Source organism: Siphateles boraxobius, unplaced genomic scaffold (genome assembly GCF_051911475.1).
Source record: "Siphateles boraxobius isolate OS27281-9 unplaced genomic scaffold, OSU_SipBor_1 130, whole genome shotgun sequence".
Taxonomy (NCBI): Eukaryota; Metazoa; Chordata; class Actinopteri; order Cypriniformes; family Leuciscidae; genus Siphateles; species Siphateles boraxobius.
This window is the reverse complement of record NW_027508734.1, coordinates 18,264,712-18,395,942: the sequence shown is the minus strand read 5'-3', so window position 1 is coordinate 18,395,942 and position 131,231 is coordinate 18,264,712. Positions and strand designations below refer to the sequence as shown.

The 131,231-nt window shown below is 42.4% G+C and overlaps 2 protein-coding genes and 1 long non-coding RNA gene across 5 annotated transcripts; 1 reads left to right on the top strand and 2 right to left on the bottom strand.

Annotated features, from left to right (window-relative positions):
- The first annotated feature begins 35,554 nt into the window (after nt 1-35,554).
- LOC143737242 (uncharacterized) lies at nt 35,555-53,986 on the top strand. Its single transcript, XR_013203642.1, has 4 exons — nt 35,555-35,645; nt 44,373-44,550; nt 53,546-53,668; nt 53,841-53,986. It is a non-coding gene; the product is annotated as an uncharacterized LOC143737242 (long non-coding RNA).
- Nucleotides 53,987-54,276: 290 nt separating this feature from the next.
- On the bottom strand, nt 54,277-70,936 carry cd82a (CD82 molecule a). 2 transcript variants are annotated; one of them, XM_077228355.1, is made up of 10 exons: nt 70,651-70,936; nt 70,076-70,274; nt 65,340-65,411; nt 62,002-62,074; nt 58,106-58,230; nt 57,724-57,798; nt 56,619-56,717; nt 56,146-56,319; nt 55,705-55,788; nt 54,277-55,531 (listed from the first exon to the last, which is right to left on the bottom strand). In XM_077228355.1, exons 3-10 carry the CDS (start codon nt 65,400-65,402, stop codon nt 55,454-55,456), a joined length of 771 nt encoding a protein of 256 aa, XP_077084470.1. In that variant the 5' UTR covers nt 65,403-65,411; nt 70,076-70,274; nt 70,651-70,936; the 3' UTR covers nt 54,277-55,453. The 2 variants fall into 2 exon arrangements, with proteins under 2 accessions (XP_077084470.1, XP_077084469.1); XM_077228354.1 differs by having other exon boundaries at nt 70,076-70,277; nt 70,651-70,836.
- Nucleotides 70,937-72,885: 1,949 nt separating this feature from the next.
- Nucleotides 72,886-112,159, bottom strand: tp53i11a (tumor protein p53 inducible protein 11a). 2 transcript variants are annotated; one of them, XM_077228493.1, is made up of 7 exons: nt 112,047-112,159; nt 88,266-88,434; nt 78,705-78,763; nt 78,435-78,483; nt 78,030-78,120; nt 76,027-76,128; nt 72,886-74,873 (listed from the first exon to the last, which is right to left on the bottom strand). In XM_077228493.1, exons 2-7 carry the CDS (start codon nt 88,389-88,391, stop codon nt 74,740-74,742), a joined length of 561 nt encoding a protein of 186 aa, XP_077084608.1. In that variant the 5' UTR covers nt 88,392-88,434; nt 112,047-112,159; the 3' UTR covers nt 72,886-74,739. The 2 variants fall into 2 exon arrangements, with proteins under 2 accessions (XP_077084608.1, XP_077084609.1); XM_077228494.1 differs by lacking the exon at nt 112,047-112,159 and adding an exon at nt 111,430-111,483 and having other exon boundaries at nt 74,593-74,873.
- Nucleotides 112,160-131,231: the final 19,072 nt, after the last annotated feature.

Here is a 131,231-nt window from a genome sequence, read left to right as displayed (position 1 = left end):
GTTTTTGATGTTTTTTTTACATTCTTGCAGCCAGCAGCACTTTAAAATCCTAAAAATATCTACTAAGTAGACTGATGCATTATGATGACTAATTATCGTTAGTACGTAACCAACATATAATTAATTCATTTTCAAACTATAATGTTTAAACTATTGCATGCATGATTTTTATCCAAAGCAACTTACAGCTTTTTAAAGCATTTGATCATTTCATGCATTCCCTAAGAACTGAACCCATGACCTTTGCATTACCATATGATGCATTGAATTGTAAAAAAATATTTCAAATAATAAAATATTTTATTAATTTTATCAAATTGTAATTTATTCAAATAAAATCACATCCCTAGAACTAACAGAACAAGAATTAAGCATTTACAAAGACAAAGCCTGGGGTTAAGATTGGTGATGGTTCATCATGGCTTTCTCCTTCCGGGACTCGAACCAGTAACCTTCCAATTTCCAGCCCTTAGGTGGAAAGACAAATAATGTGTATGTGTACTCTTCTGAAAATAAAAATGAACATGAGTCTATGGCATCACTCTTGACTAGTCAGACTCTATGGATTGTGACGTTAAAGTGAGCGCTCAGTGCTACCTGTACGAACTGACTGATCTGGGCTCTGTGAGGTCCTGAGAGAACCGCATAAATAATGCTTCAAGGCAAGGTGACCCAACCTAGATCATTACACGCTCTGCTTGAGCCCTGAGGCTTATATTTTTAGACAGAGACTACAGGTACAAGGCTCTGTTGCACTCTTTACTTTATTATTTCCTGTCACAGACAATTTCAGCCTTTATTCAGTCAGTGACACATTTTCAGAGGGATTTAGTGCTCAGGAGCACGAGTGCAAACATTTTTTTCGGGGGGATGTTGAAGATTTGATGATTCCTAGAAAAATGGGCACAGTATTTAACTAAGCTATATTATTTCTATAAATGTAATGCACTTTTATCACAAACAGCAAATTTTGGTATTCTGCAGGATTATTTTATATTGATTTAGTAATACATCCAAACGGTGACCGGTGACCTTCCCCGCTGTTTTCAGTTTTTCAATTATCGCTAATAATGGTAAACCAGAGGCTATTCTGTATACTATTGTATATTTTGATATAATCTAGGACCTATAATTCATTCAAGGTTTTATTCCTTTGTGTCAGATGGGCATCTCTTTAAATTTACACTTTTGGCAGACACATTTTAACCAAAGCAAAGAATCAGCATTCAAGGTACAATTTTTTCCAGTTGCATTGCCTGGGAAAACCAAACTCTACTGTTTGAGCTATGGGAAAACGTTTGAGCTGCATGAACATTTTTTAAAATCTGTAAACTTTTTATTCACTTCACAGCAAAAGTAAAAGCTCACTTTTCCCATCTCCCTTTATTGACTGATCACTACAGCATTGCATGATGTAATGAATGCAATGGCATTATATATATATATATATATATATATATATATATATATATATATATATAATTTATTTATCATTGTCATTTTTTTCATCCTTAATCACAGAACAGTGTATCTCTAACACATGGATCTGTATGAGCAGGTTCTATATTATTACGTATGATCTAACAGGGATTCAATTTCATTTTTTTTCCGCCAAACTGGGAATGATTTTTAATGAGTAATGTTGTCTAATAAGCCATAGCTCTGTTAGCAAACAGATATCTGTTTGAAGCCCAACGTGTTGTAAGTTCTGCATGCCAATTTGCTATTTCATTATTTTCTGTTTTGGAATCCCATTGTATACATTGACCTCTGCAGGCCATCAAAAATGCTTCACACTGTTCATTACAAAAGTAAAACATTTTTGTTATATAAACATCTGAAAGTGAAGCGGCATGTACATTTAGGAAATAAAAGCACACTATTTTTGACAAAACGTTGGTGATTGTATATTTAAAGCAACACGAAACTTACTGATGTTTTATTCTGAATCTGATATTTTTGAAGTGCATCATAGTCTCTGTATAGTATGATTAAAGTTTTATCAGCTTGCTATCTGTAGTTTTCAGGTTATGGGAATTTGGCTTAGATAAAATGGTAATGAGGGAAATGTGGGTCAAATGGTGCCTCTCTCGAATCCCAGAACAGGCATTTAAATAGTTTTCCAAATGTCTTTCTTATATTCTTCCACACTCTCAAGGTCACTAATTTAGTGTTTCCTTCTATTCTGTCAATGACCACTCACGTCCTCTTGCGACAGTCGCACATGGGAGGTCATTCATAAAAGGAAGATCTCAGTGATGTGATCCATCTTTGATCATTATGTTTATATAGATTGAATTGACTTGTAGACCAACATATTAAGATCTACCAAGATGGCCTGCATGCCCACATTGATAACTTGCGCTGTCTTAGAAAAACAGAATAGCATCTTGCTAATATAAGTAAATCCATTCAGAAATAAAGTTACAGAGTCAAAAAAAATCCCAATAGGCCTATATGTCAGCAGTTGTGGATTTGTGTGAAAAAGAGTGTTTTGTCCCTCCAGGGCCTCAGTGAATCACTTTAAAAACCATGACTTATGCTTCCGATGATGAGCGGTCTAGTTCTGTGCAGTGACTCGTCTATGATGTGTTGCAAGTTGTTATGGGGATAAGACTCAGGCTAGTTTCAACAAGACTAGACCATCACATTTTAGACTGCACCATGCGTGAAAACCACCTAGATTGGTAGATAAATCTGTAAGATCGGTTTAAACATCCGGTCAAGCACAATAAATGATAGGCGACAGCTAAATAAACGACAGCCCTCCACTTGTTGTGAAACTGGACGTCCTCACCAGAGGTGGGACAGAGCTCAAAGCCAACAACACCTCAACTGCAAAACATACAGGGAGTGGGGTCCAAAAAGTCAGAGACCACTAGTGAAATTGGGATGTTTATTGCACTCAAACTGACATGAACTCTATATGTCTGTTTGATGTTCATGTTCTCCATGATCTAAATATGATCCAAGAGCATCTTGAGCTTCAATTTAAGCAAAAACATTTGACCTTTTGCACAGAGTTTACAAGTCACAAGTTGTTGTGGTTAAATCTTGACATTTCTAAACAACAATAAAGCTATAAAGCTCATTAACAATAAAGCTCATTATGTTTTAAAGGGGTCATGACATGAGAAACCAAATTTGCCTTGATCTTTTGGTATATAAGAGGTCTTTGTACCATTAAAACTTCCTGAAAGTTTCATAGCTTAAGACGTCCTCCCCATTATAAACAAACAATTTATTTAATCAAGCTCTAAATACAGCTCATTGGGGATCCATGGTACGAAGTGACGTCACGGTACGAAGTGACGTACCAGTCGTTTGCATATGACTGCCTCAAGCGCAAGACGACTACGCCTCATTTCGCATCATTGACGCGCCCACAGGGGTTCAGTCGACGTGCAGCAAGTGGGTCTGTTTACAAGAAGATTGCGATGCCACGCAGATGAGCTGTTCCTGGCTGTGGACAAACATGTTTGAATACGCTGCCGAAAGATCCAGACGTCAGGGAAAATGGATGCAGTTTATTTTTTGCAGACGTCCCAGTCACGGCAGTGTTAATTTTGTGTTACGGCAGTGTTAAAAAACATAAGCTGTCTTCTCTAGCCTACATTTCAAGGATGACTGTTTTGAGAACAAATCGCAGCATGATGCTGGCTTTGCCAGAAATTGAGCATCAGCATCAGTTCTGGCAGGCCAAGTAAGATGCTGCTAACGCTATTGGCCAACAACACGGTCTCATCAGCGATCTGCTCAGCTGAGCTGCATCAGCGCATCAGCTGTTCATCTGCCCTCGCTGCTAATGATTACGCTCAAATCAGGGCGCCTTATTTAAACGGATTCAGTTCGCACCTAACTACTTGCTGCTCGCTCTCTGCATTATTGAAACAGGACTTAATGTATTCACTCTCCATTCATCTCTGAAAGTCTTCACGAAGCTAAGCTAAGTTCCTTTTTAATGCTCATTGTTAAAAGCTATTAGGATATGGGCACCATGCTGTTTGCTAATGCTATCCGTTTGCTTGGGCTTATCTAGTCGTTTTCATTTAAATGCTCTTGCTAGGCTTATGCGATCATATTGGCAATGTGCGTTACTTATCTGTTGTCATTGGCAACTGCTCGCGTTGCACATGCTGTGCTTTTAGCACTATGCAGCACAGATCAAGCAGCTTGCAGTGATAGATAGTAGGGCTGGGTATTGACACAAATTTCACAATTCGATTTGCTCCTCTCCAGAGTTATTTTTTCTAGCTCAGTGGTTCTCAGTCCTGGTCCTTGGGACCCACAGCTCTGCACAGCTTGTATGTCTCCCTCATTTAACACACCTGATTCAGATCATCAGCTCGTTAGGAAAGAGCTCTATGAACTGAACTGGGTGTGTCAGATAAAGGAGACATATAAAATGTGCAGAGCTGTGGGTCGCCAGGACCAGGATTGAGAACCACTGTGTGTGGTCAACGAGTGTATGGTGACTGGCTATCATGGATATGGACATTTATCTGAGGTAAATGTGACGTTCCCTTTTAAGGCAGTCACTTCAACATTGCGTCGTGTGACGTATATGGAAACTCCTCCCCTCCTCCACTTCTGCTGAAATCTTACGGGCTATCGCCAGCTGACACAGCTGGCCAACTGACGCATAGCATGCAATACTGGCAAGCCCTCTAGCAGTATAAATTGCATGCGTGCGACAGTTGTATCAGAATCTCTTTCTTCACGCTCAAATCGAAGTGTGCTACTCACATTATCTCTCAACGGATTCGCCATACCTCCTGTCTCCAGCATCCGATGGCGTCCACCTGCAACCTGTGTTCGGGCTCTATTGTACTGCCCGACACCCATCTGTTCTGCGTTGCCTGCATGGGCCTGGCTCACGCCGAGGCGGCCCTAACGGATGACCTATCGTGCGCCCACTGTGCGGATTTGCCAGTGCGCGCTCTTAAAGAAAGAAGGGATGTGGCTCGAGCAGCCGCGGGAATTGGGCCCACTGCCGCCAGCGAGCCGCTGATGGGCCCTTCCACCCGCAGGGATGGACAGCTTGACGCTGTCAGCTTCTTGGACGCGAGCTTCCGCCCCCCTCATTACGTCACTGGCTTCATCTCCTTCGGAGCTGGTGGGGAGGATGACTCCATGTCTCTTTCGGCGTCGGAGAAGGACTGGGGATCCGAGCCGGCCCCTCCTGAGCAAGAGAGCCCTGCGGACCTCCAGGAGGAGCTCTTCAGGGTCCTTAGCAAAGCCGTCGCCGAGCTGGATCTCTCGTGGAATGCGCCGGATGAGCCAGCGAAGAGCAAGCTGGATACGTGGTTTCTCCAATCGAGCCACCGTCAGGCCGTGTCGAAGAGGGGGACCCCTTTTTCCCGGACGTCCACGAGCACGGGGTGATATATTGGGCTGCTCCCCAGTCGGTGTGCACCCACTCTGCCACGCAAGCCATGTTTGCCCACGTCGACGAGGCGGAGGCCAACGGATACGTGCGCATGCCCCCTGTCTAGGAGACCGTCGCCACCCACCTGTGCCCGTCGACTTCTGCACTGGGTTCGGACCACAGCTTGCCGTCCAAGCCATGTAGATTCACGGCCCACCACGCTGATAAAGCCTACGGAGCAGCGGGAGAGGCTTTCTCAGCTCTCCATGCCATGGCTATCTTACAGATTTTCCAGGCGAAACTGCTTAAGTCCCTGGATGGCGTCGCCTCTGTGGACGCTGACGTCATCCGGGATCTTCCTTCAGCAACGTACCTCGCGCTAGCGGCCACCAAACGCTCCGCACAGGCCGTTGGTCGCTCCATGAGATTCCTGGTGGTCCTTCACAGGCATCTGTGGCTGACTCTCTCTGATGTCAAGGACACGGACCAGAAAACGCTGCTCAATGCGCCGATCACTCCAGCCGGCCTCTTCGATGACGCCGTGGAGATAGTCAAGGAGCTCTATTCGGAGACTCAGAAGCGCGCCAAAGCAATGAGTCACGATATTTCGCATTGGGCGTCACCAGCTCAACCAGCTCTTCCCGCTCTGCATCTGCCTCTCGAAACCGGCCTCATGACCAGGCTAGACAGCCTGTGGTGCCCCGCGCCGAACCGAATGCTCGCGCCGGCCGGAGCGGACGGTGGTCGGGGCCGGGGAAGAGGGGACAGGGTCAGAGAAGGAGCCCACGCCGAGGAAAGGTCAGCGCGCCCCCCTCTACATCCAAGCCGTCTTCATAACGGAGCGGGCAAGAGGAAGAAAGATCGCGAGGGAGGGCCCGCCCTGCCCCCAAGCGCCGTGTTCCCATGCATCGAGTCCCTCATGTTCCGTCGAGTGACGAATGCATGTCTGTTGTGAATGTTGTTGTTTCTGTTCCAATAAAAGCAGAATGTTTCTCTTCACAAAAAGAGCTTTTTCTTCCTCTTGCACCTCACACTGTTGCACCCGCCCTGCCTCAAAGCAGCGTAGAGTCACAGTCAGTAACTATAATGGCATCTCGTGGGCGCCAGATTGCCAACACCACACACAGCCCACCGCGAGCCAAACTCCCGCCAGAGCTATCAGCCTTGTGGGGGTGGGGCTCCAGTCTAAGCACTGCGCCGTTAGCGACCATGACCGCGGAATTAGCGCGCCCACTAAGTCACTTTCTGGGTGCATGGGAATCTATTCCGGGCATTTCACCATGGGTGCTAGGCATAATTCGACACAGGTATTCGCTTCAGTTCAGACACAGACCACCCCGCTAGACACGGGGTGCCTTCTCCCCTCAGATCGAGCGGAATGCGCATCCTAAATTATCTGGACGACTGGCTGGTTCTAGCTCAATCGAGAAATGTGCTAATTGGTCATGTGGAAGCGCTGCTTCGCCACCTGGGTATGTTGGGACTGCGTGTAAACAAGCAGAAAAGTGTGTTCGCTCCAAGTCAGACTGCAACATTTCTGGGTGTGTGTTTGAACTCAGTGACGATGCGAGTCCATCTCTCCCGGGAGCGCATAGAGACAATATCATCGTGTCTACGCCGTTTCAGACCGGGCAGGTCTGTGTCACTGAGGGATTTTCAAAGGCTTCTGGGACTGATGGCAGCAGCTTCATCAGTGTGTCATCTGGGGCTGCTGCATGTGCGACCGCTGCAGTTCTGGCTGAAAACTCGAGTTCCTCCGAAGGCGTGGTCTTCCGGCCACAAGCGCATCACGGTTACTCACAGTTGCGTCCGCACTCTGGTACCGTGGAAAGACCCGGAGTTATTCAGTTCAGAAGTCCCTATGGGAATAGTGACGCGACGCACGGCGGTCTTGACGAATGCGTCGACTTCAGGCTGGGGAGCGGTGTGCATGGGCATACCGGCGTCAGGTCTGTGGGCAGAGCCGCAGAGGAAGTGGCATATAAACCGCCTGGAATTGGAGGCGGTGTCTCTAGCCCTCGAAACTTTTCGGTCTCGGTTGGAGCAGCAGCATGTACTGATTCGAACTGACAACACATCTGTGGTCTCGTACATAAATCGCCAAGGCGGCGTGCACTTTGAGCAGGCGGCGAGTCTCCTGCTGTGGGCGGACCGGCATTTTCTCTCCATAGGAGCAGCGCATATTCCCGGTGTCTTGAACCGCAGGGCGGATATGCTATCGAGGAACGGAATTCCACAAGGAGAGAGGAGAGTTCACCCTGGCTTGGTTCAAATGATCTGGGATCGATTCAGGGGGGCAGAAGTCGATCTGTTCGCCACGAGCGAGAACACGCACTGTCAGACGTTCTTCTTTCTGTCTCGCTCCCCTCTGGCGGGGGATGCCCTGACTTCGCGCTGGCCGAAAACCAGGCTTTATGCCTTCCCTCCGGTGAAGATTCTGTCTGCGGTGTTATGCCCAATCAGGGAGGAGAAGGCATCTGTGATCCTTGTAGCCCCGAACTGGCCGAACCAGCCCTGGTTCGCGGACATGAGGGAAATTTTGGTGGGCTCCCCGTAGGAAATCCCCCTCAGGAGAGACCTGCTATCTCAAGCGAACGGCACGATATGGCACCCCAGCCCCGAGTTGTGGAACCTTCATGTGTGGCCGCTATGGGGACTCTGAACGAGAGGGAGACCCTGCATTCGCGAGTGCTGAGCACTATATCGGAGGCGCGCGCACCGTCTACCAGGCATCTCTACGCTTCGAAATGGGGAGTTTTCTCAAAATGGTGCCAGGATGTCGGTATCGACCCGGATACCTGCTCCGTGTCGGTGTATGTGGCCGCTATTGCTGCGTTTCACTCCCCGGCCAACGGACAGTCGATCGATAAACACGCTCTGGTGATCAGTTTTCTCAGGGGAGCTAGGAGGTTATGCCCTTCACGGCCGTCTTCTGTGCTGCCGTGGGATTTAGCCCTTGTGTTAAGGGCTCTGTCTCTTCCTCCGTTCGAGCCGCTAGCCTCGATCTAGATTAAGGACCTTTCTCTGAAGACTGCTTTACTTCTCACCCTCGCTTCAGCGAAGCGCATCAGTGACCTGCAGGCGTTCTCGTTAAGCGACGACTGTATTTGTTTTGGACCAGGCGACTGAAGGGTCACACTTCAACCGAGGCCGGGATATGTTCCGAATCCCTCAATACTCCGTTCAGAGCACAGGTTGTTTCCCTGTCCGCCTTGTCTGCTGAGCCATCAGCCTCGCATGATGCTGACGCTCAGAGTGCTGTTTGCCCCGTCAGGGCTTTGCGGATGTATATGAATCGCTCGGCCGCCTTTCGCCAGTCGGACCAGCTATTCGTGTGCTTTGGTGGATGTAGCAAGGGATGTGGGGTTTCGAAGCAGTGGCTGGCTCACTGGATTGTGGATGCTATTACTCTGGCTTATGATTGCCAGGGGCAGCCTTGTCCCCTGAGCATGAAGGCTCATTCGACGAGGGAGATCGCCTCGTTGTGGACCTGATCTAGAGGTATGTCTATACAAGACTAATGTCTTGCTGCTGGCTGGTCTTCTCAGAATACATTCGCCAGGTTTTATAAGTTGGATGTACCCTCTGTGGCGTCTCGAGTGCTTTCGGTGAGTTGAGTTTTCTCATCATAAGATTACAGCAGTTACCTTTTTATAGTTAACTCTGTTACGGTTCTCATGAGCCTGTCTCTTTGTGCTTATACACTGTATTGTGCTTGATGCAGATGTTACCCTGCTATTTTTAGCCATTTTTACTAATAAAAGGCATCTTATTCAGTATAAAGTAGAGAGCATTTGCAAAAATGAGGTAAGTCTGCATTCATCAGGTTCAGTGAGTCAGAAATGATCTTTCACAATTCCAATAATCTGTGATAGACCTTAATACAGATGAGCAACATCCAAATTTAAGCCGCTTTACTCTGTGATGAGCAATAACTGGAAAGATTTGTGGAACAATTACTCATAGTTTTAGGAATGATGTTTGTTGGTTGAAATTTCAGAAGGATTGCAAAAGTTTTCAAAATATTTCCATCAAAAGATTGAAGCAAAGATAGCAGTGTGTGTGGGGTGGGGGGGGGGGGGGGCACATTTACCTCTTTGTAGACCTCTTGGTTATCAGCTCCTTCTTTTTCCTGTCTTTTGTTGCTCCTTTGTATTGCATTTGCGGCTCTAAACCTCCATATCTGATATCTTTCCTGGCAGGAGCTATTAAAAAGGCACCAAAGTAAAGGGCTTCAGGAAAGGTCAAGCACTGAGGGTGGGGAGCAGGGAATGAAAATGTTAACAGACATTATTAATTGGCATCCACATGCTGTGAATACAACCAGGTATAGAGCTACCTTCTCCACCCTGAGGGTGAGACAGGTAAAGTGTGTTGGTAAGCTGATACTGATAGCATATCATAGATTCGAGCAGAGCATCATCACGTGTCGAGGTTGTCCGTCACGATTTATAAAGACACAAAATGTGCAGTGCTTGGAGGAGACAGGTACCGTCCTGCATCTAAGCGCTGCAGGGCATACATCAAACCAATAGGTTTTGGCAAGCTATACTCCACATTGTAAACTTTAACCCTGCCTCGTTTTTGTAAGCTTTCTTTATCTCTTTCTGCCACTCCTCCTCAGTCTGACCACAGGGATCGAGCCAACTCTTAAAATGTGGCCACTGGCATTCAGTTATGTAAACCAGATGAAATAAGGTGAAGGTAGTGTTACGTGAAGATAAATTCTCATGTGTCATGTCCAAATACCTTCTGATAGTAAGCTGTCAACTGTCCAGATATAGGTATGCGGAGGACAGTTCCAGTGGCCGTTGCTCTTTGCTAAACAAATGACATTTAAAAAAAAATTTGGAATAAAATGGCAGATGCCTTTTTCTTGCTATGGGTTTCATAACTAGCATTTTATACATGCCTAAAGCACAAAGTTAAATTGTCACCATTTTTACACTTTTTGCATATACAAAATTACAGCTTGACTGAAAATGACACTAAATAAAAGTATAAAGATATAAATAAAAGTAGTATTTACATAGTTTTTTCTTTGTTATCTTTCAATCATCGCCTAACCATCTTAAAGGGATACTTCAGCTCTGGGAAGATGAATGTGTATTTAATAGTGATCATTTATATAGTAGAAATGTGAAATTATTTTTGAAATTGAAGCATTCTAGAGTGAGAAAAGGCAGAAAATGTATTTTTTACTCATGTGGCTGAAAGACAACAACTCCCAGAATGCACTTGCTTTGCTCCCTAACCACGCCTACCGGTTACAGGCGGCAGTATCCGAAAAAAAATTCCACACATTCTCTAGGCTAATACATACTCTAGTAACAGTAAAGGTTTATAAAAAGAACCACAACCAATGTGAGTTATAACTTTTAATTAAAAATATAAAGAATATTAACACTTTTACACTCAAAGCTCTTCCAGAGCTTCAGCTGTTTCCTTATTCACAATATTGCCCGTCAGGAGGCTGGATATGTCCGTCTTATATCCTGGACAACACAGGTGGACAAAACAAGACGATTGCCTTTACTATGTCCCTCGCCTTGCAGGACCCATTCCATAAAGTGACGGTAGGCTGTTAGGCGTCGGCGATATTTTCTACAAAACAGTAACGTTAAGCACAACGTTAGCAATGCGAACTATTTGCACATACAGTATGCTAGCATAGTAAATATAACAACAACAGCTCAGCTGACTACGCGTGAAGAACATTGTGATAATGCCGAGAGTCCAAACTCCAAAAGTCCAAACTCTGTTCATTACGTCTTAGTAAAAAAAAGAAAAACAAACCAAATACTCACTTTACACTAAGCCGTCCATTTGTCCCTGCGGGCTTTGGCTGGCGTTTCCAATTTCGTCCAGAAGAAAATGACATCACTGAAATTCGCGACAGCAATAGGACTCTCTATCTGTTTCCATAGGCGCACAGCGAGAGCACTGACACCACCAGTCCGCCCCAGCTGGAGTCTGGCCGGGCTCGAGTCAGGTCTTGCTCCCCTGCTGCAGCAGCTGCTCCGGCCGCCTCTTGTTCCTCCATCTCCCGAAACTGTTCGTCGCTGTATTGCGGCTCGTACAGGTAGCCGCGAGCATCAGATTCGCGCAACAGATCTTCGAAATCCCCTTCTGCTATTTCAACTTCAAAACTCGTAAATCGTGATTAGACTACTATACAAACTTTCTACACAGAGCAAGAGCCTGTTAGCTTAGCTTCAACAGAAAGATGGCTGACACTATCTTTACTTTCTGTGAGTGAGATCCCGCCCCATATGGGCTTGGTGAAAACATGCGGAACTAGCTACTAGTACTGGCTGTAGTTTTAAGCCTCTGGCCCAAAAATCCTCCGATGACGCAAAATGATGATTTTTGCGTCATCGGAGGATTTTTCCCAGACTAAAAATACATAAATCTCTCATATCAGGGGGATATGAGGGGGGGAAGCACGGTAATTCAAAAATACTACTGGTTTTCTACTGATGCAAAGCTTAATGCTAAATCCTGAAGTATCCCTTTAAGAATAATCTTTACCAACACTGTTGTCTCCTTTTATATAGAACGTGTATATGTGTATATAAATGTGAACTTCACATAACAAAAATAAGAAGCGGAAACCTCATAAACTATAAAAGTGCAGATATACCATTCAAATGTATACAGTTTAAAGCAAAAACACCTCAAATGGTATTTGTTTTCTTTTCTTTCAGTGCAGAGCTCACCGCTGTCCAAGTAAATTTTAGGCGAAGCCTTGTCTTGACACACTCATCTCCACATTACATAAAGATAGAGTGACAGCCTGGGTCTTCTGGGACTGTGTTTTTCTCCCAACTGTCATAGGAGTTTCAGCCTCATCAAGTCGAACATCAGATTCTTGACAGAGAGTAGATGAAAGAAAGGCCCAGACTGGGTCGCTTTTCATGCATTTTTGAGGACTGATTTGGAGTGATGTCATGCCAGATGGGTTAAAGAAGTAATAGCCTTTAAAAATCTTTAGTAATAAAATGTGAGTCATTTGTAAGCAGTTCATTTAAGTGAACAAATAGCAGTCATACAGCATTGCAAATGTGTCGGTATTGATTTTATCAAAATAGATGCGAAAAAACCCAGCTGTCGTATGGGATATTCATAGCTCTTCACATTTCAATAAAATATAATACAAAAACATCCTCTGCACAAGCCCATACAAATTATCATTTCATTTTACAGTTAAGGATGCATAAACCTTTGCATTAATACTAATATTTTCTGATATTGTGTATCTCCAGAGTAAACCTGCACCTCACTGCACACTTGTTCAGGGTATTATTTACTGGATGTGCAATATTTTGTCTGAACTAATTGAGTGGTACTGCACAGCTGCCAGCCAGTTCAGATTATCACTTGAACAGTCATAGCTGCGCTGTAGGCTAATGAATGACTTTGTTAATATAAAAAGACTGCAAATGTGTGATATAGATAATAGTCTATTTATTTAGACTAAAAAAATAAGATAACAGGAAGAGTAAAAACTGGACTTCGATGAACATATGAAAATAGTACGGCCTACGATATTTGAAAGACATTTTATTAGAACGCAGGGTTTGGCATAGTTATTGAGATAATGTGGACAATATGAGCAAACTATGGTGGCCGAGAGCGCTGCAACTGAAGAAAACACATGTAAATAGAAAAACACCCGCAAATTAAGAAAACATCTTCATTATTTTCACAATGTGTGCTCCAAATACTCACAACACAACCAAATACAGAAACGCGCAACAAAAGTTCACAACACACCCAAATACGCGCTGCAAATAGCACAGACCACAACGGAAATGTTTCCAGGTGACCCCAATAAGTGACAAACTCGGCTGGGACGTGCTTATGGCTTAAATAGACATCATACATACATACTGTCACGGTGTGGGTTTTGTGTTTTGTTCCTTGTTCTTGTCGGTCATGTGTTTCCCTGTCTTTTCATGTTCAGCTGTTCCCCATTTTGTTGATTAGTCTCCCCATGTGGTTCTGATTAGCCACGCCCCCTTATTATCTTGTTTAGCTTGTTTGCCTGTGTATTTATACCCATGTTCTTCAGTTGGTGTTTGTCGGTCGTTGTTTGCTGTTGCGTTGTTTCCAGTTCCTTGTACTAAGTACCTTGTTCTGAGTTTACCCTTGATTACCTGTTTGTTGGATTATTAAAGTGCTTGCGATTGGATTCACTCTCTGCTTCGTCCTTGCTTCCCTGTAACAGAACGACCGACCAAAATGAATCCAGCAGCACGGATCTCGTCTGATCTCCCCAGCATGACCCGGGAGTTCGCTGGACAGATTGCGGCCTTGGCCCTAAATAGCCAAGATTTGTTCCAGTACACTTGGGGGTTTGCTTCACTTGCTGCCTCCTCAAATTGTGTTACCAGCTGGGGGCTAAGGAGGTCAACCCGAGGGAGCTCCCCGATTTATCCGGTCTGGACTGGAGAGAGACACTCTCCCGATGTCTGGAAAGCTTCCTCCCACGGTACGCCAGGTCATCATCTGACCTCCACGCCCAGCTGGATTTTCACGTCCAGCCAGAGCTTCACGTCAGCCACGTCCAGCCAGAGCTTCACGTCAGCCACGTCCAGCCAGAGCTTCACGTCAGCCACGTCCACCCCAAAGCCTTCACCGCTGGTCCCGTCCAGCACAGAGCCTTCACCGCTGGTCCCGTCCAGCACAGAGCCTTCACCGCTGGTCCCGTCCAGCACAGAGCCTTCACCGCTGGTCCCGTCCAGCACAGAGCCTTCACCGCTGGTCCCGTCCAGCACAGAGCCTTCACCGCTGGTCCCGTCCAGCACAGAGCCTTCACCGCTGGTCCCGTCCAGCACAGAGCCTTCACCGCTGGTCCCGTCCAGCACAGAGCCTTCACCGCTGGTCGCGTCCAGCACAGAGCCTTCACCGCTGGTCGCCGCGTCCAGCACAGAGCCTTCACCGCTGGTCCCGTCCAGCACAGAGCCTTCACCGCTGGTCCCGTCCAGCACAGAGCCTTCACCGCTGGTCCCGTCCAGCACAGAGCCTTCACCGCTGGTCCCGTCCAGCACAGAGCCTTCACCGCTGGTCCCGTCCAGCACAGAGCCTTCACCGCTGGTCCCGTCCAGCACAGAGCCTTCACCGCTGGTCCCGTCCAGCACAGAGCCTTCACCGCTGGTCCCGTCCAGCACAGAGCCTTCACCGCTGGTCCCGTCCAGCACAGGGCCTTCACCGCTGGTCCCGTCCAGCACAGGGCCTTCACCGCTGGTCCCGTCCAGCACAGGGCCTTCACCGCTGGTCCCGTCCAGCACAGGGCCTTCACCGCTGGTCCCGTCCAGCACAGGGCCTTCACCGCTGGTCCCGTCCAGCCCAGGGCCCTCACCGCTGGTCCCGTCCAGCCCAGCGCCCTCCCGCTCTCGGAGACGAAGGAGGAGGAAGAGGACTTCCCGCATCCCGCAATGCCTGGAAGTCCTTCCTGTCAGCCCAGAGCCCTTGCCACTGGTCCCGTCCAGTCCAGAGCCTTCGCCGCTGGTCCCGTTCAGCCCTAGCCTTCTTCTGCCGATCCAGAGACTGTTCAAGTCAAGTCACGTCTGCCGATCCAGAGACTGTTCAAGTCACGTCTGCCGATCCAGAGACTGTTCAAGTCACGTCTGCCGATCCAGAGACTGTTCAAGTCACGTCTGCCGATCCAGAGACTGTTCAAGTCACGTCTGCCGATCCAGAGACTGTTCAAGTCACGTCTGTCGATCCAGAGACTGTTCAAGTCACGCCTGAACTTGATCGCTCAGCGGAGCCGGTATCTGTTCCTGAACCTATGTTTGTTTCTGTGTTTACGTCTGTCCTTGTGGCTGTTTCTGTTCTGGTGTCTGTTCCTGGGCCGAAGCCAGTGTCTGTTCCTGGGCCGAAGCCAGTGTCTGTTCCTGGGCCGAAGCCAGTGTCTGTTCCTGGGCCGAAGCCAGTGTCTGTTCCTGGGCCGAAGCCAGTGTCTGTTCCTGGGCCGAAGCCAGTGTCTGTTCCTGGGCCGAAGCCAGTGTCTGTTCCTGGGCCGAAGCCAGTGTCTGTTCCTGGGCCGAAGCCAGTGTCTGTTCCTGGGCCGAAGCCAGTGTCTGTTCCTGGGCCGAAGCCAGTGTCTGTTCCTGGGCCGAAGCCAGTGTCTGTTCCTGGGCCGAAGCCAGTGTCTGTTCCTGGGCCGAAGCCAGTGTCTGTTCCTGAGCCGAAGCCAGTGTCTGTTCCTGAGCCCGAACCAGGGTGTGTGTTGTTTGCTCCCGAGCCAGGGTGTGTGTTGTCTGCTCCCGAGCCAGGGTGTGTGTTGTCTGCTCCCGAGCCAGGGTGTGTGTTGTCTGCTCCCGAGCCAGGGTGTGTGTTGTCTGCTCCCGAGCCCGAGCCAGTGAGTGTGTTGTCTCTTCCCGAGCCAGTGAGTGTGTTGTCTGCTCCCGAGCCAGTGTGTGTGTGTTGTCTGCTCCCGAGCCAGTGTGTGTGTGTTGTCTGCTCCCGAGTCTGCTCCCGAGCCAGTGTGTGTGTGTTGTCTGCTCCCGAGCCAGTGTGTGTGTGTTGTCTGCTCCCGAGCCAGTCTGTGTGTTGTCTGCTCCCGAGCCAGTCTGTGTGTTGTCTGTTCCTGAGCCCGAGCCAGTGTGTGTGTTGTCACTTCCCTGCTCCCGAGCCAGTGTGTGTGTTGTCTGTTCCTGAGCCCGAGCCAGTGAGTGTGTTGTCTGTTCCCGAGCCAGTGTGTGTGTTGTCTGTTCCTGAGCCCGAACCAGGGTGTGTGTTTGCTCCCGGGCCAGTGTGTGTGTTGTCTGCTCCCGAGCCAGTGTGTGTGTTGTCTGTTCCTGAGCCCGAGCCAGTGTGTGTGTTGTCTCTTCCCTGCTCCCGAGCCAGTGTGTGTGTTGTCTGCTCCCGAGCCAGTGTCTGTGTTGTCTGTTCCTGAGCCCGAGCCAGTGAGTGTGTTGTCTGATCCCGAGCCAGTGTGTGTTGTCTGTTCCTGAGCCCGAACCAGGGTGTGTGTTTGCTCCCGAGCCAGTGTGTGTGTTGTCTGCTTCTGAGCCAGTGTGTGTGTTGTCTGTTTTTGAGCCCGAGCCATTTTGTGTGTTGTCTGTTCCCGAGCCGGTGTCTGCTGTTCCCGAGCCGGTGTCTGCTGTTCCCGAGCTGGTGTCTTCACCGCCCTGGCCGCCCGAGGGGTCTTCACCGCCCTGGCCGCCCGAGGGGTCTTCACCGCCCTGGCCGCCCGATGAGTCGCCTGCTCTGTCCTGTTTGCCTGTTTCGTCATGGCCCCCTGCACAGCCGGCTCCTCCCACGGTCCAGGTCCGCCCTCACTCCACGACCCAAGTCGTTCCCCTGCACGAACCTGGCCCTCCGTCCCTCCCCCAAGACCGCCTCCACTTCACCAACCTCCTGAACTTTAGTGTTTTTGTTTCAAGGGCGTCGGGGCTATGTCACAGTGTGGGTTTTGTGTTTTGTTCCTTGTTCCTGTCGGTCATGTGTTTCCCTGTCCTTTCATGTTCAGCTGTTCCCCATTTTGTTGATTAGTCTCCCCATGTGGTTCTGATTAGCCACGCCCCCTTGTTATCTTGTTTAGCTTGTTTGCCTGTGTATTTATACCCATGTTCTTCAGTTGGTGTTTGTCGGTCGTTGTTTCCAGTTCCGTGTACTAAGTACCTTGTTCTGAGTTTACCCTGGATTACCTGTTTGTTGGATTATTAAAGTGCTTGCGATTGGATTCACTCTCTGCTTCGTCCTTGCTGCCCTGTAACACATACATACAGTATTGGCCGCTGGATCGTACGTCAATGGCGCCGCCATTTCTCCAATCCCATAACTCTCATCAGGGGAATTGAGAAAAATATGCCTGCTTCGTGTGCTGCTTGGGACTGTAGGCTACAAATCGCCGCACATTAGAAAACAGGCCTCGGGGAATTACCTTTCACAAGCAAGACTGAACATTGTTTTTGGTTGTATTATAATTAATTAGTAGCCTAATAGTAACGTTTGGCCACCGGAGTCAGACTAAAATTGCTAGCGATCTTGCTAGTTAACTTAGCTGTGAAAGTTGAGACATGAGTTAACTCATTTTGTCAATTGACATGATTTATATTATAGTTTTAGCTTATATTATTTTATATTATAAAAGTAAATTTCCTGAAATCTAAATTTTCATCTATATTTTCTTAAAACCTGACTTTTCGATTCGGGTAGGTACTATTTTTATTATTGTCTATTATTTTCCAATTGATATTACATTGTATTTGCTAATATTATTATTAATATCATTATATTATATCACTTGCGATTATCAATCTATTATAGCCTAGTTATATGATTGTGCTATTCACTAGTCACTATTTAACTTATTCATTTTTTATTGTCTATATTCTGTAATTGATATTTAATATTCAATTGCTGTTATTATAGTATTATACATAAACTATATGCTTAAATCAATATTTTATTATTATATTGTACTTATATTATATAATTATACTACTCATTACAATTTTATTTGCTGTATACTCTTTGTTTATTTTATTGACTATACACTAAACTATTTACTATTACTTCTCACTTTGTCTTAAATTTACTATTTGCATTGCATAGTTGTACCATATCGTATTACCATAAAGGATCCATCAGTTATCTTTGTTAGTGTATATTTGGAGTATCTATCTGTATATCTATAATTTTAGTGCTATGAAAATCAGGGGTGTATAGTCCAGGGGTCAGAAAGTAAAGTCCTGCCATATGTTTATTCCACCCATGAACTCAGCCGATTTCACTTATGGCGCTTTTCCATTACCAGTACCAGCTCGACTCGACTCGACTCGCCTTGGCTCGCCTCGACTCGGCTCGCTTTTCGTTCCGTTTTCCATTGCAGAAAGTATCGCCACAAATAGTACCCGGTCGTCATAGCGACGCCTTTCGTTCCTCGTTGCCCCATCAAGCTCTCGCTGGATCCTCTCTTCGGCAACCAAACAAAGGAATGTCTGCACCTCCTCGTTTGACCACGGCGTATTCTTCCGAGTTGCCATAATAATAGTAGTAAGTTTAGTAACTATCTCTGGCTAAACTATTTAAAAAAGGCGGGGTTATTCTGGATACTCCATCTGGCGCGTGCAATGATGACGCAGTGAATAGTGACGATTATCTCAGACCAATCAGCAGTCGGCATTGTTTTCACGTCACATTTTAGTATCGCCTTAGCTCGCCTCAGCTCGCTTAGAACCTCGCCGGAGGTGGTACGAAAAAAAGTACCCGAAAGCAGGTACAGGTACAACTTTTACACAGTGGAAAACCAAACAAAGGCGAGTCGAGTCGAGTCGAGCCGAGGCGAGCTGGTACTGTGTAGTGGAAAAGCGCCATTAGTTCTATCTCCTGGCTGAAAAACTGTGCTAATTAGCAAATCCAGGTGATTGGAACAAAATACTGAGGAGGACTTTTACTTTCTGAACCTGGACTTTACACCTCTGATAAAAGAAAGTAGCCTCCCGGTGTGATTTGTTGTTACGAATTTGCGTGGAAGCAAAGGCAGTAGGCGGATCTAAATGCAGCAGTAGACTTTAATTACAGATAGGCTACAGAACAGACAAGATACTCGTGGTACGCACATTAAAACATACATTCAATAACTGACCACGAACAAAAGAGCAGACAGGATTTAAATACACAGACGGGATGAGGGAACAAGACACAGCTGGGGCAAATCAGAACACCGAGCGGGACCATACAACCTAACAAGACAACACACCTGAAACAAGGGACCTAATAATGACATGACTAGGATAACAGACTACAATTAACAAGGCACAAACTGAATAAAAGACCAAAGACAGAGAAACCACAAACCAGAAACATGACAAAATGAATGAACACCGTAACATTATCCCCCCCTTCCATAAGGCGCGACCCCGCGCCGAATGAACATCAAATAGGGGCGGGAGGGTGGGCGCCCTGGAGGCTGACGAGGGCGTGGCTTGCCCGGAACAGGAAGCCTCCAGGGCGGAGCAGGACGTGACGGCGGCCAGGGCGGAGCAGGATGAGGCGAAGGCCAGGGCGGAGCAGGACGAGGCAAAGGCCAGGGCGGAGCATGGCGTGGCAAAGGCCAGGGCGGAGCATGGCGTGGCAAAGGCCAGGGTGGAGCATGGCGTGGCAAAGGCCAGGGTGGAGCATGGCGTGGCAAAGGCCAGGGTGGAGCATGGCATGGCAACGGCCAGGGCGGAGCACGATGAGATGGTGGCCAGGTCGGAGCAGACTCAGACGAGGATGAGGACCATGTCGACGTCGTCTCCATGGCCCTCACGGAGTACCTTCTGCCCCCCCCCAAAAAATACTTGGGGAAATCCTCGGGAGGAACCTCCAGGTGGTAGATGGGTTCCGGGCAGGCCTCCCGGAGCTTGAAGGGCGCAGGCAGGACGAGGCGCAGAGGCGGGGCCGGCAGGGCGAGGCGCAGAGGCGGGGCCGGCAGCGCGAGGAGTCTGGGAACGCCCTCCGTAGCCTGGCGAAGCAAACGAGTCCTCCTCCTCCTTCTGCGACCACGCTTCACTGGGCTTGATTCACTACTGGACGTACTTGACTCGGCAGACTCGCTTGACTCGGCAGACTCGCTTGACTCTGCAGACTCGCTTGACTCGGCAGACTCGCTTGACTCGGCAGACTCGGCAGACTCGCTTGACTCGGTAGTCGGTTCGCTTGACTCGGTAGTCGGTTCGCTTGACTCGGTAGTCGGTTCGCTTGACTCGGTAGTCGGTTCCTTGACTCGGTAGTCGGTTCACTTGACTCGGTAGTCGGTTCACTTGACTCGGTAGTCGGTTCACTTGACTCGGTAGTCGGTTCACTTGACTCGGTAGTCGGTTCACTTGACTCGGTAGTCGGTTCACTTGACTCGGTAGTCGGTTCACTTGACTCGGCACTTGATTCACTTGACTCGGCACTTGATTCACTTGACTCGGCACTTGATTCACTTGACTCGGCACTTGATTCACTTGACTCGGCACTTGATTCACTTGACTCGGCACTTGATTCACTTGACTCGGCACTTGATTCACTTGACTCGGCACTTGATTCACTTGACTCGGCACTTGATTCACTTGACTCGGCACTTGATTCACTTGACTCGGCACTTGATTCACTTGACTCGGCACTTGATTCACTTGACTTGGCACTTGATTCACTTGACTTGGCACTTGATTCACTTGACTTGGCACTTGATTCACTTGACTTGGCACTTGATTCACTTGACTTGGCACTTGATTCACTTGACTCGGAACTTGACTCACTTGACTCGGAACTTGACGCGGAACTTGACTCACTTGACTCGGAACTTGACTCACTTGACTCGGAACTTGACTCACTTGACTCGGCAGACTCGCTTGACTCGGCTGACTTGGCACTTGATTCACTTGACTTGGCACTTGATTCACTTGACTTGGCACTTGATTCACTTGACTTGGCACTTGATTCACTTGACTTGGCACTTGATTCACTTGACTCGGGTTCGTCGAGGCTGAAGCGACGTGCGGGTTCGGAAGACAGAAGCTCAGCCTCAGGCATGTCGATCTCGGCAGGAAGAAGCTCAGGCATGTCGGTCTCGGCAGGAAGAAGCTCAGGCATGTCGTGGAAAGCGGGCTCGACTCGGCTCACGTGAAGCGCAGGCTCGTGGAGCGTGGTCTCGGCTGAGCAGCTGAAGTGAAACGCGGGCGCGACCGGGCTGACGTTAAGCGCAGGCTCTCGCAGCTTCTCCTCCACGCCCACAGTAAACGGGGAACCGCTCCACAACAGGGCCAGGTCAACGTACCATTCTAAAGATCCGTGAGGACCAGGTTCGGGCATCAGAGACCGGAGTGGTTCCGATAATCCTCCGCGGAAGAAGATCTTCAAGCCGTGGGTGTTCATTTGCACGAGATATGCCAGCTCGAGGAATTCTGCGACATAATCCTCGATGGCGCGATTCTCCTGGCGAAGACGGAGGATCTGGACATCAGGACTCCAGGTAGGCATGGCTGCTAGATCCTAGGGGGTCAGTTATTCTGTTACGAATTTGCGTGGAAGCAAAGGCAGTAGGCGGATCTAAATGCAGCAGTAGACTTTAATTACAGATAGGCTACAGAACAGAAAAGATACTCGTGGTACGCACATTAAAACATACATTCAATAACTGACCACGAACAAAAGAGCAGACAGGATTTAAATACACAGACGGGATGAGGGAACAAGACACAGCTGGGGCAAATCAGAACACCGAGCGGGACCATACAACCTAACAAGACAACACACCTGAAACAAGGGACCTAATAATGACATGACTAGGATAACAGACTACAATTAACAAGGCACAAACTGAATAAAAGACCAAAGACAGAGAAACCACAAACCAGAAACATGACAAAATGAATGAACACCGTAACATTTGTATTTGCCGATTTGTTTCATTTTCTCAATGCCGGTCAAATAAGCACAAGAAAAGCTGAAATCGGGTTAAAGACAGAAAATGCTTTTCCCACAATAATAAAACTTTATTTCATTTAATGTGAAAATTAAGTTATATCTCAGTATGTGGTCTTCACAATTCTTATCCACGAATAAAAAGCCAAATACATGACAAGCTTTGACAATTCCCCCAAAAATATTTTATATGTAGGCTATAACTATCGATTTTAAATAACTAGAGATGGAACTTTTTGTACACCACGTAGGCTACAAACCACTGAAACCGGTTGATAAATGTAAACGTTATTTTTGTTTTTATCCAGAAAAACCGTAGCTCACCCGTTTACTTGTATTTGTTTACAGCAGTCTTGCCCTCAGCAATATGGCGGACGAGTTGACGTATCACAGCAACGTTCCAAAGTGGCCAATAGGGCCAAATGTCTATGCGTGCTTACAGCTCAAAGTCTTCTTTATTTTATTATTATTATTATTATTATTTGCAAAACATACAGAGATGACATGTTTATGACATACAACTTAGTATACAATATAGGCTACAAAATGGTAACAATATGGTCATCAGAATACTGAGAAAAGGACAATGAGCTGAAAACTCAAATAAATAAAAAAGATAGAGAAAAAGAACATGAGGGAAAGATGTTAATCTATACATCAGTTACATTACATTACATCTAGTACATATATATTTCAGCTAAGTGTGCGGGCTGTGGTGTTGGACTTGATGATTCAGTACAGCTGTTTAAACAGCTTCAGTTCAGTCCATTCCCTTCTACTTTCCTTTCTGTTTCTCAAGCCTAGTGCACTTCATGCCCTCATTGACCAGCCAGATCCAGTATAGGCTATCGGAGCACAGTCTACAGTTCAAGAGTCTCATTACATCAACACATCAACAAAGGCTACTTTCTCAGAGCGAAGGTGTGCAGCAACCAGCAGACATGGATTTATCTTAAAATATCTTTGAGACAAGATTAAATTGTGATACTGTAACAGCCTATTATCATTGCGTCAATCAAAGTTGAAGTGCTGTTAGCAGTGTCAGTCTAAAACTTTAAAGACACGCCCCCTCTCTTTACAATCTCACCGCTTTGGAGACTACACAAACTACCTTGTAACCAATCACGTCAACGTGTGATTATTAACGAGTGAATCTCTGAGCTGGTGTGAATAAGTGGGGGTGGGGCTAATTTGCACATTCATAGAACTGTGTGGCTATAGAGCATCACAGTCCCGCCCACAGCTGGTGCCGGAAGTAAGAATTAAATACAATTTCTCCATTGACAGTTGGGGTTTAAGCCATAAAAACGTAAACATACATGGTAGACTTAAAACCAGCTACGGCTGTACTAAGCGATTGTATATGCTCATATGAACGCCAAAAGTTCATGGGGCACTAACCTTGTTTTGAGATAAATGCCTTTTATTCGCGATGTCTTGGATAAGTACTTCATTACCCACAATCCTGAACAATCCCACAATCCCACAGTGATGCATCTGATTGGTGGAAGTCGTGTAACTGTCTAGTTAAACCCCGCGAAGGTCCTTGAAGACTGAAGATCACTAATAAAAAAATTAATAATAAAAAAAAACCTGTTGCGTTTTTGCACGGTACACTTATCAGTGCAATCGTGATCTTCTTGGCTGCCATGATGGCTTTTTTCAAGGAGTTAAAATGATTTCCATTACAAGAGAGTAGATGTTAAAACTTCATGCTGATTTGTACTCGGCTTTCGCCAAGATAAGCACCAACTAAGACATAGCTTTACAGTAACCTATGCTTCTCCATCCATTTACGCTTCTTTCCATATGGTGATGTAAATCTCCTTCTGTCTAGTGTTAACACGCGTCAGTACACACAACGGATGCAACCACAGTGCGGTCCCCCCATGACAACCGTCTGGATTGAGCTAAATAGGGGACATCTCTAGGGTCTTCAAGTGGCCACCTTCCGTCCTCAGTGTTTCGTCGACTAGCCCACGACATCTCAAGAGGGCTCGACAGTGACTCTGGCGTCCCAGAGTCACCCCGCTCCGTCCCTCACTCAGCTCAGCCCATCTTACTGACCTCTACATCCCTCCTGCTGCTGAGACCTAACCCCAATCTCACAATCTCTCCGCAACCCAACCATACGCGCCAACCCGTTTGACTAAGGCTGTCGAGCCCCACTGGTGCGTTAATATGCAGTTTCAGTGGCAACGGTTCCGTATGGCATACCACCTACCGCAAAACACAAAACTAAACGCAAAACGCAAACTACCTGCCCAACCACCCGTCATTCACGCGAAGTACACAGGAACGTAATGACTGTAAATACTATACAACCTTTACAAATAAACCAACAGACTATTCAAGTTTTCAAGAATTATACGAAACCGTAGCATGGCGGCCTGTACACAGCCAGCTAGAATCTTTCCGTCTCAACCACAGCCAGTTGGCTGCTCCTTTCTGCTGCTTCAGATAAGTTCTTTGCTGTGCGACGCAACTCTTGGCCACTGAATCCGACGTCTCTGAGGAACCGGGTTGTAGAGTGTGCCACAAAACCTCGACAACCCACTTCTAATGGATAAACCTGGACTCTCCATCCTCGCTGTTCTGCTTCAGTGGCCAGATGAGCATACCGCAGTTTCTTCCTCTCATATGCCTCATCTACCGCATCCTCCCATGGCACTGTTAACTCTATCAGTTGAACAATGCGTGCTGATCCAGACCACAAAACAATATCTGGTCGTAGGTTAGTGGTGGCAATCTCAGGTGGAAAAATAAGCCGTTGATCAAGATCAGCCAGCATCTTCCAGTCCCTAGCAGCTTCCAGTTGTCCTGGGCGAGAATTTGTGTTAGCACCTTTTCTTGGTGGTTGCTCGCCTGGGCGGAGGAATATTGTCTTCTGCGTGTAATGTTTTGTTAGAACAGGCGGCAACTTATTGGTCATACTACGCTTGCCTTCCAATGCTAAAGCCAAACATCGCAATACTTGGTCATGGCGCCAAGTAAACCAACCTTGGCTAAGAGCCACCTTACATCCTGTCAAAATGTGCCTTAATGTGGCAGGTGATGAACACAAAGGACAAGAGGGATCCTCTCCTACCCAGAGGTTTAGGTTCTGCGGTGATGGGAGAACATCATATGTTGACCTAATAAGGAAACTGATCCTACTCTCTTCCATTGACCAAAGGTCTTGCCAGCCCATTTTGCTTTGTTCCACACTCTCCCATCTCACCCACTCTCCCTGCTTGGCCTGGGAAATGGCCTTTATACATCTCATCCTCTCCTCCTCCTTTCGCACCTCGTTGACTACCAGCTTCCTCCTTTGAGCTGGGCCTGCCTTGTGCCATTTAGGAGGAGCTAAACTGAGCCCAAAACCCCCCTCTTCCATGCTGTACCTGACCCACGATATCCCCAATTTGAAGGTCAGCCTTTGCCTCTACTACAGATTTCATTGCTGACCATTTTCTACCAGTTTTTACCACAGGGGCTGCCTCCCTTACACATTTGTCGCGTGACTCTGCTAAAGTCATTTCCAGTCTGACCTTGGCACACTTAAACTCCTCGGTTAAAGCAGAGACTGGCAGCTGCAATACTCCTTTACTATAAAGTCCCACTCTGCTGAGGCAGCGTGGAACTCCCAACCATTTCCTGATGTATGAACTTATTAACGCTTCCAACTTATCCACTGTTGTCAAAGAAACCTCGTACACAGTAAGTGGCCACAGCAACCTTGGCAGTAGACCAAACTGAAAGCACCAGAGTTTTAGTTTGCCTGGTAGAGCACAGCTGTTTATGCTCTTCAACCCTTACACTTCTTGTCGTCTAACTTCTCCCACTCGAACTGTGTCCTTTAGATCCCCATCGTACCATCTCCCAAGACTCTTCACTGGCTTCTCAGAAACTGTTGGTATTGCCTCACCATTAATGAAGAATGTTTTATCTACTACCTTTCCTTTAACTATCAAGATGCTCCTTGATTTAGAGGGCTTAAATTGCATTAGTGCCCATTCAATATTATCTGTTAACTTCCCCAATAACCGATTAGTGCAGGCTACTGTTGTAGTCATGGTTGTCATGTCATCCATGTATGCTCTGATTGGTGGTAGTCGCATCCCAGAAGCCAAGCGCTCTCCTCCTACTACCCATCTTGATGCCCTAATGATTACTTCCATTGCCATGGTAAAAGCCAGTGGAGAAATGGTGCATCCTGCCATTATTCCAACCTCTAAGCATTGCCATGCGGTGCTGAATTTTGGAGTTGAGAAACTAAATTGCAAATCTCCAAAATAGGCTTTCACTAAATTTGCTATTGACATTGGTACTCAAAAAAAATCAAATGCTGCCCAAAGAAGCTCATGTGGCACTGAACCATATGCATTAGTCAAATCCAGGAATGTCACATGGAGCTCCTTCCTCTCCTTTTTAGCTGATTGAATTCATTGCCAGATAACATTGATGTGTTCTAAGCATCCTGAGAACCCTGGAATGCCCGGTTTTTGAACTGAAGTGTCAATGAAGCCATTCTTTAATAGGTAGGTTGACAATCTCTGCGCAATAATGCTGAAGAAAATCTTACCTTCGACGTTTAATAGTGAAATAGGACGAAACTGACTGATGCTTGTAGCATCTTTTTCTTTAGGTATAAAGACTCCACCTGCTCGGCGCCATGCTCTAGGTACAACCTGCTTTTCCCATGCCACTTTTAACAATTTCCACAGAATTCGTAGAACTCCTGAAGAACTCTTGTACACTCTGTACAGAACTCCATTAGGCCCTGGAGATGATGAAGCCTTTGCCTTTCTCACAACCTGCTCTCTTTCCACTTAGGTGCACAGACCTCCATTTGGTATTCTGGTGGATTGATAGGTGGGATATCTGACGGAATTGACATCGGCTCATGCCTTTTTGCATCTGTATGCGTTTCCTCCAAATATCTCTCTAGCTCAACCCTAGATGCTTTTAAAGTGCCATTCTTCTCACTGGTGAAGAACTTCTTTACGAATTTGAATGGGTCTTTATAGAAATTAGCCCTCGCACGCTCCTTTTTGTAGCGTTTCCGTAGGCGCTCAGCTCTGCGTAATGTTGCAAGCTTATCCTTTTATGGCCCTTTGTAAGAGATGGAGTCCCTCCTTCTGACTTGGTTCTGCTTTTTTCCGTTGCTTTCTCAGCTGTCTCCTTTCTCTAACTAACCCGTCAATTTTCTGCTGCCGTCTAGATACAGCAGGAGTAGTTTGTACTTTTTCCTTCCTTTTTTCCACACCAAACCTCTCACTTCCATTTGCGTAAATGATGTCCCCAAATTTATCCAGCTTCTTTTCAACTGTACCAGTTAATCTTTCCAATGCAAAGCATAGATCTGTGTTTACCGTGTCCCATGCAGTTTTCTAACAAGCTCTTGGTCATCTAACTCCAGGCCTATGCCCGTTGAGGTTCTTTTCTCTCTTATGCTGGTTAGTCTGACCGGGTTCACAAGTATCAATGTGTTCATCACTAACTGGTCAAACCATCATCTCCTCTATGACAGGGGTACTGATATCCTGCGAACTGTGGTTTGCTTCCTGTCGCTGGATTTCATTCGACTGACTTGACTGACTTCGTAAGAAGTACTGATCAATGCGAGGCCCTTGTCCCTTCTCCCTCAAGCATTTCATTTTCCCTTGATGAATCTTCAACCCCATGACCGTTGTCGCCTTGCTCCAGCCACAGACACAAGCTTGGAGTTCAATGACTTTGCTAACTGCAGAACCTGAACTAGTCTTTTGTGTAGTACTCTCCATACTCATATCCGTTTCCATTCCAACGTCATTAACCATGTTGTCCAACATTGAGTCATCTTCCGCCCCTGCTCTCGCAGACTCTAGGGGTATTTTTCTCTTTAATTTCTCAGAAGCCTTGGGCGGGTGTCTCCAGCATCCTGTAAACACAGAGCTGGATACTGCCGACAAGGGTAACTAACCCTTACCAGGCCCATTGGGGTCTCTTTCCTCCTGTCAGCTGTCTCTCCAGGCTGTCACAAGGTATTTCCCTTGTTGCCAGCAGTACTATTCAGTACAGTACACGAGAGTAGATGTTAAAACTTCATGCTGATTTGAACTCCGCTTTCGCCAAGATAAGCACCAACTCTGGCGTCCCAGAGTCACCCCCCTCTGTCCCCCACTCAACTCAGCCCAGCTTACTGACCTCTACATCCCTCCTGCTGCTGAAACCTAACCACAATCTCACAATCTCTCCGCAACCCAACCATACGTGCCAACCCGTTTGACTAAGGCTGTCGAGCCCCACTGGTGAGTTAATATGCAGTTTCAGTGGCCCCGGTTCCGTATGGCATACCACCTACCGCAAAACACAATATCTGCCCAACCACCCGTCATTCACGCAATATACACAGGACCGTAATGACTGTAAATACTATACAACCTATACAAATAAACCAACAAACTTTTCAAGTTTTCAAGAATTCTACGAAACCGTAGCATGGCACCAAACAAAAGTGTTCAAAGAAGGGGTGAAAACCACTTCAAATCGGGTCATGTAGTTGAGTGTAGGGTGTCCAAGGGTCAGCTTGTGGGTTTTGTAAGGGCCAGCATGAGGGACAAGACCTACAAAGTTGTGGTGAGTTTTGCAGGGAGGTTGGTAACGTTAGTTAGCATTATCGTTCACTTTAGCTAGGCTACTCATATGGTATGAGTCATATCAAGCACTTTATGATGCCACTGTCAAAACAATATTTAGCCTAAGGTATGGTAAGGTAAGGTTCATGCATTTACTGAACATTTGTGTAATAATTCATGGCAAGTTAATAAACTGAATAGGATGGTGGTCCAGGAGCAGACCATGCACCAGTCCATGCATCAGACCGGTGGCGTGGTGCACTTTCTGGTTTGCTGACCATCACTTTTTAATTTTCACTTGTTGTGGATATTAAGAAAATATATTAAATCTTATTAAAATTAAGGATGAACGAACTATAACTTCATGAAAAAAAAGAAGATGGACCTCAACCTGTCAGCAGAGTGTCCTGTGTCATATGGGCTTTGAAATAAACACACACACTGAACACACAGGGAGGAATGGACGCTGGGGAGCAGCGACTGATTCTCTCACACACACACACACACACACACACACACACACACACACACACACACACACACACACACACACACACACACACACAGAGAGAGGAATGGACGCTGGGGAGCGACTCTCTATTATTTACACGATTACTACTGAAAGAACTGCTATTAACTGCACATTCAATATATAAAATTTACTGGAGGAAAAAGTTTGCGTGGCCGTCGTCAGATTTGGAAGTCCCAGAAAATGCTCTTTCGCGGTTGTGGCTTCAGTCGACTTCAGTAAGGCGCGGGGGTTTATGGGATGAGTAGTTCTCTTACGAGAGGTTCTTTCGTATTGCGCAAGTATAGCTTACGCTACGGGAAAGATTCATCTTTTCGAGATATTGAAGCCAAAAAATTATCCTTAATTTTTGTATCCATGTCAACGCAGTGCCGCAGCTAGCAGACCTTGAGCAGGCTGTCTAGCGTGCTCATAGGCTGCCCTGCGGGAACTGCTGCAGCCTACCACTGAGCCCGACGTGACGTCACGTCCAATGAAGGGCGCTCGCGCCTTCACAGCGTCGAAGCCCGCCAGAATGGGCGTGGCTTAGCGTATATAAGAAGGCTCGAGGCTGAATTCTCTGATTTTCATCTCTTCAGCGAGCTCTTCGCATCGCTGGATCTAGAGAAGCCACCGCTGCCGTCGAAACAAGGACAAGCCAGCTAAGGACAGTGCCTGAGGAAGCCGGCTATCTTCGCCACCTTCAGCCTTCCGTGCCAGCTACGCTATCCGGCGACGTATCCTTTCTATTCTATCTTTTTCAAGATGCCTCGCTCCACTTGTGGCTCGTGCAGAGCCCCTCTCAGCGTCGGAGACCGCCACGTTATCTGCGCTCTCTGCCTGGGACCGGACCACGCTGCTCTTGCCCTCTATACCGGAGGATGTGAGCACTGTGAAGAGCTTCTGATGTCAACTCTGCGGGCTCGACTCGAAGCTTGCAAAACTGAAGCTGTCACTCCGCCCTTTGTGGGACCACGCAGGAAGAAGCGCCATTCCCAAAGTCCTCCGGAGCCTGTGGCCGCTGCGACAGGCTCGCCGGAGTCCCTCCCTGGAGCCTCGCCTTCTCCGCCGCCCTTCACCGACGCGCAGCCGCCGGCTACGGCCCGCTCTGCCCCCGCGTCTGACGATGAGGCGGAAAGACCCGCCGCTATGGACAGCTGTTCTATCCTGGCTTCTGATAGTGAGGGATGGTCGAGTTCTCAGCACTCCGCCCCCTCCTCGACCCAGGAATCCGGCAAGGCCCGCACCGGAGTGGACGCTGAGTTGATGCGCCTCCTCTCACAGGCCGTTGCCCGCCTCGGGCTTGAGCGGTCGCCACCCAAGGAGCCCGCACACAACAGACCTCGACGGCTGTTTTCTCCAGAGTCACTGCCATCGAGCGCCCGCTGCCAGGCCTGCACCCTTCCTCCCAGAGCTGCACTCTGAGCTTTCGAAATCATGGAACGCTCCATTCTCCGCGAGGCTCCAATCCTCTATCTCCGCGTCGCTCTCCCAAGTGGACGGTGCCACCGATAAGGGCTACAGCTCGATCCCCAGGGTTGAGGAAGCGATTGCTGCACACCTTTGCCCGCCCTCCGAGAGATGGCGCTCAAAGCCTGCTTTGCCGTCTAAAGCCTGCAGGACTACATCCTCTCTTGTCGGTCGCGCATACGCCGCCGCCGGACAAGCAGCTTCCGCCCTGCACTCCATGGCTGTCCTACAGATCCTACAAGCCGATCTCCTCCGTGAATGGGACGAGAAAGGCCCGGATCCAGCTGCCGTAACGGACCTGAGAAGCGCGACGGATCTTTCCCTTCGTGCTTCCAAGGCTGCAGCTCAAGCCCTAGGACGGTGCATGGCCTCGCTGACTGTCACAGAAAAACACTTATAGTTAACGCTGGCTGACATGAGAGTCTGAGTGGGCTGCCTTCCTCGACGCTCCTCTCTCCCACTCTGGTCTCTTTGGCCCTGCAGTGAACGGAATCGTCGACTGTTTTTCTGAAGTTCAGAAAACCTCTCAGGCTGTGAATCTGTTCCTGCCCCGTCGCGCTAGCTCTGCTGCAGGTCGCCCACGTGACCGGCCGCTTGCAGGAGCCACTACACAGCGCCCAGTTCAGCCGAGACAGTCCAGCCAATCTTCGTAGCGACAGGGCGGCCGCCCCAGATCGCGCTCAGCTAACCACAGCAGATCACGCTGAAACCTGAGCAAGCGAAGTCCTCCTAGCAACAGTGAGAGAGAAAAGACGGTTGGGTCTCGCCGCGGCCGGACCACCGTCAAAGCTTTTCGCCCTGTCAGTCCCCTTAACACAGGCTACTGCAGTGAGTTATTTAGCAGCCAACGAGTCAGTAACACAACCTGCTCGCCTGCACACAACCGCCGTTTTTACGGCGAACCAGAGAAATCTCAGAAAGAGCATAATGTCTGGTTATCCCGCTCACGCCGACGGTGTTTTAAGTGTAGAAAAAGTGCCCACACCACAGTGCTCACCCCTACACACAAACACAGCACTCCCCGTGTATCCCGCAGAGCCAACTCTCATAAAGCTGGCAAATGCCGCTCGAGTGTTAACTGCAGGAGATGTGCCCATATGTCCGTGCCCACATCTACTATCTGCCCGCTCTGTTACACGGCCAAGTCACGTGCTTCACAAAGTGCAGACTCATATCAATCAAGTTGTGGATGTAAGTCTCGTGCCCGCTCGCAAGCGCTCACGCTTACTAACAAGCACTTCGCACACAGCGCCGCGCACACACCACGAAGTGCAGCCTTACATGAGTCAGAATATGAACGTAAGTCTCGTGCCCGCTTACAAGCGCTCACGCTTACTAACATGCACTTCGCCCACGGCGTTAGACGCGCGTCACAAAGTGCAGCCTCATACCGGTCAAGCTATGAATTTAAGACCCGTGCCAGCTCACGAGCGCCCACACTTACTAACATACACGCCGCCCACGGCGCCGCTCGCGCATCACAATGTGATTGTAAAGCGCTCCCCATTCACAGCAATCGGGACGCTATGCATGAATCAGCCCGTTATTGCTGTCAGCGAGCCGCCCCATTCAAGCACAGAGCTCATTCTTCCGGTCCAGTTTCTCGAGAACCCGGAGGTCATTCTGCCCCTAGCTGCACATATAAAAGCATGGGAAGCGATTCCAGGGGTATCAGAATGGGTGCTAAGCACAATAAAGCAGGGCTATGCGTTACAGTTCGCTCGCCGCCCCCCACGCTTTCGAGCACGGACAACGACGACAGTGAATGCGGAATTAGCACATCTACTTTGCTCAGAAATAGCAAAACTGCTGTGCAAAAGGGCCATAGAACCGGTGCCACCTTCTCTGAGCGAGTCAGGCTTTTACAGCCGTTATTTTCTCGTGCCCAAGAAGGACGGGGGTCTCAGACCCATACTAGATCTGAGACATTTGAACAAAGCTCTTATGATAAAACCGTTCAAAATTATTACAACCAGACAACTCCTCGCGCACATTTGCCCGAGAGACTGGTTTATATCTCTCGATCTGAAAGATGCCTATTTTCAGATTCAGATAATACCCCGTCACAGGCCATTCTTGAGATTCGCCTTCGACGGACAGGTTTATCAGTACACCGTCCTGCCGTTCGGTCTGTCCTTAGCACCCTGCACATTCACGAAGTGCATGGACGCGGCACTCGCCCCCTTGAGAAATCAGGGCATGCGAATTCTGAACTATCTGGACAATTGGCTGGTTCTAGCACAATCAGAGTCTGAAATACTGTCTCACAGAGCTGTGCTCCTCAGTCAACTGGAAAGCCTGGGTCTCACGGTAAACTGGACCAAGAGCTCATTAAAGCCCAGTCAGTCAATTTCCTTTTTAGGAATAGAACTGGACTCCGTGGCTATGACGGCCCGTTTGTCAACTCGGCGAGCGCACTGTGTTCAGCAACTGGCCGCGTCTTTCCAGAAGGACAGCACCGCCCCTCTGAAAACATTCCAGAAGATGCTGGGTTACATGGCTTCAGCCACTGCGGTACTTCAGCTGGGTTTGCTACGTATGCGCCCGCTACAACGCTGGCTGGCCGCTCGTGTGCCTCACCGAGCTTCAAAGTCAGGCTGTGCCCGGATCAGAGTGACTCAGAGCTGTATCACAGCTCTGCAGCCCTGGTTAGTGGTCGACTGGTACCAGCGGGGAGTGGTTATGGGGACGGTCTCATACCCGAAGGTCATCTCGACAGACGCGTCCAATACGGGTTGGGGCGCGCTCTTCGAGGGCAGACCAGTCTTTGGCCTGTGGTCAGACCGGGAAAAACTCCTCCATATAAACTGTCTGGAAATGATAGCGGTCGAGAATGCGCTGAATCCTTTCCTCCCGTTTATACAGGACCACCATGTTCTAGTCCGCTCGGACAACATGTCTGTGGTGTCCTATGTGAACCGCCAGGGCGGTGTCAGATCCAGAAATCTCTGCAATCTGGCAGAACGCCTCCTCGTTTGGTCTCAGCACCACTTGCGCTCGCTGAGAGCGGCGCATGTGCCAGGCCATCTGAACGACGGCCCAGACAGACTGTCCAGGAACAATATTCCCCCGGAGGAATGGTCCCTACACCCTCAAACAGTCCAGTGGCTATGGCGCCTTTTCGGCAAAGCAGAAGTCGACCTATTTGCGTCACAGGACAACGCTCACTGCCCAAAGTTCTTTTCAAAGAACGAGGACGCGCTGGCCCAGACCTGGCCCAGCCGCCCACTATATGCTTTCCCCCCAGTATCTCTGTTATCACAGGTGATCAAGAGAATCAGGGAAACGCGCCAATCAGTGCTCCTCATAGCCCTGCGCTGGGAGAACCAGACTTGGTTCACGGAGCTGACGCGGCTGTCACAGACAGCCCCGTGGCCAATTCCGGTGAGAGCAGATCTCCTCTCTCAAGGCTCGATCTGGCATCCCCATCCAGAGCGCTGGTCTCTGCACGTATGGTTGACCAACGGTTATCCTTTGCCTTGCCAGACGCAGTAATGAACACTATGACGCAGTCTAGAGCTCCTTCTACCAGAAGGCTCTACGCGTCTAAAATGGTCTGTGTTCTCTAAATGGTGCGCTGACAAAAATCTGGACCCACTGAAATGTGGGGTTCTGCGGTTGCTCAGTTTCCTTCAAGAGCTATTGGAGAAGGGAAGGTCCCCCTCCACGCTCAAAGTCTATGTGGCCGCCGTCGCAGCGTTCTCAGAATCGACGCACGGCCAATCGATAGGCAGGAATGAGCTCATCATCCGCTTCCTCAGAGGAGCCAGGAGGATGAATCCCCCGCGCCCCCCTTCAGTTCCTATGTGGGATCTTTCTTTGGTCCTCGAAGCCCTGAAAGCATATCCCTTTGAACCTTTAGACTCTGCGGATCTAAAATACTTATCACTTAAAACTGTTTTTCTGATCGCTCTGTCGTCAGTCAAACGTGTGGGGGACTTACACGCGCTGTCTGTTAGCGCTGCGTGTCTCTAGTATTGGCCCGAATGACTCAAAAGTCATCCTCAAACCTAGACATGGCTATGTTCCTAAAGTGAATGGCACACCGTTCAGAGCACAGGTCATTTCGCTATCGGCTCTACCAGCATCCGATGGCAAGAGTGATGTTAATCTCCTCTGCCCAGTCAGGGCGCTGAGAGTTTATATTACGCGCCTTTCAGGCGCGCCGAGCAGCTTTTCGTTTCGTTTGGTGGGCGCACCAAAGGTCTCGCCGCCTCGAAACACAGTCTATCCAGATGGATAATAGATGCGATTGCAGCTGCTTATACAGCAAAAGGTCTGCAATGCCCCTTGGGCGTCAGGGCTCATTCTACCAGAGGCGTAGCCTCTTCGTGGGCATGGTCCAGTGGAATTTCTATCCATGACATATGTGTGGCGGCGGGCTGGGCCTCCCCGTCCACCTTTGTCAGATTCTACAATCTGGAAGTTCCCGCCCTGCTGGCGAAACTACCATCAGTCTAAGTGAGAGGTCAGTTCTGCCCAGGTACTATCGTGCGCAAACTACTCTCATGTGACTAGCTCTTCTGGTTGAGCTGCACTGTATCAGGTTATGTGCTATATGCTTATACATTGACCAGCATCGCCGCTCTGTATTCCCTGTGAGTGTTTTTACTGCGCTTATATTACATGCGCTTATTCCCGCTGATCTGGGATCCCTGTATCTTTCTGGGACTCATAAGTGGATGCTGAGCTGTTTTTGACCAGGTAACATGAGTGTTTTCTTACAATATTAATGAGAATTTTTAATAAAAGTATATTACAAAGTTTTCATTTAGACACTAAAGATTCATATTAACTTGTACAAAAATGGCATTATATGACCCCTTTAAGGGATAAAATTATTGACTACAGGGGGACTTTAATTATTTTTAGGTCCCGTGGCCTTTTGGTCTCTGTTTTTCTATTCCTTTTATATTAGGACGTTGTTGACAGATGGGAAATCGCCCAAACTCGCCCAAACAAAAAAAATGTTTTGATAACATTAAATTATTTCGGAATGTTTTCTGAACGTTAAACGTCCAGTCTTTTTAAAATATATTTGACAAACTTTTTTGTTGCTTTTATCTGTGATGACGGATATTCAAATAAAGTGTGGGAATCATCAGGTAAAGAGTCGAATAACTTTCTTAAACCAGGCAGCTACATAAACACCTGACCTTTATAACGATCGAGTTAGTTGAACTGTATGCGCGATGGGCAGCGCCATGTTAGTTTGTGCCACAGTTCAGAGAATCGGATCTGTTGGATTTACAACACGTCAATTCCTCCACTTCTCACGAAATACATGAAAGTAAGTGGCCGGTGAACTGGGAGAAGAATAGGGTAAAATGTAAAGCTACTTACACAATGTGTATCTGATATGAATAAAACGTGTCGTCTTATTATAATGGAAAGGATTATTATTGCCCGAATTTGCCGCTTCCATTGACATCAGTGTGTATTTTAAAAACTCAAAATCATTGTTTTGCTAGTACTTATGTGTATTTAAATGTCTGAAACCTAAATTAAACATTGGTTGAAAACACTCATAGATATAAACACTAGTTGTTGCCTTGGCTACGGCAGTTCATTGGAACGAATGCGTCAATCGAGCCGCCTTCTTGAAACAGGGGAGCCCCTCAATGTAGGAAAAGGTCTAACGGAAATAAAATCACCATAAATCGTCATGAATGCGATTTTCTAGTTGTTTTGGTTCGTTTCAACGGTCAGACAACAGAGAAATTAACAAAAAAATATATAATAATTCACAATCTTGTGGAATGTGATCCCATGCGTTCTGGTTTTTAGATTTCGTTTGTGTGAACATCCATATGCAGCACAAAAGTCCGGCATCATCCATGAATTCAGCGTTACCTAGCTACTTCCTATGACAAGACCCCTGTTCCAAGATGGCGGCGGTTTTGACGCATTCTTAGAACCCCAAGGCGACATCTAGTGTTTATATCTATGGAAACACTCAATAGTTGAGATGACAGCTGTGCGTCCCGTCTCTGGCTCAGACTCAGCCAACGCGCGAAAGCACGTTTGAATTTAGCAGTTGATCACGTGGTGCACTGATTGTTCTAATCACAACGGTGTGATCGTATGCTCCAGGGACCAACCAAGACTGATCACACCGGTGTAATCGTATGTGCAAAAGGGATAAGGATTCGACTTAAGTCTAAAAGCGCAACTTATGCAAGTAATGCAATGTACTGCTGATATTTACGCTAGGTCATGACGCACAACGCTACTTCTGACGTCATAAGTTGCGTTTTTGACTTTAGTCAAATCCGTATGTTCGTTTGGTCGGAAACTAGTTATTTTACTTCATAAAGTTTTAAATATGAATATTTTTCTCATACAAACTCATCGCATATAAAAAATGTTAGACGAATGTTCTATTAACGTTACTGGAATTATATTCATAAGAGAACCTTGCCAGAACATAAGCCAACATTTTGAAAAATCTCCCTGTTTAGTTATATTGATTAAACCTTAAGTTTAATTGATGTTATAATTTAATTTTATATTGAAAAAAATTTATAAACGCAACACTTTTGTTTTTGCCCCCATTTTCATGAGCTGAACTCAAAGATCTAAGACTTTTTCTATGTACACAAAAGGCCTATTTCTCTCAAATATTGTTCAGAAATTTGTCTTAATCTGTTAGTGAGCACTTCTCCTTTGCAGATATAATCCATCCACCTCACAGGTGTGGCATATCAAGATGCTGATTAGACAGCATGATTATTGCACAGGTGTGCCTTAGGCTGGCCACAATAAAAGGCCACTCTAAAATGTGCAGTTTTACTGTATTGGTGGGGTCCGAAAACCAGTCAGTATCTGGTGTGCCCACCATTTGCTTCACGCAGTGCAACACATCTCCTTCGCATAGAGTTGATCAGGTTGTTGATTGTGGCCTGTGGAATGTTGGGCCACTCCTCTTCAATGGCTGTGCGAAGTTGCTGGATATTGGCAGGACCTGGAACACGCTGCCGTATACGCTGATCCAGAGCATCCCAAACATGCTCAATGGGTGACATGTATGAGCCATGCAAGTGAGTATGCTGGCCATGCAAGAACTGGGTGTTTTCAGCTTCCCGCAATTGTTTACAGATCCTAGCACCATGGGGCCATGCAGTATCATGCTGCAACATGAGGTGATGGTCGTGGATGAATGGCACAACAATGGGCCTCAGTATCTCGTCACAGTATCTCTGTGCATTCAAAATGCCATCAATAAAATGTCACGATACCACACACAGGAAACAGGGGTAGATCCAATAGCAGTTTATTCGGGTAATCCAAAATCATAAAACCAGTCCAGGCAGGGGTCAAAACCAAAAGGCAATCCATAAACAAGAATCAAAACAATAAAAGGCAAGAACACAGACCTCCAAAGTGGTGTGACGAATAACAACGACTCCGTGACAAACACTAAAACAGACAGGGTATATATACACTCAAACTAACAAGGTGATGGGAAACAGCTGAGTGCAATGAACTGATGAGTGACAGACAGAATGCTGGGAAATGAAGTCAAACGTGAAAGACACCGTGAGAACGAGGACCTCTAGTGGCAACCCAGGGAACACAAACCAGACACTGTGACATAACCCCCCCTCTACGGAGCGGCTACCAGACGCTCCAAGACCCACAAAAAACAAACAAAACAAGAGACCAGGAGGGAGGTGGAACGGTGGAGGATCAGGGGGAGGGATGGGGGGCCAGGTCCATGGAAGGGAACAGAAACAGGGGGTGATGGTTTAGCCGGCGGCCAGGGCGAAGCAGACGGTCCATCGGGCGGCCAGGGTGAAGCAGACAGTCCATCGGGCGGCCAGGTCGAAGCAGACAGTCCATCGGGTGGCCAGGGCGAAGCAGACAGTCCATCGGGCGGCCAGGGCGAAGCAGACAGTTCATCGGGCGGCCAGGGCGAAGCTGACAGTCCATCGGGCGGCCAGGGCGAAGCTGACAGTCCATCGGGCGGCCAGGGCGAAGCTGACAGTCCATCGGGCGGCCAGGGCGAAGCTGACAGTCCATCGGGCGGCCAGGGCGAAGCTGACAGTCCATCGGGCGGCCAGGGCGAAGCTGACAGTCCATCGGGCGGCCAGGGCGAAGCTGACAGTCCATCGGGCGGCCAGGGCGAAGCTGACAGTCCATCGGGCGGCCAGGGCGAAGCTGACAGTCCATCGGGCGGCCAGGGCGAAGCTGACAGTCCATCGGGCGGCCAGGGCGAAGCAGACAGTCCATCGGGCGACCAGGGCGGTGAAGACCCCTCGGGCGACCAGGGCGGTGAAGACCCCTCGGGCGGCCAGGGCGGTGAAGACCCCTCGGGCGGCCAGGGCGGTGAAGACCCCTCGGGCGGCCAGGGCGGTGAAGACCCCTCGGGCGGCCAGGGCGGTGAAGACCCCTCGGGCGGCCAGGGCGGTGAAGACCCCTCCGGCGGCTCCGGCTCAGGAGCAGACACTGGCTCCGGCTCAGGAGCAGACACTGGCTCCGGCTCAGGAGCAGACACTGGCTCCGGCTCAGGAGCAGACACTGGCTCCGGCTCAGGAGCAGACACTGGCTCCGGCTCAGGAACAGACACTGGCTCCGGCTCAGGAACAGACACTGGCTCCGGCTCAGGAACAGACACTGGCTCCGGCTCAGGAACAGACACTGGCTCCGGCTCAGGAACAGACACTGGCTCCGGCTCAGGAACAGACACTGGCTCCGGCTCAGGAACAGACACTGGCTCCGGCTCAGGAACAGACACTGGCTCCGGCTCAGGAACAGACACTGGCTCCGGCTCAGGAACAGACACTGGCTCCGGCTCAGGAACACACACTGGCTCCGGCTCAGGAACACACACTGGCTCCGGCTCAGGAACACACACTGGCTCCGGCTCAGGAACAGACACCAAAACTGTAACAGCCACAAGAACAGACACAAACACAGAAACAAACACTGGTTCAGGAACAGGCGCTGGCTCTGGCTCAGGTACAGCAGACACAGGCTCCGGCTCTGGAACAGGCATTGGCTCTGGCTCCGGCTCAGGTACAGCAGACACAGGCTCCGGCTCTGGAACAGGCACTGGCTCTGGCTCTGGAACAGCAGACACTGGCTCCGGCTCTGGAACAGCAGACACTGGCTCAGGCTCAGGAACAGCAGACACTTGACTGGGACCACTGGACTCGGGACCACCGGCACTGGGACCACCGGAACTGAGACCACCGGAACTGAGACCACCGGACTCGGGACCACCGGGTTGTTGGGGAGATACGAGGCCCTTCTCCTCCTCCTCCGTCCTTGATGGCGAGCTGCAGCCTCAGTACTAGACGGGACCAGGGGCGAGGACTTTGGACTGGACAGGACCAGTGGTGAGGAGGACCTTGGGCTGGACGAAACCAGTGGCGAGGGCTTTAAGATGGACGGGACCAGCGGCGAAGATCTTGTGCTGGGCGGAACCAGCGGCGAGGATCTTGAGTTGGACGGGACCAGTGGTGAGGACCTTGTGGTAGATGAGCCCCACGATGATGACTTTGTGCGGGGTGGAACCAGCGGTGAGAATCTTGTACTGGACCAGTCCGGCGGCTCCGGATCAGAAGAATGGAAAGGCGGAGGATGGTGTCGTGGAATTTGTCGACCACCTCCTCCCCTGCAACCTCCCCGAGTTCCGGAGAACTTTGCCAGACGAGTCCCCAGAAACGACTCACCATCTCTGATGGACGAGTTCGCTGAAGCCTTAGCCGCCGCTGCTTCCTCAGTCTGCTGGGCCCATAAGCCAAAACATTGAAAAATGTTTAGTCGAGGCGCTTCCTCCCCGACCTGCGAACCTCCTCTCTGTGGTCCCCTTCCTTCCCCATACACAGGAGAAGGGTTATGGAATCCCGAACTGCTGGATCTATTCATCGTGACGGAGTCGTTCTGTCACGATACCACACACAGGAAACAGGGGTAGATCCAATAGCAGTTTATTCGGGTAATCCAAAATCATAAAACCAGTCCAGGCAGGGGTCAAAACCAAAAGGCAATCCATAAACAAGAATCAAAACAATAAAAGGCAAGAACACAGACCTCCAAAGTGGTGTGACGAATAACAACGACTCCGTGACAAACACTAAAACAGACAGGGTATATATACACTCAAACTAACAAGGTGATGGGAAACAGCTGAGTGCAATGAACTGATGAGTGACAGACAGAATGCTGGGAAATGAAGTCAAACGTGAAAGACACCGTGAGAACGAGGACCTCTAGTGGCAACCCAGGGAACACAAACCAGACACTGTGACATAAAATGCACGTGTTCATTGTCCATAACATACGCCTGCCCATAACATAACCCCACCGCCACCATGGGCCACTCGATCCACAATGTTGACATCAGCAAACCGCTCACCCACACGACGCCATACACGCTGTCTGCCATCTGCCCTGTAGAGTGAAAACGGGGATTCATCCGTGAAGAGAACACCTCTCCAAAGTGCCATACTCCATCGAACGTGAGCATTTGCCCACTCAAGTCGGTTACGACGACGAACTGCAGTCAGGTCGAGACCCCAGAGAGGACGACGAGCATGAAGATGAGCTTCCTTGAGATGGTTTCTGACAGTTTGTGCAGAAATTCTTTTGCAAACCGATTGTTGCAGCAGCTGTTTAAGTGGCTGGTCTCAGATGATCTTTGAGGTGAAGATGCTGGATGTGGAGGTCCTGGGCTGGTGTGGTTACACATGGTCTGTGGTTGCGAGGCCGGTTGGATGTACTGCCAAATTCTCTGAAACGCCTTTGGAGACGGCTTATGGTAGAGAAATGAACATTCAATTCACAGGCAACAGCTCTGGTGCTAGAGCTCAGAATGCTGCTGCTAGGATTCTGAGCAGAACCAGAAAATATGAACATATCACACCAGTCCTCAGGTCTTTACACTGGCTGCCAGTTACAAATAGGATTGATTTTAAAGTATTATTGCCGGTATATAAATCACTAAATGGCCTAGGACCTCAATACATTGCAGACATGCTCACTGAATATAAACCCAACAGATCACTCAGATCATTAAGATCACATCAGCTTGAAATACTAAGGGTTCACTCTAAGCATGGTGAGCCCGCCTTTAGCTACTATGCCAGCCACAGCTGGAACCAGCTTCCAGAAGAGATCAGATGTGCTCCTACAGTAGTCACATTCAAATCCAAACTCAAAACACATCTGTTTACCTGTGCATTTACTGAATGAGCACTGTGCCACTGTTCGTCTGACTGTTTGTACAGTATTTTATTATTATTTTTTATTTATTTATTTATGTTTTAATTCAAAACTGTTTTAATTACTTTGATTTCTTTTGATTATTTTAATTTCTTCTATGTAAAGCACTTTGAATTACCACCGTGTATGAAATGTGCTATATAAAATAAACTTGCCTTGCCTTGCCTTGCCTTGGTGGACATTCTTGCAGTCAGCTTGCCAATTGCACGCTAGCTCAAAACTTGTGACATCTGTGGCATTGTACAGTGTGATAAAACTGCACATTTTAGAGTGGCCTTTTATTGTGGCCAGCCTAAGGCACACCTGTGCAATAATCATGCTGTCTAGTCAGCATCTTGATATGCAACACCTGTGAGGTGGATGGATTATCTCGGCAAAGGAGAAGTGCTCACTAAAGCCTGGTTCACACGAGACGATTTTAAAATTGTCGGCCGATTTTCCAAACCTGAGAGACCCCACACACGGCAATAAAAAATCACGGGTCTAACAGTTTTGGTCGTACAGTGTGTGGTGCGCAGCCACACGGCAAAATCAACACATCACACACGAACCGATTTGACTCCCGAGCATTCCCAGGTCAGACGGAATATCTCGCAAAATCCCTCGAGATCAAACGTGACTTCAGAGTAAACAATCATGGCGGACGAAGAGGATGCAGTGGCTATAGTTTGTAGTTTGTTTTTAACCGAAAAAAAACGTTATCAAAAGAAAAGGCGATGGTCAAAGAAGTGGAGACAACGGGAGCATGGACGGCTGTTTTGATTTTGTTTCCCGGTGCTTCCTCTGCACCTCATCACCTCGCTTTCTGATTGGCTACACGCCACAGTCCACAGGCTGCGTGCTCTTTTGTCCCCGGGGGACACCACACATGAGGAGAAATCGGGCCAAAAAAATCCAACATGTTGGATATCCCCGATTTGAGATCGGAGTGGTCCCGACGTCCTTCCGAGCAGACGAGAGCACTCTTAACACACCACACACGGCAGGAATATCTGATCAGATTATTCTACCATAATCGGAGCATACTTAAGATTGTCGGAAGGGGTAAATCGCGGCTAAAATCGGCCTAATTATCCTGCCGTGTGAACAAGGCTTTACACAGATTTAGACAGATTTGTGAACAATATTTGAGAGAAATAGGCCTCGTGTACATTGAAAAATGGGGGCAAAAACAAAAGTGTTGCGTTTGTAATTTTGTTCAGGATAGTTGGCGTTATCTTATACAATGATACCTTTCAGATAGTAGGTTCATTTTCTAAAAAAATGTTTTGATCAGGACAGCACTTATGTTGACATATATTATAAATACAGGTCTGTTCAGATCTTTGCGTATGCAAATAATGTACTACATAAGATGACTTTGTCTCTATTAGGCTAATCTGTTTAGCTGGACTAGTGTCTTTTTCTCCATAAATGTCCAAAAGTTCCAGGAAGTCTTCGACTTGTTAAGATCCCGTACATTCCAAATAAATCAGAAACCCAAACATCTGGCTTCAAACTAGGCAAAATAATTCCCTGGAATCTTGGAATCTCTGGAAGATTCAGAGAGCCCAGCATACTGATAATCATGAAAAGTTCTGTAATCATCTCTACTGGCCTCATAAAACCACAAACACCTGCAAAACTGGAAAGATGTCACAGCAAAAGTCAACTGAAAATCTACAATCATATTCATGATCAAAATAATGATGTACCACCCTATCAGTATTTTGATTACTCAGTTTCTAGAAAACTCTACAGTGGTATAAAGCAGAATGATCCCAATAATATGCATAAGTCGGCAGTCTGTCAGTCTCCAGCAGCTGGTAAATGCAGGAAAAAGGGTCATGGCCTAGATATGTGACCTCATCCAGGGTGCAAAGGAGTGGCGGAGCATTTTTGGTGCTAATCTCATTGCCGGATATGTTATGCTGCTTTACTAGGACCAAGGATATAGTACAGGATATAAAGTACAGGTTATAAGTGGTTAGTGGCCTGTCTCACGGGTTCAGTATTCTATGCTTTGAAGGAAGCTGCATTATCAAAGTAACTGGTTGGTAAAAAATTTCAAACATTAGGAACTTTAGGGAGACTATGAAAACCAAGCATGAACTCTTGCTGTGTTCTGACTGTCAATGTGAGGGGAAAAACAACTTGAACCTACGGTACATCACATTCCCTTTCCACAGACCATTTAGTTCCATCAAACTTCCACACATTTTCTCTATGGGGTCTGTTAGTAAAAACATACCATAAGAGCAGTGTTACAAAGCATAAACCAGACAAAAGAGCCATGTTCTAAATAAATTGTGTGTATTAAGTAAAGTACATAAACAAAGGCATAAGCACATGTGTGGTATATTTATTACACTTCAAGAGTATAACAGGGAACGTTCTCAGAACTTTGGCTAATGTTCTATCAAGGTTCTCTCAAATTCATCCAGTAATGTTATTCATTCATTCAATCTTTATTAAGGACACAGAATCCCGGTCCATAGTATAAAAAAAAAAATAGAAAATAGAATGTTAATAGAACATTTTGTTCAAAGCTAGATGGTCTTTCAAAATCTTCATAAATAATCCTCATGTATATGTGTATGGATTATATTGATTAAAAATAAAGCTATAAAGTTAACTTTATGGATAAAACAGAAGTCTGCTTAGCTCTGTCTACACTGACTTCAGTATACAAAGAGAGGGATAAAACAGAAGTCGGCTAAGCTCTGTCTACACTGACTTCAGTATACAAAGAGAGCCATTGTCTAGATTGTCTCAGTAGTGTTTCTATGCTCTTGTGTGATAGGTCTAGCTAAAGACAAGAGTCCTGAAGAGGTTAACAGGAGAAAGGGGTCCATCTGGCCTGGAGGAGGGGAACCATACACTGGCCTTGGGCCAGCCTAGCTTTATTACATGTCCACCTAGATGAGTGTTCCAGACCTGCCATGAGCGGCCCTTCAGATCCTCGATCCAGCCGGACCTGTTACCAGGTCAGCCTTTTCACTTATTATTCATGTTCACCCTCACATCTCACCTTGTGCCTCCATGAAAATAACTGTAGTTCCCGTAGAGGATTGTTCTCCTACAGCTCAATGTATGGTCCTCTGCCCAGGACCAGATGTACAGGATGAGTCACTACAATGAAACGGCAATGAGTATCCTAAATGTACTGTGTGGATACAAAAATGACTACCGGTACTCATTCATACACAAACAACCCAGCACTTTTTTAGAGTGCTGTCACAATCCCATCTAATAGGCCTATAGGTATTGTTATCACAATTAAACTCTTTTAGTATTGTCACTGTCATAAAATGAAAAATATGAAATGAAATAAAAAAATATATGAATGACAAATAATGACAGAATTCAAATTAGAGCTATGTCAACAGGGCTTTAGCGAAGACATAAACAGTATGAGTCTGTGTTCGTTCACTTAAAAGGTTAATTAAAAAACGATTTGTTCATGAACCACCATTCTGAAAGCTTAAAAAACATGAGAAAAAGTGCAAGTTATTGGGATGCACTTATAAAAATGGAAGTTCATTGCGTCGTTAAAACACAATGAGTGACACTCTGAAAAGCAGCATATACAATGTTAGAGTCAAGTTAGGTGAAGGTGAAGTAAGTTTCCCCAGGTGTAGTTTAAACACACGGTGAACTTAAAGTTACATTTGTAATTAATGTATTGTATGCTAAAGACGATTCAGCATCAACAAAAACAGCGAGTCTATTAGGCTACGTTAGCCAAAATCAGCAGTAAAATCGCTCCCTCGTGATTTGTAAGAGCACTCTTCCCTATGATTAGCCTAATTTTAATTTTAGTAAAGACAACAGCTTAATAACTTCGTCAAGCGCAAAAATGAAAAATATCATTCCCCTCCCTGTTGTAGCATCATCAAAGTCCCTTTAAGGCAAGTAATTTGACTCGGCGGCCATCTTTGAAACCCCACTCGGGCAGAAGCTGTTTCAGTCATACAAGTGCGCTGCTCCTATCTCTTTAAATAGGGAAACATCAAACTCTCCAAAGCTGTTTACTAAGAAATTTTTAATTTCTTAGAAAAATCTGAAATCACCAATGAAATCTGACAACTGTCTCATAATATTTTGTTTCTTATGCTCACATTGCATTACAAAAAGCGTATTTTTCGGGCTAGACTGGTCAATGGGCATGTTCTGTGCCGTCCTGAGCGCGTCTAAGAACACTGACTATAGAGTGCCGAAGTTATGACGTCACTTTGTAGGACAACTCGGAAGTTAGCGGCGCATGGGTTCCCTCGATCGAAAAGCTGTGCATTTTCCCCATAGACTTTTGGAAAATCGCAAAAAATACGATCTGTGTTCAACAAAGAGTTGTGACCCTTACACGTTTTGTCTATCAAGATATTACAAGTTAATCCAAAATGTATACATTTTGAAATATACAGTTTAAAAAACCACAAGCAGACACAATAAAGTTTAAAAAACCACAAGCAGGTTATAACTGGTGTGTTTTATGTCATAGATCAAAACGTGAAAATATTTAGAGGCTTTGTTAAAGTAACACCAGGTAACTTTTGCTCTCGGGGTCCCCCTACAGTTGGGAAACAGTATTGTCCTCTACTACTGTCATAAACTCTGTCATCGTGCATTTGTTGACCACCATGATAGCCCTGAACACTGTAGGAGGAGGTCACATGCAGGTGTTCTGCTTGCGTCGCGTGTGAAATGTCTTCATCCCAGGTACAGTGGCATATATCTCAGCATGTCATATGAAAATAAATTCATGGGTTTTATTTTTTTTCTAACGACAAATGATTGCGATGATCACGTTTACAAGCCAGCGTCATTATAGTAGCCTAGTCTATTGGTTACCGTTTTACTGAATCTATATGATACTTCAATGCAATCTTTGAGTTGTAGATAATAACCATATATCGTCAATATTATAATTTCAAGCTACCATAAATGAATCTGCAAATTTTACAAATCGATTTGCATTATAGCTTGAGGCAAGACAAATAAACAAATATCGCAGACATGTTAGGTATCCTAAAATATGATTTTGTACATCTTATATATTTACTAGCAAGAATGTAGCCCCTACCAGACTTGTATACGCCGTTTAGACATAGGCTTTCATTTGATTTTTTTCTTTGTACATGTAGAGTACACTTTTTTGGTCAAACATTTGCTATTTGCATTTCATCGATTGCAAAGTTCAAATCAGAACGAGAATGCTAGCGATAGCTAACCATCAAAAACTAGAATATCGTTTACTAGCTACCAGATGGATAATTTGCTACTCTACTATCATTACTTGATTCATGAAGATAAACGGAGGATAAGATAACTTCCGTAACATAGTCAGGCAGACAAAAAAAAAAAAACAAAGAGATAGTATGCAAGCAATATACCTACTTGTCCAAAAGCATGACAGCCAAGTCTGCATCGGTCGGGCACCCCTCCTCCTCCTTCAGCTCACGCCAGCGAGAAAACGCTGGCCCAATGTTGATCCTCGTTCTGCCTTTAACGTGATCACTTTCTCTTTTTCACTTTTTGCTTTGCTCCGATAAAACCTTTGCTTTCTTGTTTTTCTGTGCTGCTTCGGCCATGACTATAACATTTGGCTCGCACGTCCGATTTTAAGGAAGTGGGGGTGGTGGTGGAAGTGACGTATATGCCGTAAAGCAGTCAAATTTTGTAGTTCTCTTTGTTGGCCGGTTACTACCCGAAACCCGAAGTTTAAAAGTACGATTAAAAACGCTACAGACCCCGTCAGGCTATGGCAGACGTGTCATTCAACCTATTGTAAGTCGATGTACCATCACAAGAGACTTGGAAATATATTATGAAGGTTGAAAAGTTACCTAGTGTTTCTTTAACCACAGACCTTATTTCAGGCGATTTAGCAAAAACCCATTAAAAAAAACCATAGACTTTAGGGCGTGGGAACCGGAAGTGCTAAAATGCTAACTCACTTCCGCGTTTTGGCCTACAAAGTGACGTCATAACTTCGGCACTCTATAGGCTTGTTTGAGATGCGCCTTGCCTCGCCTTAAATATAGGCGAGAGTAGGCGGCTGCAGTGAGGGGAGGAGTGAAAAAAGCGCAGGCAAGCCGGACAGTTCTCGCTTCTCGCAGTGGATCTGACACCTGCGAGATCAATGATGTATATCGCGGGATTCACGCTCGTGCACAGTGTTGCTAATAAACTGGATGTAATTTAAGTTCTGTTGCTTTTATATGAAAATAAATATAATGAACAAGACACCTAAAGTACTTGTTATTTAATTCCTTTCCAAATAAGTGTTTATCAATCATTTTTTATTTAATACAGACATAGGCTATATGTGTTTGATGGCTATAGGCTAGGCTATATGGGTGGTGATGGCGCAGTGGATAAGACACATGCCTTTGGTGTGAGAGACCCGGGTTCGAATCCACTGTGAGACACCAATGTGTCACTGAGCAAGACACTTAACCCCTAGTTGCTCCAGAGGCGTGCGACCTCTGACATATATAGCAATTGTAAGTCGCTTTGGATTAAAGCGTCAGCTAAATGAATAAATGTAAATGCAAAAGCCTCTAAGTGCCATCTGAAATTTTCTTCTACAATGATAATTATTATCAAGCTCGTATATTTAAGTTCAGTAATTTCACTTAAATGACAATTAACAGGTAATTTTCATTGACATTTAATTGAAATTAATGAACTAAAATATACGAGCTTGATAAAAATGATCATTCTAGAAGAAATTTTCAGATGGCACTTAGAGGCTTTTGCATCTGAACTCTTCATATATATAATAAAATGACATTGCATAACCCATAGAAATCGCACTGTCCGAGAGTTTGGGAATATTCACACATAACATATATGTATATGTATATATGTAGCCGGCGCTGTCTGCACTTCGCCGACTACTGCGTTGTGTTCTGGTGCACTGATGACAGCACACTGACTTTCCTCAGGTCTTGATTTGGCTCAACTGTTAAATTTCAAAGAGAGCAAAAGTTCAGGATTCTATCATCGAGCAGAATCAGCCTCTCTCAATCGCGTAGAATGCAGACTCCACATTTAATCGCATTCAAAAATCAGAAAAGAAAATACAAAAGAAAATAAACATCACATTATGCTCGGATATATGATGTAGGCTATATGTGTCATATTGCGTGTTATCTCTGTTCTCCACTCTGGGCTTTTAGCTCTTACATTAACATTATGCAACATGAAACAAACCTTCAATAGTTAATACATACATACAGTAATATGCGCAAAGCAACATGTACATGCCTTAGAATGGGCTTTTCAGTGCCATTGAACATTAATCAATACAAGAAAACTTTTTAAATAAACACATTATATTCATAACCTGGTATTGGGAGTACATACCTGTTAAATTTCAAAGAGAGCAAAAGTTCAGGATTCTATCATCGAGCAGAATCAGCCTAACATAAGAAAAAGGGCAACTGAAACATGTGGGCTGTGACACAAGAGGATAGAATGACGATCGCTAAAGCCCAATTTATACTTCTGCGTCGAATTTACGCCGTAGCTACGCCGTAGGCTGTGCGTAGCGCGCGTACCCTCCGGCGTACCCTGACGTGCACCTCTCCAAAAATGTAACAACGCGTCTATTCTACGCGGACGCAAGCGCTGTGATTGGTCTGCTCAAACCGCTTCCTCGGGTTTCACATGCTCCCTCTGCGTGCGTCAACGCGGACAACGACGCAGAAGTATAAATTAAAACCAAAGCGTAGGCTACGGCGTAGAGGCTCCGGCGTATGTCCGACGCAGAAGTATAAATCAGCCTTTACGCCGTAGCTACGCCGTAGTCTGTGCGTAGTGCGCGTACCCTTCGGCGTACCCTGACGTGCACCTCTCCAAAAATGTAACAACGCGCCAATTCTACGCGGATGCAAGCGCTGTGATTGGTCTGCTCAAACCGCTTCCTCGGGTTTCACATGCTCCCTCTGCGTGCGTCAACGCGGACAACGACGCAGAAGTATAAATTAAAACCAAAGCGTAGGCTACGGCGTAGAGGCTCCGGCCTAGGTCCGACGCAGAAGTATAAATCAGCCTTAACATACAACTACAGAACACGAGGTTATGTTAGCAATTCCTCAAACTCTTAAAACAGCAAAGTTCTTGACACATCTCGATTAAATGTAACTGCACTCATTATAAATTACACATACTAGTTACCATGTGCATTGAAACTAAAGTTTTAACAGGTATATCTCAATTTTACATTGCGCTGACGCAAACACAAACTTCTCTAAATCGCGTAGAATGCAGACTGAGAAAAGAATTTGAAAATTCAGTATATGACCTCACATCCAATAGAGGGCGCACATACACAACAAATAACTCTCCCGATAAGCTACCATGTCATAACTGAACAATACAGTATTTTGGTGAAATAAACTCACAACCAATAGAAAATAAAAGATAAAAGGTTGCAAAAATATTTGTCATTCTTTGACCGGTTACATATACACATAAAATATGATATCGGAGTATTAAAATCAAACATTTTAAAAGAGAACAATACAGCATGGTTGTTTAAACCAATCAACATTAAGCTGTGTCGTCAGCAAGTCGTTTTCCATCATGCTTTTGATCAGCGCAGTCGGTGGAGACCAACTGCGCGCGACAGAATCCGACACGTGCGCCTTGCACTCGTGCGAGCTTTTTGATACACGTCAGCATGACATCAGAGCAAGGCGGACCGCACTCGGACACATTTCTAACCATGCATTGCGCGCTGATCACCGGTGATCGGATCTGCGCAGATTTTGCTAATCTCAAACAAGCCTTATGCCTGGTCCAGAATACACGATTTTAGCCCGATTTTGGCACGATCCGTTGGACGTAGGGATTCGTAAACGACAACGGGCATCGGGACGCAAGATTTGATCTTAACATCTTGTATAGTGTGTCATAGTGGGCGACAACCTACGTCGCGTCTGCGATGCTTCACGACATCAAGACAAAAAGACTAGCATGTTTAATTTTTTTAATGCCTGGTTCAGATTACACGATTTTTTTGTCTGTTACGATAGTCACTGTGTCAGACTACGCGATTTTGACTCCTAAAATCTTGTCGTGTCGTGGACAAGAAACATGTCAGACTACACGTTGCTTCCTGACCAGTCATCGCGTGCCGTCTTTAATGACGCACGTGATGTCATCGAGTAGTCGAAACTAGTAGCGAGTGACTTCCGGAAACGAACGTAAACAAGCAATGGATGTCCTGTGTTCAGAAAAACGTAAAAAAAAAAGAAAACCCGACAATGGACACGTTCTTGGATTGGTCGAAGAGGACAGTATGGGCTGTCAATCCTCCAAAGAGAACTTGAGGTAAAATATTGTTTTCTTATTTTTACTTTTAGCCAGTAGTACAAGTAATAATGTTGCTAGCTTGCCACAACAATAACAGATTACACACACACACACACACACACACACACACACAGCGACTCGCTCACGCACGCACTCACTCACTCATACACACACACACACACGCACGCACGCACTCACTCATACATACATACATAATCACACGCGCAATCCCTCGATGACACATCATATAGGCAGGAGTACTGTTGCCACAGCTCCACGAACCTTTCCTCCATGTCATTACTCCACCTAGTAGCACCATCGTCTCTCTTTCGATTCGCCATTTTTGAAAGCTGTGTACGGAAAAGCTTCTGTGCTCCTATTGGTCAACCTCATACATGTGACGGAACCCGTCGTGGACGACCGTTAAAAAAATTAAACATGCTAGTCTTTTTGTCCTGATGTCGTGAAGCATCGCAGACGCGACGTAGGTTGTCGCCCACTATGACACATTCTACGATATGATAAGATCGAATCTTGCGTCCCGACGCCCGTCGTCGTTTACGAATCCCCACGACACCCTACGTCAAACGGATCGTGCCAAAATCGGGCTAAAATCGTGTAATCTGAACCAGGCATAACGATCGTCCACGACGGGTTCGTCACATGTATGAGGTTGACCAATAGGAGCACAGAAGCTTTTCCATACACAACTTTCAAAAATGGCGAAACGAAAGAGAGACGATGGTGCTACTAGGTGGAGTTATGACATGGAGGAAAGGCTCGTAAGAAAACAATATTTTACCTCAAGTTCTCTTTGGAGGATTGACAGCCCATTCTGTCCTCTTCGAGCAATCCAGGAACGTGTCCATTCTGAACACAGGACAGCCAATACAACACTCACCGCTTCATCCATTGTTTGTTTACGTTCGTTTCCGGAAGTCACTCGCTACTAGTTTCGCCTTCTCAATGACATCACGCGCGTCGTTAGAGACGGCACGGGATGACTGGTCGGAAGCAACGTGTAGTATGATGTTTCTTGTCCACCACACGACAAGATTTTAGGAGTCAAAATCGCTTAATCTGACACAGTGGCTATCGTAACAGACAAAAAAAATCGTGTAATCTGAACCAGGCATTATTTGTATCTGGAACTTCTGACCTGCAAACCGACTGGAGACTGAGCTGCCCCAGAGCCTCTGAAGGTGAAGTAAGTTTCCCCAGGTGTAGTTTAAACACACGTTTAACTTAAAGTTACATTTGTAATTAATGTATTGTATGCTAAAGACGATTCAGCATCAACAAAAACAGCGAGTCTATTAGGCTACGTTAGCAATAATCAGCGGTAAAATCGCTCCCTCGTGATTTGTAAGAGCACTCTTCCCTTTGATTCGCCTAATTTTAATTTTAGTAAAGACAACAGCTTAATAAAAAATATAAAATATTGTTTCCATAACGTTTTCTGATGGTCGCCGTTACGCCGACGTTACAACACAATGCCAGTTAGGAGATCGATCATTTGATTAGCTAATCAGTCCTATAAATCCAATTCCTCTCAGATATCACAGCAATGAAACCAGGTTACAACTGGGGAAATAACAAATACAATAGGATTAAGTAGTCTAAACATAACTGGTGTGTGTGCATGTGATAAATCTTTCTGATTTTATATTTGTTATATAGGCTACTTATTAGCTACATGGCCCTTACCCAATAGACATTCTACTGACTAAATGTCACTTGTCAACTTATTCTACTAAACTGAACCCCAACACCTAACCTACAGTCCACTAACACTCTAGTAATTCTGTAATGGAGTTAAGTGGACCATCGAAATAAAGTGTAACTCAAATAAATGATGTTCTTTTGGTCTTTCTATTCATCACAGAATCCTGAAAAATATTATGGTTTCCACAAAAACATTAAGTAGCACAACAATTTTCAACATTGATACTAATAAGAAATGTTTCTTTAGCACCAAAGCAGCATATTAGAATGATTTCTGAAGGATCATGTGAAACTGAAGAATGGTGTAATTTGAATATACAGTATATTATTTTAATTTGCAATAATACTTCACAATATTAATATATTTATCGTATTTTGATCAAATAAATGCAGGCTTGGTGAGCATTTACCATGTACCGTCTACCCCTGCCACCCTGCCAAGACCTCTTGCCACCCCTTAAAGTGTAGTTCAGAGCTGACTTGACTTTTTGAACTTCCCTTTGGTTCTCATTTTATTAGTGGACTTCCTCCTCCCCTTCATTAGCCATCTCTGTGAAGTGAAATTAGATTAAATTCAATGAGGGTGAACAGAGTATGACTCGGTCACAAGAGAGTGAGTGTGTGTGAATGACAGCTCTGTCTCCTGTATGTCTCTGTGCCTTCCTGTCAGCTGCTCTTTCTCATAGTGACCACGTTTGACTGTAGGCATTGCTTATAAAATGCAGTTTCAAAACTATACTTCATAAAAACATCAGCATTCTGCAGCTGTATACAGCTACATGATGAAATAATTCTGCTGTCTATGAAAGCTTTTACAGCAAAGAGCCGCAGCTGTTGTTGTTTGGCAGACTAGCAGTAGGCCTACATGATCAGAGCGATATTCCAGACTGCTTTCTGACAAAAGACAGCTCAGCTCCAACCTCATCCCTACAGCATTATAATTACAAGTGTAGCTCTGGAGACCTGGAACAGAACATTACCGGAAGGATGGGAGAGGAAACCGACATCCTCTTTGAGCTGCATTACCATTGATCAATGGAGACCCTAAATGCTCAGGTAAAAAAAAAAAAAGGACCCACTGTAGCCTACTGAAGGTTTTCAGCATGAAAATCCATAGTAAGTTGCATTTATGTGTATTATTATTATTATTACTACTACATTCAGAGAACTTGACATGTTTCTAAAAAAGAGAAGTTGGAAAGTCGTGGACATGGTCTTCTGAAAACAGGATGGCAGGGCAAGCCGGATATGAAGGGGGCGACAGGTGGCAATGAACCCTCTATTGTTGAGAGAAAGAAGGGTGGGTCATGCCATTCAACACCTCACATAAACACTGAGGAGAAACACAGACCACCATGACCATTGAGGAATACCACCATCACCATTGAGGAAGACCACCATCTGCTGCAGAACTGAACAAAAAGCACAAGCAATGATATTTTATAAGAAGATTTTTGTAATGCAGTTTACTTAAAGTTCTGCTTGTGGTGATTTAGTAACACAGGGTATGTTTTTATTTACTTGCCTATTATGCAAATGTGAGATGTTGACTACCACTTCCTAGTTTACTTTAAGTAGAATCAGAGTAGAACAGATGTGCTACTGCCACCTAGTGAAGATCTGGCAAAAATACATTGTGAATAAACACACTAAGCACAAATAGGTGTGGTGAGTCATTTATTGTAACTCATTCAGCTTAAGAAAGGTAGGCCTACATGTAGTTACAATACTTTTATCATTGTATAATTACTTGATTGGGGACTGTATTTAAAAACATTTTTTTTACATTAAAACAGTCAAATAAGTTTTACCTTTTATTAAGAACTCAAAATGTTTAATATTTAACAGAACTATTAAAGATGACAACGAAAACACTGTTAGCATTTTTCCATTTATACTTGTCATAACAAGTAAACAATTAAAGGCATAGCGGTGCCAGAGTAAACCAGTTAAATTAGAATCAATGCAATCAAAAATAAAATAAAATCAAGTCTGCAATCAACTTTGGGGGCTAATCTTCATTTTGGTTCACATCATCAAGGAACAGCTTTATATTTTACTTCCTTACAAATATGCTCATACAGATATGCTCAACTCAAAGCATGTAGAAAAAAGATAAAATTTATCATCTGTACAAAAAAAGGGAACATTTTGACTCCCAATACTTGTCAAAATCAACATGCAAATGAAAGCTAAAAATATATACACACTAAAAAATATAAACAAAGGCAACAACACTGATGTACAAACATACATGACAGACTATAACATAGCCAACTTTGTTATTTGGGACATGCCACTGGGGCAGGGTGGAGATTGTGTCAGTATAAGTACACACAAAACAAACACATGCTAAATATCTAAAGAAAAGTCCCTTGTTTTAACAAAAGCTGGCCTTTGTGGTTTTTTTCTGTTGTCTATAAAGCATAAACCAAAGTTTAATAGGCTATTAACTCATAGTTTGGGTCACTATAATGAAGAAATATCAAAGCAAATATGTTGTAGGCCAGCCTGGGTGTTAAAAAGTGTTGTTGTATAAATAGACAATTGATGGGCACCAGGACTTGTCATACGCTTTTCAATAAATTACGTGGGCAGCTTTCAAGTTCTGCAATTCAGACTGTCATTACAATGGGCTATTCAAACTGGACTAAAAAGATTTGATTATATATATCAGGTGATAGTGTTACTGACTAAGAGTGAAATGTCATTACTAAACACAACCCTAAAGTTTATCTTTTGGAAACACTGTATATACTGTAGAAAAAGAGGGAGATCTGTTGTTCCAAGCAAATAAGGAAGGACTGAATACATTTGTGTGCAAATGTCCGTGTTTCCTCCTCAGTACTTTGGCACTTTGGTGTAGTCTTCTTGGTGTACAGTCTTGCAAAGGCCCATAGAAAGTATCATACCAAGGAGCTGTAGGAGAAAAAAAGTCACTGTAGAAATGTGTAATCTACAGAAAATTGTCATGTTACATTTCATTGCCCAATGAAGCTTAAAAAATTAATTGATAATAAACACCCCATGGTTTCTTAGTAATACCCAGGCGTATTGTTCATGACGCCATGGCCGGAGGACATACAACATACCTCAATGACAGCCACACCAAGGCAGATTCCCAAAATAATGCCATAATTTGTGAAGAGCCAGCTCCCCACCTTATCCATGCAGCCCTGATGAAGACAGAAAAACACTGTCATAACATGATTCACCTGAACTAACCTGTTATTGAAATCATCCACCTCAAAATTCATAAAATGATTAAATAAACAGGTATTAATAACTTTGTTAATAACAAAAAAGATATTTTGAAGAATGTCAATGGGCCTGAAACTGGTTACCAACATTCTTCAAAATATCCTCTTTTGTGTTCCACAGAAGAAAGAATGTCATACAGCTTTGCGACCCCATTTTTATGTAGGTTTGGACTATCCTTTTAACAACACACAATTATACGAAAAAATAGGGAAACATGGAGAGATTCACTTAACACGCTAAAATGACTAAGTGATAACTAATATTTCCCATACCGTCTCATAGATGGGCAATTTATCAGATGCGTCCAAACAGAAGCCGCTATCTGTGCCATTAAATGGTTGGAGGGAAGCATTGTGGCAGGAGCATGAGTACAAATTCTCTGAACTGTTCTTTATCATATGGTTCACATCCCAGTCCTCACTTCCCAGCCAGCCACAACACTGCATCTGAGACACACAAACAAGAAACAACAGGGCATGAAGCATTTTATAATGTTGGCTTTACAATAAACCAGGATTATTCAACCCATTAAAATCTCTCCATCATACAAGAAAATGAGCAGGGAACAGTCATAATGTTGTGAAAGGTTAAACCCGTTCAACCCAACAAGCATTTCTACATTCCAAAGCTTGAACCTCCCACAGAAACCAAGTGTTTTTAATGGCAACACATTCAAATGACATTTAATACACGTCTCCAGCTTGAATTAAAGACAACACATGAGTTTCGCCCATTCTCAACTCACTGTTCTCTGTAGGTAGTCCCAGGCCTGCTCTGCGGTTTTGTTCTGTCCGATGTAGTTTTCTATGACTTGGGACACAATTTCGCTTGTCTCCTTCCTCAACTGCAATTAAAGTTAAAATGGTCAGTGGTTTATTTTTCTAGCCCCAGGTATTTGACATGAGATTCACATTGCTGACAGAGAAAAAAGTTACTAAGCTACTAAAATGGAACAATGTCTCCTTTTCCCATGAGAAAAGCATGTGTTGCATTTGTATTGAAAGTATTGTATCTTCTGTATTAGCCTCCAAACCGGTTTGCATTTTTGTCTAAAATGAAAGATAAGCAAAAAAAGGACAACATCTATCATCTACCTGCTCCAAATACTTTGTGATTTACTGCATATCCTGCTCAGATGTTTCCTATAGTGTCCTCAGAGACACTTGTTGCTGGCTGACCTAGGAGGAGGTGTGCGTGAAGTGTTTGTGTGTGGTCAACCCTTTGCTCATCTTCCTCCTGTGTGATTTTTTTCTCTCCCTCATGAGTCATCATGAGGAAGGTCTGTTCAACAACAGCGATCCTCAAATGCCCTGCAAAGACTCCATGTGTATTTTTCTGTATGTGCGATAGGGGGCGATGTAATTTCATTTTCAGCAACTGATTCTCTTGACCTCTTTTCCAGCTGTTCCAGAAATCTCAACAAAACCTTCAAAATGAAATCTAACTGGAAAATGGAACACATGGAGTTTTGGCTTCAACTTTTCTGATGTGTTTTAACGGCACAGAACATGCAAGCCATAAGTGATTTGCACTCCAAAAAACATTTTGGTGACAGGCTTGATGAAAATGTTTTCCTTCTATAGAACACGACAGAAGATATTTTGAAGATACAAAACTATTTAGGTTCCCATTGACTTTCACTATATTTTCTGACCATACAATAGAATAAAAAGGGATTCACAATTGTTTGGTTACAAACATTCTTCAAAATATCTTCTTTTGCATTCCAAAGAAGAAATATGGTCATACAGGTTTGGAATGACATGAGGGTGAGTAAATGATGACAGAATTTTAATTTTTGCATGAGCAATCCCTTTACGGCAGCCACATTATGGCGTTCACTAACTCACCGAATCACGCTGGAAGTAGATGAGAACGGCAGCAGACACTTGACCAAGGAGGATGAGCAACAGACAGGTGAAGTACTGTAGAGAAATAAAAAGACAGTGCATTCAGATATCACAGATCCATGTGCACCCCCACCACATATGTCGGTCTCACATATGTACTGCACAGTCCGCATATATGTGCAACAGAAACGCAACAGCTGGTTCTGTCCAGTATACTCGGATCGTGTGACATGAAATTGCTCAGCAAGGCAAATTTCCACATGACAGCAGAAGTTCCACTGAGTTTACATAAAAAACATGGTCTACACACACACACAAAACTCAATTAGGATAGATAAAAATAGTGCTGAACATTTAGGCCTGGTTCATTTTTGTGTCTTACCAATCCGAGCAAACAGCGGATCTCATATATGGCCCCAAGACAGCCCAGAAATCCCAGAATCATGGAGAATGAGCCCACGCCAATCAGAATATAGGAGACCACCTTTAGGGCCAAGGATGAATCCTCTGTTAGTGAGAAAAACAAACACAATCCTGGTTACAACCTAATCATTTCATAATTGTGTTGATTGTGTAACTCAGTAAACAGCCCTTATTTTCTACACTTTTATAACACTTTCTAAACATTAACTTTGGTTAATGCATAAGGTAACATGAAATAGCATTGAAAAATACGGCTACAGCATTTATTAATCTTGGTTAATGTAAATTTCTACATATTAAGCAGTCTGGGGTCAGTAAAAGTTTTTTTTTTCTTTAAGAAACTAATACTTTTAGTATTAGCAGATAAAAAAAATTCAGCAAAGACATATTTAATTGGTGAAAAGTGACAGTAAAGATTTTACAGTCTTACAAAACAATATTTCAACTAAATGCTGTTCTTTTGAACTTTCTTTTCATCAAAGAATCCTGAAAAAAGGTATTACAAATTTTCTTGAGCACCAAATCAGAATGATTTCTGAAGGATCATTTGACCCTGAATATGCCATCACAAGTATAAATTACATTTTAAAATACATTAGAATTTTTCTAAATTCCAACAATAGTTCACAACATTACTGTTTTGTTTGTATTTATGATCAAATAAATCAAGTCTTGGTGAGGAGAAAAAAAATGTTACCACCCAAAACTTTTAAAGGGTAGTTTACATTTTTAACATTTCAAGTTGTACAAATTAGAAAAGAAATGATGATGAACAATACAGTTATAAATTAGCATTAATCTAGATAAGTAAATGCTTTAACCTTATTAAACCTTATGCTGAAGCATCATCAACACTTTTTATATGGTTTGTTGCACATCACAAACTAATTTTGGTGTCAAATACTCCAAAGCCAGTAAATACAGTCTCGGGTTGTCCTCATGAATATTCATTGTGTAACGTCGAGATGGGTTTGGCCGGTCTCCCTCGCAATCTTGACGGCCTATAGTACAGTGCGATGCTCACAGTACGCCATTGAACAGTTGAGTCAGATATTCTGTGGCTTTACCTCAAAGAAGCAGCACATTATCCAACTGTGCACTGGTCCTGCTTCAGTCAGGCTTTCATGAGTATTGTCAGAACGCCATACTGAGAAGCCTCTGTCATATCATCCAGCCTCAAAATACCTCAATGGCTCCCCAGCAAAAACAACATTACCACAGACAGCCTTACAAACAGTACCACAGTGTGGAGCAGAGCACTGTGTGACTGTGGGTGCAGAGGACACAATGGCCTATCATGTGACCTGATGTAATCATCATTACGAAACCCAGCACTTAGATGAGATGACCAGCTCAACCATGATGATTACAGCATTCGTCGAAGCACAAACAACACAATGAGTTAATCTTTTCACACGGTTGAGAAAGCACAATCTAAATCTTACATAATTCAGGCTATTTAATAATTAATGATTAAGAGAGAACTAGATACTGGGAAACCTAGAAGCTGGAAACTGTGAACCAGCGGATTGCAATTAGTCACAAGTAAGCAAACAAATCCAGCATCCTAAGGAACAATGTGAAGCGAGTTATCTTTTTGGGAATCATCTCCGCCCATTCTGTTCGTTGTGGAGAAATTCTCACATGATTCACAGCAGTTGGTTGTTCTGAAATGTTTCACTTAACTATTGGTAAACAGTTGTTACTGCGATTTTTAAAAAATGTAAGTTGTAAGTTCGACCACTGTGCCCAGCAGTAACCAAGTTCAAAGCATTTGGCTGAGGAAACCAGTATCAATTATATTAAACAGCACCGGTTTCAATTATTCCATCCAATTCCCAAACCCCAAGAATGGCCATTGGCATTACAAATAAAAGCATTAAACGTGTGTCTGAAATTCAGCTTCAAATGTGTGGGCCTTTCTAACTTCAGTACTGTAAATCTCAAACAACCCCATGCTGTTGAAGTGCCTAATGGTGTCTAACGGAAACAGGAAAATCCTCTAGGGATCAGTGAGCCGGTGAAGGCCACTGGCATCTGGATTAGAAAAACAATGATGCTCAGAAAACTTTTTTGTTGTATTTTTTCCCCGATGGGTAAAAGGGCTCACTGTTTACATGCATGGCTGGGAGTCCCGACAAACAGCCAGCGACCGCTGTGCACTGCAGGAATGTGCCTATCAGATGAATTATGACGTGAAAAGGAAGAGTACTAAAGGTTGACAGATTCACTGCTGTTGGTATCATGCTATGGCATGAGCCTGGGCTTTCTTAAAATCAGTTTTCTGCTCTGAACAATAAATCAAACAAAAAACTTTTTATAGCACAGCCACTCAGACTGGGTTCAAGTCTTGGGTCAGGCACACTACATTTTACAAGACAACTTTTGAAAACTTCTGAAAGTCAACTACTGTAATCATTTATTTTTTGTATATTTAGGGACTGTCAATGTGCTTTGAGCATTGAGCAATGTGTTCATGCACACATTCTTTTGTTATATTCATTTATTTCAGTCATTTTACTTGGACTGAAATGGCCTCTAAATTTAGTTTTTTAAACCAGCATACATTAACTGTTCCGTTTCAGCTTACGGCACTTAAGGAAGTCAATCCAAAACATTATTGACTAAGGATTTAAATTCATATTCTTTCTAGATTGTATCTTTTCAAAACATTGCCAGTGTACTATTAATATCTTGCAGTGTTATTTTTTTGTTGATAAAATAAATAAAAAAAACCTTTGTAATTGACCATTTTTTTCAGTAATTTTGTTGACACAAAAAGAACCAAATCAGCATATTAGAATAATTTCTGAAGGATCGTGTGACACTGAGGACTGGAGTAATGATGCTGAAAATTGTAATGGAGTAATGATGCTTTACCATCACAGGAATAGTTTACATTTTAAAAATTATATTTTAAATTGTAATAATATTTCAATTTTTGATTCAATAAATGCAACCTTGGTAAGAATTTTTGACTTCTTAAAAAAAAAAAAAGATTCTTACCAAACTTTTGAACTGATTAAGACCAGAGGCAGATAGAGGCTCATTCTGTTCCCCACTTGGATATACTTGCTCACCAGTGTTAATTTGTTCTTTCCAATGACTAATGCAACGAGAGGCCTGATCTGAGCATTGACGTGATCCATGCTAATGAGGCAGCCGCTAAAAGAGCTCTGTGTGGCAGTGAGGGAGCACCTGCAGTCTGCCTCATACGTGCTATGTCACACACAGGCCCTGCCTGGCTCGCGCACAGAGCCGTGAACTCAATGGCTGATCCGGAGCCAGCTGTGAACATGTAGCTCCAGCCTGCTTGGCAGTGTCTGTAAGACCAGACCTAGTGACCCAGAGCTCCTTGCAATGGCCTCTGGGATGGAAAATAGATCAGAAGTGTGCAGGGGGAGAGGTGATGAAAAATACAGAGCCCATCGTGAACAATCTGTCCAAAAGTCTGAATCATATGCTTTAAGATGAGACTAATGGTTATCATCAAACAAGAGCAAAACGAGAGACAGATGGCCCCTGTAAAAGTGGGTCTGAGTCACTGGTGCACAAGGTTTCATTCAAATGTACAACGGGATAAAACTTCACTAATGAGAGCATAAAAAGACAAGATCAACGACCAACTCTTATCACCACTTCCGCTGGATTTTACAACAGCCAAATAAAAGCAAAGGAACTCTATCATGGGGCATTAAATAGCCTTTTAGATTAATGTGAACGCATTCAAACCATCCTAGAGAAAATGGTTGTGAGAGTAGATTTAGGTTATTAGGAACATCATTTTCCTGCTTCTTTAACTACATGACATTTTATGGTTTTCTCCTGTTGCACACATTTTATGCAGAAACTTACGCAACACTGCAATGAGGCTCTGATTGTCTAGGAGGATCCACAGTCCAAATCCCATAATCGTAGCTCCGAAGATCTGTAGAGAGACAAAAAAGAATAGAGGGGGGGCAGAGGAAAGAAAAAAGGAACGAGAGAATCAATCATATAGTGCAGGACAGGAGGGGAACAAGGGGCCCCACATTTCAGTTAACAAGCTGCAACTTGTTCACTCCAAATCTCTTGGACAGAGCTAAAGATGGAAACTCTAGTATTAAAGTGTTCCCTTAAAGACAGGAAGGTTGTGTGCTTGTGTGTGAGAGTATGTAACAAACACACTAATCCTGGCCCGTAGGAAGCTATGAACTGTTCCCTGATCTCTAACTGTGGGGTTCCAGACTCTTTCTCACATCTGGGACTGATTGGGCCGTGCTTCTGCGTGGCAGTTGCTGGAGGGGAGGGGGAGCGCAGCGGATGTTGCAGGAGTTCAACGGCAACACAGCCTTCGCTAACAAGCGCTCCATCTACTCTCCTCATTTATAACACCAGGGCACATGCTGGTGCGCTATCATTTGTCAAAAATGCTTTTTTTAACCCATTTTGACTAAGGTTTATTCCTTCTTTGTACCGATTCTTTAGTTACTATGGTGCAACTTCACAAATAAGGTGCATGGAAACCGGAAAATTGGGAATGGGAAGTGACAAAGGCAAATCCAGCAACAATTGTTGATTAACTATTTAAAAAAATCTATACATTTCAGCACACAGATCTTCTTTAGGGTTTAAAGAAAACAACTGAAGAGAATTTCTTTTTTTAATAGAAAGAAAAACAGACAAAAATATTAAAATAGTAAACAATGCTATAAATGAAAGAATAATATTTTAATATTTTATATATTATTTAAAAATAATATTTTAAATAAAATTTATATTAAAATAAAATATTAACAAATATATAAAAACGAAATAATTCAAGAAAATTCCTGTTCTCTCTTTTTTTCTGCTTTTCATTTCTGCTCAAGTCTGTACTAAATCTAATCGTATGTTTAAAACTTTGTGTACTGCAAATACTGTTGGCTCTTATAATAAATTGCTTGTGATGTTCCTAATTTTTAAGTCACTTTAGAATCTAGATAAAAGCATCTTGCAAATAATAAAAAATAGCAATATGTAAATGCGAAGACATGAAAATATTTCAACTGCAAATCAGAACATACCAACACCACCAATCTGAATTGTCATCTGTTAAAACATTTTGCTTGGCTCATTTAAACATACTGGTTGTGTTCCGAATTGTTGGAATTAATCGTTTTACTCTTCCTGTACCCTTTAAGCCTGAGCACCCTGGCCTGCAGAGAATAAACTTGGATCAGAGATTTCTTTTTTTCCTACATGGAACAAGCCCAAGTATGACAAAGGAACGCAGGCTGTTTCTCTCTCTCTGAGATCAGGAAGAGTAAACTGTCTGGGTAACAAATGGCAAACACTTCATCTGGATGTAACTAGAGTGCATTCCTGCGACAGAGAGAAACAAGGCTGCTATGATGCACCTTTAACTAATAAACATGTGGCTTTTTACATGAACTGAAAGACCTTAAACAGTAATGACTTCATTATAATACAGCAAAGATATCACTGGTTCAGTGAATGTCAGTCAAACTTATGTTAAAGGGGTGGTAAAATGCCCTTTTCACAAGATGTAAAATAAATCTCTGATGTCCCCAGAGTGAGTGTGTGGAGTTTTAGCGCAAAATACCCCACAGATATTTTTGAGGGTTAGCAAAAACACACCTTTTTGTGCCTGGCCCTTTAAATGCAAATGAGCTGCCTCAGAGGGTGGGGTTTCAAGAGCTCCTGTGTGTAGCAGCTGCGATTACCTCACGCAGACACACTAAAATGACAGAAACTGTTCTGCCTTTAATGTTAAAACTGAGTCAGACAAAGATGGAGAGACTCAAGAAGAAGTGACAACATTTAGAATGCAACAGGACGTCTCTGAATGGTTAGTTGATGAATTTATGTTGCTGATGTGGAGTTAACTATCTTCAATTAGCATATTCGGTCATGATAATCTATAAATGATAGATTATCATTCATGATAATCGAGGTCCTTACTCTCTGTGGTCATTAAAAATCCCAGGATGTCCTTCGATAAAGAGTAGGGGTTTAACCCCGGCATCCTGGCCAAATTTGCCCATTGGCCTCTGTCCATAATGGCCTCCTAATCATCCCCATATACTGATTGGCTTCATCACTGTCTCCTCTCCACCAATAAGCTGGTGTGTGGTGGGCATTCTGGCGCAATATGGCTGCCGTCGTATCATCCAGGTGGATGCTGCACATTGGTGGTGGTTGAGGAGATTCCCCCTTCCATGTAAAGCGCTTTGAGTACCTTGAAAAGCGCTATATAAATGTAATGAATTATTATTATTATTATTAAATCGCTCGTCTAGGAACTGTTGTGAGATGCACACAGAGTGACTTTTTATTGAATGTGAAAAGAAGGTAGCTAAAGTTTGAGCTGACTCACAAATGTACTCTTATACAACAACTTTTCCTCTTCTCAACATGGACTGCGTGTTCCCGGGGGCGGGGTTTATGTACATTTTAGGGGTTGCTGATGTCACTAACCCGGGAGGAATGTCGTGTAGTCCCTACCAGCCGTCTGTTGTAGTCCTTTTCTTTAAAAGCAAATATCTCCCTTTGCTTTGAACTTTGAGCGCTGTAACTTTGCAGATGTTGTTTATGCTGAAACAGCAACATTTCACACTAGCTAAAGTTAGAAAAGGGAAATTGTGTTTTACCACCCCTTTAAGAAAACTGGGACATCAGCTTTTAGCAGTGAGCTAAAAATCATCATTTATAAAAAGAAAAAAGCTGAGGGAAGGTTATCCTCAGAACATTTGGAAAACTTGCCCAGAACAGTTCACCAATGACTTATGCAGACACACTTAATAATAAGGTTCGATTTGATTACTTTTGTCAATCTATTAGGTATTATGAACTAACAATGAACAATCATTTTACAGCATTTACTAATCTTCGGCAATGTTCATTTTTACATTAGTGTGCTAGAAACTAAAAAGATAATGAATAATATAGGCCATACTTATAAATTCACATCAACCTAATGCTTGCAAAAAACAATTACTGTTCATTGTTAGTTTATGATACATAATGCATTAAACAATGTTAACAAATTGAACCTTATTGAAAAGTGTTACATCTAATGCTAACATTCTATTATGGATCTTACTTTTATTAGTTCTATTCAAGGAACAATAAAGCACAAAGCAGTTGACATTCAAATGATTCAACTAACTGAACTTTTACTTGTTCTTTAAATACTAGAAAGTGAGACTTACAAAGAATATTAAGTTGAAGAAAAACAGGAAGTACTTGGTGGCAGCGATGCATCCTTTCCCCATTTTGCTGACCTGTAAAAAACCAAAACAGGGAAACAGAAGTAAATTAAGGACCAGTTTATATAATACATTGCACAGATTAAGAAAAATGGCAAATGAGCAACAGGACATAACAGATAAACAGATGGCTTACAAAAACTTTTTTGCAGGATTGGTGATGTGAGCTAAATAAAAAATAGAATCTGTAAGCAAACGTTCACTTTCATCATGATACATGTTTGCTAGAGTTTAAAAATTCAATACAGCATCCCCTTGCTTTCAGACACAGCATGCTGTCATCATCAGATCAATATGAAGCACACAGAACTAAAATCCACAGGATAGGTCAATCCTCTCCTCTGGACTGCGTGATGGCTGTTGGCACTCTTTTTAGATAATGACCCACATTCTGGCTATCATTAATAGGTTAGTATTATACTTCTCATGCTATTTGTGGGCCTGTGTGCTGCGTGGCACACTTTTGCACGTCCAATGACCTCAGAGAGGGTGAACGAATTGTGAGTAATGATAAGCAGGAGATATAGAGCAACAACACAAAGCAGATCAGGCCACAGATGGAGAAAACAGCATTGCTGGAGCCATTTATAGACAAACACAGGAGCTCATTCAAAGCTTTCTTGCAGTTGAGATAAATGGATGGACTTTCATTCCACCACTTAGAGATACTACATCTGAAGAACCACTTCAGCCCTGGTTTTACAAATGTTTTACAGTGATGTAAATTAAACCACTTAACATCACCTTTGAATGGGAGTAAACAGCAGAGTATTTTATGGTTACAAGTTTGGGGCAGTTAGATTTTTTTTATATTAAATAATAATATTTCATATTAATTAAATTAATAATAAATTTATTCAGTATTAAAGACTTTTATAAAGTTATAAAATATTTCGATTACAAGTAAATGTTGTTCTTTTGAGCATTCTATCCATCAAAGATTTTTGAAAAAATGGTTAGCAGCATAGCTGTTAACAACATTGATAATAATCGGAAATGTTTTTTGAGCACCAAATCAGCATATTAGAATGATTTCTGAAGGATCATGTGACACTATAGACTGGAGTAATGATGCTGATAATTCATGCCATCACAGGAATATATTACATATTTAAATATGTTAACATAGCAAACAATTATTTTAAATTGTAATTAAATATTTCACAATATAACTGTTTTGCTGTATTTTTTATTTAAAAAAGGCTTCTTTCAAAAATTTAAATCTTACTAACCCCAAAGTGTGTGTTAAAATGTATATAAATACACTAAAAATGTTGCTTTGGATAAAAGTGTCTAAAATAGAGAGAACAAATAGACCAAAAAGCTAAAATATCCCATAAGCCAACACTGTCCACAGAGTGTCTTTTTCTTTTTAGAAAATTATCTTACAGAAAGAAAAAAAAACACTTCACAAATTACATTAACTACTACGTAGTTTTTAATCAATTCATGGGGAACTAGCCTTGTGAGGAATAGCCTGGAATAAACAAACATTTGTTTAACTTGCTTGCTTCTATTTAGTTTTGAAGAGAGGAATCACAGCGCTGCTGAGCTGAGGCCACCCAGCTCAATTAAAAATCTCTCATATTTTTCCACCATGGGAGAGATCGTAAGGTTTTTTTCAGACGTTGATAAGTCCCGTGCGACAAAGTCCGTGTAATCAAATTACCTGCACTTCCTCCTCGTTCTACAGAGTGAAACAAGACTTTATTTTTACCTTAAGTGAGTTTCCTAATGTCTGTACAAGGTCTTACACGAGACATAAACAAAAGAGGTTTTAAACAAATTCAACCTTGATAAGAGCACTGTTGTGCTCCTGATCAAGGTCAACATTGAGCTTATATACCTCATAAGATCGTCACAGAGCTATTATGACTACTTAGAGTGCCAACACACATGTAACTTATCCAATCTCAGTCAGACAGATAAAAAGTGTGTCACAACGCACTAACCTTCTAATCAGGCCAGCACATCACCACAGGGAGAAATCTGACCATATATATTAACCGAAACAGTTTATCAGTAGAAGTTTATCTTATCTCTGTCATTGCAAAATAACCTTAGGGCCTGGTTTCACAGACATGGCTTAGATTAAGCCAGGATTAGGCCTTTAGACATTTAAGTAGCTTTTTAACGTGCCTTAGAAAAAAAACATTACTGGTGTGCATCTTGAGGCAAAACATCGGCACTGCCATTGACATATTTTAAGATATGCAAGTTGCTCTCAGTTACGAACAGCTCAAACATGCATTTTAATCTGGGACTAGGCTTAAACCTCATCTAAGGGGTTTATAAAATGAAAAGCAATTAAATGCTTGCAAAACGAGTACAGCCACTGCGAGCAAGTATCCGTTTGAAGTTCATCAGCATTCAGCTCATCTACAGGCTCTAGTCTAGTTCACACTCCACTCTCCAACCACCCTCCCCCACACTCACAGCGATAGGACCCGCTTTGATTTCCCACAACCACAATGGCAGCTTTCAGCCACACTTTTCAAGTCGAACAAAAGGAGAAACTCCACACACTCAGGAGGAGCCCACTGTAGCCTTAAAGTTACCACCAAACTGATGACATCCTCAACTTTAACATCCAAATTAGACTTAGCCTACAAGTGCACAACTGTTGTGGAATCTATTAACAAACGCACAAACATCTCTGCAGATTGAGCAAGTGTGCTTTATATAAAGTGACTCAGCTTACTTGTAAGTGACTAAGAAATAAAATGAAGCCTAAAGCTGATAATTTAACCCCTGTCTAAACGCCTTCCAGGCTTTGTCATTTCCATGAAAACTTCATTTGAACTTGCACATGTCAAACAGGTTGCTACTGCAACCATGATGCGGGCTGGCATGAAGGGGTCCAGATAAACCCCCCTTGAGAGACTAAACAGTCTCGTACACAGCATGCAGAAAAAAGAAAAGTGAAACCCCAAAAAAGGGGAAGCCCACAGGGGCCAATGCCTTGTCTCTCCACAGTTACTTCAGCCAGAAACAAGGCGTACATTCATTAGGACGGTTAATCTGTCTCCACCTGAACACAAAGACCAACTTGATGCTACCAGTCGTGTTAAAGTGGGCTGTGCGAGTAGCTACTAAAATGGCCCAGAGAAGTTATTAAACGTTTTATGAATGATGACTATGATTTAAAAAAGCAACAACATTTTGACAACAGGGAGTGACAGATGTTTCTGTCAGAAACATCACCGATCAATGGAATGCAGTCAAACTAGAAGTTTACTCGAAAGAAGGTGTTATTGTTTAGAGTTTACTCTCGAGAAGCTCAGATTCGTTTTGTTTTATTGTATCAACTTAACTCCACTCTGTCTCAGATGCTTGTCCTACAATTAAGAGAAATGAAGGTGGACCCAAATGAGATAACTGTTGATATACAGTAAGACCAAAGGAGCAATAAAAAAATAAAGTGGATATCAAAGACCAAATCATTTGGTTTTAGGACAATTTGATGCAAAGTGTTTCCATTTAGGCCTACCTGATTTTAATAGAATGTATTGAAATGCTGAGATCTCTTAGAAAAGACACGTAAGATTACTGAGGTATTTTTCTCAAGATTATTAACAGCAAGTCTCCACTTGTGCTCCATATTTTCTCATTGCTGTCTAGGATATACTGAGATACTAAAGATCTCAATTGATATATTTCTTTCCTATTGGTACATTTGCAATAAGCTAATTCTAAACAATAAAAATAGTCAAATAAATCAAATAAAATGTAATGGATGCACGCACTTTGCTTTTACACAAAAACAAAGGACGATAAATTGAACTTGAGGTAGTAAAGTATAAGTGTAACATATTCCTGTTATTAAGGTATTAATGCATTATTTTGTAAGTTAGTCTAGTTCAACTTAATAAACACATCAACATCTTACAAGATCTATTTTGTAGGCAGACATAGACTCGAACTTTAGCTACTACTTCTACCTACTAGATCACCTAGTGTCAATCAAATTCCTATTCGCCTCCAAACAGTTGTAAACCGACCTGACCTACATACGACAGATCTCATATTACAGTTCATAACCAGTGCATTAAACATCCTTACAAAGAGAGCTCCCTAAAAATACTAAAGTGGAAAAAATAGAGACTTTGCGCAGGCGGGGAAAACGGGCTTTTTAATAACAAAAATAACTCAGCTAATTATTTTGAGGACTGTGAAAAATACATGCTTGCTACTTTATCTTGGCTCATAATAGCTCTTCCCAGAAGGAATAAATTATTATAAGTTAAACTGAAAGCGAAATTATGACAATGAGTGCGATAAACAACCTTTGCCAATTTTTCATAATGTTTTATATAAGTAAACTATGAACAGAAATTAATTACCATAGTCTAGATACAAAGTAGAAAATTGAAATAGAGTTATAGGACAAAACACTGTGTTACTCCGTTCACTATTACTGTGATAGCCTAACTAATACACAAACTACTGTCAGAAAATCTATAATACATGACACACCAACACATTAAAACTCCCTGTGCTATTAAAACACTTGAAAAAAAAATCTAATTTACCAACTCATGACCACTTTTTATTTAGCCTACTTTTCATTTCAGTCGTAAGTTTAAAGTCTCAGTTTCAGTCTGAGATGTAAGGAACTATTCAGCATGAGGTACAACACATGTATTACTTTAAATGTCAAGCTCTGGAAGCATACTCACGTATAGTGTCGGGCTGAGAAAATGAAAAAAGTACAATAGATGTCAGCTGCGTGTCTCCTCCAGCGTTAATGAGTCTCGTGCGAGTGAGCAGGCTGGAGTTAAGAAGACAAGCTGCTCACAGTCTCCCCCGTGTGGATGTTATGATCTTACAACAGTGTTTCTCAACCGAGTTGTCCACTTGGGGGCCTCAGTGAACTGTCTGCTAAGAAGTACACAACATATCTTTAAAAATACATCACGTTACATTTAAACGTTTAACAAACGAAATTGACAGTAAATAAAAAACCTGACAATAAAAATGTGTCAACTGATCCTATGTGAATATATATTTTAAAAAGACCCCAATTAAAGTAAGTAGCCTATATTGGCTTGTACATTACATGACAGCATTTCTTAAAAGTTTTATTTAAAACAAACAATCACAAAATCGCTAGCGAAATCGTTCTCCTCCGGAGTTCAGGCTAAGCTGCTCATCCCGTTTGGATCAGTAGGCTATATGAGATTGAAAACAACTTTGTGTGTTTGTTCAGCAAAAGTTTAAGAGAGCAAAAATACGAAAAGTAACTGTTACCTACCTAGTTATAAACCTGCTTCTCACTTGAAGTCGTCAATGAGAAAGCTGCTAAAATGGAGGACACAAACTTGTTGCACGTATAAGCATAAATGACAGAATGTGAAAGAAAAGTGAAAACCCCAACACCAGGGAAAATCGAGACCAGCTGAGTCAGAAGCAATCAGTACATTCAGGACACATGATACATTTTTGCCTCATTCAAAGCGGTCATTGACGATGAATACTGAAAGTAAAAGATGCATTGACTTTGAGTAATGCCACCTGCTAAAATGCAAGTACAAACCTTTTGGATACAGAATATATGACTGCATGGAGGCAAAAGAAAAGTGAAACCCCTGACAAGGGGAAACCCACAGTAGGCTAATGATCTATAATCTTTGGAAAGGAGCCAGAAACAAGCAGTAGTTCTCTCTTTCTATAGTCATTCTGCTAAATGTGTTGTGCACTGGGCTCTCCCCTCCCCATCATGAGTGTATATGCCCTTTACTGCTGATTGACTACATACAATGTATCCACTTTTCAACAGCGTTTTTCAAAAATCGCTTACTGCACTTAAGTTACCACCAATCATCAATGATAAAGTGAAAGCAGGAATGTCATCTGCTGAAATGGGGATAAATAACAGCATGTAAGCTTAAGTTAAAGCACCAAGGGGAAGCCCAGAGTTATTGAGCCAAACCAAAACCTAGGCCTAAACTGCTCCTCACTCAAAGTTATTATAACACTAAATATTGAAGAGTAAGCAACATTCACTTTGAGGGTTGATGGATTATTTTCAGTATAGTCCTGTTATGAAAATCGGCATTGCTTGTCAATTTTTCATGACCAAGGCTTTGCAGGACTGCAGTGGACATATATCCTACCACATGTTCAGCAAAAGTTCAGTGGCCTCAATATTCTTTTGGGGTATGTGTGTGATAATACATACTAGACCTCAACCGATTTTAAAACTTAAAAACTGCTTCTCATCGAAAGCTTTCAACACTTTTATATGGAACAGAATCAATGCTCCTGTGGGTAGAAATCAGACCAGGATTCAAGAATACTTTTTGCATTTGAAAAACTTTACAGATTTATTAATTAAGCACATTCACTGTACAAAAAAGTAACTGTCAACCCAAACGTGTGTATCAGAAACTTAAGCAAATATTGTAAAACTGACAGTAATCATTTTTGTCCATAACAAAAACGAAATACAAAAAAGTTGCACATTTACAGATGTTTAAGAAGTGTTACACATTCCTTAATCATATAAATATTTACAGAGCAAAAAGTGACCTAAATCTACTGTATAATCATTAACTATTACTAAATAGTTCATTAAAAGAGAGATGCACTGTATAAATAAACAAACAGCAGTTTAGTTCTGAAGTAATGCCGTTAATATCAAATTATGAAATTGGTTAATCAGACCATCTATTAACAAACACCTAAAATACTATCTAATCTCCAAAGCGCATATATATATATATATATATATATATATATATATATATATATATATATTTATATATATATATATATATATATATATATATATATATATATATATATATAAAATCCTTTGATTTCCCTTTGGAACAAAGTCATGTGTGTTTTACTGGAAGCAGCATCTGAGATCTATGGAAGGGTAATGTGACAGTTCATTGATGGAAGCATACTATTAGGAATGACACCTGCTATATCAAATTATAGAATAATCATTTATACTATTATTAATCGCAATTAAATTTTGCTGATGTTGGCCCAGATGTTGGTGGTGTGATAAAAGAGCTTCAACAACACAATTATGGCTACATTATAGTGACTATAAGAGGTGAATAAATAGAATAGAATTTCAACATGCTAACATTTTTCTTAAAAAAACACTTTATGTGGAAGTTGAACAGAAGTTTTAATCACTGATTATATATATTTTACTGACATATTTTATGTTTATAAAAGTGCTACATTTTAAAGCTACTGCTGATCTGCATTGTTGACTTCATGCAAGGATCACTAAAGGCATATCTTACTAAATACAATTCTAAAATGTACTGTTGTTGTGCATAATGATAGTTTTTAAAAAAAAGTTCAAACAAAAAGTAAATTCTCTGAAGTTTGCTGTCGATGATGAGACACACAGGAACCATCATATGAATTCAGACTTCAGACTATGAATACTCCTTTTTTTACTCCACAGATGACAGATAATCATACGTTTTGGAACAAAATGAGAGTAGATAGTGCACGTCAATTTTGGGGTGAACGGTCCCTTTAATACATATAGTTACATTTGTGAAAGTTAAACCATGAGTAACATGCAGATCATACAACGAGTCCAAACATGAGAAAAAAATTATTCTCTGTAATCTCTTAATCTATAATAAAAGAGTTGTGCTATATTAATAAATTACACTATTTACTTTAGTACCTGTTGTGTAAATGTCCATTAGATATATGTAAAGCAGAAAAAAGTAACAAATTACGCCTGAATTAGCAGGGGTAACATTTCTTTGTTTGAAGCCTAGCTGGATTTGTCAAAGACAGTAACAAATACAACTGCAAAGTTAATAAGGTATTTTCTGAAATACACACTTTAAATACCATTTAATACTACATCCGTTCTTTCTTTTTTTTTTACAGTATCACAAAATGTACTGTTGGGAGTCCAAATTCAAAAGGAATGTATTTGCAAAGGCTTTACTTTTGTTTTGTTTTGTTTATCACTTTGGAATTTTAAAACTTGTAATTCATATGAATTATGGAGGTAGATTGAAAAGTAAATTAATTAGAAATGTTAGTAACTACATGTAAATGTAACAATTCTAGTTCTTCAATACATTCAAATTTTAATGTAGGCCTATTTTAATTGTGTATGTACAGTGCTTAGCATAAGTGAACACACCCATGCTAAAGTTGACTAAAAAGAGGAATTAAAAATCTTCTTTTGGAAATTGATCTTAATGCCTTAATTTAAAAAATGAGGGAAAATCCAACCTTTAAGGACACCAATTTTCTTTGCTAATAAATAATGTATCGTAAATAAATAAATGTTGTTCCTTAAAATACAGGTTGCCTAAGTCAGGACACCCCTATGTTAAATTCCCATAGAGGCAGGCAGATTTTTATTTTTAAAGGCCAGTTGTTTCATGGATCCAGGATACTATGCATCCTGATAAAGTTCCCTTGGCCTTTGGAATTAAAATAGCCCCACATCATCACATTCCCTTCACCATACCTAGAGACTGCCATGGTTTCATTTCAGTTAGCCTAATAGTTTGATTTGCATTGAGAGATGATCTTATGGAAAGTACCCCATGCCAATCTCTAGGTATGGTGAAGGGAATGTGATGATGTGGGGCTATTTTAATTCCAAAGGCCAAGGGAACTTTATCAGGATGCATAGTATCCTTGATACATGAAACAACGGGCCTTTAAAAATAAAAATCTGCCTGACTCTATGGGAATTTAACATAGAGGTGTCCTGACTTATGCACCCTGTATTTTAAGGAAGAACATTTATTTATTTAAGATACATTATTCATTCACAAAGAAAATTGGTGTCCTTAAAGGTTGGATTTTTACCTCATTTTTTAATTAAGGCATTAAGATCAATTTCCAAAAGATAATTTTTTATTCCTCTTTTTAGTCAACTTTAACATGGGTGTTCACTTACGCTAAGCAATGTATGCTTTTCCTTGTTTTACCCTTTGTCTTACATTATTGGAGGTTGTACTGTGGTGTTGTTGTACGCACACACCACACCACACAAAGGAATTTCATTAAAAGGTATGTGCCATACATCAACCCTCCATACATACAATATATACTCTCAGAAAAAGCTTTTACAAACAGGTAAGCTGTCAGATAATTATTATAGCCACTCCACTGAACTTAATGTAACAAAAGTCAATATCTAAGGCCCTCTGGATCTAATGAGATTAATAACCCTGATACTGTGCTTACATAAAATGGAAATTTCCCACAAACAGAGGTTGATTTTTCAGTCAAGTGTAAATTCATTTGGTCCAGGCAATAGTGCGATTCAAACCCACCTAGCTAACACAAGATTTTGTCAGATTGGTGAACACGTGGTAGCTGGCCTCCCTCACATCTTTTTGGAGCGCCGGCCAAGGTGATGATAGTAACTCAAGGTGATGGAGAGGAAGAAGGCTTCACTAACAAGAAGAATGATTGCACCGTTGCACATTGTGCCCATCTCCAAGAGAGTGATGGATGTCACTGGGGAAAAAATGTGTATAGAGACTAATTGGCAAAGTCAGTCAACGAAGTAGTCTTATACATCTAGCAAAAGGGTGCCAAGCAGAATTCACAACCCTTTAACTTGTAAAAATATGTGCCGAGGCAATGATACAATGCCCTTTTGTTGAAATACATGCTTTAGAATTGGTAAAACAATGCCATAAAGGGTATAATGGAATGGACTAAAAAAATCAATCAATCATTCAAAAAATCTGAATCTACCACTAGATGATTGTATCAGTAGATGAATGTATCATTGGCTATATGTCACAAACAATGGAATCAGTTCTTTTGTCATTTGGCATATATTTGTTTGGTTTTTAAAGACATTTAATACTACTCCAGAATAAAAAAAAAATGTTTTTTGCAACAAACATAGGGAAGGCAAAAAAAGAATTACAGTCAGACTTAATTACAGCTTCAAGACAAAGAAAATTACCAAAAACAAGCATCACCTTCAACCCATTGGATTTTTATTATGTGACAGTCTGAAATACAGTAAGTGTGATCACTCTCCTCAACTTATATTTAGCACAAAGTAAGGAGTTTATTGGTTAATTTGAACCCTATGCTTGGATTGGATTTTCAAGAGAGCTGGTTGCCATAAGAGGGCAGTACAGCCTTAAGAACTAAGAGTATTCCAGACCTTCTCTGCTAACACTCAACAATAAGAATGGCCTAGTGTTTCAAGACAGATTTGATCAACTTCTGATAGGCTTTGGAAGCATCTGGAGACTGGGTTACAATTATGAACCAATCTGTAATGCTTTGCATTGTTTTCCAGTAAGTGTTTATAAATGTACAGCTTATGTAGTCACATAATTGCTGTTTAACTTAATATTATTAATGCTAATGAAAGTCCTTGCTATTAAATATAACATTAATACAAATAAATAAAATATAACAAATTAAGTAAATATAAAGAAATATTTTTCTGGCACATAAAAAAGACATAAAAATAAATATATTAAATAAGATATGCCATGTAAAAAAATCTCATCATAGAGCCCTGCTAATCTTTCTGAAGTGGCCTAAATAACATTTTCCCCCGTCTAAATGTCCCTTAATTATGGCTCTGCCCCTTTAGCACTGTCTGTCCACTGTTCTCAGAAAAAGAAAATCCCTCTCTCACCTAGAAATTGTACCCCGAAGTAACACGCTTCTGTAAGTAGCGTCCACTGAATGATGACCTTTTCCGCTGTGTACAAGCCATTCCACAGGATTAATGAGATACCTGTTGGGAAGAGGAAACACTGAGAGTCAGTTCGTCCTAAGTCAGGTAGAAACAATAAAAGGGGCTCATCTATTAAATATAATGCAGAATCTCCTCAAACCCAAGCACTTATGCTCGGAATTAAAAAGCTTGAAATCTGGCCCAAGATCATAGGACCGATGCTAGTGTGAGTTCTGATTCTGTTCAGGGAAAAGCGCAGAGAGTCCTTCTGATCTCCTCACATACTGCGGATATGGATGACAAGGAGGGTAGTTGTTTCTTCAACCCTGCCAAGTGCCATCTGCCAGCACTATTTTTCCAGCCTTGCTTGAGTAATTCCCACCACTCAACTGGCCATGGATCTGACAGAAGAACACTCACACCTTGCAGCGCTACAGGGGTATGAATTGTTGGTGAGCTAAACCAGGTGTCGCACAGTTTATGGACCACTGGAGCTCAGTAAGGGGTCTGACGGCAAAATACAGCCCTTTTAAAATTTGCACACTAACATCAAGTGTGCAAACAGCAAAGCCTTCAGGGCTCTGCTGCAGCACCCTACTTCTGAGCATTCATATATAGATAATGTATGTAATAATTACATTAGCATAATATTTGATCACCCACTGGTTAGGGCTGGAGTCTAAACAAATTGGGGAGGGAAACTTCTTTATGCTGAATTAGAGGCTGCGTTATGCTATTATGGAGAAAAGACAAATAGTCTGCTGTTCATAATGAAATAAGGGCATAGGGAGGGAAGGGATTTTATTTCCACAAAACTCTTTCACATACCCATAAGCCACCCCTGCAATCTTTTATAATACAGGACCTCCTACGGCTGACTGTAAGCTCAAGCACGGGTGTGCCTGGCATGTGCTGTTGTTGTGAAGCGTCCTGGGACCAGCAGGGGGTCATTACTAGTTCTAGTGCAATAGCTCTACCCAGCACTCTGAAGGCCCTGCCCTATATGTGGCTAAATGGAATTGTAGGGACTCATCCATTTTTAAAACCGAGATGTAAAATATTAATATCTCGTGAAATCATACTAATCTGGCAGTGAACAGCTCATCTAGTCATGAATATTTCCTGTGAGTGGGAGACAGACTGTGTTTGAATTTACGCATAGCAACTACATAATGTAGAGTGGAAAAAGCTTAAGTGTTAAGAAGTGCACATATGTTACATTGACAATATTATGTGGAGAAACACGCATTTAAAAATCCCTTTACAAAATGGTGGCCCATTTTACAAAGTGTCCTAACCAGTCCAATACTTGTTTATACATTTTAATTTCATGATATCCACAATGCTTGTGGAACTTACAGTATTTGTCAAATTTGTCAACGTTGTTTTTACAATTAATTTCTTCTCATTATAATCATTATACTTATATATGGAGTGTGATGCATATGCGGTGTGAAGAAGTATTTCTGGAAAGGTGTGAAAGAAATGATAGATAACATCCTTGATGTTAACATTCTGCTGTTACCTTTAATTTTTTATTTTATTTATATCCTAAGGAGATCAACTTAAAAAAAGAAAGAGTATATATTTACAAATATATGTATTCTTCAATCAATACGGCTTATTTCTTTAAATTGGAAAAGTATTTGAGCACCAAATATAGTACGTTGGCTAAAAGAAATGGTAACAAATATGTCAATGGAAAGTTAACTTATATTTTCAAGGATACATATACAGTTTTTGATAGAGTTTGGGGACCTTTCTGATTGTTCTTAAAACATGTTGGAGTTAGAACGGTGTTAATAGAAGGTTAAGAAAAGAGGTGGTATATCAATGTAAAATACTGTGAAGCAATTTTTGTTTATTTTTGTTCTTGTGTTTGTTTCTCTACGTTACATGGAAATGTATATGTACATGATGTGCATAGTTCAAATGTAATTTAAAAAAAAACCTGAACATACATAGAAGGGCTCCGCCGAAGAGCCTGATGGAGATCCTGGTGGTGGTGAGCTCAAATATTATCTCGTAGAGCTGGTTGGGGAAAGCCAGGGCCTACAACACAGAGATCGTGCTCATATAATGACTGTAATGTTATGGGACCTCTAGGGAGAGGCATTAAAGCTGCAAAAATCCCTTCAAGATGACAGTGAAATGAGAAATGTCTATTAAAAAATTAATTGTAACATTACTTGTAACGTTATAAATTTTTTACTGTCACTTTTGATCAATTTAATGCATTCTTGCTGAATAAAAGTATTCATTTCTTTTAAAAGAAGATCTATTGTACAGTAGCGTAAATAATTACACAAAACACAATGAGCATTTTTTCATTTTTGAGCACGGACTATTTTGAAGTAACTGCTCACCATTAAGGATGTCGATGTGAACAGCACTGCAGAGATGAGGAGCCAAATCCTGTAATGAGAGAATGAAAGACATTACACATCAAACCAACTGGCCTCTAATAAGACACAAATGATTCACAATCGAAACCTTTAAGGATTTGCACACAAAAAAACTGCAAAGAACATTGGAGCAATTAAATTAGTAGGGTGTCTGATGTCACACGTAAAGACAGAGAAAAGCTTGAAGTCAGTGGTCTGATGTGAAGAGACTGATCATGTTTAAAGTCTTACCGGAGACCAATGGGCTCACGTACAGCAAACTTCATCTCATTACCCAACATCTGACTGATCTGCAAAATGAGAATTTATCAATATTAGCATGTAAAATTTAGCCAGTTAACTAACTTCTTTTTAGAAATGTAATTAATAAGACAGGTTAATATACTATTCATTCATATACTAAGTAGAGCAAGGTGATGGACTAAAATACAGGCCCATGGAAGGAAAATGACAAATTTAGGAAAACAGGCCTAACTCAGAAAGTGGGATTATCAGATTTGCTGATTGCAGAATCCTTCCAAGACTGAATGGTCCATGCAGAGGGACACGGATTTATTTTGTAAATATGGAAACTTTGGTGTAGCACCTGGAGGGACCGATAGGAAAGTTTGAGTTTTGTTCTGATCCAATATGTGTATTTTGACAGCAGGCTAGGTGGTTTCACAATGATGGCTTTGTGTTCGTAATCCAGGCTGTGGGCCACAGGGGAGCACAGCTCCATTAGACAGAATCAGACCAAATACAGATAAGGATGTGGAAGGTGGTACAATATATAATGCTTTGTTTGGGTAACCTAACTCTTATCATTCTATAAGTGATAGGGGATTTTGTAGGAGAATGCTGTTTAAAAGAGTGCTAAAGCTCTAGAGGAACCAACTCAAAATTATGCACACCAAGGCAACATTTATTTTATTAAAAGTACAAAACAAACAGTAATTTTGTGAAATATTTTTACAATTTAAAATAACTGTTTTCTATGTTTAAATATTTAAAAAAGTAATTTACTCTGTGATGGCAAAGCTGAATTTCCAGCATCATGACTCCAGTCTTCAGTGTCAATATTATTTTAATATTCTGATTTAGTGCTTAAGACATATTTCTTATTACTATTACACACAGAAGACAATATTCCTCCGCCCAGGCGAGCAACCACCAAGAAAAGGTGTTAAAACCAATTCTCGCTCAGGACAACTGGAAGCTGCTAGGGACAGGAAAATGCTGGCTGATCTTGATCAACGGCTTATTTTTCCACCTGAGATTGCCACCACTAACCTCCGACCAGATACTGTTTTTTGGTCTGGATCAGAACGCATTGTTCAACTGATAGAGTTAACAGTGCCATGGGAGGATGCTATAGATGAGGCATATGAGAGGAAGAAACTGCGGTATGCTCAGCTGGCCACTGAAGCAGACCAGCGAGGATGGAGAGTCCAGGTTTATCCAGTGGAAGTGGGTTGTCGAGGATTTGTGGCACACTCCACAACCCGGTTCCTCAGAGACGACGGATTCAGTGGCCAAGAGTTGCGTCGCACAATAAAGAACTTATCTGAAGCAGCAGAGAGGAGCAGCAACTGGCTGTGGTTGAGACGGAAAGAGTGTGGCTGGCTGTGTACAGGCCGCCATGCTACGGTTTAGAAAAATTCTTGAAAATTTGATGAGTCTGTTGATTTATTTGTATAGTTTGCATAGTAATTACAGTTATTACGTTCCTGTGTATTTCGCGTGAATGAGGATTGGTGTTTAGACAGATATTGTGTTTTGCGGTAGTATGCCATACGGAACTGTTGCCACTGACCGCTTTAACGTCCGCAGTGGGGCTCGACAGCCTTAGTCAAACGGGTTGGCGCGTATGGTCGGGTTGTGGAGTTGTTATGAGAGATTGTGGTTAGGTCAAAGGAGCAGTCTCAGCAGCAGGAGGGATGTAAAGGTCAGTAAGCTGGGCTGAGTTGAGTGGGGGACGGAGGGGGGTGACTCTGGGACGCCAGAGTCACTGTCGAGCCCTCTTGAGGTGTCGTGGGCTAGTCGACGAAACACTGAGGACGGAAGGTGCCCACTTGAAGACCCTAGAGATATCCCCTACTCAGCTCAATCCAGGCGGTTGTCATGAGGGGACCGCACTGTGGTTGCAGCCGTTGTGTGTGCAAATACTATTAACACCAGGCAGAAGGAGATTCACATCATCATTTGGAAAGAAGCGTAAATGGATGGAGAAGAATAGGTTACTGTAAAGCTACGTCTTAGTTGGTGCTTATCTTGGCGAAAGCCGAGTACAAATCAGCATGAAGTTTTAACATCTACTCTCGTGTAATGGAAATCAATGTGGAAAACAATTGTGCTGCTTAATATGCTTGGGGGAATCATGCCACATTTTTTAAGTTTTTTTTTTTTTTAAGTTTAAGAACGGCATTTGAAATTGAAATCTTTAGTAACATCATAAAATGTTACTTTACTGTAACTTTTGATCAGTTTAATGCATCCTTACTGAATAAAAGAACGAATTTAATATATAAAAAATCTTTCTCACCCAAACAGTAGTGTACATTTTGTGGGCAAAAGGAAACAGGTGGTTAAGATAAAAAGGGCAGTGGACCTTTCGCTAAGCTTGGTCTTAAAAACATTAATTGGCCAATCCTTCCCCGTGAAAACTGTAGCCATCTGCCATATTTTTTAACAAACTTGTGCTCGTCCAGCGTTAGTTCAGTATATCTCGATAGTTAGCAGCATATGCCAGATGATGAAACCCGAAAGCATACTGGAAACCTTTTGGTAACTACATATACAATTGTATATTTAAATTCATAGCTAATCTAGATGTTATCAACAGCAGTGAAAGTACTAACAGGAAAGCTTGTCAGATCCAGCAATACTAACCATGGCTGTAGGCTTAGCGAAGGGTCTAATGTGCAGAAGGAAATTAGTAGGCTATTTTTACAGTAGCAATGTCCATTTACTTATCTCTGAAACACATAAACAGGCATTTCCCTTACTTTGATGTGCTCTATAAGAAATCAGCATAATTATTGTTTCCTCACTCCTTTCCATTTCCATCTCAAAATGATGTGCGTGGCATCCAGGCCTAAAAAAAACAATACACCCTAATGGCCATTAAACATGCAAGCTCTCTTTCTTCTCCCACCCTAAAAGAGAGGGATCTATCCATCTCTCTCTCCACAATTCTGCACTAAAAGCCTCTGCAGCGTGGGTAATTTAGTGTCGATGAAAACTGATCCATTTCTGATGGGAAGCTGAACTCTTTGCCAAAGATCATTTCATAGGGGGAAGCAGGAATGTGATCGAGGAAGGTGAGCGGGACTGGTGGAAAGTGACTGCTGTGACCTGCAGAATGTGGCCCTGATCAGTAGAAACATGTGGACTGCATGTAATTGTACTTTCTTTAGTCCTAATGCATGTTTCTTGCTGTGGTAGGCCCCTTTAAGGAAAAAATATCCATGTGCCCTATTACATGGTATGCGTTTGTATGGGGGCGTGTCTCACAGCGTCTGTTTTAGCCTCTCAGGAGTGCCTAAATAGTAATAATGGCTTAGAGTAAAACGGATGTCACAGACGAGCGGACATCAGTAGTTTTTGTTTTGTAAAGTTTCCGTTCAATAGGTTTCACTTATTGTAATATTAGACCATGAAGATTTACTGCAATTCATTCAAATAAAATAAACAAAAAAGTATACTATGAACAAATACTGCTGTATTTAGAAAACAGCTAGTACGGCAGGTCATTGAATCCTCTCAGGAGAAAAGTGTTCAGAGAGATATGGTGTTCAGAAAGCATATCGCACAGAGAAACAAGAGCATGTCATGTTCTATGGAGACCACCACTCAATCGACACCTCGCTCTGGTTGTTTCTGAGGGGATTAACACGTCTCAACAACTGCTAGGAACAGGGAGTACTCTGTTTTCTCTTAAGACCTTTAATGGCAGATGATCCAACAGTATGGGTGTAACGGATCGTATTGATCCAGACCTGGCCACACGGTTTCACATGCATCTGATGTTGTTGTTTGATGAGAATGAGATGAAATGTAGTTGCAATAAAAGCTCTACGATTCCATACAACTGTAGCAGCGGATGACTATTCTGTTCCAAGGAACTGAGGAACAACTGATGATGTCACGTTTTAATGTTAAGTTGACCAATCAATGGTAAGGGGCATTTTATTCCGGCTCACATGTAGAGACTCTTTATGCTTAAAGAGCTTAAGTGTAGGGTTTTCTAAACCTGAACATAAAAACTAAAAATCAAGCCATTTTTCGTTTTGTTTTTATTAAAAAACAAAAAAAAGTTTTGATACCTTGACCCATTTTCTCAGAACATTAAACACAAAGCCAAATCTTCAAACTACGTTCACAAAACCCCTGATTCTTCTGGCAAAATCAAACAAAGCTTTCAGATCAAACACACATCAGTCAATTTAGAAACACTACAGATCATTCATTAGACTCTACATAAGAAAAATGGTGAACACCGCATCCACAGCATGTATTTGGTTTAGGCCATTAAGAATTTGGTTCCGAGAGTTCTGTTTTAGCAATTCCGAAAAGCTGTAAAACAAAAAACTTATGATCGGAAGATACCGATTGCCTCTCCCCGATAGATCCCATCCATGACTTAAATCCGTAATATGATCTGACCCATGAGTGTTGTGATCCGTTGCACCTCATCTACACAGTATGTTTATCTGACCACAGGATCGCAGCAACTGCTTATTTAAGTGACCAACTAATGGAGAAATTAAACAGAGTACTGATCAATTTTGCACCCAAAAGATCTACTTTGACTGGTGAAACTGCTGATTTATTAATATAGCATCTCTTGAAAGCTCATGTGGAGCTGGATTCATGCATCTCCAGCCATAATGGTGCTAGCTGAGCCATCTCTGTTGAAACAGAGGGTGATGGGCGACTGCCCCTTAATGGATGTTCTCTTAGATCTTTCTCTGTGACCCTACCCAAGGATTGATGCACATTGCAGGGGAGGAAAGGGCAGCTGTGTCTGAGTGCCGCCCATGTTTCATGTGGACTACCTCAAAGCCCCATATGTTTTAATAGTGCTGAGCGTGAGATGGGTAGCGATGTGAAGCTTTCATTGTGATTGTGGGGTATTCATATTTGGGATGTGAGAGTCGTTTTCATTTTGTTTTGCACATTTAATGTTTTCCTTTTTATTTTTACAAAGGCTATGTTTAAATTCCCATCATGTTAATGTTACATTTTAAAAGTAATATATTATTTTGAATAGTGTATTTCTGGAGCAGAATTTTTTTTATATATTTTACCTACGATTTTGCATGTGTCCGTTTTCTCTGTGGAACATTTCTCTGAAAGTTCAGAGAAATGTCCACTTGGAAGATGGGCAAGTTGAGGGAGTATTTTGTAAGCCTACACGTCATGTCAAACTACAGGGCTGCCAACTTTTGAGTTTAGCTTGGCGTGAGACTACTCCAACGGGGGGGGGGGGGGGGGGGGGGGGGGGGTCTGCACACGCAAGGTCTCTCGCTCGCTTACCTCTGCCGTGCGCGCGGTTTGGAGCACAATATCTTTACTCTAGATTACGGGATATTTAACTAATTTGCGGTATAACTAGTCGATCGCGAGTGGCTCAACAGGTAGATATATAGATAAACTCATCTTTCAGGCATTTTACCTACCGGGTTGACACTTAAGCGTGAGAAATCGGGGGTGTGGCGTGAGAGCGTGAGAATTGGGTCAATTGCGTGTGTCTCACGCTCAATGCGTGAGAGTTGGCAGCCCTGAAACTAGTATATAACCATTAAGCATGCTTATAGGCTTGTTATACTACCGGTTAAGTGCGACAATAATACGAAATTAAATATTATATCAGATTGAAGGAGAAACATTATGAATGAAAATTACTTGTCACCTGAACAGTTGCTATATCAACAACCTAAGGAAGAGAAAACTCTTAAAAGTCAAATAGTTGGTTGCAAAATTTCAGTTTAAACGTTAATTAAATTAGTCGTTGCACACATCCCTTATTCATAGTCGTGCACCATGACTGCACACTGGCTTCAGGATGAGTGTGTGGGGATAATTAGTGTCCTAAAGCAGATCTGGCATTCCACACTGTGCCACAACTCATCTAGTCAGCCACCTCCCCCATAGCAGGTGTTCCTAATGCACAATAAATTTGTGGTTTGTGTGTGATGTATTCCTATCTCCCATAAAGCAAAAGAGTTCTGTATGCAATATATTCTATAATGTACATATTCCTTTCAACAGAAATATATAAATGATAAACCGCAGCATCTCAGAAAACAGAAAGCAGAAAACGGTGAGCTAGAATCCAGCAATCCCAAAATAATATTTGTATATTTAATTTATATTATTATAAATGAATGAAATGAAATATAAATGAATGAAATTATGAATGAAATTATAAATGAATTATTTAGATAATAATAATAATAATAATAATAATTTTACTTAACAGAAAACTATATTAATTATTAATGTAATTATTAATGATAACAAAATGTTTATTATTATTCAAATAATAGATAAATCAATAAATTAAATACTTTTTGATTTTGGTTGCTGTTGAATGAAAGAATATATGAATAAGGCTACGTTTACACATAGCTGGGTATTTAGAGAAACTAATACCCCCCGTGTAAATGAGAGGCCAAACCGCAGGAAAATATCTGCATTTTCCCTTCGTGTTAACAGGGCCTAAGATATATACATACAGTTGTAATTGAAATTATTCAACCACCATGTCAAATCAGGTTTATTGGCAAAATTGACAGACTTTCAGCTGTGTGCAATGAACAAATTAGGGATGGCCCGATACCGATACTGGCATCGGGGATCGGGTCGATACTGTCCTCATATACTCGTACTCGTACTCATAAAAATTCGCCGATACCACGCCCCGATACCACGTACATTTTGCGAAACGAAACTGGCCGCCGCGAGTGCTTTGTCGAGGTGAACTGAGGCATAGGGACGTGCACTCCCAACGCAAAAGAGTGCGGCGCGGCACTAGATCTGATGGCCGAGCGCGAGCGCGGGCGCGGGCGGTAATGCACTCACTCTGTGTGTGCGGGTTCCGGGAGAATAAAACGATTCGCGGGACTCCCGCTAACTAGAAATATCTATGAATACAACATATTAAAACTAATAGATTTTCATTCATCTGTTGCAGAAAAGCAAGAAGAACAACTAAAACAAAATAGAAACGATTTACAGCCCAGAGTTTCTATTCATAACATGTTTGCAGCGTTGAGCGATGTAGCCAATCACAGACATGTGTGTTGATTTCTTGAACGCAATGGCTAATCAGAAGCATTTAAGATAGACTCCCCTCACTGCTCAAAACTTTTTTGTTCAGTGCTGAATTCTGTATGCTGGCAAATCCTCTAATTATAACAAACAAAGTGTGGATATTATGAAAGATTCATTGTGCAGTCAGCTTCATTGATAATAACAGATGTGTGAGATCGCGATGAACTGTCAGCTTTTTAGGAATTAGACTATTAAGGGAGCGCACTTTGGGCGCATTCAGTCATGTCAGACCATGCACGCAGTAACTGCTTGCTTTTATGTTAAATTAACAGTGGTTTGTGTGTTAATACATTTATTATTTTACTCATTATTATTTATTTTTAGACTTGTTAAAACAAGCAGAGAAGAAAATAAGAACAGTCTTCTAACCTGTGTTCTAAAATAATCTTCTGTCTTCTTTTCTGGGAGCCTATAGTTACTTTTGCGGTAGAAATATCGGTATCGGTACTCGATATCGGCAAGTACACAAATGTAAATACTCGTACTCGTATCGGTTTGAAAAAAAATGGTATCGGGCCATCCCTAGAACAAATCAAACAAAAGTAATTGAAATAGCTCAACACAACAAATATTTCAAATGGTGTCCCCAAATTCAACTGAAAATACTAATTTGAATGACTTCCGCAGTCTCAAAATTATTCAACTCCCTGAATAGAATCCCTCACAACAGCACAACTCTGCAAAACAGGTATTGTCTCAAGCACACCTGATGCAACTAATCAAGTGCTTTATTAGTTGCACCAGGTTTGCTTGAGCTAGAACACATGAAATACCTCAACTGGCTAGGCTTGTTGGGTGCCACATTTGTCTGCATGTTAGGAACATGGCTAAGTCAAAAGAATGGTCCGAAAAGTTAGCTTAGTTTAGTTTATTTAATTACACATAGTTAATTCGAGTTCAAAGTTAAAGGAACGGTGGTTACACTATATGGACAGGGCAGAAAAAGGCAGCTATCAACGGCTGCAACCAGATTTCTGAGAAGGCAGGTTTAAAAAAAAAACTTGAGTGGCTGCAAGACTTGGTGGCAACTCCAAGATGTACACCACTATAGAGACCTAAAAGCACAAGAAAAGGGCACAGAATCCTAAAAATAAGTTTTGGGATTCTGTTCTGTGGAGCGATGAAACAAAACTGGAACTTTTCGGCCCTATGGATCAGCGGTATGTCTGGAGGAAGAAGAATAAGTGTATGCTGAAAAGAAAACTATGCCCTACAGTTTAGCATGGTGGGGCTCGGTGATGCTCTGCCACTGGAAACCTGCATTGTGTGAAAAGCAAGATGAATTCATTGAAGTATCAGGAAAACCTAGGAGAAAACGTCATGCCGACAGTGAGGAAGCTGAAGCTTAGGCGTCATTGGACCTTCCAACAGGACAATGATCCAAAAGCATACCTCAAATTCCACCAAGGCTTGGTTGCAGAAGAAGTCCTGGAGGATTCTACAGTAGCCATCGATCACCTGGCTTGAACCCTATAGAAAATCTCTGGTGGGATTTGAAGGCGGTTGTAGCACGCAGACCCAAGAATATTACTGAACTGGGCTAAGATTCCTCAGAAACGCTGCCGTTTGGTTATACATCTCGTTTGCAGCAGGTCATAACAGCAAAAGGGTGTTCTACTAAGTACTAAAGATCCTTGCCATAGAGGGGTTGGATAATTTTGAGACTGCAGAAGTCATTAAAAGTTGCATTTTCAGTTGAATTTGGTTAAACCACTTGAAACATTTGTTGTGTTGAGCTATTCCAATTACTTTTGTTTGATTTGGTCCATGCAAACAGCTGAAAGTTTGTAAATTTCACCAATAAACCTGATTTGCAATGGGGGTTGAATAATTTCAAACTGCATATATTAAAATAAAGGCAAGGAAAGGCAAGGCAAGTTTACTTATATAGCACATTTCATACACAATGGTAATTCAAAGTGCCTTATATAGAAGAAATTAAAATAATCAAAAGAAATTAGAATAATAAAAACAGTTTAGAATAAAAATGAAAGTAAAGTACAGTACAAACAGTCGGACGAACAGTGGCACAATGCTCATTCAGTAAATGCACAGCTAAACAGATGTGTTTTGAGTCTGGATTTGAATGTGACGGTAGGAGCACATCTGATCTCTTCTGGAAGCTGGTTCCAGCTGCCGCTGGCATAGTAGCTAAAGGCGGACTCACCATGCTTAGAGTGAACCCTTGGTATTTCTAGCTGATGTGATCCTAATGATCTGAGTGATCTGTTGGGTTAATATTCAGTGAGCATATCTGCAATGTATTGAGGTCCTAGGCCATTAAATGATTTATATACCAGTAATAATAAGGCATATGACTTAGACAACATAAAAAAGCAATAAAATCAGGGAAACACTGTCCAGAGGTCACTAAATATAAAGAAAAATACAAAGTAAAAAAAAGAAGATTTCTTACATGAATAGCATTTGAGGTCAAATATGAATGACTGATGCAGTCAGATGGGACGTTACCTTTGATCTGTGTACCTCTCCGTCATCATCCTCCCCGCCGACACCCAAAACCTTGCGGGACTTGAGGCGACTCACAAGATCAGTCTGACTGTGCTTCTTCATAAGAGGTGGTGGTGTGGAGGTCATGGCAGCAGAGGAAATCAGGCACTTCAATAAGCTGTCTGAGGGACTAAGAAAACGATAACATCAGCAGGAGCAATTTCTCAGAGTTGTTTGTGCCTAGCATTCCAGTTATGGAGAGAGAAAAAAATCACAACTAGTAATATGTAGGGTTTGTGAAATTTAACAATAGCATGTCATTCTGTTTCACAACTGGGACTACGAATAATCATAGCTATCAGTAAGGTTTTACACAGGCTAAACGAAACAAGACAGCAGTAGAAAAATACAGAAACATTGCATTGTGAGTCTACCCACACAGATGCACACACAAAGATTCAGAGGAAACTGTTTTAGCTGAATAGGGATGTACTTTAAACATTTTTAAAGATTGAAAAGAAAAGAAAGCGACATCAAGGTTATAACCAGACCCATATATAATGTATGTGTGTAAAACTCCACAGATTTCCCTTCCGATCCCATTCATTCACAAAATGCTACATATTCCCTGTCTCTTGCATGCTTGTTAAAAACAATACCATTCAAAAGTTTGGGGTTGGTTTGTTTTTTAAATATTGTATCTATGCTAAATAAGGCTGCACCAATTTGATCAAAAATCCACTGAAACTGCAATATTGTGAAATATTATTATAATATAGAATAATTGTTATCTGTTTTAATAGCCTATATTTAAAAAAATATAATTTATTCCTGTCATGGCAGTAGCTGCGTTTACATGGACGGGACCCAAAATAATCTGATTATAATCGGACTACTAGCACAGTCGGAAACATCAATCAGAATGAATTGACGAAATCCGATTAAAATTTAATCTGGATTGTAAGGGGTGGTTTAAACCTTTTCTAATCCGATTAAGAGGACACGTATACACTTGATCGGATTAAAAAACGAAACTGGAAAGTACTGCGCATGTGCAATGACGCTGAAATGGCGTAATAACGTATGACGCGAGGAACGAGCTTTTGTTGTTGGGGAATAAAGTGTCATAAATTACTGTTGTGTCATTCTAATATTTTCCTTCCACTCATCGTCTGGGGCCCTGTCCCAAATGGCATACTTCATATGCACTTTCGGTCTTGTGGACTTACAATGGCTGCCGCGTGCGCCTGTCCGTTAAAGGGATAGTTCACCCAAAAATGAAAATTCTGTCAGTATTTACTCACCCTCATGTTGTTCCAACCCCGAAAGACCTTCGTTCATCTTCGGAATACGAATTAAGATATTTTTGATGAAATCTAAGAGCTGGATCACTCCTCCATACTAGTCCATAGGCTTCTTAAGGGATTGAAACTTGCCAGCCGCGAAAAGTCATTAAAGACATCGTTAAAATAGTCCAAGGAACTACAGTGGCTCAACCTTAAGTTTATCAAACGCCGAGAATACTTCTTGTGCGCAAAAAAAACAAAAATAACGACTTTATTTCCACTATTCATTTCCTTCTCTCTGGGCCCTCGAGTCAGTTCACTGGTATAATAGCGTAAGCTTCTGTTGTTGTACGTCACACACGTCACACACATGACCAGCGTCGGCCAATAGTGAGCCTACATGTGACGTAGCTCTACGCAATCACACTACGTGAACTGACTAGAGGCCAACAGAGAAGGATATTAATAGTTGAAATAAAGTCGTTATTTTTGTTTGTTTTTGCGCACAAAAAGTATTCTCGTCGCTTGATAAACTTAAGGTTGAGCCACAGTAGTCACTTGGACTATTTTAACAATGTCTTTAATGACTTTTCGGGGCTGGCAAGTTTCAATCCCTGAAGAAGCCTATGGACTAGTATGGAGGAGTGATCCAGTTCTCAGATTTCATCAAAAATATCTTAATTCGTGTTCCGAAGATGAACGAAGGTCTTACGGAGTTGGAACAACATGAGGGTGAGTAAATACTGACAGAATTTTCATTTTTGGGTGAACTATCCCTTTAAGTCCATGAGACCGTAGGGCGTCCTATTTGTCATTTTAGGATTCAGAAGTGTGGTGGCGAGAGCCCCCTATGCGGTTGATATGCGCCCTAAATATGCACTTTTGTTGAGCCCGCACTGAAGTGAGCTCCGTAGCAGACTTTTTCTCGACAGCCAAAGTGGCGTTACGTCACAAAAGTGCTGACTCGTAGGAAGACCGCAAGTGTTTAGGGTGCCATTTGGGACAAGGCCTTTGAAGTGGAGCAGAACAACGTCCCACTAGTCCTTGTTTCAGACTTTCAACCACAGACGCCTTGTTTTGGGCAAGGGAAGGGGAGTTTTTACTGCTCAATAAATATAAGCAGCACGACACAAAGCTTCATGTGCTCGTGGTTTACGAATGTGGACCCAAAATAAGTAAATATTAACTCTGCTCTTTAAAACAAAGAAAAAATTTAGGAAAATAGTAAGCGCAAACAGCGAGAAACTGTATATTTGTGCACTGTGCTCATTTGAAAAAATAAATTGTGATTTGAAGCTTGTGAAGTTGTGACACATAAACGCGAACATCAACCCAATCACTTTATTTAGAGTTAATGTAAACACTACGTTTGGATTCAACAATCAGAATGATTTCATTCTGATTAAAAAAACAAAGTGTCCATGTAAATGTAGCTTGTGTCACTTCATTCTGATATGCTGATTTAGTGCTTAAGCACTCAAGCAACATTTCTTAATATTATCAATGTTGAAAACAGTTGTGCTGCTTAAAACATTTGTGAAAACTGTGAAACATTTTTGGGATACTTTGATGAATAGAAAGTTCAAAAGAACAGCATTTATTTTAAATCGAAAAAAAATTATAATGTCTTTAGTTAGCCAATTTAATTTGTCCTGAATAAAACTACATTTAACGCATAATTTTATCACAAAAAAAATTATATTCAAACAATGGGCATAAATATTGGGTTATTTTTTAAAAGCAAACACAAAAGGAGACAGCGATGACCTTGTGACATGACTGCATGAATGTTTACTGTCAATGAGCTTTGAACAGCCTAAAGGAATGAAATGTTTAGGTGAGAATAACAACACATAGTGTCTCATCAGTAATAGGAAATGGTATTATGTGTATGTTATTATCCTACTGTGTAGATAATTTAGACATGAAATTACCTGACATGCCTCAGGGCACGGAATACACTTTGAAAGAGGTTCAAAGACGGCTAATTTCTGCTGCACAGAAGGGAACAGGACATGTTTCCCTGATATCTTGTGCAGACTGCTTATTGAACAACCCAAAGCCTGTCTAATCTAATTGATTAGTTTGGTGTTAATGAATAGAGCTTGATTCATGACAGCAGCTGCCTCATGTTGATTCCAGCTCTTTAGCTCTCAATGTAGTGAGGACAGAAAGCACAAGCTAAGGCTGTTCAACTTATTGTGAGACACTAGATGCTGCTTACTGCTAATAGATTAACTGAAGTTGCCAAAGGAGAGCAGCCCCAAAGAGTCTGTAGGGTTAAAACAGATTTTCTACTCCATTACTTAACTCATTCCCATTAGACAACTGAGTAAGGCAGCTAATAAAAAAGAGAGAGAGGAAAAACGGCAGGCACTTGCCAAAATGGACCACAAATTTACTTTATGGAGGTATTTAACCAACAGCTGCCAGTACTAAATGGTTTCTTTCTTTTTTCTTTTTACAAATTAATAAAAACTAAATGCTTAAATCTAAACATTGTATTAATGCCCTAAAGCGATATAAACCCTTCAAAACAGGCTTTTGGCTTTAACTCTATAAGAACATTTATAATTTCACTTAAACAGCTCTAGTATAAATCTGTTATGGTTTTCACATAGAATTACAACTCTGCAATGTTCCTGGACAGTATGCTAATACTAAACAATAAAACAGTGACAAAAAACCATCAAGCAACACTCATAAACCTGAAGTATCAAATCATGTTCAGTGAGATGCACATAAATGCAACCATATTAATTATTCATGTCCCGGTGCATGCTGGGGAAAATGCAGATGTGACTGAACCACAAGTATTTTTCAGTGTATAGGCCTATATCGTGATAGCAAATCTGCATTGTGATGCGACGATATTAAATAAACCCAAAAATAATAATCAAGAAACTCTTTGGGTTTTTCCCAGCATTTTTATTTTCCTCTAAAAATAGTTTTTCACAATGTCAAGTCACCTTTATTTATATAGCGCTTCATACAACACAGATTGTTTCAAAGCAGCATTACAGTGATAACAGGAAAATGATTCAATGATGCAAACAGTTCATTTCGGATGTACAGCTACAAAAAAAAAAAACGTGTCATTGTTCAGCTGAAGTTTGTTAAGTGTTGATTCAGTTATGTTGTAAAGAGCATCAATTATGTATTGATGTGAACTATTGAAATGAACTGTTTCATCCATAAAGCAATTCTGCAGAAAAATAGTGTCATTGTCCAGCTCAGTTCGTTCTCATCCAATAGTGTCATTGCCGTCAAATCAATAATACTGATGATTAAGGGTGTGTTCACAGTTCACACTTGGCTTGTTTGGTTTAATTATAATGAAACCTGGTCTGATTGCTCTGTTAGTGAGGTTCATCTGAATAAGTGTGAATGCTGCCATCTGAAACCTGGTGCGCACCAAACAAACTCTAGTGCGGTTCGAATTAAATATGAGCACAACACGGACCAAAGACATGTAAACGAGCCAAAAAACAACGGGACATGATGTCACAAGATGCGATCCTAAAAAGGACAGAATGCTCAAGCATACCACTTTTTTCTTGTCATAGTCGCGATGTTGCCAATCACAGTTTTGTATAGACAACAGAACCGTTTCTCCTTGCAGCAGATATCGATTGTGTGTGTGACAAAGGGATTCCTGTCACTCTTTTGACTCCATTAAACATTTTATAAGCTCTTCACGAGTTCTCAGCTGGTCAAAATACCATCATATGTAGGCTACACACATACAATGTGCGCATTTAGTCCAGCAAACAGCATTGTTTTGGATGTTTGGTAATAAAATCTGACCATACAGGTTGTGAACGTATCCCTTCGTCTTTAGGTTCAGTATCTTTAGGATCGCTGTTAAAATGCCTATGTGAACACTAAGTGGACCAGGACTAAATTTTGAAACAAATGAACCAAACACAGCCTAAGTTTACCCAAATAAGCAAGCCAGAGGAAACAGTGGCAAGGAACCCAATTTTTATCAGGTGAAAGAATGGAGAAGAGAAATAAAAAAACCTTGGGAAAAACCAGGCTCAGTCGGGGGCCGGTTCTCCTCTGGCCAACGAACGAACACGGTGCGATTATGATTGCATCACAAGTCAGAAATCAGATTGTGGATTGGTAGCATTAAAATATTTCACCCAGTTCCTTTTGTTTGAAGATCGGATTCATCACGTCAGTATGGAGACGAAGCTAAATGCACATGTATGCAGAAATCAATCCAACAAAATATTGTCACAAATGAACACTGACCTTAGGGCTGGGCGATATGGCCTTTTATAAATACTGCGATATTTTTAGGCCATGTCACGATACGCGATATATATCTCGATATATTGCCTTAGCCTTGAATTAAAACTTTGATGCATACAATCACACCAGTATGATGATTCTATATGTCTACATTAAAACATTCTTGTTCAAACTGTATAATCCATAAATAATAATCCACCCGCCAACCACCCATATTCTTTGATTTAGATATCTGCATCTGATCATCACATTACAATTATTCAATTAAGCATGATAATATGGTAACATATCACACAATTAACATCTATTTAAATTAAAAGTTCTTCTTTTGGCAAAATTACATTTTCTTTATAGCCTAAACAGAGGCTTTACTCCCTTTAAACTTATTGTCAATGTTTCATTTTTGAAAACACTCTTATCAGAACAATTTTTTGTACCTTTATAAAGGGCATTTTCCCCCTAATTTTATTTAATGTATGCTCTAAATTTCATTTCAAATTCTTACATTTGATCAATACATTCAATTAAAATAATAAGACAGGCTGTTACCAATGAAATTAAATAATTTACATTGAAAAATTATAACTGTATTAAATGAGATTATGAGATTGTTTTGAATATTTTTTGAATATACAAATAAGGAATGTTGAAAAGAATGATACTTTGAAACTAAACCGCCAGTAGGAGGCGGCAGGCGGCCGTCTTAATGAGCGAGTCATTGAGTCATTAATGTAAACGATTCGTTCAAAAGGCTGATTGATTCAGAATGAGGCGGTTTAATAATGGGCAATTGAATCTTTGACTCAAGCGATTAACTGTTAGTTCAAAACGCTGAATGATTCAGTAATGAATCATGGATGAGTGTGTTGCTGTGAGACGCGATATGGTTCTGTTGTTTGGAACTATTTTCGCTGCTAAAACAGAACTAAAACAGTCTAAAATGTAAGTAACTTAATTTTAACTATTTGTTTATTGAACTGTTATGAAATTAATATCTCGGTTTCAATCGTGATGGCATTCAGGAAAAGAGCACTGGTCGTGTGTAGCCTATATATTGTTTCTTAACTATAATTAATGTTATAAATAACTGCGCGAGACTCAACAGCGCAACTTTACCGTCCGTACATTAGGTAACATGATAGGAGTTCCGTGTCTTTATTACACTCATTTAGCTGTCATCCACCCTCGATTGAATGGAATGTTTTTATTACTCGGCCCGCTCGACCCACGGATTATGATCAGTGCAGCACTATCGGCAAACTGCACGGTTAGAGAATGGACACAAGCGGGAATCGCGACAGAACTGTCACGGTGTAAAAAGTGTATATGAGCACGTGACTGTCTGTCCGAGTTTTGTCGAGAGGCGGAGGCGGCACGAAATTTGACGGAGGCGGCCGCCTTATAACTGTCTATGCAGGAAAAACCCTGAAGGTAATCATTATGCTTGCGCTTTGATGCTGGACAGGACAAGAGGGGGGGAAAACAAAGGAAAAAAAATGTCCGCGAGTTTCAGGATATAGTAATTTTCTACATCGCACGGACTACAAGCCGCGATATATCGAGTATATTCGATATCGCCCAGCCCTAACTGAGCTAGACACAACACTATGCAGATTAATATCCGTTTCTCTAGCTGTCATCATGCATCATATTACACACAAAATGATGTGACAATGAGCGACAAACAATATTTATTTGATCTATTTCTAATATCTATCGGTACCCTATACTGAATACATTACAATCCCAGCTGAACAGGAAAAACAAAATTACAACTAAATTTCACGCCGTTTATTTCAGTACAGTTATTATATTGACATTTCGACCCAGATAAACTCAAAAACCCTTCAGCCTGTACAATGCAGCACGAATATTAATGCAAAATGTAAACGGTCTTCTCCATCCGTTTTTATTCACAGTCTGCCATCCATGACAGCTCATCCAATTGTTCTTCAAATCTCATATCATTATCTTCACAACAAACATTAAGTTTCTTCAGTTGCCTAGTAACACAAAACTTTGTGCCTTTCATATGATCATAAATATATTCAGGGATCATGCCTCTCTAATCATTAATCAGCTATTTGAAGCTGGCTGTTATTAATGATGTGCCCTCTATTGAAATGTTAAGCATATCACTTCCTCGATGTCATTGTCTTTACGTTCAAAGAGGGTTTTATGAGGCGCACCGAGGGCAAACATTTGAATTCTCCATTAGCCGTGCACTTACAATGTGTTGCTTAATCACGGCGGTTTGCCAACACATTTAAACAAACTGACAACAGAAAAAAGCACTACGATGTTACATCAATCAGATTGCCAATTCATCAATTTGTTTGAAAGATGACAGGTATTTTGACTTGTTCGTTGTTCCATTTTACAATATGGGCCCACTAATTATCTGGGAAAGGAAATGGATTTGTAAGATAATTGTCTATAATTGATCTGAATGAGGGAGCAATACACACTCAAATGTACCCACAGCAAACTATTTAATTATCTATTTTGCTGACAGCACCAGAATCATGAAAGTTAAACAGGCTTTTGGCTTTAACTCTATAAGAACATTTATACTTTCACTTAAACGGATGATTTGTGTTTGGCAGGCGTTTGTTGCAACAGTGTGAACTAGGCTTTGTAATCACTGCAGGACATTTATCAGACAAGAAGATGCTGCAGGACATCACTCAATAACTCTCCATCTCTGCCCTCATCCTCCACTTCCCCCCAGGACAATGTGTGGCTTCTTAACTTACTACCATTATCAAGAAGCCTTCTACCGCTTCCATTACTAGCCTCTCTGGAATACTTGAGACCCCATCTGAACTAAAACCTGCCTACACATACATCGCTACTGCACAACTCAGCAACATTGTACTCTATATTACTGCATTAGCAAAGGCATTCTACTCAGCTACATGCTCAGACCAAATATACATTCATGTGCATTCTATATATTTTTTAGTATTTAAATTAATTTATATTTCACTTTCTGGAACTATCACAGAGATGCAGTCATTAACTTTTAAAATGATTCAGTCTACTGCTTTAAGGGTAAATATGAAATGATAATAAACATAAAATTCACATAAAACAAAACCTTCTGTAGGAATTAATTGCCAAATAATTCAAATTCTGTCATCATTTACTGAAACATTATGTTGTTCCAAACATCTGTGATTTAAGGCTGGGATACACTACACAACTTTTAAAATCTAAACAACAAAAGGCATCATACAATAGCCAACTTTGTAAATGGTCACATAGAAAAACTATACATCATACACTAAACCAATGAGGATCACACACTGACTTTCAGGTCGTTTTGAACAATCTCATGAAAAAACATGACTTGTTGAAAACAAGTTTTTGATAACCTCAGACTGGATGGATTCATAGTCTGAAGCTACAAAAAAACATTTGGCTGAAATCAACTTCAACAGGCCTACAATAACAAATTTCTCTTAACAAATCAACATGCACATCAACCTAGCAATGACAAAACGTATAGCTTTTTAGGCCTGTTGCTCGGTAACCTTCTTGTGACAGAGCCCTCTTGACCCCAAATAAACAGTTTGACGGTAATCTAGTCATTAACTGCTTCCTGCTGCTTAAGAAAACATTGCATCCATGCAAAGTATAAAGAGGTTTGCGAAAATAGCAGGGTTTGAATGTGGAAAACCCTTCACGACAGACATTTCACAGCCCCAACAGCAGAGATGAACATCTTGATCTCATGTCTACACACCAGTCAAGCTTTCGCCATGACAACACACTCTCATACTCAGCAGAAAAGAAAGGTCAGTGCAGGTCTGGGTGGGATTTATAGTCATGCATATTACATGAATTGGGATCCGACAGATTAAACATTTCATCCAAAGTACCTAAGCACGTATTTGCAGTGCAAAGTGCATCTAGAGCTCACAGAAAATGATGAGATGGAGGTAAAGTTTTTAAATATCTAATATATTCTTAGTCAAAGCTTCAATGTACGTAGGTTCCATTTCAGTTGTCAGGAAAAGCAGTTTTATAACAATATATATTAAGATGCAATGTCATATAAAAATGCAAGTAGTCAACTAATATCTTAAATGAATGACTACTATAGTAGACTAGAAAAATCTTTGGCCGGTGACAACCCTGGATAGTAATTCTGTGTATTCTACCTCCTGGCAGCTGGCATGTGAGGGAAAGCTTGAAAAGTCCAAGAGCTGCTCTGAGTCACCTCAGTGAAAATAATGTGAACGAGCAGTACAAACCCGGTGAAGTAAAACAGAGCTGACATAATGCTCATATTCCAAACTAAGAGGTGATTCATCAGCAGGAATAAACAATCAACACTTCAATTTTTCCACCAGAACACTTAAACAAAGAGCAAAAGAAAGGCTACTTCACATTGTTGTACAAAATTCATTCGGTTCTCATAACTTTATATTTACTACAAAAATAGAAAAATCATGTTGTAATTGTTCTTCTTTGATTCTACATGTTAGTTCAAATCTTTACAAATGCAATTTTACTAAAACATCAACTAAAAATAAAATATAAAATGTATTAATAATAATTGTATATTCTATACTACACCAATGATACTAAAATAACACTGGTATTACTGATCATGAAGTAGAAAAATCTTTAATATTTAAAACAATTTGAATACATTTAAAATATTTCACTTTAGAATGTAATATGAAATAAAGTACATTTTCTGAACAACATCAAATATGTTAAAAATACAAAAGCTGTGAAATGAGATTAATGACCCATGCCATGATGAAAATATAATAACATTGAGTAATGTCTCATGATATTGGCCAAAACGCTGACCAAACCAGAATTTTCAGTTACCGCAGCAATTATTTGAGTGACCCATATTAAATTTGTCTCCCAGTCCCACAGTCTTCCTACCTGATGGAGCAATAACAAACTTTAACGTTTGCTTACACTAACTTTCATGTCTGAATATGAACACCAATTATTGGACAAAAAACGTCCTCATGTAATAACCTAGAATACTGTCTAACACTTGATGGCTCCTCTGTCAAATCTTCCGTCGTCGGTTAGGAATCTGGGAGTGCTCTTTAATACCAATCTTTAATTTGAAAGTCACGTTTCTAGTAGGGGTGGGAATCTCTAGGCACCTCACGATTCGATTCGATTACGATTCAGAGGCCTGCGATTCGATTCAAAAGCGATTATCGATTATCTGAATCTTTTGTGTGTGTGTGTGTGTGTGTGTGTGAATATAAATACTTTGCTTTAACAAAGTATTATACTTTGTAATTTGTATACTTATAAATACTTTGTCAGTACAAAGTAATGACCCATAAAGAATTAACGTACAATATATGTTATTAACATTGCAAAAGAACCAACAGGAAAATAAAGTGTGCCTGAACTAGCAGCATACTTGTAGTAAATTAATAATATAACAACAACAGGTGTTCTGACGATTCATGCTACCCATCGAGATGTGCTACTTACTGGTGCATGTGCAGACTCATTTTTCTTCTGCTTACCACGCCCATAAATCTATGCATCCTTGCTGTGGAGACTTGTAGGAAACTTTGACAGGTCAAAGATGAATATTTGATGATAATTTTTACTTTTCACAGCGTTTTAAAAATAAAAACAGTACATTAGACTGTACTCTTAACTTCGAATTTTATTATAATTTTATTTCATATAATAATATCATTTTTACTTGTTATATCAAATGTGATAATTGCTAGTTAATTTAAAATATCCAAATATGCTCCCCATACACTTACCCTGATTAAAATGAAATAACGATGTTATAATATTGTGAGATTTACACCATTATGGAAACAATAGAGAATGAATCAACATTATCTATGATCGATTCGCGTTTGGGTAGCATTTTTCGACAAGGCAGCAGAAATCGTCTGAACACCGGTACAGCCCAGAGCCATAGAGAGAAACGGCTCTGGTACAGCCGAGTGTTTTTCCTCCTCTGGGTGGAAACGTGTCATATGGCTTCTCATATTTGTCGTGTTGCCGAAATATTTTAGTTTTATTCTACAAAGCTTACAACTAGTGTGGCTCTTGTCCAGCTCCTTTCCCCCTTCAACTTCATAGAAGCCAAAATATTTCCACACGTCAGCTTTTAACGAGGAGGGTGTTTGGATTTCGCGCTCAGCCATCGCGTCTCTGCTATGTGCGCACGCCACAGACAGACGGTCCGGGCACTGCACTTCCGCGCTGCAGAGTTCCGTCTTTTGCGTTCCGTCAATATTACGTCATTATAAATAGGCTACATATCTAAAAAAAAAAATATATTTTTTTTGTTGAAAATCGATTTTTGACATTTGTGAATCGATTCAGAATCGTCCACGTCCGCATCGCGATGCATCTAAGAATCGATTTTTCCCCCACCCCTAGTTTCTAGTATCTGTAAAACCGCATTTTTCCATCTTAAAAATATATCTAAATTACGTCATATGCTCTCAATGAAAAATGCATAACAATTAGTTCATGACATCAAGGCTAGAATATTGTAATGCTCTAATGGGTTGTCGCCCTGCATGCTTAAAAAACAAACTACAGCTGGTCCAAAACACAGCAGCTAGAGTTCTTACCAGAACCAGGAAGTATGACCATATTAGCCCGGTTCTTTCAACACTGCTTTGGCTCCCTAATAAACATTGTATACATTTTAAAATATTGCTGATTACTTACAAAGCGCTAAATGGTTTAGCTCCCCAGTACTTGAGCGAGCTCTTAACGCATTATAGTCCTTCACGTCTATTGCAATCTCAAAATTCCGGCCAGCTGATAACACCTAGAATATCAAAATCGATTGCTGGGCGGTAGATCCTTTTCCGATTTAGCACCAAAACTTTGGAACAGTCTTCCTAACATTGTCCAGAGAAGCACACTCTGTCAGTTTAAATCTAGACTAAAAAACACATCTCTTTGACCTAGCATATACATAACACATTATAAACTTCTATAATTCAATGTTAGGCTGCATAGATTAGGTCAGCCGGAACCGGGAACAGTTCCCATCAATCCTGAACCTATTTCAAGGTTTGCGTTCTCGAGGCACCAAGAACTGTACGAATGAGCGGCCAGAGCGAAGAAGAACGGTTCCTAAGTTAACTAACTAATGATCCTTGCAACAGAAGTGAATCCATCAAAACTAACTTACTAGGGGTGGGCGATATCTCGATATTTAAAATATATCGAGATATTTTTTAAACACGATATGGATTTTGACATATCGTATATATCGATATATTGTTTATATTTAATTCTGATTTCGCCGCTTTGTCTTCTCTGCGCTGTGCTCGCCCCCGCCTCCTTGCTTTTGTTCCCCCTCCCCTCGCGTGTTGTCTCATTCAACATGGCGGCGCCCGCAACTAGCCGGGAGGCTACAGAACTCGTCTAAAAAGATCGTCTTAAATGCTGTCTTACATGCACTTCTTGAGGCACACACACACACACTAGCAAACACACGCAAGGTCTCTCGCTCTCTGTCCCTCTCTGGCGTGCGCGCGCTACACGGTGCTCTCTCCCTATCTGCCGTGCGCACGCTACACGGTTTGAACATGGTTTGAACATTCACACAGCCTTTCGAAAACGATACATTTCCCGGCACATGCTATTAAAAAGGATGACAATCCCGGTAAAACGGGACAGGTGGCAATTATTTTTGTATACAGCAATTAATTTGTATACAATTATTATTTTTGTATACAGGGATTTTTTTTTAAATGTCGCAGAAGCACTTTGGACTACATGAACTGCCTACCTCTTTGCACTCCAATAATAAAAAAAGACTGTGGTATTTGGCATATTTGTTTTTGCATTAGTTTTTGTTGGGTTATTTTTCCTGTAAAGATATCGAGATATATATCGTATATCGAGATATAGCAAAATATATCGAGATATATTTTTTGCTCCATATCGCCCAGCCCTATAACTTACAATGACTTTATTCTGGAGCTGCTGTAAAGCCAAAACAATCTCTGTTAATTTGATTTCCTATTATCACTGTGAAGCTGCTTTGAAACAATCTATATTGTTAAGAGCACTATATAAATGAAGGTGACTTGACCTGACCAAGTTAACAAAAGAAACTGTTTAATCATTAAATTACAAGCCAGCTTCTCGATCAAACTTTGACAGTAACAAATCAGTATAAAACCAGTTTAAGTTTAACCCTTTTTCAGTAGTTATTTTAAAGCAAATCATCCTATCAAATTCAACACGTTTGGGCTAAAGTCCCCAGGGCCAAAACTAGGAAAATGCCCATCCATGTTCTCGCATTTCAAAAAAATTGTCCTATACAGTAATAATTTTGCACACAGCCAACAAGCAACTAATCATCATGCATTCGTAATCTTAAAATCATTCTGTGTGAGCAGTTTGGTCCTTGTGGGAAAAGATATACACATTTGAAATGTATTTGCTGTTTTTCCATCTTAAAAATATATCTAAATTACGTCATATGCTCTCAATGACAAATGCATAACAATTAGTTCATGACATCAAGGCTAGAATATTGTAATGCTCTAATGGGTTGTCGCCCTGCATGCTTAAAAAACAAACTACAGCTGGTCCAAAACACAGCAGCTAGAGTTCTTACCAGAACCAGGAAGTATGACCATATTAGCCCGGTTCTTTCAACACTGCTTTGGCTCCCTAATAAACATTGTATACATTTTAAAATATTGCTGATTACTTACAAAGTGCTAAATGGTTTAGCTCCCCAGTACTTGAGCGAGCTCTTAACGCATTATAGTCCTTCACGTCTATTGCAATCTCAAAATTCCGGCCAGATGATAACACCTAGAATATCAAAATCGATTGCTGGGCGGTAGATGCTTTTCCGATTTAGCACCAAAACTTTGGAACAGTCTTCCTAACATTGTCCAGAGAAGCACACTCTGTCAGTTTAAATCTAGACTAAAAAACACATCTCTTTGACCTAGCATATACATAACACATTATAAACTTCTATAATTCAATGTTAGGCTGCATAGATTAGGTCAGCCGGAACCGGGAACAGTTCCCATCAATCCTGAACCTATTTCAAGGTTTGCGTTCTCGAGGCACCAAGAACTGTATGAATGAGCGGCCAGAGCGAAGAAGAACGGTTCCTAAGTTAACTAACTAATGATCTTTGCAACAGAAGTGAATCCATCAAAACTAACTTACAATGACTTTATTCTGGAGCTGCTGTAAAGCCAAAACAATCTCTGTTAATTTAATTTCCTATTATCACTGTGAAGCTGCTTTGAAACAATCTATATTGTTAAAAGCACTATATAAATGAAGGTGACTTGACCTGACCAAGTTAACAAAAGAAACTGTTTAATCATTAAATTACAAGCCAGCTTCTCGATCAAACTTTGACAGTAACAAATCAGTATAAAACCAGTTTAAGTTTAACCCTTTTTCAGTAGTTATTTTAAAGCAAATCATCCTATCAAATTCAACACGTTTGGGCTAAAGTCCCCAGGGCCAAAACTAGGAAAATGCCCATCCATGTTCTCGCATTTCAAAAAAATTGTCCTATACAGTAATAATTTTGCACACAGCCAACAAGCAACTAATCATCATGCATTCGTAATCTTAAAATCATTTTGTGTGAGCAGTTTGGTCCTTGTGGGAAAAGATATACATATTTGAAATGTATTTGCTGTTGTAGAAGAATTCTCAGCATTTAGCGAAATTTTCACATTTAGACAGTCTATGGTTATAAAAAGAAATGAGTACAGCTAAATATTTAAATGCTCTTGTCAAAGAGGTTCCTGACAAAGACCCCCAAATCTAATTAGGCTGGAGGATGAAAAGCCCTCTTTTCTGGTGTGCAGTCATCTGTGTCGGACAGTGAAAGGGTTGAGAATGATCTTTCCATGGCCATGTGTGGGGAAAAATCAATTTGGTTTATATTTAAAGGCTACAGACTTTCTGCACTTTGTTTCACAAAGAACTGCTTTGAACCTGTTTTCATTTGGTTAAGTGGCATAGAGCTTCCCATGCCAAAGGAATCTTCATGTCTTATACACTGGAGAATATGTGTGGAAGGTCAATTGGGTATTTATAGAAAGATACTTTATTGGTATAAAGGGAAATGTATTAAGTCAAATGATTACCCTTCGTAATATGTGACAGACATGCAATCAGCCTATATTGAGAACAATACTTCACCGTGCTCCTTTGAATGAAAACCCATCATCTGCCACTTCAGTCAAAATTATTAGCTAAACAGGAAGTTAAAAAAAATCCAAATCCCTTCTGTGAATACTGTAAAAGCCTTTAATAAAAGTAAACACTGGCCAAATAAATGGAAACATTAGAAACTAAGCATCACATAAAAACTACTCGGTTACTATCGTAACCTCAGTTACCTGAGAGAGGGAACGAGTATTGCGTAGCTATACGCAGTGGGGGGAAACTCCTTTTCCTCGATTTACTGAAGCCTATATGTAAAACGCATTTGCAGCTGCACAGCTAGCACACTGAGCGTCTGGCACTCTCATAGGCTGTGCTGCAGCAACTGCACATCCAATGGCGCAGTCACTCTGACGTGCGACCTATGAGCTAGCCCAACGTCAGAGCCCACCGAGGGGGCGTGGCCTAGCCTATATAGACCCCCGAATTAGCCATTATAGCAGGTTTATAAGACTGAAGCGACAACTTCACCAGTTACTATAGTGCGGCTGGCTACGCAATACTCGTTCCCTCTCTCAGGGAACTGAGGTTACGATAGTAACCGAGTAGTTCCCTTTCGAACGGTCACTTGGTATTGCGTAGCTATACGCAGTGGGGACGCCATGCAAAACGTTGCACCCTAAGTAACCGGTTGCCCTCCAACTCAGGGCCCTGAGCTAACAGAACAAGCCAGAACCCAAGAAATATATTTAAGTACATAACAGACCAGACACTGTCGGGCCTGAAAAATATATATGAGTCAGTACAACTGACAGAATAAACTAACAAAACCAGACACTGTCGGGATTATTAGCACAATTTTATAACCGGCCTAAGCGGGTTTTATATATATGTATATGATTATGCACAGGTAATCTTTGTAGACAAGACCAGACACCGTCGGGTCTTAATCATACCGAAAGTACCTTCACTACAGGGAAGGCACCTCCATATTATAGAACTTCTTAAATGTGGAAGGCGAGGACCAGCCGGCCGCCTCACAAATATCTTGAATGGGAAAACCCAATGACCAAGCCCATGACGAGGCCATGCCTCTCGTCGAGTGGGCCTTGACACCTATAGGGCAAACCTGACCCACTGATGTATAGGCCATAGAAATGGCATCCACTATCCATCTAGACAGTCTTTACTTTGCGACTGGATCACCCTTAGATCGGCCACCAAAGCAGACAAACAGCTGTTCTGACTGTCTAAAAGACGCAGAACGCTCCAGATAGATTTTCAGCGCCCTGGCAGGGCAGAGAAGATTAACCTCCCCACCCTCAGCCGAAGGGGGAAGGGCTGATAGCGTAATAACTTGTGCTCTAAACGTCGTTGACAGCACCTTGGGTACGTACCCATGCCTAGGTTTGAGAATGACTCTGGAGTCATCCTTCCCAAACTCCAAACATGCAGGACTCACAGAGAGAGCCTGCAGATCTCCCACTCGCTTGATAGATGCCAATGCCAACAGGAGAGCAGTCTTTAGCGAGAGTGGTTTTAGATCAACCGACTGGAGCGGCTCGAAATGCGGTCCTTTCAGGGCCCTAAGGACCGTGGAGAGGTCCCAAGGCGGCACCGAAGGGGGCCTGGAGGGGTTAATTCTCCTAGCGCCTTTCAGAAACCTTACCACCAGGTAATTTCTTCCCAGTGAGTGGCCAGCCACCAAAGCATGATGCGCTGCGATGGCTGCCACATAAACTTTGAGCGTGGACGGGGTGCGGCGAGTAGCTCTAGCAAAAAGGAGAGTACCACAGATACCTCACATTACTCTGGGCCCCCGAGTAGACGGGGCCCTTGCTTCAGAGATAGTGCTCAAGATTCTGTCAGGAAGGACCCCGGGTACCCGTTTAGGGGCCACACATGGAGGGCCCATAAATCGGGTCGGGGATGCCATATCGTTACGTTGGCCTGTGTGAGGAGATCCTTCCTCATTGGAACAGGCCAGGGGATCGTGTCTGACAACTGAACCAGCTCTGGAAACCACGGTCTGGATTTCCAGAGAGGAGCCACCAGAAGGACTGGGCATCCACTCTCCTTGACCCGTTCGATGACCTGTGGGATCATCGAAACGGGGGGAAAAGCATAAAGGGGGCGGCTGGGCCAGGGATGAGCCAGTGCGTCCCTTTTCTTCGAGAAGAACACCCTGCAGTGGGTGTTTGCTCTCAAGGCGAAAAGGTCGACTTCGGCCTCGCCAAACATCTCCCATATTAGACTGACCGTCTGTGGGTTCAGGGACTACTCGCTTAGGGGAGCGTTGCCCCGTGAGAGCATATCCGCGCCCAGATTTTGGACGCCCGGGATGTGCGCTGCTCTCAGAGAGCTCAGACTGGCTTGTGCCCACAGGAGGAGTTCCCTCGCCATAGCATGCAGGTTGCCTGACCTGATGCCACCCTGGCGATTTATGTAGGCCACCACTGACATGTTGTCCGTACGGACTAGGACGTGGTGACCCCTGAGGTTTGACAGAAAAGCTTTCAGGGCCAAACCAACTGCTCCATTTCCAGACAATTGATATGTAAGCTCTGCTCCGTGCTCGACCAGAGGCCGGAGGCAGGCTTGCCCTCGTGCAGAGCTCCCCAACCTAGGTTGGACGCGTCTGTAAAAACCACCTTCCTCCTGGAAACTACCCCTATGGTCACCCCCATGTGGTACCAGTCCTGAGCCCGCCAGGGAATCAGTGTTCTTAAACACCCGTGATTCACCGTAATGCGCAGGCTGTTTGACTGCCATGCATGGGTTGGCACACGGCGTTTCAGCCAGTGCTGCAGCGGGCGCATGCGCAGTAATCCCAAGTTGAGTACTGACGATGCAGCTGCCATTAGACCAAGCAGTTTCTGAAATTTCTTCAGAGGCGCGCACTCGCGCGCCCTAAATGCAGCCGCCAGTGTCTGTATAGAGAGAGCGGGCTCTTGAGTGAGCCGCGCTTTCATTGTCACCGAGTCTAAAACCGTGCCCAGAAAGCCAACAGTCTGGCTGGGGGTCAGTTTGCTCTTGGTCACATTGATTGTGAGCCCCAGGTATTTTAGATGGCTGAGAATCAAATCCCTGTGAACTATCAGTTCGTCTCTCGACTGCGCCAGCACCAGCCAGTCGTCGAGATAATTCAGCACGCGCACTCCCTGACTTTTCAGTGGGGAGAGCGCTGCATCCATACATTTTGTGAATGTGCGGGGTGCCAGGGACAGACCGAACGGCAGAACGGTGTATTGATATGCCCTCCCCTCGAAGGCGAATCTCAAGAATGCCCTTTGATGAGGGTCGATCTGAATATGAAAATATGCATCTTTCAGATCCATTGTAACAAACCAATCGCCCGGGCGAACTTGCGCGAGAATTTGTTTGAGTGCTAACATTTTGAAAGGCCGTCTCGTGAGAGCCTTGTTCAAATGTCTCAGATCTAGTATGGGTCTGAGTCCACCGTCTTTCTTTGGAATTAGAAAATAGCGGCTGTAAAACCCCGAATACATAAGCGCGGGAGGGACTGACTCTATCGCTCCTTTTGCTAATAAATTCTGAACTTCGGTGCGTAGCTCGTGACCCACGCTGCTTCTCACCGACATCTCGATAACCGCCTGGAATTTCGGAGGTATGCGAGCGAATTGGAGCGAGTAGCCTCGCTTTATAGTGTTTATAACCCAACTCGACACACCGGGGATGGCTTGCCAGGCCATAGCCCGTGTGGCTAGGGCATGACACACTGAATGAGACGGGCCGCCTATAATAGGGGGACCTGATACCCTTATAATGTGATTTGTGCACATACTGAGTGTTTGACTGACTATACAGGCTTTTGCCCGGGGGGAAGTCAGTGTTACAACAGGGAGGGGGCCACCAAGTGAAGGGGGACTGTGAACCCGTGTGTTGTGATTGTGAAACATGCTCTTTTTGTGCTTTATTTGGGTCGCCATGAAAACAGCGTTTGTTTGCAAAGACACGCTCACTGCTGCGGGCCTGTTTACAATAATAAAATCCCCAGCCGCCTGAACTGAACAGGGAGCTGTGGGAAGTTTCGCTGGTTTTTTCGAGGGTGGTCCGGCTAGCGCGAGACACGAGCACTCTCTCTTTCCTCCTTGTGCTAGGACGACTTCGGAGGTACCTGGTCAATCACGGCGCTGGGCCGCGGGCCTTGACCCCGGGGTAGCGGGTAGCGCTTCGCGGGCCTTGACTGGCGGTGGCTATCAGCGGCCGCGGGGGCTGAGAGGCCTGCTTCACCGGTTTGGCTGGATGAGGCGAAGGCGGTGGCTTGGGCTTGCTGGTCGTGGAGCTCGAGCCTTTCGGCAAGAAGTGTCGCATAGCCTGGGACGCTTTCTGTGCCTCTGTGTACCTCTCCGAGAATCCCTTCACGGCCGGGCCGAAGAGACCGGAGCTGGAAACCGGGGCGTCGAGAAATCTAGTCCTGTCGGCTTCTTTGATCTCGGTGAGGTTAAGCCAAAGATGGCGCTCGAGCACGACCAAGCTCGCCATGTTCCTTCCGATGGCCTGTGCTGTAGCCTTAGTAGCACGCAGCGCTAGGTCTGTAGCACTTCTCAGGTCTCGAAAGGCCTCCGGGTCCGGGCCAGCCTCGTCCATAGACTGGAGGAGTTTGGCCTGGTAGACCTGCAACACGGCCATCGTGTGCAGGGCCGATGCAGCTTGACCGGAGGCGGAATACGCGCGTCCAGCGAGGGCTGAGGTGTTTCGGCAGGGTTTGTTGGGATGAGAGGCTCTAGCTCGCCAGCTAGCTGCAGTGCCCGGGCAAAGATGAGCAGCCACGGCCTCTTCGAGGGGCGGCAAAGACTCATAACCCTTTTCCGCTGCGCCATCCACAGAGGAGAGCTTCGCGGAAACTGCAGATCCCACACGTGCTGAGTACGGAGCGTGCCAGGACTTGGTGAGCTCCTCGTGGACCTCGGGGAAAAATGGCGCTGGTTTCCGACGAGGGGCCTGCTGGCGCCCCGACAGGAACCATCCATCCAGCCGACTACGCGGCGGCTCCTCGGGCGTGGTCCACTCTAGCTCGAGGTCCGCGACGGCCTTCGTCAGGATCCGAAGCATTTCGGCATCGGAGTTTGTCCTGGTCGCTGAACCACTAGCCTCATCCTCCGAAGCGGCGATGGACAGGCTGTCGTCGCGCTCGAGAGATCCGCCGAAGGAGACGAGGCCCTCCACGTGGGGGGGAGGGCGCTGGTCTCCTACAAACAGGACCGGTGATGTCGTCCGAGTAGGAGAAAGTGAAGCACGCGGGGACGCGGCCGGCGTGCGTTCACCAACTTCCATACCCTCCGGTTGCCGCTGGCTGCGACGCTTCTTCTTCATTGGAATAGACAGCGTGGCTGAAGCGGCATCGCCGTCTCAAGAGAGAGCTAGCCGATTGCGCAGCACTGAGATAGGCATGCTTTCGCAGGCTGCACATCAGCCGGCAGAGAGTGCATTCTCCCCGTGGTCTATCCCCAGGCAGGAAATGCAGCTCGAGTGTTGGTCTGCTTCGTGCAGACGGCCTCCAAACGTGTCGCAGGCTGAATGAGGCATCTGAAATAAAACACAAAGCTTTCGAACAAAGGATATAGGCTGTCGCCGGATAGCCACAGGTGAGACGGCGTCAGGAGACAACGGCGTGCAGGCGAAGTCTGCTGAAGAGAAGCTCGCTCAGGCTGAAAAGGCTTGTTCGACGGTGAATAACAGTAGAAAGCTCAGGGACATGTGTACTGTCGCTGAAGGTGTAAAAATCTGCTATAATGGCTAATTCAGGGGTCAATATAGGCTAGGCCCCCTCGGTGGGTCTATATAGGCTAAGCCCCCTGATATTGGGCTAGCTCATTGGTAGCACGGCAGAGTCGCCCGCGCCATCGGATGTGCAGTTGCTGCAGCACAGCCTATGAGATTGCCAGACGCTCAGTGTGCTAGCTGTGCAGCTGCAAATGCGTTTTACATATAGGCTTCAGTAAATCGAGGAAAAGGAGTTTCCCCCCACTGCGTATAGCTACGCAATACGCAGTGACCGTTCGAAAGGGAACCTCCTTTATCATTAAAGGAATAGTTCAGTCAAAAATGAAAATTCTGTCAGTATTTACTCACCCTCATGTTGTTCCAACCCCGTAATACCTTCGTTCATCTTCGGAACACGAATTAAGATATTTTTGATTAAATCTGAGAGCTGGATCACTCCTCCATACTAGTCCATTGGCTTCTAAGGGATTCAAACTTGCCGGTCCCTAAAAGTTATTAAAGACATCGTTGAAATAGTCCAAGTGACTACTGTGGCTCAATCTTAAGTTTATCAAACGACAATAATACTTTTTGTGCGCCAAAAATCCCAAAATAATGAGTTTATTTCAACTATTAATTTCCTTCTCTCTGGGCCTCGAGTCAGTTCACTGGTATAATAGCGTAAGCTTCTGTTGTTGTACGTCACACGTCACACACATGACCAGCGTCGGCCAATAGCGAGCCTACATGTGAGGTACAACACAGAAGCACTACGCTGCTAACCTACGTGAACTGACTCGAGGCCCACAGAAGGAAATGAATATTTGAAATAAAGTCGTTTGTTTTGGGGGTTTTTTGCACACAAAAAAGTATTCTCGTTGCTTGATAAACTTAAGATTGAGCCACTGTAGTCACTTGGACTATTTCAACGATGTCTTTAATAACTTTTCGGGGCCGGCAAGTTTCAAAGCCTAAGAACCATATGGAGGAGTGATCCAGCTCTCAGATTTAATCAAAAATATTTTAATTTGTGTTCCGAAGATGAACGAAGGTCTTAAGGGGTTGTAACAACATGAGGGTGAGTAAATACTGACAGAATTTTCAATTTTTGGGTGAACTATCGCTTTAACCTTAATCCATGCACCATCTGTACCTCTATTACTTTACAATACTGGCCATAACAAACCAGATTTAAACAGATGATGTAACAAATTTTTAGAACTTGTTCAATAAACAAGATGTGTTTCATCTGGACAAGCTTGGGTGCTTTTCTCTTTTTGTTTATACTTATTGTCTGTATGTCTTTTTACCAAAGTATTTAAGTATTATAAGAAAGGTCACGTAGTGCCGTATATTGACTTGAAGTACAAGGGTTGAACAAAAACTGTGAGAGGAATTCATGGATTGCGACAGATGAAGGCTTTTATGTGAGAGATGGGAGTGTTAGTCAGCCAGATGCAGCTGAGTGACATGGCTAGGTGGGTTGGGTGGTTAATTGTGAAGAAGATAAGACTAAATCATTGGCTTTAAGCTTCAATCTGATTTTGACACCAACAGAAAGCTAAAAAGGGCCTCTTTTCATTTGCAGCTTTGGACACATATAGTTTAATAACCCTGAAAACTGCTGCAGCAACCTCGAAATCAAATGACAGACTGTCAGCATATAGCACTATAGATAAAAAAACGGAAATGTGCTTTCTCTACTTTAATAGAAATACACAGCCCTCACACTCCTAACCTTATACCTACAAATTTACAATTTAAATCACCTGGTGATGGGAACAAATTTTCCTTCTGGCCCTTTTCTGGACTTGGGTTACTGATGATCGGCCATTTGACTACGCACAGAGCCATTACCTCAATCAGAGCTGTTAATGTTTCACTTCATGAAGCACAGCATGAATCTTCCTCAGTGACTCACATAAGTGCTTTTCTACAGCAAAAGGGCACAATGTCTGAAGAGGCTTTCGGAAGCATTTCATCCAATACTGTCTAAAGGGTCCTGATTTTATTGACCCATGATGTGACCAAAATTATGGCTGTAGGCAATTTTAATGTGTTAACACTGAAATTAATTATAAGGAAATTAATTAACTAAAACAATTAGCGCAATTAATCAGGCCCCTGACATGTATGCACATTCCATAAAAAGGGATTTTCCACCAGAGTAATTCAAGCTTGCAAGTACCACCTTCGTGATTTTGCATGTTGTGTGTTACACATTGCATCGTATTTAGACAAATATTAATTGTAAATGTATACAATTTAGATTTTATGAAAAACTTAAAACGCTATGCAGTCAAATTATTCTCCTGATTATAAACATGCTGTTATTTTACAAATATTATATCAAAATATGAAACGAACACAGACGTAAACAACTTACTTCTAGTCAATTGAGATGGACGCAGAATTCAAAATCCCACTCTCTGACCATACGGTCCAGTGTCTTCCAGTAAATACTCAGATACACATTCCAACATGCATCTACAGAGATCGGAAGAACAGAGAAAATTATTAATTAATGTGAAGCAGTTTAAAGAAGTCAGACAGAGCACAGGGGACTGGCCTAATTAAGAGTGCTTCCTGTTATGTACTTCCATTCCATATGGTGAGAACCGACCAATTATGCCAATTTCATTTAGAAGCTATACTGTAAAACTGTTAAAGGTACTGAAATGGAAATCAAAGCTATTTGGTATTTTATACACACACACACATATATATATATATATATATATATATATATATATATATGTACACACACACATCATTGTCTATTTAAACATAACTACACAATTTTTCCAAATCACTGCAAGCAAAATAAGACCTTGTGACCAACTGTGCATGCTTACCCTTTAAAACACTCTCCCTAAACACTGATGCATTGAGGGCTTTAAATACAATTCTGTGCTACTCTGAAAAACAGATAAGACTGTTGACTGATTTCTGTTGCCATATACAAAAGTCTAACCGTAAGACTGGATATAAATTTTAGTCCACAGAAAAATGAGAACCAACACATCGACAGCTTATTATAGCAAAGAGTAGCGAAAGGGATTTTAAAACATTAACATTACTGTCCATCCCAGTAACTGACCACCCAAAAATCTTTAAAAAATAAAAGTAGTTCATGTTGAAAAATTGATAGCGTAGCATGTCTGTAATCAAAATCAATTGCAAATCATAAAGTAATTCTGCCTGTATAACAGAAATATAAACATACTCAAACCTAAAACACCAAAAAATACATCAAACAAAAGGAGTGTAGCATATTCAAGTGTGATGGTTGACAGATTGTAATTGTATAAATACTTCATAAAAGACACAACAAAGCCACTAAAAAGTATGCTATTGTAAAAGGCAGATAAAGTATGTACATATATAAGATGACGATTTTTAGTATTTTTTTAGTAAAGATATGACATCTCTCGAAGGGGGAGTGGAAAATGCAAGGAACATTGTATAGCCTAGGCTACTATAAAAATGAACTTAATAAACGTCAAAAAGTGACTTTAACAGACATCTGTCCTTATTCAGGGGTGTACTTGGCTTTTCAAAACAATTTAATTCCATCACCTTCTATACTCATCATTAATGTTATCATTTATTGTATTACAAATGCAAAATGTTCGCCCTGAAGACAGAAAAACTGGCCAAAGCCAGTAGCCTACACAAGATGTATTATTATGGCAGATAGCAGGGACGGAGCACGCCGAGTTTGCAAGAAAGTTGATTTATTCGCTAACTTTTCAATGACAAACAATTGTTCTTTTTAGTCTAGAGCTTAAGGCAGAGAAACATTTTAAAATGGTACGTGTGTAGGCTAATTACCCTAAGTTGTTTTTACGGTTTTATTAATAGGACCAAACCGAGAGAATGTGACGAACACACTCCCTGCTGCCTTCAAAAAGAAAATAGTCCTAAATAACTCTTTTCCTCCTTTCGAATAAAACCAACAGCGATCTATAATGCTTGAGTTTAATGTAAAATAACTAAAATTGCAGCTAACATTTCACGAGACCAAGAAATGATTATCAATTTTACCTTATATCGCAGACAATATGTTGTGTGCTGCCTTGAATGCAGTGCGCTCGCGTGCTCCAGTTGTGACAATTGCAAAACCAACACAAACCACACGCACACGGACTCAGTTACCGTAAGCAACAGAAGAGAATTCGCGCGCAGCGCCGGGAAACTACCGTATTGAATATAGCTGACAAAACGTCATCGTTTTCTTCTTCACTTAAAATTATAGCCTTGTGTCTAAGTCCTCATTTGAAGGTGTCATATTGACTGTTTTTGTCGATAAATCTGTCAATGAGTCAGAGTCTGCCTTTGAGATTGATGACAAAACCTTCCTAAATATAAATGCTTAGCAAAAACGAATGTTGTTTATGTGTTATTCATGAACAGACACTCATAAACACATTGCACAGTTTTTTTTTTTTTTTTCAAGTAAAGTGGACTAGATTATTAGCAAAATATGTATGGCAGTGACTTTAAGATTATAGCAAGTAGCTTATATTTGCTGTTTCAATACTGAAAACATATTTTAGATAATTCTTTTCTTGAAAAATATCAAATTTTTCCTGCTGGAGGGGGAAATCTGCTTAAGGGGATTGTTCACCCAAAAAAACTACAATTATTTTATATATTATTCCGAACCTGTACGCATTTCTTTCTTCTGTAGAACACAGAGAATAACAGAGGGCGAGTAAGTGATGACAGAATTTTCATTTTGGGGTGAATTATCCCTTAAAGCGGGTTTATGGTCTAGTTACATGATTAATGTTAGTCATGTTCACTGTTTTACCCAAGAGCTACAAAAAATTATGATATTGGAATTTTAGCTTGTGTAATTTACTCAAAACGTCCCAGTTAATGAGATATAGCCCATATGACCTGAAAGAATGTTCCTTGTTATTAAAGACAAAAAATGAGGCCAGCCAATATAGTATAATATGGTGAACATGCTGTCCACAGCATGAATTGCAAGAATAGCGGTTGATTTATGTATTTTATTGTGAGAATCTGTCTTATTATGAAGGTACTCAATGCAGACTCTATGAGCTAAAGGAATCACTGGAAATGTCTCATTGCAGAATCTATATTCTGGCCATAGAAGCGTTCTACCACAAGGCAAGGATTTTTTAAGGAATAAAAAGACAAATCAACCCCTCAGGTCAAACAAGGTTTCTGTAAAGACATTTTAATGGATGATTTAATTAATAAAGTCATAATGCCCCATGCAGATAAGGTTGGGCGTGCTTTAAATGGATTACTTGTTTGTTCTTGCTATTTTTATATATTAAACTTAGTGCAAAAATAAATAAATTTGGGGGCAACGTTTGGGCAGAGACCAAAAATGGTGTTGAACTGGAGGCTGTCATATTCTCACATAAGATTACTTGCATCCTCATTCGATTCCTGTCACAGCTAATATCGTTATACATATCCAGCACCCGAGTCAAGGTCCCTTACATATTACTGAATGTTATTTCCTCCATCTATTCCTCAAATCTTTTTGGAAATTTTATCTGAACTTTTATCTACCTTGCTGTGCCCTTGTTCTGAACAGCGTAAAAGACTACATTGCTCTTACACAAGATCACAAAAGCAATTTAATTTTGTAGTTAAGCAGGCTATGTCTAGGATCACATCACATGCTGTTAACAATTTTCTTGTATTTTTACAGTACAGTACTGGCAGCAAGGTTGCCAGCAAGTTACTGTATTTTGATTTACAGTAATTGTACTGTAATTCAATTTACAATACACATAAACAGTACAGTAAACTACAAAACAGTACTGTACGGTATTTTTACAGTATTTTGTAATTTTTGTCTACTTCTGCTGTAATTATACGGTATTGTACTGTAACATCTATATTGATACATTATTGCAAAATATTAAAATTTCCAAATTACTAATAATGATACTAAAGATAATATGTAGTTATTACAGTATATAAATCTATAGGTAATAATAATATAATGCAACTTCAGAATAACTGCAAAAGACAATCCAAACAATGTTCTTGTCAAAAATGTTTTTTATTCATAAATTACACTATTAAAACCATTTAAGAATATTGCATGTCCAGTACACCAGCAGTTTACAGGTATAAACAGCTTTTAAAGGGATAGTTAAAGGACTAGTTCACCTCAAAATGAAAATTTCCTAATAATTTACTCACCCCAATGCCATCCAAGATATCCATATCTTTCTTTCCTCAGTGGAAGAAAAATTAAGTTTTTTGAGGAAAACATTTCTGGATTTTTCTTTGAATTATGGACTTCAAATGACAACCAGCGTTTTGAAGTCCAAATCAATGCAGTTTCAAAGGTCTTTGAAGTGCTTGAAACGGCTGTGCACGATCGCAGATGAGTAAGGGTGTCTTATCTCGTGAAACGATAGGTTATTTAAAAAAAAAAAAAAAAATTATATATATATACTTTTTAACTACAATTGTTCGGATTGAGCTGATCTGCAACGTGCCGGGAACTACTTCATCACGTTGAAAGGTCAGGCTCGATGTCGCCGGCGGAAGTACCGCCCCACTCGACCGTGCGAAGGAGGATAGTTCAAATTGTATTGGTCACTTTGTAAACAGTGGGGCGGTACTTCCGCCGACGCCGGCGACATCGAGCCTGACCTTTAAACGTGATGACGTAGTTCCCGGCATGTTGCATTTTTTTTCTTTTCTTGAAAATTACCTATCGATCGCGAGATAAGACCCCCCTCCTCAGCTGCGCTCGTGCACAGCTGTTTTTTCAAGCACATCTACATCTTATAACAAGATTTCAAATCGATATAACTGTAGAAAAAAAATTTCAATAACAAAATAGCTCCACCAAGTGGACATTACTGATCATTTTTTATTTGTGACGTCAGAATTTTGCATGCCATCTCAGCCATAACTGTATGATAAACTGTATTGTTGACCTGATAGTATAGCCAGATAATTTTGATAACATTTCTAGCTAATAATGAACATTTAACCTACATGGAATCCAATCCAATCCAACTTGATTTGTTAAGCACTTTAAAACAACCAAAGTTGACCAGAAAAATAATCACGAGGTACAAAATTACATATAAATACAACAATAAACAATAAATCGACAAACATACACATAAACATGAGTATAAATAATAATATCCACGCAATAAAGGCAATCAAAATAAGAAATAAAAACAAAATAACATCAACATCCTTCTAGGTGTCAAAGGCCAAAGAGAAAAGATGCGTTTTAAGTCGGGTATTAAAAACATACAAAGAAGAGGCCTGCTGAACGTGCAGACTCAGATAATTCCATAAACTAGGAGCAGACACAGACCCTCTGAGCTTCCGCTTAGTTTTAGGCATACTCAGGAGCAGCTGATCATCTGACCTGAGAGAGCGGACGGATTTATAAGAGTGTAGAAGCTCAGAGAGGTATGGCGGGGCAAGACCATTCAGGGATTTAAAAACAAATAACCGAATTTTTAAATGGATCCTAAATTGAATAGGCAGCCAGTGTAGTGAAGCTAAAATAGGGGAAATGTCCTCATATTTACGTGTGCCAGTTAAGAGACGTGCAGCTGCATTTTGTAATATAAGGTTAAATATACTGTACTGGGCCAGGGAACCCAGATCTACAGCTAGGGGGGGTCCTAGTAGTACCTCTAAAAACAATCACTTCCGTCTTTTTATCATTAAAAATCATTAAAAGTTCAGAGCCATCCAGGCCTTTATGTCATCAAGACACTTAAGTAACAGTCTAACAGAATATTAATTTTGTCTTTTTAAGAGGCACATAAATCTGACTGTCGTCTGCATAACAGTGGAAAGAAATGCCGTGCTTCCTAAGTATGGAACCAAGAGGGAGCAAATAGAGAGAGAAAAGGACAGGACCAAGCACTGAGCCCTGTGGGACCCCACACAAGAGAGGAGCAGAGGAGGATACAGAGTCACCTAGATAGTTTGATCAGTCAAGTACGACCTGAACCACTCCAGTGCTATGCCCCTGATGCCCACCCACTGCTTAAAACATGAAATCAAAATTTCATGATCCACTGAGTCAAATGCAGCAGTTAGATGTAAAAGAAAACCCTGTGCAGGGTTTTAAAACCGGATTGGAGAACCTCTAATATATTGTGTTCTTCCAAAAAGGCCATTAATTGACTGTACACAGTATCCTCCAGGATTTTTCAAAAGAATGGCACTTTGGAGATAGGCCTGAAATTAGCAAGAACTGCAGGATCTAGAGCTGGTTGTTTAATCAGATGGTGAACTACTGCATGTTTAATATTTTCCGGGACCACACCTGAGGTCAGACTGCTATTTATGACAGCAACAACAAATGGTCCTATGGTGGGAAAAACCTCCTTAAATAGTCGAGGGGGGACAGCATCATTTGGAGAACCCGAGGGCTTCAAATGACCAACAACCTCCTGTAAAAAGGAAAAAGTCACAGGCTCAAAGTGATCAAAGACAGCAGAGCAGGGGACAGAGATTGAAGGGTCATAAGCTGAAGGTGAAATTTGAGCCCTAATGGAATTGACCTTATCAATAAAAAAGTAAAGGAAGTTTTCACACACACCAGGGGATGCCTCCATACAGGCAGTCTGCGGGGCATTTAAATGTGAGTGAATAGTGTTAAAAAAAAACACGAGGCTTTTGACAGTTTGACAGGATAATATCTGATAAATGTTTTCTTTTAGCATCTTACACAGTTTTCTGGTAATGACGCCAGCAGTCCCTTAACATTTGAAAAGTCACTCACAAAAGCACTCACATCTGGCAGCACGAGTCGTGTCATTTAGCCAGGGCTCAGATTTAGTTTTAGGGCGCCTGGATTTTATGGGAGCCACAGTATCGAAAACAGTCTGGCAGGTGGAATGAAACCATGAGCTAAGCTCCTCTGAGCTAATCATTCATCTGTTGCGGAAATAAATTGACAAACCACAAACTTAACTTATTCTCATAAAAGATGTTTAATTCATTTCAATTTTTCAACATTTTATAAAAAAACAGGGCATGTGTTGGACAACGATGTGGTACGACTGTTTGATTGACGAACTTACTGTCCAATGATTCTAGGTGGCCTTGGAAATGATTGGCTGGAGTTTTTCGAGTCCTGCCCATTCCACAGATGATTAAATTGCTTAATTTCCATTTCAGTGGAAATCTAACTCAGTGGCTGTAAGTGGGTTAGGAATAGGATTTCAAGTTATTTTGAAAAAAATGACAAAAAAGAGAATCACATAACCGACCTTTAACATTTACTAATACATTATTAAAATCTTGTAAACATTTGTTAATGCACTGTGAACTAACATGAACTAACAATGAACAGCTGTATTTTTATTAATTAAAGTTAACAAAGATTAACAAATACATGAATATCAGTCACATGACTTCTTACGTCATCCGCTCTTTTTCCAGTTGACTGCCGCCATCTTGAGTACCTGCCAAGTACTGTCTACAATACTGACGGCATTAGCTAGGAAGCAGATTTTCTCTGTTTGTTTCACTTTATACATAACCAACTTTGTTTATGTAAACCCTGTGTGTATTTGACAGTATTCGCGCAATAAGACTAGAAAGATAACTTCGTTCAGTAACCTGTCGCTGTTGTTAGACAGGCTTAGTGCGCGTGCGCTTCGGGTGTACGCGCTCAGAAAAGCGCTCGTTAGAACCGCGCATCAACACGTGAATGACTTGTTAGCACATGCAAATAATGAATTTATGTGAACTGCATTGTCCCGTTCCTTTGCGTTAACATTTGATGTGAATATACGTCGCGTTGTAGCCTATGCTCAGACGGAGGCGCCAGAACTGCAACTGATAGAATGCAAGATACTACGACATTTCTTCAAAAGCAGATGGTGGATATATTTTAATCTACGATCATAAATCGTGATATCGCACACCCCTAAGCTAGCGTAAGCTCGTTATCATTTACATCCACTCACCACAGACAACATGAACACTGCACAGAGAGTTGCACACACTTTTATAAAATAAAAGCAAGCAGCTGCGTGCATGGTTGGGCATGATATGATTGAAGGATTTTGACTGAATGCGTGCAAAGTGCGCTCCCTTAATAATTCCTAAAAAGCTGACATCAGTTAATTGCGATCTCACATCTCTGTTAATATCAATTAAGCTGACTGCACAATGAATCTTTCATAATATACACACTTTGTTTGTCACAATTAGAGGATTTGTCAGCTGCAGCATACAGAGCTCTGCACAAAAAGTCCGTTTTGAGCATAGAGGTTTTGAGCAGTGAGGGGAGTCTGCAAACGTGTTTTAAAAGGAAACTCTGGTCTGTAAATCGTTTCTATTTTGTTTTAGTTCTTGTTTCTTTTCTGCAAAAATGTATTAGTTTTTATGTTTTATTCATAGATATTTCTAGTTTGCAGGAGTCCACGGAATCGTTTTATTCTCCCTTCAACGCGCACACACACAGAGAGTGCATTGCCGCTCGCTCTCGGCCATCAAATCTAGTCCCGCGCCGCACTCTTTTGCATTGGGAGTGCACATCTCTAGATCAAGGGCCCGGCCCGAGGATAGTGACGGGAAACATCGGCCCGCAAGATCGGGCTCGGCCAGACAATAAGCTCTAGTTCCTTTGCGACTGACGTATCGATCTTGCCGAATCAGGTACTCAAGATGGCGGAAGACAAGTTTTAGAATTGAGTGACGTCAGTGAGGAGACGTTGGTGACATCATCTGATATTCATGTATACAGTAACAAATGTATTGCTCATGGTTAGTTCGTGTTAGTTAACACATTAACTAATGTTAACTAATGAACCTTATTGTAAAGTGTTACCAAAATTGCAATGTGAATACCCCTAACACTGGCGTAGCCACGGGTGTGCCGGTGCCACCCACAGTGGCAGCTGGCACACCTAAAATAGATGCAGAATTCTTTTTTAAAGTTTTAATAAAAACATTTCCTAAACTTGGACTATTGTTGTTTACCTAAAATATTTGAACATTTAAAATGTATTTTAATTTTTAAATTATTATCGTTAAAAAAAATATCTGCCGACATTCGGACTGCCAACCAATCCGCAAACAGCCGCTGACTGGTAATACGGTTGTGCTGTTGAGTCTCGCGCCTCATGAGGAGAAATAGAAACAATGAGCGCAGTTCACACAAAGAAACTACTCGGTTACTCACGTAACCTCAGTTCCCTGAGTTTGGGAACGAGTATTGCGTAGCTATACGCAGTGGGGGGAAACTCCTTTTCCTCGATTTACTGAAGCCTTTATGTAAAGCGCATTTGCAGCTGCACAGCTAGAACATGAGCGTATGGCTCGCTCATAGGCTGCGCTGCGGCAACTGCACATCCAATGGCGCGGGCGCCAAGGGGGCGTGACCTCAGTTTATAATAGTCCCCGAATTCGCCATTATTGCAGGTTTAACGACTGAATCGACAACTTGCCATGTTACTATAGTGCGGCTGGCTACGCAATACTCGTTCCCTAACTCAGGGAACTGAAGTTACGTGAGTAACCGAGTAGTTCCCTTTCGAACGGTCACTTCGTATTGCGTAGCTATACGCAGTGGGGACGCCATGCAAAACCCGCACTGAGTAACTGGCTGCCACTGCAACTCAGGCCCCTGAGCATACAGAACAAGCCATAACCGCATAATTATCTATAAATAGACCAGACACCGTCAGGTCTAAAATAGTACACATCAGTTAGAAATAACCCAACATACTATACCAATGAACCCAGACACTGTCGGGGTTATTAGTATATGAACATATAACCAGTCAAGCGGGTTTATATATGAAATTATAACCGGCCAAAGCAGGTTTTATATATGTATGGAATATAACTGGCAAAAGCGGGTTTTATATATGTCATATAACCGGCCAAAAGCGGGTTTTATATATATGTAATATAACCGGCAACAGCGGGTTTATGCATGAATACAACCGGCCAGCAGCGGGTTTTATATATATATGTGAATGTGATAGTGCACAGTAATATATGACAAGACCAGCCACCGACGGGTCTTAATCATACTGAAAGCACCTTCGGCTTCAGGGAAGGCACATAGAAACTCATAAATGTGGAAGGCGAGGACCAGCCGGCCGCATCACAAATATCACTAATGGGAATGCCAGATGACCAAGCCCATGACGAGGCATACCTCTGGTTGTATGGGCCTTGATAACTATAGGGCAAACTTGACCGGCTGCGGTATAAGCCATAGAAATAGCATCCACTATCCATCTAGACAGTCTTTGCTTAGTGACTGGATCCCCCTTGGATCTACCACCAAATTAGACAAAAAGCTGTTCTGATTGTCTAAAAGACGCAGAACGCTCCCGATAGATTCTCAGCGCTAAGACAGGGCAGAGAAGATTAACCTCTCCATCCTCTGCAGAAGGAGGGAGGGCTGATAATGTCACCACCTGTGCTCTGAACAGTGTTGAGAGCACTTTAGGAACGTAACCATGTCTGGACTAGAGGATGACTCTGGAGTCATCTGGACCCAACTCCAAACATGCAGGGCTCACAGAGAGCGCCTGCAGATCTCCCACTCGCTTGATAGATGCCAACGCCATAAGGAGAGCGGTCTTCAGCGAGAGGGTTTTTCGATCAACCGATTGGAGCGGTTCAAAAGGCGGGACTTTCAGAGCCCCCAGGACCGTGGAGAGGTCCCAAGGCGGCACAGACGGAGGTCTGGAGGGGTTCATTCTCCTCGTACCTTTCAGGAATCTTACGACCAGGTCGTTTCTTCCCAGTGACTGGCCAGCCGTCAGAACATGATGTGCTGCTATGGCTGCCACATACACTTTGAGCGTGGACAGGGAGCAACCCGCGTCCAGCAGCTCCTGTAAGAATGAGCGAACCACAGATATCACGCATGACTCTGGGTCAGCCTGATTTTGAGCACCAGCTGGAAAAACCTGACCATTTTGAAGCATACAGGCGCCGAGTCGACGGGGCCCTGGCTTCAGATATAGTGCTTAAAACCTTCTCAGGAAGGTCCTTGGGTACCCGTTGAGGGGCCAAACATGGAGGGCCCATAAATCGGGTCTCCGATGCCACAATGTCCCGTTCGCCTGTGTGAGGAGGTCTTTCCTCAGTGGGACAGGCCATGGGATTGTGTCCGATAACTGAACCAGTTCCGGGAACCACGGTCTGGTTTTCCAGAGAGGGGCCACCAGAAGGACTGGGCCCCCTCCCCCCCCCTCTCTGACCCGTTTGATGACTTGTGGAATCATCGGGACGGGGGGGAAAGGCATAAAGGAGACGATTGGGCCATACATGGGCCAGCTTCCCTGTTCTTCGAGAAGAACAATTTGCAGTGGGTGTTGATTCTCGAGGCGAAAAGGTTTGATTGTCTGTGGGGACTAAGACGTGGTGACCTCTGAGGTTCGACAGAAATGTCGACAGAAATGCCAACCCAACTGCTTTCATCTCCAGACAGTTGATATGTAAGCTCTGCTCCGTGCTCGACCAGAGGCCGGATGCAGGCATGCCCTCGTGCAGCGCTCCCCAACCCAGGTTGGACGCATCTGTAAGAACCACTTTTCTCCTGGAAATTGTTCCCATTGTCACCCCCTCGTGGTACCAGTTCTGAGCCCGCCAGGGAATCTTAAACAACCGTGATTCACCATAACGCGCAAGCTGCCTGACTGCCATGCATGAGTTGGCACACGGCGTTTCAGCCAATGCTGCATCGGGCGCATGCGCAGTAATCCCATCCGGAGTACTGGCGATGCTTCTGCCATGAGACCAAGCAGTTTCTGAAATTTCTTCAGTGGCGCGCTTGCGCAATCTGAAAGTGCCTGCAAGCGCTCGCACCGAGAGCGCGCGCTCTGTGTGAGTCGCGCTGTCATAGCTCGAGTCTAAAACTGTGCCCAGAAAGATCATGCTTTGGCTGGGGGTTAGTTTGCTTTTTGAAACATTGATTGTGAAACCCAGGCATTTTAGATGGCCGAGAATCAAATCCCTGTGAGCTAATAGCTCGATTTTCAACTGTGCCCGCACCAGCCAGTCGTCGAGATAATTTAACACGTGCACTCCCTGAAATCTCAGAGGAGAAAGCGCTGCATCCACACACTTCGTGAATGTACGGGGTGCCAACGATAGACCGAACGGCAGAACGGTGTATTGATAAGCCCGGCCCTCGAAGGCGAAACTCAAGAATGGCCATTGACGAGGATTTTATTTGAATGTGAAAGTAAGCATCTTTCAGATCCATTGTGACAAACCAATCCCCCGGGCGCACCTGCGCAAGGATATGTTTTATAGTTAACAATTTGAACGGCCGTCTCATGAGAGCTTTGTTCAAATGTCTCAAATCTAGAACGGGTCTGAGACCGCCGTCTTTTTTCGGAATAAGAAAATAGCGGCTGTAAAAACCCTTTTTTTTTTTAGCGTGGGGGGGACTAATTCGATCACCCCTTTTGCTAATAGATTTTGTACTTCGGTGCGAAGCACGTGACCCACGTTGCTTCTCACCGAAGTCTCGAGAACCGCCTGAAAATTTCGGGGGTCTGCGAGCGAATTGGAGTGAGTAACCTCGATTTATAGTGTTTATGACCCAACTCGACACATCAGGGATAGCTTGCTAGGCTATAACCCGTGTGGCTAGGGCTAGACACACTGATTGGGGCTGGTCGCCTAACGTAGGGGGACCTGATACCCTTATATTGTGATTGGTGCACACATTGAGTATTGGACTGACTGTACAAGCATTTGCGTGTGGGGAAGTCAGTGTTACAACGGGGGAGGGGCCACCTAGTGAAGGGGGACCGTGAACCCATATATTGTGATTTGTGCACACTTTGAGTATTGGACTGACTGTACAAGCATTTGCGTGTGGGGAAGTCAGTGTTACAACGGGGGAGGGGCCGCCTGATAAAGGGGGACCGTGAACCCATGTGTTGTGCTTGTGAAACTGTTAAGTCCTTAGGGACGTTTATATTGTTTTTGTGTGTTTTGGCTTTTTCTTGGTCTTCTCGCTCTTTCTCTCCCTCTCACTTTCCCTTTCGCAGGTCGTAGATGATTGGCTGTTCCTCTTGTCAGTCATCTATAACGAGTTGAGTTGGTGGGACATTTAGCACACTTAGTTGTTTCTTTTGTCTATATTCATTAGGCTAGGGATTTGTGCCACCCCCTGTATTTTTGTTTTCATTAGTCAGTATAATTTATTTACGACGTCTCGGACGTTGAAGACTTTTTCTTTGATCTTTTGTTTTAGTTTAGGTTTAGATTGAAATGGTTTAGTTAGATTCGTTTTGCTTATGTTATTTTCATTTGTTTGGCACAAATCCTGTTTTCCCTTTCTTCCTTTTTGCCTTGTTCACATGTAATATAAATTACTTTATCCTTATTAAATTACTTCTTATTCTATTTTTGGTTGTGTCTCTCGTGTTTCTAAACTCATTCAGTGTTCAATAGAGACGTATGTCTTAACTGGTCTTGTGTTCCCCTTCTAAAAATCCCTAGATGGGTGAGAGCCAAAGAAGGGTTGTAACATAATGGGGGCTCGTCCGGGATCCAACTGAATTAATAAATAACCAGTTCATGACACCGTCTCTTGTATCATTGGGTGTGTTGAGAACTCGTACGTGCGGTTGTTCGGCGTCATAACGATGTTTATTTTGGAAAGGTTTCTTGAGAGTCCCTCGGTAGAGGAATTAGATAGTTGTAGGAAGGATGATTTGGTGATGATAGCAAGTCACTTTCAGTTTTCGGTAAATAAGCAGTCTCTTAAAAAAGAGATTAAGTCTGTGGTATATAATCGATTAGTAGAGACGTATGTCTGAACCGGTCTTGTGTTCCCCTTCTAAAAATTCCTAGATGGGTGAGAGCCAAAGAAGGGTTGTAACATAATGGGGGCTCATCCGGGATGTAGAGATGAATGTGCTTGCGTTGCCGGAGGAGGAAGCTGTAGTTGCGAACAGTGTGGAGGTGGGTACGTCTAGTAGGAGTGAGAATGTGGGTGGGGAGGGGCTAACGCTTACGGCGGAGGTTGAGGCTGAGGCTAGGGCGGGGTTGCCTCCCTTTGATCCGTTCTCCCCTATGTCTGTTTGCTCAAAAGGGGAAACGAGACTGAAAGTCCGTTTGGCCTGTTTGCAATTTGAATCGCAGGAGAAGGTGCAGGCTTGGCAGGCGGAGATGGATTTGAAATTACAAGTTCGAAAACTTGAGATCGAGGCGGAGACGCAGGTCAGAATGCGACAGCTGGCACTGGATGCAATGCGAATTGTGGGGGGTTCCGCTGCGCGACCAGATCCCCCTCGAGTTAGTTCCGCTGCCACTGTTGACCGTTCTCCCATTGTGGTGCCTACTCCTACTGTTGCCCCAGCGTCTGCTTCCTCCGTAGCAACCGAGTCATTCGATGTTGGTAAAAATATTACACTACTGCCACATTTTCGTGAGACCGAGGTAGATTCCTACTTTAGTGCTTTTGAGCGCATTGCTGTGTCTTTTCGTTGGCCAAAAGATTGTTGGGCTTTGTTACTGCAATTTCGCTTAGTTGGTAAAGCGATGGAGGTTTTCTCTACTCTTTCCTTAGAGGACAGTTTGAATTATGACGCTGTAAAATTAGCAATTCTACGTGCCTACGAGTTAGTTCCAGAAGCATATAGACAGAAATTTAGAGGCCATAAGAAGAGCTCGTCTCAAACATTTGTTGAATTTTCAAGAGAGAAGGCTCTTCTCTTTGATAAATGGTGCTTGAGGAGTTTAAGGGATGTTTATCCGAACGTGTGGTGGTCTATTTGAAAGAACAGAAGGTTAATGCGTTGGCGCCAGCTGCTGTTTTGGCAGACGAGTTTATGCTCACTCATAAGGGTACATTTTTCGTGATGCGTAGTGAAAAGAGCGGGACTGGTTGTCCATCTCGAACTCAGGGTGTTCGGGAAAAATCTGGTGTGCCGAATCCGAAAGAGCTAAGGGATTGCTTTTATTGCCATAAACCCGGACATTTGATTGCTGACTGCCCGGTGCTGATGCGTAAACAGCAATCTAGGGACCCGAAAAGTGTTGCGTTCGTAAAGACTGTACCACCGTCGGAACTAGTGTGTTGTACGGAGGGTTTTGATGCAAATTATGAACCTTTCGTTATGCCAGGATTTGTTTCGTTGTCTGGAAAGGAAGAGGATCGGAGAGAAATCTCTATTCTCCGAGATACTGGTGCCATGCAATCTATTATGCTGTCTGATGTGTTACCGTTCTCTGATGTATCATATTGTGGCTCAAACATTTTGATTCGTGGGATAGAAATGCAAGTAGTGTCTGTTCCTTTGCATAGTGTGCATTTACAATGTACACTGGTTTCAGGGGTCGTGCGAGTTGGAATTCGTAGTTCACTCCCTGTAAAAGGAATTACACTTATCTTAGGAAACGATTTGGCTGGAGGCAAAGTTTTGCCAGCTCCCGAGGTGACTGATGTTCCGTATGTTTGTCCAATTGTTGATGATGTCATTAATTTGCACCCTGAAGTGTTTTCAGCTTGTGCAGTTACTCGTGCTCAGTCAGCTAAAACAGGGCGCGAAGTTGATTTGGCTGACTCGCTGATGGGATCCATCTTAGCGGATGATGTGAAAACCCCTGAAACTAAGATGGGTTTTGGAAGCGTTCTTAAGGTGAGAAATTCAGAAAATTGGCTAGAAAGTTTGAATTCGTTAGATCTACCCATTACTCGCTCTCAGATCGTTTTTGCCCAAAACGATGATCCCTCTTTGAGAAAGTGTTTGTCAGCTGTAATTAGCTCTGAGGCTGCTAAGAAAAGAAATATTGCATACTTCGTAGACAATGGTTTAGTTATGCGTAAGTGGTGCTCTAAGGTTGAGGAGGATTTGGATTGGAACGTGGTATATCAAGTGGTAGTTCCAATCAAATATCGTTCTCATGTATTGTGTTTGGCGCATGAACATTTGCTTTCGGGACATTTGGGGGTAACGAAAACTTACCATCGTATTCTTCAGCATTTTTTTTGGCCTGGGTTGAAGCGAGACGTTGCAAAATTTTGTCGTACGTGTCATACTTGTCAAATTGCAGGAAAGCCGAATCAGGTTATCTCATCCGCTCCACTGTCTCCTATTCCGGTTATAGGAGAAGCGTTTGAAGAGGTACTGGTTGATTGTGTCGGACCATTACCGAAAACGAAAGCAGGTAATCAATATCTATGTACTATAATGTGTAGAGCCACCAGATTCCCCGAGGCTGTTCCATTGCGGAAGATAACGGCTCCTGTTATTCTGAAAGCTTTGACTAAGTTTTTTTCCACTTTTGGACTTCCGAAAGTTGTCCAAACAGACCAAGGTACACATTTTTTGTCGCGAGTTTTTTCCCAAACGCTAAAGTCTTTGTCCATCGAGCACCGAGTTTCTAGTGCATATCACCCAGAGAGCCAGGGTGCGATCGAAAGGTTTCATCAGACCTTAAAAACCATGCTTCGAAAATGTTGTATGGACACAACTAAAGATTGGGATGAAGGAATTCCTTTAGTATTGTTTGCGGTACGCGAGAGTGTGCAAGAATCGCACGGTTTTAGTCCGGCCGAGTTGGTTTTTGGACATACTCTTCGGGTACCGCTAAAGGTTTTGAAAGATCAGCAGATGGAGAGTAAAACAGAGAAGAAAACGAATGTCCTGGATTACGTTAGTCGATTTCGAGAGAAACTGCACAGTGCATGTGATCTTGCGGGTAACTTCTTGATAAGTGCGCAGTCGGAGATGAAGGATCGATTTGACAGGCACGCTGTCGCACGGTCTTTTCAGCCTGATGACAAGGTAGTGGTATTATTGCCGATACCAGGGTCTGCATTGTCTGCTAGATTTACTGGTCCGTATAGCATAGTTAGGAAACTCAGTAATACGGACTATATTATATCCACTCCCGAAAGAAGGCGCAAGACGCATGTTTGTCACATTAACATGCTTAAAGCATATTATGCTCGTGATGATTGTGTACGTGTTAAACCGTTCCCAGACAATGCAGCTGTTTTAATAACGTCTAAAGTTTCTTCTGTTTTAGAAGGTGACCTGAATGAGGATGAGGATGGACTGGTACTGAGAAATACTCCTCAACAATGTAGTAAATTGGGAAATTCCGCTATTCTGTCCAATCTGTCTTCTCATTTATCTTCTCTACCTAATGGGCAAAGGCAGTACGTGGTTGCTCTCCATACATCATTTCCCGTTCTGTTTTCTGATGTCCCATCCCAGACTGGGGTGTTACAGCATGATATTGATGTTCGAGATGCAAAACCGATAAAACAACATCCTTATCGAGTTAACGAGGTTAAGAGATCCGCTATGAAGACAGAAACTGACTATTTGTTAGAGAATGATTTAGCTCGTCATAGTTATAGTCCGTGGAGTTCCCCATGTCTTCTCGTTAAGAAACCTGATGGTTCTTTTCGTTTTTGTACGATTACCGAAAAGTCAATGCTGTCACCGTGCCTGATTGTTATCCGCTCCCTAGAATGGAGGATTGTGTCGACAGTATCGGTTCCGCTAGATTTGTTAGCAAACTTGAGTTACTTAAAGGGTACTGGCAGGTATCATTGACCCCACGTGCGTCCGACATATCTGCGTTCGTAACTCCGGATTGCTTTCTACAATATCATGTTATGGCGTTCGGGTTACGAAGCGCACCTGCTACGTTTCAGCGATTGATTCAAACCGTTCTCGCTGGGGTACCAAATTGCAAGGCATATTTGGATGACTTGGTGATCTTTTCTAGTGACTGGAAAGAGCATATGTCTTTGTTGCGTACTGTGTTCGAACGTTTAGAACGTGCGTCTTTAACACTTAACCTTGCCAAGTGTGTGTTTGGTCAAGCCACTGTGACCTATTTGGGAAAGCATGTAGGAAATGGGCAAGTAAAGCCGGTAGATGAGAAATTTGCTGCTATTACTGAGTTTCCTATTCCTGTTACACGGCGAGAGTTAAGACGATTTTTGGGTATGATTGGTTACTACCGAAGTTTTTGTAAAAACTTTTGCAACGGTAGTAACTCCTCTCACTAACCTCCTCAGCCCTAAGCAGACTTTTGTCTGGACTGATGAATGTCAGGTTGCTTTTGAAAATGCTAAGGCTTTGATGTGTACCAGTCCAGTTCTGGCAGCCCCACAATTTGATCAGGCGTTCAAGCTGGAGGTCGACGCGAGCGCAGTAGGCGTTGGAGCAGTCCTGATTCAGGAGGGTAAGGATGGTGTGAACCATCCAGTTTGTTTTTTTTTCTCGAAAATTCAACAAACATCAAGCAAATTATTCTACCATCGAAAAGGAAACCCTCGCTTTGCTATTAGCTTTACAGTTTTTTGAGGTTTATTTGGGTTCTTCGAATTTGCCTACAAATGTGTTCACTGATCACCATCCCCTTGTGTTTTTGTCCCGCATGTATAATGCAAACCAACAATTGATGCGCTGGGCTTTGTTTGTACAGAATTATCATTGAAATTCATCATAAGAAGGGTTCTGAGAACATCCTTGCTGATACTCTGTCTAGAGTTTAAAATGGGTATGTGTGTTTTCACTTGGGCTATAATGTTCAGGTTTTGTTTGTTTGTATCAAACTATGAGTTTAATCTTAAATGTGGGGGTGTTACGTCCTTAGGGACGTTTATATTGTTTTTGTGTGTTTTGGTTTTTTCTTGGTCTTCTCGCTCTTTCTCTCCCTCTCACTTTCCCTTTCGCAGGTCGTAGATGATTGGCTGTTCCTCTTGTCAGTCATCTATAACGAGTTGAGTTGGTGGGAGGCGGGATCTTCATTAGCGGGATGCTTGACACCTGGAGAAGCCCTATTTAAGATACATGTTACCGCCAGCAAGGGAGAGAGATTTTTGGTTTTGCTTTGAGATTTTTTGTTTTCACTTCGGTTGATTTTAGTTCTGTTAAATGTTTGTTTTGTCTGTCATGTAATGCTTGCCTTTTGTTCCGAGTGTTCCCTGAAACTTCTCATTCGTGAGCTCTGAGTCTGTTAAACAGCTTTGCAAAGCTGGGTTAAGCGGGAAGGTGGAAGGGAATTGGTAAGGTTGTCACGTGACATACATTTAGCACAATTAGTTGTTTCTTTTGTCTATATTCATTAGGTTAGGGATTTGTGCCACCCCCTGTATTTTAGTTTTCATTAGTCAGTATAGTTTATTTACGACGTCTCGGACGTTGAAGACTTTTTCTTTGATCTTTTGTTTTAGTTTAGGTTTAGATTGAAATGGTTTAGTTAGATTCGTTTTGCTTATGTTATTTTCGTTTGTTTGGCACAAATCCTGTTTTCCCTTTCTTCCTTTTTGCCTTGTTCACATGTAATATAAATTACTTTATCCTTATTAAATTACTTCTTATTCTATTTTTAGTCGTGTCTCTCGTGTTTCTAAACTCATTCAGTGTTCAATAGAGACGTATGTCTAAACTGGTCTTGTGTTCCCCTTCTACAAATCCCTAGAAGGGTGAGAGGCAAAGAAGGGTTGTAACAGAAACTGAAAGCTAACATTTTGAACGGCCGTCTCATGAGAGCTTTGTTCAAATGTCTCAGATAGAGTGGGTCTGAGGCCGCCGTCATTCTTCGGTATTTGAAAATAGCG

Excerpts from the sequence above, each read along its gene's own strand:
- cd82a (XM_077228355.1), bottom strand. The coding sequence starts at position 65,402 with ATGGGGAAAGGATGCATCGCTGCCACCAAGTACTTCCTGTTTTTCTTC. Across the intron at positions 55,789-56,145 it reads AATTGCCCATCTATGAGACG|GGCTGCATGGATAAGGTGGG; the intron begins GTATGGGAAATA and ends TGTCTTCATCAG. Across the intron at positions 55,532-55,704 it reads TTGGTGTGGCTGTCATTGAG|CTCCTTGGTATGATACTTTC; the intron begins GTATGTTGTATG and ends TTTCTCCTACAG.
- tp53i11a (XM_077228493.1), bottom strand. The coding sequence starts at position 88,391 with ATGACCTCCACACCACCACCTCTTATGAAGAAGCACAGTCAGACTGAT. Across the intron at positions 78,121-78,434 it reads TCACATCGACATCCTTAATG|GCCCTGGCTTTCCCCAACCA; the intron begins GTGAGCAGTTAC and ends TCTGTGTTGTAG. Across the intron at positions 76,129-78,029 it reads CTTCGGCGGAGCCCTTCTAT|GTATCTCATTAATCCTGTGG; the intron begins GTATGTTCAGGT and ends TCTTCCCAACAG.